At 37.7% G+C, this 131,697-nt stretch overlaps 4 protein-coding genes across 5 annotated transcripts in view; 2 read left to right on the top strand and 2 right to left on the bottom strand.

Annotated features, from left to right (window-relative positions):
* Positions 1-28,277: 28,277 nt before the first annotated feature.
* CFAP126 (cilia and flagella associated protein 126) lies at positions 28,278-32,043 on the top strand. Of its 2 annotated transcripts, none has more exons than XM_051998254.1 (5): positions 28,278-28,366; positions 28,890-28,952; positions 29,166-29,246; positions 30,072-30,185; positions 31,528-32,043. In XM_051998254.1, exons 1-5 carry the CDS (start codon positions 28,340-28,342, stop codon positions 31,951-31,953), a joined length of 711 nt encoding a protein of 236 aa, XP_051854214.1. In that variant the 5' UTR covers positions 28,278-28,339; the 3' UTR covers positions 31,954-32,043. The 2 variants fall into 2 exon arrangements, with proteins under 2 accessions (XP_051854214.1, XP_051854213.1); XM_051998253.1 differs by having other exon boundaries at positions 28,285-28,366; positions 30,072-30,248.
* Positions 32,044-36,261: 4,218 nt separating this feature from the next.
* Positions 36,262-86,327, bottom strand: SDHC (succinate dehydrogenase complex subunit C). Its single transcript, XM_051998252.1, has 6 exons — positions 86,226-86,327; positions 65,265-65,321; positions 50,216-50,317; positions 48,138-48,199; positions 39,618-39,781; positions 36,262-37,401 (listed from the first exon to the last, which is right to left on the bottom strand). Exons 1-6 carry the CDS (start codon positions 86,243-86,245, stop codon positions 37,297-37,299), a joined length of 510 nt encoding a protein of 169 aa, XP_051854212.1. The 5' UTR covers positions 86,246-86,327; the 3' UTR covers positions 36,262-37,296.
* Positions 86,328-102,121: 15,794 nt separating this feature from the next.
* Positions 102,122-108,502, top strand: MPZ (myelin protein zero). Its single transcript, XM_051998250.1, is given in 6 exon segments — positions 102,122-102,294; positions 104,825-104,991; positions 105,399-105,612; positions 106,710-106,845; positions 107,048-107,108; positions 107,286-108,502. Coding segments are annotated over 6 exon segments (939 nt in total). The 5' UTR covers positions 102,122-102,227; the 3' UTR covers positions 107,580-108,502.
* An 18,207-nt stretch (positions 108,503-126,709) lies between these two features.
* Positions 126,710-131,697, bottom strand: part of PCP4L1 (Purkinje cell protein 4 like 1) — a 15,295-nt gene continuing 10,307 nt past the window's right edge. The window contains exons 2-3 of the mRNA XM_051998249.1: positions 128,889-128,943; positions 126,710-128,193 (exon numbers count right to left, since the gene is read on the bottom strand). Of these exons, the coding sequence (XP_051854209.1) occupies positions 128,057-128,193; positions 128,889-128,943 (192 nt within the window). The 3' untranslated portion in view covers positions 126,710-128,056. The remainder of the gene's footprint in view (positions 128,194-128,888; positions 128,944-131,697) is intronic.

The raw sequence follows: 131,697 nt of genomic DNA, 5'->3' as shown, positions 1-131,697 counted from the left end.
AGTTTATTTTAGTGAAAAGCCAATAATGAACATTTATTAAACAATGTATTTGTTAAGTAATGATTATGTGCCATTGTGTTAAACACTGGGAATACAACAAGCAAAGAGAAAGATAGTTCCTACCTTCATGGAGCTTACATTCCAATGAAGAAAAGAATCACAGTAACTCACAGCTACTAGAATTCTTTTTGTTGAAAATCCTTTTCTTCTCTTTTGCAAGGAGAGGTTCTCATAAACTTTTCCCTTAAGTATGTTGTAGCTTAGTGGAATTAAACTCAAATAAAAATAGGAGTCATTGAACTGTATATAAGGATTCCTGTGGCTTACATATTGATTTGGAAAATCACATATTATTTATGTTAAATTTTTCCTAATTACATTTTAATCTGTAAAGCATGTATAGGAGTGTTGAGGGCCAAAAGTTCAATCACATTTTAATAAGGCACAGGGGGTGCAAGGGCAAATGATAGAAAGAGAGAAGGCACAGAAGCAGACCTAGTGGGGATGTGGATGAGAGGGTGGAGTAAGGCAGGCATCCTGGGGAAGAGAACATACAGAGAAAGAATGTACAGAGAGTCGCTTGTATTATGGATTGGAGCTGGGAGCATTCAGCAGCATAGATTCAGATGGAGGCATAAGAGAGCTTATGGGACAGAAGTTTGAGGTCTTATTTTTATAGGATTTTGGTGGGAAACCAACTAACTCTTATTTATGGCACCTTGAGATTAGTTCATTAACATATCCACTTCATATCAAAGTTATCAGCAACATCTGATATTCTGCTAATCTTATTGCGCATGTCTGGAGTTTATCTGAGGTTTTATGACAAAGACACTAAAGCCCAAAGGAACTGAAAATTGAGTGAATACCCATTGATAAGGGAGTGGCTGAATAAGTTGTTAGATAAGAGTAATGGAATATTATCGTTTTATAAGAAATGATGAGCAGGTTGACTTCAGAAAAGCCTAATAAGACTTACATGAACTAATGCAAAGTGAAGAGAGCAGAAACAGGACACTATACACAGCAAGATTATGTGATGTTCAAAAAAAAAAGAAAAAGAATAAAAGAAAATAAAACAAAACAAAAAAAAAAGATTATGTGATATTCAACAATGAGATGATTCAAGAGAATTCCAGTATTGGATTAAGTCCCAAAATAGGGATGGAAAATGTCATCCATGTCCAGAGAAAGAAAACTATGGAGACTGAATGTGGATTGAAACATAATATTTTTGCCCTTTTTTTGTTTGTTTATTTGCTTTTTCTTTTTCAGGGTTTTTCTCTTTTGGTCTGATTTTTCTTGCACAACACAACAACAAATATGGAAATATGCTATATGTATATATACAAACATCTATATATATGTCTCTCTGTATATATATATACATATATATATACATATGTATGTTTGTTTGTATATAACTTGTATCAGATTGTCTGCTGTTTTGAGAAGAGAGGTAAGGGAGGGAGGGAAAACAAATTTGAAAGACAAAAATCTTATTAAAAAAATGAATATCAAAAACTATCTTTCCATATATTGGGAAAATAAAATACTATTGAGAAGAAAAAAAGAGACACCAAAGCCTAATGGTTTCCCTGGAATTATCCCATAGTCTCAGGATATGATTTTGAGTTAATATTATACAGTAGGTAAATTATCTTTCATCCATGGAACAGTCTGTAGTGATTTTTAGCTTCCCCTTTTATAATCTTACATTTTGTTATTGTTACTTTATATTGGCTACTTATAAATTTACTATATTGGCTATTTGTGAATACTAACTAGAAAAAGTGAGGTGGTGGTCAAGAAGAACTAGAACAAGATACAATTTTAACATAAGTGATGTTGATCAGAGTCAAAATATTGTAAATTGTGCATATATATGTACAAAAGATTATAAATAATATATCTTTATATTTATTGTAGAGTCTGTTAATAATTATATATTCAATCATTTAAATGAAGACAGATAACTAATTATTAATAGGAAAGTAGTTATGATTCTATTCATTAATACTTATTTGAATTTAATCATTTAAATATAGATAAATTAGAGCAATTATTAACAGAAAAAGATATTTCTTTGTTCATTGAATAATTAATATTGGGTCAATTAGAGTAAGCACTTAAGATAATAAGTTGATGAGAAGTGATTGCAAATTTATTATGGGAAATAAAGATTATTACTTCTTCAGATAGGAACCCATTGTATAAAACCCCGGCCTCTTCTATACTTGTTTGAGGCCACAAAAGTAAACCTTATGTTCAGAGTCTTTTTTTTTTTTTTTTCCCTGAGACAATTGGGGTTAAGTGACTTGCCCAGGGTCACACAGCTAGGAAGTGTTAAGTGTCTGATATCAACTTTGAACTCAGTTCTTCCTAACTTCTGGACTGGAGTCTTTTAGATAGGGATCTGCAATACCTTTATCTCCATATGCTTGGGCCCAGAGGCAGAACTAGAAGAAATGGATGAAAGTTGTGGAGATGTTTAGATTTGATGTAAGGGAAGAGGTGTGTGTGTATGGGGTTGGGGGAGGTGAGAGAGAGAGAGAGACAGAGAGAGACAGAGACAGAGACAAAGACAGAGAGACACAGAGAGAGAGACAGACAGACAGAAACAGAAAGAGACAGAGTGAGAGAGAGAGAGAGAGAGAGAGACAGAGAGACAGACAGAGATCTCAAAGTGGGCTTAGTCCTGAAGAGAATTTAGCAAAGATCTTTTATAGGGAAAATGTTACAGCCTTTGGAGTTTTTCTCAGGGAGACCAAAGAAGTAAAGGTGGGAATTCAGAGGGAGGAGTCAGGTTCCAGATGGAATACACTTGGCAGAACAGGTCCCAGACCTTTCTAAACACATGCTAATCAATATCTCAAAGGTTATTTAAAGATATTCAGAAATTGGGGGATGGACAATGGGGGTTGATGAAGTTTCTTCCTACATAGTCTGGAAATTATCTTATAATAGAATTATAGCTTCTTCCTGACAGGAGAAGAGAATAAGTTACATTATAGTCATGGCATCTTGAAATGGTATTTCGATTATAATCACAGTGTGATATAGCAGCAACAAGTGAGCTCCACCTTCCTTTCCTATTTGTATGATCCTGAGTTATTTCTGGTGGCCAGATATGTTCTGGCTCAGCATTCTGTACTAATGAAGCAAACCCTAGGAAGCTACTTGGTTTTCCACCTCCACTCTTTCTATGTGTCTGACTGTGGGAAAGATGTGCTACTTCATCATTTAAAAAGGAAAGACTTTTTTCCCCCTCTCTATCTCTTTTCTGTTTCTGTCTCCCACCTTTCGCTTACCCATCTCTCTGGTTGGCTGGCTTTTTGACTACCTGCCAATCTGGCTATCTGGCTGTTTCTCTCTCTCTCTCTGTCCTCCCCATACACTCTGTCTTTGTTTCTTTTGGACTTCCCAAGTACCTACTTGGTACTTGGCTTCCTCTTAGTATTGTGTTTCTTTGCCCAAACAGTAACTATGAGATAGATATTTCTAGTCTTGGGAACACCTTAGTGAGTTTGAGAGGTCTGAAGTTACTGGATTCCTCAGACATTTCTGAGTTTCTTTATTCATTCTTTCTTTCTTTCTTTTGGAGGGGGAGAACCAAGAACTTTATTTTTTTTTTTAATAACTTTTTATTGACAGAACCCATGCCAGGGTAATTTTTTACAGCATTATCCCTTGCACTCACTTCTGTTCCGATTTTTCCCCTCCCTCCCTCCATCCCCTCCCCCATATGGCAAGCAGTCCTTTACATGTTAAATAGGTTACAGTATATCCTAGATACAATATATGTGTGCAGAACCGAGCAGTTTTCTTATTACACAGGGAGAATTGAATTCAGAAGGTATAAATAACCTGGGAAGAAAAACAAAAATGCAAACAGTTTACATTCATTTCCCAGTGTTCTTTCTTTGGGTGTAGCTGCTTCTGTCCATCCTTGATCAATGGAAACTGAGTTAGCTCTCTTTATTGAAGAGATCCACTTCCATCAGAATACATCCTCAAATAGTATTGTTGTTGAGGTAAATAATGATCTCCTGGTTCTGCTCATTTCACTGTAAGTCTCACCAGTCCTCTCTGTATTCATCCTGCTGGTCATTTCTTACAGAACAATAATATTCCATAATGTTCACATACCACAATTTACTCAACCATTCTCTAATTGATGGGCATCCATTCATTTTCCAGTTTCTGGCCACTACAAACAGGGCTGCCACAAACATTTTGGCACATACAGGTCCCTTTCCCTTCTTTAGTATCTCTTTGGGGTATGAGCCCAGTACAAACACTGCTGGATCAAACGGTATGCACAGTTTGATAACTTTTTGAGCATAGTTCCAAATTGCTCTCAAGAATGGCTGGATGTGTTCACCGTTCCACCAACAATGTATCAGTGTCCCAGTTTTCCCACATCCCCTCCAACATTCCACATTATCTTTCCCTGTCACTCTAGTCAATCTGACAGGTGTGTAGTGATATCTCAGAGTTGTCTTAATTTGCATTTCTCTGATTAATAATGATTTAGAGCATATTTTCATATGGCTAGAAATAGTTTTAATTTCTTCATCTGAGAATTGTCTGTTCATATCCTTTGACCATTTATCAATTGGAGAATGGTTTGATTTCTTATAAATTAGAGTCAATTCTCTATATATTTTGGAAATGGGGCCTTTATCAAAACCTTTGACTGTAAAAATGTTTTCCCAGTTTATTGTTTCCCTTCTAATCTTGTTTGCATTTGTTTTGTTTGTACAAAAACTTTTCAATTTGATATAATCAAAATTTTCTATTTTGTGGTCAATAGTGATCTCTAGTTCTTCTTTGGTCATAAATTCCTCCCTCTTCCACAGGTCTGAGAAGTAAACTATTCTATGCCCTTCCAATTTATTTATAATCTCATTCTTTATGCCTTGGTCATGAACCTATTTTGACCTTATCTTGGTGTACGGTGTTAAGTGTGGGTTAATGCCTAGTTTCTGCCATACTAATTTCCAATTTTCCCAGCAGCTTTATTCATTATTTCAAAAGAATGACCACACAATGAACAGGAGGAACCCAACCTTTTATCTGGCTTACCAAACAACATAGCACTTGAAGGAGTTTTTGAGATAATGTAGAGACAAGATGAAGATGAAATACCTATTAAACATGTTTAAAATATTTAAAATCTCCTTTTAAATTTCTTTAGAAATAATGAAAGATAATATTTTTCTTTAGAGTCCTTTTGAGACTCCTTGAGAAACTCTCTTGGAAAGGTCAGGTCAAAAGGAAAAGGGGCTTTTTATTCAGTGAATGAATTAAGGATGACACAACAGAAATATAATAGAAACTTAACAAAGTGTATCTTATTTAGATAAAAACTGTGATCAGAATATTGATCCATCAAAGGACAATCATCCATCTCCTTCATCCCCTAAATGAATTAAATTAGTGTCTACCTCGTAAAGTGACACCTAAGTTTCAGCCTGGGTGGTAAGAAAAGTAGTGGTACTCTGTATAATGATGGGGAAAATTAAGAAGAGGGGAAGATTTGTAGGGAAAGAGAATTAATTCCAATTTGGACACATTGGTGGCTATAGGACATCCAGTTTGTATCCTTCAAAAGATAGTTAGAAATGTGAGACTGGAATTTGAGAAAAAAGTTAAAGCTAAAAAGGTAGTTTTGAAAGTCACCTGCATAAGAATAATTGAAAAAATGGATGCTGATGAGATCATCATATAAAATAGTTTAGAAAGAGAAGAGAATCCAAAACAAAGCTTTGGGGGACAGCAAAGATCCAACAAAGGAGAACAGAGAAAGATTGGTCAGACTGATAGATGAACCAGAAGAGAGTAGTCACAAAAAGCTTGAGAGAAGAAAACATTAAGGAAAAGAGGGTGATTAACAGTGTTAAAGACAACAGAGATATCACAAATGAGAAAGATTGAGAAAAAACTATTTAGATTTGGCAATTAAAGGATCATTAGTAACTTCAGAGGGAATAGTTTCATCAGATACTAGATTGTAGATATTTAAAAAGTGAATGAGGAAGAAGTAAATGGAGATCTCAAGGAATTCCATCATAAAAGGGAGGAGACATATGGGAAGCTAGTGGAGATAGAATAAGTAAGGGAGTTTTTTCAGGTAACAGACAGAAAATGGCCATATGCATCAAGAAAAAAAGAAGACTGAATATAAATGAACACATGCTATGTTCACTTTTTTTTCTGTTTTTTTTTTTAATGTCTCCCACAGCTTTTCCCCTTTGCTCTGATTTTTCTCTCCCAACATGATTCATAAAGCAATGTTTGTTAAAAATTAAAAAAAAAAAAAGAACAGGTAACACATGGACATATTTGTAGGCAGTAGGGAAGCAGTCAGTAAACAGAAAATGAAGATAACTGAGAACTAAGACACTGGAAATAATAAAGGGGTCAGTCTTCTGGAGAAGACAAGGTGGAATGGCATCATTTGTGCATGTAGAGAGATTTGCCTTGGCAAAGAGATAACCTCTCTTTATTTAAAACAGGATAAAGGAGGAGATAATAGTAAAGAGTCTCTGAATAATGTAAATGAAGAATAGGAAAAAGAGGGAGACGCTCTCTGTGATCAATAGTCTTAATTTTTTTTTCTTTTTTAGTTGCAACAAAAGGATTTGCAACTGTCAATGCTAAAATATACCTATGCATATATCTTGTAAATAAAAAGCTATAATAATAATAAAAAAACTTTTCTACAAGTTTTTTAATTTTAATTTTTAAGTCTCCCTTCCCTTTTGGGGTTATGTTTTAAGTTCTGAACTGTCTTTATTTTGGACTACCCTAGTAAGAGAGAAAAGATTGTAAGCCAGGCACTGAACTCATTTAGGAAAGGAGGAGAGTGACCTGGAAATCTGTAGACTACAGCTATCAGAATCTTGATTGGATAATAAATATAGATTAAGTAAGCTTCAACAGAGAAGAGAGATTCATTACTGAATGATAATGGTAGAGAAAGTCTAAAAGAGGCAATGAAGAACAGGAGATATCCTAGCTCCCCCATCATAATCACTTGAGAGAAATTATTATTAATAAACAAGGATTTGTGGAGATCTAGAGATTCCCCATTTTTTCTAAAGTCCTGATTTTGAAAATTTGTTTCTAGAAATATTTTGCTAATAATGAAATTAGACTAACTTTCTTGTTCACACTTCACTCAGATGGAGCAGCCATTGTGTCCTGCTCAGGCTTAAATAGGGCACACATTCTTTGAACAGATTGCCCAAGGCTCGGGAGAACTTAGAAATGAGATGATTCAGGTCCAGTTCTTCATTTAATATTCATTCTCTCATTAATTGTTAACCAATCAGGGTTGATTCCTATCTTGTGGAACACCAAGTCTTTGAACGTATATAAACTGTGAGCCTTCCCACCATGATTGTCTTTTAGTCTAAGAGATATAGCCAAATAACCACGCTTTTATTAATAAACATTTTGACCTTATTAATAAAGTGATTAGATTATCCAGAAATTATGTTTCTTGAACCTTTTTTAATCACCACACACTGAATTGGGATCGGGATGGGTAATGAGTGAAAGTACAATCAGTTTTGGAAAGAATAATCAAGAAAACTTTGTTTCCCGAGAGAAGTCAGGTTTCAGTGAGTGCAAGATGGAGGAAGCAAGTGTGGAAAGATTTAAGAAGAAATCTATTTATTACTTATGGGGCAGGCATTCTAGAAAATACAGTGGAAAGTTGGTGTTATTGTTAGAGTGGAAGTTTGTATTCTATGAAAGATGGAAAAAGAGGTTTGAACCATGGTAACGAAGGGTTCAGGATCACTCAGACAAAGCAAAACAGTTTCAGCTTTTCAGGACTTTACATTCTAGAAAAAGGAGACAATTGATAAAGCAATGGTGGTCAGGAAAGAGTATTTTGGTTTGGAAAATTACAGGAATGTTGACTGGAGCCATAGGGAAATCAGTTGGAATATTCTTTCCAGAAGTAATGATAGTATTGATTAATTGCTCCCTGAGCAAGAGTTAGCTAGCTGCATGTATATCTAGGACATACCATTGAAGAGAGAGAGAGGAAGTATTCCCTGTAGGAATGCTGTGTTGAATATATTCTGGCACATATTTGTATCTAAAGTACAGAACTGACCTTGCATAATTTGACTGAGCCCAATCAATCTTTTTATGAATTTTTTATTTGTATCTTTTGTTTTTACATCACCTTTATTTCCAAATACATTTCTTGGCATTCCCCTGCCCAGAAAGCTATCCCTTCTAAAAGGAATAAAAAATCAGACTTTTCAATAATTTACAATCTAGTTTGAATTGCTTCAGTATTTCTAGCCTTCATACATAGTCTAATGCCCTACAAATCAAACTTGGCAGGGGTAAAGAATCTGCAAAGGTGAGAACTGCTTTCTCCCTCAACTTGGAGGATGGTCTCTAATGGATTCTTCTTGGTGCTTTTAAAAAAAATCAATGTCTTATAGGAAGGCATTAATGGCATACTTACCAAATTTCTAAATAACCTGAAGCTAGAAGGGATATTCAACCAATCAGGAGACAAAAAGATCTTAATAAGCTATAATGAAGCTCAATCTAAGATAAAATTTAATAGGGATAAATATAAAGGCCTATATTTTGGTTCAAACAATCAACCAAAGAAGTGTATGATAGGGAAAATATGTCTCAAAAATAGTTTATATAAAAAGGATTTGAGAGATTTTTAGACTCAAGCTCAAAATAAGTCAGTAATATGACATGGAAACCAAAAAAGCTCACACAATATTAGGGTGGATTATAAAATCATAGAATCTCAGAGTGGGGAAGGAACACAGAAGTAATTTAATTCAACTCAAAATGAGGAGATTTATGCACAGACATTCAGCTCAAAAGTATTGGTTCTGGGATGAAAACTCAGGTGTACCAATGAGTCCAGTGATCTTACCCTATACCTTTCATATGCCAATGGTGAAGTATAGTATCTAAATCAAGGAAAATAATGATCCCACTATCCTGTAAAGCCATATCTATTGGAATATGTTCAATCCTGGGCTTAACATTTTAGGTAAAATGTTGATAAACTGGAATTCTTATCACTCCCAGAGAGGAGGAATCAGAATGTCATATTGCATCCAGAAAGAGGACTATGGGAATTGAATGTGGATCATAACATAGTATTTTCACCATTTTGGGAGGTGTTTGCTTACTTTTTGTTTTCTTTCTCATTTTTTTCCTATTTGATCTGATTTTTCTTGCACAGCATGATAAATGTGGAAATATGTACGTAGTATAACATATATTGGATTACTTGCTGTCTAGGGGAGGGAATAAGGAGAAGGAAGAGAGAAAAATTTGGAACACAAGGTTTTGCAAGAGTGAAAGTTGAATATATTGTATCTAGGATATACTGCAACATATCCAACATATAAAGGACTGCTTGCCATCTAGGGGAGGGGGTGGAGGGAGGGAGGGAAAAAAATTGGAACAGAAACGAGTGTCAATATAAAGTAATTATTAAATAAAAATTTAAAAAAAATTAAATTAAATTAAAAAAAAGAGTGAAAGTTGAAAACTATTTTTGCGTATATTTCGAAAATAAAAGCTATTATTTAAAAAAAATTTGTCATATGAATATTGATGGAAGTAATGGGGATATTTGCCCTGGAGAAGAAAAGATTTAGCAGGAATGCCAAGTTCTTTTTCAAGTATCTGAAGATCTGCCATTTGGAAGATCATAATTATTCCATTTGGCCTCTGAAGGCAGAGCTAGAAACAATAGATAGGGAGAGGAAGGGATCAGAGAAATAGATTTTCTCTAAATAAGGAAATATTTTCTAACAATCAAAACTTTCCAAAAGTTCAACGAGCTGGCTCAGGTAGTAGTGAGTTCCCTTTTATTTGAAATCATCTACCTCCAGTGGTATATTATGGAGAGATCTTCAGGTATACATTGGACTGGCTTCCATTCAATTCCTAAGGTCCTGTAATTCAGTGTCAGTCCAGTCTTTAGCTAATTTCCTTAATGACCTATTTTTTTATTAGATCTATATATTGATCTATATATTATATCTATGTCACCCATGTTGTACACACACACACACACACACACACACACACACACACACACTGAAAAAAAAACCCAAAGCATGAGGCTATTAATCAGAATTTATTGCCCCAAATCTACATATTCATCAATACAGCCTCAGGGAAAGAACAATTTTATCATGAATTTATTTCTGAGATAAATTCTATCTGTGAGGGACATCACTTGGCCCTTCTGCTGGACCACTCAGCAGATGAAAGCAATCAGCTGGAAAGTCCTATCTAGGAAGCAAAATGTAGAATGGAATCAGAGAGCAGGGATGGGGATGACAATATAGAAACGGGTCAGTAAAGTAAGTGCAGGATGCTGTGAATATTTTTTTCAGGGCCTGAAGAACAAGTAAGCTTTTGACAAAATCCGTGTAATTGTTCAGATTTATCTTAGACTCAAAGTTCTCTGATTTTGCTGAACGAGAGGTCCCAGAAATCTTTCTCATGACGTGGCACATAGTAGGTGCTTAATAAATATTTATTGATTTATCCGTTGATGAGACCCTCTAGCCTTTAGCCCATGTCTGAAGTCATCCATAACCCCCTCTATCTGAGATTATGCTTCTTGGGGGTGGAGGGGTAGGGAGGAGAGTGGTACAACTAAAATAGTTAAGTGTAGGCATGAGGATTTCTAAGGATATAGATATATAGATGACACCTGAAGTTATATAATTACAGCTACAATGAGTGGAGTCAGAGTCCAGCTTTTTTTTTTTTTTGAACTGGCACTGCCCCCAGCTGCTGGCAATTAATCCATTGTCTGAGTGAATGACTCAGCACCCTGCTTTGTTTAAAGGACCAGACCAATCTCAACCATAAGCCATGACACTATACAATTAAGCCACTTGATGCAGTCATTGTAAGTGATCCAAATCCATTTTAAGCAGCAATTATTACTTAGATCCCTCATTGAATACCACTGTACAGATAACTAATGTTAGAAAGTATGCTTTGGAGGAGCTTGGGAAAGGTTAACTGCTTGTTAACAAATTTAAGGTATGAAGTCTTTGCTCTCACCCTGAGGACCCCCTCTCTCTATAAAATCCAAGCATTGCTCGTGTTGCCCTATGGTCTTTGGATGGGATGTATACATTTCCTTCAGCATTCCTGGACCTGTTCATAAGGATCAGCTTCGTGTAGCCCAGGCTCACCTCTGGCATTATTTAGTGATATGAGTTATAGGTAAGCAAGTCACTTAACCACTCTTGAGTTTCCTTTTCTGGAAAATGAAAGCATTTGGCTATGATGGTCCTTAAGGTCCCTTCCAGCTCTAGATCTATGATCCCATGATTCATAGCTAGTTACAGAGAATCTGCGATCCACCCTTGGAAAGAGACCCACCAAAGGGCTGCCAATAGCTGGAGGACTTGGGTCTAGAAATGCACCTAAGTGCCCAAAGTCCCTTCACCCCGACAGGAGTTTCCCTAGAGATGGTAGAACTTGCAGAGCAGCACAGGAGTTCCTCCTCCTGAAGCAGAAACTGCCCTTGTCAGAAGTCCTAGCAAGTTTTTGAGGCACTGAGAAGGATTTTCTGGACCAACCAGGACCTGGAGCCAAGGACCTAGCCCTACACTGGAACTGTGAGTTACATGAACTATGAGGTTTAAAATAAAAATAGAATTGCTTTCCCACCAATTATAACTTCATACTCCTATTGGGAAAATCTTAACCAGCGTAGTCTCCTAAACACCATATTACTCCATGGAAGACATGTGCTTGAAGGCAAGGAGTCAGCTCTAGCCACCCAATGTTTTGCTTCTTGGCAGGGAAATCTGTCCTAAGATGGCATTATGTCTGATGGCTACCTAAGTAAGGTGAAGGCCCATCAGAAAAATAAGGGAAATTGTTTTGAAAGCATTTAGTGTAGTTATTTGGGGACCCTGTGTGGGTTTACGGGAAGTTCATGCCAGACAAGGTTTTATTTGCCAGAGGCATCACTTGGACACAACCGCAACTCCCTGTTCACAAGCCTGTTTCCTGGTGAAGTTTCTCCCGTTTATAAACAGTTTATAAATTGTCTTCCTAAATGGTTCTACCCCACCCCATCCTGATCTGGAGAAAATCACTTCTCCTGGGATAAACTTCATCTCTCTCAATCCCAAATAATGTACTTAAATTTGGACAGAAATCATATTTAATAGTGGTGTGCTTTAACAGCATTATCAAATGGCATAAAATCAAAACATTAAAACAAAGTACACAAGGGGCTACAATACAATTGCACAGATAGGGGGGAATGTTGGGGGGAGGGAAGGGTTACCTCCATTCTCTCCCCGTCCCCCCTTTCAGATCCACAGGATTAAAGCAAAAAGAAAAATGGTCAAGCGATAACTTCTACAGCCATATTTCAAGGAGAAATAGCTGCGATCTGGACTTTGCTTTCCCAATCAACTTCTGCTCTTGAGTTTTGCTTGCTTTCTTTTCTGCTTTCACAAGTGGCTAATGTATCCATTCCAAGATCCCTGCTGGACCTGCCAGCAGCAGCAGACTTGGAACAACTACATCCCTAGAAGGACTTGTGTATAGCTATTACACTTCCCCATTTTCTGAGCCTCCACATGGCTTTTCCATGGAAAGTTTCTTCAAGGTCAAAAAACATTTGAAACTTGGGGAACTCTGTATAATGCCCATGTGATGACATATCTACTTTTCCCACCCACCCACCCAATTTCCATAGCAACATCTCTGTGGGAGGTGCTATCTCCTGAGGTTGCAATGTGGTATTTTTGCAGAATAATCTATTCACTTTACCAATTCTACACTGAGGTGATTTTGGTCAGAAAGCAGGCTCTTTCTTTGTTCACTAAAATCCAAAAACAGCTACCTCAGCATAACAAAGCAGCAGAAGGTGGAGGGGGAAGAAAGACTCCTCAGTTAAGATACTGGATAATTCCCTAAGAATAAATAAAGACACTGTTAATTTCTACAGAAAGCTGTTAAAACATGCATTTGTGTGTAAACATACAGCTTGTACCTAATATAAATGTCTCTATTCTTTCCAAAAGCAAGTAAAGAGAATCATAAAATTCTGCTCCTTCCTAGACTAGGCATATGTCTTCAAGTGAAAGTTTCTCAAAATAAAAAGGAGGGTGGGAGGAGGCAAAGAAAGACAGGAACTTGGTCAAAGAAAGGAGGCTTTGATCATATTTATTATAAAGGAGGCTCTTTGGGAAAGCAAATTGTAAGGATGGGGGTCCCCACACTAATCAATACAGAAGTCAGTCAATCAGAGGTATAAACTAAGTGTGAACAAGATGCAGACCTTTCCATTGAATCAACAGGAATCAAGGTGGGAAGAGTGTTTTTAGCTACTGAACGTAATAAAATAAGCACACAGGAAGTATGTTAAGATTGAATGAAGAGTCCATCGTGTTCTGTGGGTTTAGGTTAAAAATAGCAAGCTGTTTCTGAATCTAGTCTTCCAGCAACAAGCCATCTTAGTAGTAGAGAAGCTTCAGCCAACCTCCTGAGAGGGCATTGGTAGGGGAGGAAGAGAAATCTCCTTCCCTCCTTCCCCCCACCTCCCACAATGATCAGGAAAAGACCTTGCAAACTTGGAAAAGCCAAAAGATTTGGGACATCCTATTGGCAAAGGAAACAGAATAGCAGTGGCTTAATGGCAGAATCTGTCAGGAGCTAAAAATGAATGAATGAATAAAAGAATTTTATTAAGTGCTTACTATGTGCAAATAACTGTGTTAAGTGCTGGAGATACATATACAGACTTCTCCTGATAACCTCACATTCTGATGAGGGAGAAAATATATAAGGAAGATTTCAATTGAGAATTAGATGGAAAAATCCCATGGTCCTTAGAATACAATGGCAAAGTAGATGTGAATGCTTCTTCTTAAATGTCATTTCCATTGATAAAAATCATATCAGTTTCTGATGTTGAACCATCTGACAGGGTTAAATTTTATACAAGCTTGGCATATTAAAGCATTATTTCTCCTGGTAGAATGATACATAGATGCAGCTTTTTACTCTCAGCAGTCATCTTTCTTTGGTCCTGGGGCTTCAAGAAGATATCAGGACTCCTGAAATACTCTATACTGTCACTAATTTCTCAAACATCCCTTTACTGAGATCTCAAGTACCAGCATCTCTGTTTTTCCCAGAGCCCTTCTCATATTCTCTCCCCATGTATCAGACAACATAGTCTCCTGGGAAATCTGGACTTCTCCCAATGAATCAGCATCCTCTAGTACCTCCAGTTCTAAGAAACATGTTCATTCCATTCCCCATTGCCATTTGTCTTCAAGGGCTTCAGCTGAGTGATGTTTACAGTTAACATTCTAAGCAACTCCTTTGACAACAATGGGACATTTCTTTGTGAAGGAGTTTTACTATGGTAGGAATCCTACGCATATTATTTTATGTGGTCTTGTAAATCTGTAAAGGACTGAAGTCTTTCTTGGTAGGGAAAGTAAATTGACTTATCAATCTCAGGAAGTGGGTTGAGCCAGCAATAGGATTAGAACAGAAATAATGATTTTAATAAAATATAGTCTGGTTGTCTACATCTTACATAAAGAAGGGCCAAAGGAGTGGGCTGCTTTTGAAATAAAAATTACTCAGAGGATGAGGGGAATGGGACTGGAGAAAGGCATTTTCATAAGAAGGCTAAGATGTTAGCCCAGAAAGTTGTGTCAGTCGTTTATGGATCAATTAGTGATAACATAGGAGATTCTCATGTTCTATAACAGGTTTTTTTTTTTTTTTTAACCTGATTTCCATGAATTTGTTAACAGATTTTTAAACAGTGTTTTATTTTTCCAAATGCATGCAGAAATAGTTTTCAACTTTTACCTTTTCAAAATCTTGTGTTCCAGATTTTTCTCCTTTCCTCTCCCTTTCTCCCCCAAGAGAGCAAGCAATCCCATATAGGTTAAACATGTGTAATTCTTCTAAATATATTTCCATATTCATCATAATCCATATTCCATATTCATCATACACATCGTCCAAGAAAAATAAGATCAAAAGGAAAAAAACCATAAGAAAGAAAAAAACAAGCAAAAAAAAATACCATCCTTTGATCTATAGTCAGTCTCCATAGTTCTCTTGATGTTACTTTCCATAGTCTTGGGAGTCTACTGAAATTCCCTTGAACATTTCATTGCTTAACACATTTTCATAACTGTTTCAATATAATGGGCTTCCTTGGTAATCCTATGTATTCTGTGCCTTTTAAAACACTAATCTGTAATGAGAGCAACAGACTTAACTAGACTGGAAAGGGGTGTGTGACATAGAAATGTAGGAATCCTTATTTTAATGTATCAAACTTTTTGTTCTGTAAGTTTGTCACAGAAGCAGCAGCATGGTATAGTGGATAGAGTCACTGAGTCAGAAACACTTGGATTCAAATCTCACACACTGACTATATGACATTGGGCAAATTCTCTAACCTCTCAGTGCCTCTAGATAATCCTCTTAAAGCTGTATAAGTTGAAGAGCAAAAGCTGACCTGCCCTAGTAGAGAGTTTCAGTTCCCTACATCAATCCAGAGCTCTTTGGGTCTGCTCTACCAACTGGAAGTTTAAGTCCCCAGAAGATAATGATTACTATTATCCCCTCAGAGTTGTAGAGATAACTCTGAGGGATTAGGGATTCTAGTACTATTACTACTGAGCCCCCAAGAATATCTTATTATCAATCAGTTGAAATCCATTAATTTTTAGAAAAGGAATTTATTAAGAAGATGGTTGTTTTCCTTCATGTTTGAAGAGGACCAAAATTATATCCCTATGTCAAGATCAAGGTTACTGTAGCTGATCAGCCAATACGAGCTTGAAGGCTCTATCACAGGTCAGGTACAAACAGTCTATTTGAACATTTGGAGTTTGTATATCTTATGTTTCTCTTGAGCTACTGCAATGCTGTTTTGCTCAGAGAGCACAGCACTTTCTTTGATGTGGGCACATCATGCTGGGCAGTCCTGGGTTAATGTCTCTCATGTCTCACAATTGATTTCAAAGTTCTTCAGAGACGTCTTGAGAGAGCCTTGTATTATTTCTTCTGATCATCATGTGAGAGCTTGTCTTGTGTAATTTCCCCATAAATTAGTCTTTTATGCTGTCATACATTTGGCATTCAAATAAAATGGCCAGCCCATCAGAGTTGTGCTCTCTGTAGCAGAGTTTGAATACTTGAAAATTCAACTCAAGAGAGGACCTCGGGAACTGGTACCTTATCTTGCTGGGTGATCTTCAGAATTTTCCTGAGACAATTCAAATGAAAGCAGTTCCATTTCCTGAAATGGCATTGGAATGCTATCTTGGTTACTTTCCTTCAGACCCTCCCAAAGTATATTAAAAACTCATCATCTATATGTGCATCCCTGGAAAGTATAGTGCCAAGGTAAGGGAACTTATCTAAGGGAGCCTTCAAAATCTCTCCATTTGCTGAAACCAGTGGTTCCATATATGGACGTTGTGATGCTGACTGATAGGGAACCTCTGTTTTCTTGGCACTGAGAGGTCAAAATTAGCACAAGCAGCAGATAATTAATCCATAAGAAGATATGACAAGAACAGTTGGCATAAAATTTCTCCAAATCTGGCACACATTCTTCCCTTGCATACATCAGGTTCCTGAGGATAGTTGGTTTAAACTTAATGTACCCTCTTAGTGAGGGACACATTTAGAGAATATATATGGCTAAAAAGAATCTCCTAGTCCCCATCCCTGGAAATGCTCTGTTCCCTTCATGGAGTCCTTAGGAATTAATCTTAGAAATAATTTTCTCTGGAGCTTTGAGAAAAGTTGGCATTTATCTCCATCATGATGGAGAATATTCCTTGAATCTACTACTATCCACAAAGATTTTATAACAAAGCAAGCAATTCAGGTCTACTTAAACAAATTTTAAAAAAATTTAAACAAACAATTATAGGCAATAAAACCTTATTCTGAGTAGGAGCATATGAACTTTACTGGATTGTCAAAGGATGCATAACATAACACAAAAAGGTGAAAGATTTCTAGTCTAAGAACTTAAACCAGGTAGAGAATATCTATTCATTCTTCAAGGCTTAGATTTTCATTGATCAGATCATCCTTATTACACAATGAAATGAAAAGATATGTTCTGTTTAAAATGTTCCTGAATTAATAATGTGAGAAAAGCCCAGGAAAGAAGGCTAGGGTTACAGCTATATTATAAAGTGCTTTAAGTAACTGAAGCTATAAGATAAAATACAAAATCACTCTAAGATAGGAGAGCTGCTAGGTGGTACAATGGATAGAATGTTAGGCCTAAAGCCAAGAAGACTCATTCCTGAGTTCAAATCTGACTTCAGATAGCTGGGCAAGTCATTTAATCCTATTTGCTGCAGTTTCCTCATCTACAAAATGAACTGGGGAAGGAAATGGCAAATTATTCTGGGCTCTTTGCTGAGAAAATCCCAAATGGGATCACAAAGACTTGGACATGGCCAAACAATAAAATAGGAATGCTGGTTTGCCACTGGCTCTTTAGTCAAAGACCTACGTTCAACATCTTGTCACTGATAACTCACTACACTTTACCCCTTTCTTGGCATAATTTCCTTATCATTATCAACCAACTTAAAGCTGAAATTCCTGCCCCAAAAACAATTTAGTAAAATTTCTTGTCCCTAAAAACTCTCTTTACCTCCTCCCCCAAACTTAACTGTGTTCTTGACTTTTTGCTATTTAAATGCTCATTATCTTTCACCACCTCCTCCCCAACATTTCTCTGAACCATGTTACTGCATTTAATGGAAGTAAAACATTTCAAGATCAAGCCTGAGATTTCTTTATTTGGAGAGCATAAAAGGATGTATTTTTCCCTTTATTCACAAGGGGGAGCCCTGATTCAGAAGGAAAAAAAAATGGAGAATAAACTATAATACAGTGGAATTCATTAATAATAAAAAACTAATAATAATTAGTTTTCTGACAATTGAGTTTGCCAGACAATGGTTAGAAAGTAAGTTAGTAAGACAATGGCTTGCTGAATGCCAAAATGAAACAGAATAGAGATAGAAGGTCATTTAATGAAGATAGAATGATCTGAAAAATGGACTTAAAATTGGTAGGGTATGCCCATGTCAGGCTCCTGGAAGGAAAGCAAAGACCAAGCATGGTATGTATAATGAAAAAACATTGGACATAGTGATATGTGAGTACAAATAATGGACTTGAGAACAAATTCTAGTTCTTGCCACTAAGATTTGTCTGACCTTGAACAAATCATTTTACTTCTATGTAGTTTGCTTTCCTTATCTATAACACAAATAGGTTGAATCAGATGCTTTAAGCTCAAAATCTTGTGATCCTGGAATGACAGTGAAAGTTGTTTCTTCTTTTAAGCTTATTGGATAACGGTCCTCCTGGCTCAGTCCTCTGAGACACAGCACTGCTATCTCCTCAGTCTGGGATCACTTAGGAGCCTACAATCCTATGCTTTTCAGAAAGAAGCCAGAGGACATGTGCCCCGAGGGCATGTTTAGTCCTATTACACTCACTAGTTTCCTCTTTCCAGGGACCGAAGAAGCAAATGTTTCTAGACTTTCCATTTCCCAAGAGAAATATCTCTCTTTCTGTCTACTTCAAATCAATTGCTGGTGATACTTTAGGGTCAAGAGAGAATGTTTATTGTAGAGAAGGTCAGGAAAAAAGTAACATGAGACAAAAATCAAAGGAAGAAAAATCAATGTGAACCATTACAGTAATATTTCACTCTATAAAACTGGAGCAGTGATTTGTAAAAATGAGAAGCAGGAGGATGGAAAGAGCTGAAGATGCAGAAAATGAGGAGGCTGCCACAAGAGATTGAGAATCAGTCAGTCAACAAGAATTTATTAAATGCTTACTATGTGTCGCTGTACTAAATATAGCATTTACAAAGAAAGGTTAAAAAAAAAAAAAAACCCTAAGTCCTAAGCAATGGTACTGCAGACAATACAAGCCAGCCTAGTTGAAACACCAAGACATCCTTTCCAAGAGACAGGATGAAACATGCATTAAGCAGGTCAAACCACTATCATCTTCTTGACCATTTTCTTCCTGTTTCCCCCTTTCCCTTAAGAACCCTAAACCTAAAAGCCTAGAGAATGCCAGATCAATGTCCACAGCTAACTTCTTGGAAAGCAACATCAGTGAATGGCCTAATGACTGTTTCTCAGGGTTTTACTACCATACCTATTGATGATTCAGAAAAGAAAGTTTTGTCACCTTTGGACCATCAAATGGTTCAGCATCAGAAACAGATATAATTTTATCAGTAGAAATAACATTTAAAGATTAATAAAACTGACCACAAAAACTTTACAACAATGAAAAAAAATATCAGAATCTACATGTCTAAGACCCTGCTTTTTTTTCCCCCCTTAAAAATACTTCAGAAAGGAAAATCTGTTTGGATTTTTTATTTACTTATATTACTGGGGGGAGGGGACGAAAAAGAATTCAAATCAGCCATGTTTCCATGATCTCAAATGACTTAACAGCCAAAAGGCTGTATGTCCCACTTTAGATATGATTGTTGTGTGACTGGTCATGTTTCTTATGCTTTCAAAAGAGAAAAAAAACCAAACCTTGTTTTAAAAAAAGACTAATAAAGTTACAATAAAATTGCAATCTTCTTCTGACCATTTCAATAAATTTTTTATGTATCTCTATTTAGCTCTAAACTATGTAGTTCATTTGTAAAAGATGGTTCAAAGACTGAATATAAAAGGACTTTCTTCTTCCTCCGCCCCTTTCTTTTCTATGTCCAGAAAGTTGATAGTTTGGGGGTTTTGTTTTTATTTTTTTAAAAACTGAAGGGGGAACTCTGGAGAAAGGGAGGGGAAAAGGAAGGGAAAGGGGTCTATTTGTGAATGTGTAAAACTTGCTGTCCCACAATAAGCTATAATTTCATCTTATAGAAATTTTCTTTTCAAAAAAATTGATAAATTGTATATACCAATGTTTGACTAAGTTATGTTCGAATACATTGGTAGATAATTAGTAAAAATTCTGGAGGAAGGAGAGCTTGTTTGTTGTGTTTCCAGTTCTGCTGGCTTTTAGGCTCATATTTGAAGAAGAAAGAAAAATTATGGCTTTTTTTTTTTTTTTAACAACTTCCCACAACAGAAAAAATACATTTGCTGTATCTTGGGGTCCAACACTCCCGAGCCCAAACACCCTCACTAGAGTTTCTCTAAAACATTAAAATGAAGCACTAACAGTTGTCAATATACTGGTTTGGATTGTCAGATAGTAGTTATTGCACCTTCGTCACAGGGCAGAGTCAGAAAGGAAACTGCTCACAGAAGAGAGGGCCAGGGAAGCAGCTGGAGGAAAAGTGATAGCCCCAAACAAAAGTGAATCCTGGAGTAGTCTTACCTACCTTCCTATTCCCATAAAATGACTGACTTTTCTGCTTGCCTATTCATCTCTTCACCTTGTTGTGGCGCTGCCATTTTCAATTGTGAGCCCGAGTGGAATTTTCTTGGTAAACAACTAGAATGGTTTGCCATTTTCCTCTCCAGCCCAGTTTGCAGATAAGGAAAGTAAGGTAAATATGGCTAAGTGACTCGTCCAGGATGGCACAATTGTTTTTCATTCTTGAAGAGAAAGGACCATGGCATTAAAAAAGCAATGCTAGGACTTGCAAGTGAATTGGATGTGAGGGAGGGCTGTGAACTAATCTCACCTTCTCTGGAGCCATCTGGGTCCAGGGGCAAGATATAGATCAAGACAACTGGAGCTGGCCCTGGATTCGGGGCCTTTTTAAGTTAAGGCCTTTTCTGGGTCTCAGTTAGCCTGAGGCAATGCCCCTTCAGTAATGAAGAGTAAGTAAGAAATGAGGCAAAGAATGTCTTCAAAACAAAAATAAAATCACTCTGGCGAAGAGCCTCAGGATTTCTGCCCAAAACAGTAACAGTTGCTATTTACACTCACTCTGGGCCATCATGGCCCAATCCTTGACTAAGTGGGTCTAGCATCCATCTTGGAGAGCCAGAGTGATGGGGGTTTTAAGGAATCGTTCTATTCCGGTTACAGGGACAGTTCTGTCCCCATACAGGGACACCAAAATGTTGAGGATGCTGGATAATCCGACTCTTCCCATACCTGGCCACTAAAATGACTGAGTACAGAGTGATCCCCAAAAAGTATATGGGGGTTATAGACCGGTGTCTTGTGTCAGCTCAAAAGAATTTGTAGGTTTAGACACCCTGCAGACCAAGGGGAAAATTTGTTATGTTGTTAAGAGCAGACTAAATACATATCAGTTTTTAGAAAGAAAAAGGGGGTTCAGCAATTGACAAGGGAGTAGTAGTAACAAGGAGAAAGAAGCCATTAAGGGAAAGACAACATGAGGTGGGAGTGTATTCATGAATTTAGGTATAATAAGGAGTGTGTCATTAATTGGTGGGCTAAATTCAGAGAAATTTAGCAGACTAATCACAAAAAGGGTTAGAGGGGATGGAGAAAAGGGATTACACCATTGACTGGCAGGCTAACCCCAAAAAGGAGTTTAGTACCCTAAAAAAGAGTTAGCTATAACAAAGAGTACACTATTGACTGGCAGGTTAACCCTAAAAGACTTAGCATCCTAAAAAGAAATAGCAAGAATCTACATTATGAGCAAATCTTTTATAGGGGGAATATAATCTTGGGGAATTGACATCATCACTTGGCTTTCTGACTGGATACAGTAAAAATGAGTCTCCAGAGATCTCTGTCTGGGATGGGACAGAAACCAAAAGTCCACTTGAACAAAAGGCTTACCAGAAAAAGAGAAGAAAGGAAAGAGGGAGGAAGGGAAGGAAAGAGGGAAGGAGGAACTGGCCAGTTGGGTGACTATGGATTTAAGTCAAGGAAAGCTAAAGTCACCGGTTTCACTCTGCTGTGATAAAGGGGTGGCCTTTTGATATCTTCTCGTTAGTCTATTTATCTAGATTCCCTTCTAGCTGCCTACAAATACACCCAGCTCTTTCTTTATTAAAAAAATCCCTCTGACTTGATCCTACCATCTCTTTAAGCATTTTCCATTTTAAATCTCTCTTCCCACTGCTTTCACTCCCTCTCCTCTCCTTTATCTTTTATCCAGGAGTAGGGAATGTCTGTCCAAAAGGCCAGATAAGGCCATATAAGGTCCTTGAAATAATTTGTTCTGGCCCTGCCAATGCAACCACAGGCAATGATGAGCTGAGAGCTAGGTTCAACAATCTCCCACTGCTTGAGTTTTTAGTTGATAATTTTGTATGGCCTGTGAATGATGTTATAATTATCCAGATGGCAGAAAAAAAGATTTCCCACCCCTGTAACTTAACTCCTTACAATCTGGCTTTCAACTTAATTATTCAATTGAACCTGTTTCTTTTAAAATGACCAGTGATTTCTCAAAATGATTGGATTCAATGGCCCTGCCTCAATTCCCATCCTTTATTTCTCTATAGCATTTCACATTGTCTCCTACTCTTTCCTCCTGAATACTTTCTTCTTTTGATGTTTTCATGACAACTGCTCTCTCTTGGGTCTCTTCCTACCTGTCTCTTTTTGGTTTATTTTGCTGAATCTTCACATATCTTTTGCCTCCTATGCGTATACCCTCAAGGCTTGTCCTGGGTGTTTCTTGTTCTGTCTATGATCTCATCAGTTCTTATTAATTCAAAGATCATCTCTATTCAACATATCTAATCAGACCCATCCCACTTTCTGAAATTTTCTTTCTGGCCAGGATTTCACCATTCTTTCAGTCATCTATACTAATATAGGTCTTTATCACCTCTTGTCTGGAATAAATCTTTAATTGGTCTCCCTGACTCAAGTCTATCCTCACTATTCTATATCCTCCACAGAGATATTAAAGTGATATTTTTAAAGCAAGTGTCCCCTACTCAATAATTTCATATTTCCTGAAGATTAAGACAGGACTCCTTTGACATTTAAAGCCAATTACTGCCTAGTTCCAGCCTTCTCATATGCTACTCTCCAAAGTAGCAAAATGAAACATCTTGCTGTTCTTTACACACAACACTTCATCACCCCACTATATACCTTTTTCACAGGCTAACCTCTGCCCCTCTTGTGCCTGGGATGCATACCCTCCAGACCTTTACTCCTTAGAATCTGTAGTTTATTTCATACATGAGGTTTTCTGTCATGCCCCCAGCTACTAGGGTCTCCCTCTCCAAAGTTTGCTGGTGTTTATTTTGTATATAACATATATATAGTTGTGTAATAACAATAATTAGCATTTATATCATGCTTTAAGATTGGCAAAGCAAAAACTATCACTTGATTCTCATAAGAACCCTGAGAGATAATGCTCTCCCCATTTTACAGATGAGGAAACTGAAGCAAACATTGGCTAATGTCTGAGATAGGATTTGAACTCAGTAAATAGGATTTACTCCAGTAAATAGTTCTCTACGAGTTCTACCACCTAAGGTGTATTATGTTGTTTTTGCTTGTTTTTGCGGAGGCAATTGGGGTTAAATGACTTGCTCAGGGTCACACAGCCAGAAAGTGTTAAGTGTCTGAGGTCAGATTTGAATCTGAGGTCAGGTTCTCCTGACTTTAGGGCTGGTGCTCTATCCACTGTACCAACAAGCTACCCCCATATTATGTTGTTTTTAAATCAAATTTTACTTTCAGTTCCAAAACATGAATTATTAAGCAAAATATATTCCTCTATTAGAAATGTATCTCCCCACTACTCTCTTCTCCCCCAGCCAATCTGGAGTTGGATAGGATGTTTGGTCATGAGTTTATATGTCAATATAGGTATAATGTAAGTATTTGAAGGCAAGAAGTGCTTTTTTTTGGGGGGGGAGGTTATTCTGGCTTCCGACACAGGGCCCAGTAGTGTTTTTTTGATTTTTAACTGGACCACTATTTGCACAGGGAGCTACCAGTAAGGAACACCTTCTAGGTATATATGCATAGTACCTGTGATTTAAAAGTAAAAGTCTAAAACAGTTGTTTGGCACTCTAAGAAATTTTAGTAGTTTTTCCAGGGTCATTCTGCCAGTATGTAGCAGGGCTTCCTGACTTTAAGAGCCATCTCTTTAAACATTGCCCAGTACATTTAATAATTAATCAATCCGTATGCAATTGGTAGGAATCCCAGGTGACACTTGAAGTGCCTCAGTAGTAGCCTAACAAGCTTGATTTGAATTTTTTAAGTCTGTAAAGGGGATGAAAAATAATAACTGTTAATCAGCAAGAAAGTACAGTTCCTAATTCTTTCCAGTAGGTAGTATTCTAGTCTAGCCTCCAGTACATAGCCATCCTGTCCGCTGACAACTTTTGATGTACATCTAACTTCAAAGAGTTAAACAAAGAAAAATCTTCTCATTAAGGAATTCTGAACGAATTTAGGGCATCATATGCTCTGAATTATTAAAACATAGAAATATCTATGGATCACTCCCTACCCTGTTTGTCTGGAAAATTTCTAGCTTAGTATGAACCTTCTATATTGATGTTACTACATAAGAAATAGACATTTTGATGACAAGATGGCTTCTTAATCATAATAATAAATGTGTAGGAGGTTTTTAAGTGCTTACCATTTACCTCCCAAAACTCTCTCCTATATACTGCAACATATCTAACATGTATAGGACTGCTTGCCATCTAGGGGAGAGGGTGGAGGGAGGGAGGGGAAAAATCGGAACAGAAGCGAGTGCAAGGGATAATGTTGTAAAAAATTACCCTGGCATGGGTTCTGTCAATATAAAGTTATTATAAAATAAAATAAAATATTAAAAAAAAACTCTCTCCTACACTCTCTAAAGATAGTGCAAGGTCTAATCTGTGACCATCCTTGGAAAGGTCAAAAACTTTACCAAACAGAAAGCAATGGAAAAGTGAGAGAAGGCTGTGTTTCTTTCATCCCATCATCAAATGAAATTTAAAAAGAAAAACAAAACCTTTAAACTCAGACTTTCCAGTTTCCTTAATATCGATCCAAGAGTCCATTTTGTCTGGATCTCTGGGACACTGGGGTTTTGGAGAGAGCTAACTATTGTTGGAGCTGCCCTCCTGGGCCCTCATTCATTGGAAAAGCAAGTCCTGGACTATGACTGTTTGCAAATTGCCACATTTCTTAGTGCAAAAGTCTTGGGTCTTGTCACAGTAGCTGGTAGTTTCCTGTAACCTGTATGGTCCACAGAGAAAAAAAAAGTCTCTCCATGACCAGCAGAAAAAGAAAGCAGTTTTCTAAAGGGCAAAAATAATCTTGTTAAGCAGTTTTCCTGTTCTGGAGTTGGTTTGCTCATATTCTCTCTCTCTCTCTCTCTCTCTCTCTCTCTCTCTCTCTCTCTCTCTCTCTCTCTCTTTCTTTCTCTCTTTCTCTCTCTCTCTTTCTGTGTGTGTGTGTGTATCTCTCTCTCTTGCTCCCTAGGAATGGCAATCACCAGAAACTAGGTTATCAGCGAGAACAGGAAGGACTACTGCTACTCCTTTCTTTTTTCATAGTAATGTGGAAGAAATAAATTGGGACAGAGAACCATTATTTTTAGATGGCCCATAAACACTGTGACTGTTGGAATTCTTCAATGACCAATGTACGAACATATTACTAAATCATATCAATATAGATATCTTTCCTTTAAATGAAACTAGAAGATAAAATTATAGCTAAATGGAAAAAATGGCTCACAGGTTATCCTTCAAATATCAAATAAAGGAGTTGGCAGGGTTGTTTTTATTATGTCTCAAAAAAAAAAAAGACAATTTCTTAGGATAACCTCTTATTACAGTGCTTTTATGAGAAGTATTTGCAAAAGACTATCATGAAGATAAATGTAGCATTTGTTTCTACATCTCAGGCAGAGGATGAGATAGAAAATTCTTGATGATTTCAGGACTTAGGTAGGCATATTGGAACATAAGACTCAGGATTAAGAAATGAAAAAGGCTAATAGGCTAAAAAAGAAAACACCCATATATCATGGATATTTTCTTCAAGAAGAGAATTTGGAAACTGAATAAGGTAAGTAGTGAATTATATCATACAAAAAAATGAAACTGAGTGTATCTTAACAGATATGAAATGAGTATTTACTAATATGGGTACCATTTCCAAATTAGCTGTCTATATGCAGATTATCAATTCTTTTTACGACAAGTTTTAAAATGAATACCAATTAGAAGAAAGCATAAAAAGAATATATGGCATTAAAATGAAGCATCTGCAAAGGGACCTGAACAAAATCTTTTTTTTCCCTGAAGCAACTGGGGTTAAGTGACCTGCCCAGAGTCACACAGCCAGGAAGTGTTAAGCATCTGAGATCAAATTTGAACTTAGGTTCTTCTGATTTCAGAGCTGGTGCTCTATCTACTGCTCCACCTAACTGCCCCCCCCCCCGAACAAAATCTTGATGCTTAAAGCTTAGAAATGGATGAAAGAAAAATATTTACATATTAATATTATCTGAGAAAGAGGGAATCGTCATCTGAGTGAAAGCAAAAGAATATACGAGTCAACTTTAGTGTAGATAAATCAATCATTATAAGAAGGAAGTCAAAAGAGCCTAAAAACCACCTTCACAGCAAGAAGTGGATCTTTTGCCAAGGAGAAGTGACCATCAAGGCCAACATCAGTTTAAAAGTATAATTTCATTGATATAAATCTTGTCTAAGAGGACAGAATAAGATTGTGAGCATTAAACGGTAAGAAGGGGTAAAAAGAAAAATAAGATTACAGCAAGCTGAAGAACTTAATTAAGCCCCCTTTTGCAAAGAATTTGGTACTAGGGATGACAAAAACAAGAGGAGCAACTGGCTTAGAATGAGGGATCTTGTGGTACACTGAGGGAAAGGAAAAGGAGAAGCCCCTTGTACAAAATCTACATGTCTAAATGAAATTTATTCAAGATTATTCTGGACAGGTAATCAAGGCCTTCTAGGGAGTAGAGATGGGAATTGGGGGCTGTATTTCTCCCACTGCCTCCAGATTGCAGTGAGGGCTGCTCCCACAAAGGCTCCCCAATTTTCTTCTATAATGGAAAAATCCCACTTCAGATATGTATTAGGCAATGCTCCTTCCTCCTTTTCAGGGATTTCAAGCTAGAGATGAGTGAGAAGCAATATATGATATGATACTGCCCTTGCTTCCAGAGAACACAGAATTAGAATGCTTCCCGACAGGCTAACTAACATTGGTTAATCTGGCTGTTAGGGGGCCATATCTGTGAAACTGGAGAGAAAGAGGGAATCATCAGGGAAATGAAAGAAAAAAGAACGGATTGATACAATCAATTAAAGCTACAGTGGTATAATATATATAGTATACAGAATAGCAGAAACAGGGACTGGACCCATAATTTAATCGGTATAGTTAACTCCCTTTATGCAGTTGGGCACTGCGACCCCCCAATCTCGGGGATTGCCTGAGAGGCTAAGTGACTAGCACCCAGTCGGCCACTGAGTCTTTGCCTTTAAAGTGAGCTCTCCATTCACCCAGCCTTGCTGCCTCTCATACAGATTATTGTTGCTCAGATGTGTCCAGCTCTTCACAGCCCTGTAGGCCGTATTGTCCGTGGGGTTTTCTTGGTGAAGAAGCTGGATCCTTCTCCAGACTCCAAACAGGCAGGGATAAAGTGACTTGTGCAGGATTACCCAGCCATTAAGTTTGTCAGAGATTACATTTGAACTCGGGTTTCCCAATTCCAGGCCCAGCATTTTATTGACCGTCTCACTCCCACCCCACAGAATAACAGTCGACTAATATGGGCAGGAGATTTTTCAAATGAGACTCCAAATCTTTCCATAGACGCATGTATATTTTTTCCTCGAGATTACCCATAAGTTACCAGACTGGCAGGAGGGTGACATTATTTAAGACGAGAGAAGATTATGAGCGTAAAAGAGCCAGAAGTAGCAGAAGGAAAAACTACAGAAGTTACCGAAAGTTGGTGACAGGCCCAATTAAGCCTCATTATGTGAGCACTCTGGCACTAGAGAAAACAGACAAGAGGAACAACTGGCTTAGAAAGAGCAAGGCAGATTCACAACATGAAAACTGTTAAACCCAAACACACATAAAAAAATTAGTCCAAGTTGGGGTTTGTGTTCATGTTATGTTCTCCTTGTCTAATAAGTTTGAGTCCCTCTAATTCTTGGGGGGATGTGGGGGGAGGGGCAGGGGAAATGGGGGGGGATGGGAGGTAAGGGATTGGACAGTTGAGGGGGGAGGTAAGGACAGTTCCCACTGGTTGGTGGGAATAGGTCAGCCAGCTGGGGTTGCTAGGTAACAGATGAAAACAAGAGCAACTGTGGGATCATGGCTTCTAACTACACAGCTAATCAGGTAACTCCCCTTCTTTTGCTTCCCCGTTTCTTCATAACCCAAGGGGAATCTGATTCTCCTCTTAGGCTTCTTCCCCAAGATACCCCAACAGATGGACTCCCATCTAGCTGCTGTCTCAGTGGGTGTCTGAAGGCAAGCTGGGAAAGCATCCTCAGGGCTGAGGGTGTAAACTACACCACAGACAGGGGGTTTCTCCCTGCAGTTTAAGGGGGATAGGGAGGAATTGGGGGAGTGTAAAGGCCTGGGCTCTAGTCCCAGCTCTATTACAAACTGTGATCCTGGGCACGCTTCTTGTTTTATCCCTCAGCTAACTACTTGGTTGCAAAATGGAGGAGTTACTTAATTTCTAAGAATGGATCCCGGTTATAAGCCGAGATGGCTGGGCCTTTTTGCTTCTGTACCTTGTGTTTTCTGGGCACAGGGTACTACTCTAACCAAATTAGCCAACACTAAGTACTAGGGATGTAATTACAAATTCAAAAGCCACACAGTTCATGTCCTCAAGAAACTTTTGTTTTTCCAGTTTGAAAATGCCTTTGATGCAAACTATCTTCGGAACTGGTGCATCGCCAAAGGCTCCAAAAAGGTACCTGTTCTTGCTCTTCTCCGCCTCCCCATTTCTACCCCAGTGCATGAATTTATACCTAGCCTCATCTCCCCTTCATCCCTTTTCCCAAGATGTCTTCACCCCTCTTCATGTATCTTCCACGTTTTTCCTCACCTTTAATGCTGATAAATTCTTCTGGACAGTTTTCATTTCTTCCACTTTCTACTTTGACTATCATGGTGTTTTCTCTAGCAACCTGAAGCCCATGAAGGCTACACTCAGATCATCGCTAATGATCGTGGTCATCTGCTACCTTCAGTTCCTCGTTCCAAGGTACGGTACTTTATTCCTGAGGAATGGCCTTCACCCTCCCCAAGTTACCACCCTGAGGACAAGTCATGTCCAAATTACACAGTGAAATAAGTGCTCCCCAACTCCTCAATTAATTCCTCCGAACAAAAGAGTCTATAATCATGGCTACCATCCAAAGTGACCTTTATAGACCGTTAGGGCTAAAGAAAATGGAAAATCACTAAGAAGTAAAGGTGTATCTAAAAAATGTATTTAGGTTATAGTGGATAGTTCTCTCAAATATGTTGAAACATTTTAAATTTAAACTTTAGCCACTACATACAAAAGGCAAGCAGGAACTAGTGATTGTGGATAGTGGATAATTCTCTCCAAAATGTTGAATCACTTCAAATTTAAACTTTAGCCACTAGATACAAAAGGCAAGCAGGAACTAGTGATTGCAAAATTCTGCTAATGTATTGTATATGATGTTTAACTTATGGTGAAACTAAGGTTTCTTTTTTCTTTAAAAATTAAAATTTTTAAAATAAGTATTTCTCTCCATCTTTCCTTACTCCCTCCTTCCCCTAACAGGGGAAAAGTAAAAAATAAAATCCTTGTAAAAAAAATTATGCACTGTCAAGCAAAACAGATTCTTATATAAGCCATGTCAAAAAATGTCTCACCCTGCATCAAGTCCATTACCTGTTAGGAGGCAGGTAGTATGTTTCATCATCAGTCTTGGAATAATTAACCCAGGGTTTCTAGTGCTAAAACATGAAGGAAGCAAGTGGGGAAGGGAGTGTCAGAGGAAAGCCCCTGAGTGTAGGGCACAGTAAATGGCTAACCTTGTGCATTTTCTTGCAGGCCAATCCCTGGGGCACATTCATGGGCACTTGGCAAATGCCTCTGCAGATACCACCAGCTCGAATAAACTTGACTGCCCGTTCCACTGCAGCTGCCAACCGACTATTAAACTGGGTGCAGAAAAACCCTGACTTGCTCAATGCCTCCAATGGACTATGTCCAGAAATCCGAGGCCATGTATTTATACCCTGATTCTTCTTGACCCATCCTTCTTTTAGATGTTTGGGCCCAGCAGGGGGAGCTTTTAGATAACTTTGTTTCATCCTATTCCTGGTCTTAGCCATCTATTGCCCAGTTCCAAATTCAACTCCACAAAGCTGTCACTGTGCTTTAGGCACTGAGATGTGAATATAAAGCTGGATTCCTGCCTTGCAGAAGCTTAGCTTAGAAGGGGAAATGAGACATTTGCACACTAACTGTTAATATACAACTGTAAGATAAATGTGAGATAAAAAGTGCTATGAGTTCACAGTAGAGAGCAATCCTCTAAGAGCTTCACTGCAGTGAGCGGGGACATTGAGGAATAGTTATTTTAGTAGATATGGAGGGAGGGCTCCAGGCCTAGGATAATGTTTCAGGGAACTTACGTAGTCCAATTTGTTTGGTGTTACATGTATAAAATGGGATAATGTGAGAGAGAAAAAAAGACTAGAAAGGTAGATTTGGTTGTGGAGGTTGCTGAATGCAAAAAGAAACCATTTGGCTTTATTCGTAGGTAAAGAGTCACTGAAGATTTTTGAGAAAGACAATATTCAAAGATATATATTAGAAATATGAATCTGGCAGCCATGTGAAGGATTGAGGAAAAACAAGAAATAGGAAAAGAGACTATTGTAAGAGTTTCTGAGGTCCCAAAATAGTGATTGTGAAAATGAGAGACATTGTAGAAGCAGAAAAACTAATCTTTTTAAGATTAGTCCAAGTCCTGATTCTGCCACTTACTAGCTGTGTGACCTTTAAATAAGGCCCAAAAATAGAGTTGATCATGGAAATGATGTGAAAAATAGAGAGAAGCAGAGAACCAAATCCTTGAAGACCTGAGCTAAGCCCTAATTCTGCCATTTATTAGCTTGCTAAACTTGGACAGATCATTTAGCTTCTTTGGACCTCAGTTTCTACACCTGTAAAATGAAGGGGTTACAGTACTAGATGATATCCAAGATCCAATTCAAATCCTAATATTCTTAGCCAAGGTGAGTAGATGGTCATACTGTTGATTTAAATATAGAAGACAGCAATAAACTTGTCTAAGATGATTTTGACATTAGGTAGACTGAATTTGAAAGGTTAATATTTTTAGGTAGAAATGTTTAGTAGATTTGATAAGCCAAGGGGAGGCTGCAACAAGGTGGCTGAATTCTTAAGTGGGGCTGGTCTAATTTCCAAGGAGGGTGGGTCATAAAGGGCCAAAATTGCTTAGAAAATAAGTCTGATCCAAACTGTCGTCATCCCACAGCCCCAAGATTCAGGACCACGTGGAAACCGTAACACCCCAAAGCTCCAGGAGAAGACTGCTACTCCAAAAGCTGTACAAGAGACTCCACCTCCCTCTCCAGCTGCAAATTCTCCAGCCGCACAATCTCCAGCCCCAAATTCTCCAGCTGCAAATTCTCCAGCCCCAACCTCCTCACCCTCAAGAAGCCTCCCCAATGCCTCCCCACCCCCACATCCACCCCCAAATCAAATCTGCTCATGCTATTGTACTTGTTGTTGCTGCCGCCCTGCAAAGATAGCACCCAAAAGATCCTCGACTTCAGAGGTCTACTCCAGTAGTAATGAGCCTGAGGACCAGGAAATTCAAGAGAGGAATATTGAAAATGAGGAAGCCCAGCAGGAGAAAGGAGCACCAGCTCCATTAAGTCCCAAGAAGATAACAGAATAAACCTAATTCTGCTTGAGGAATGTCAAACAGGTTATATGGGGTTTGGATAAAGGGAAATTTAAAAAAATAAAATGTGAAGTTTTCGTTTGATCTGAATTGTCCCATCCTTCTATATTTGCCATTTCTAATACAGGTGAGAGGAAGCAAAGAGCCTCAGGGGCACAGGACTTTAGCTTTAGCTGGACCAGGCTAGGAAAACACAAATTTCCAGAGGGACAGAGAATTCCAGCTGTTCAAGAATTAAAAAACAAAACCACCTCACAACAAATTAACCACACTGACATTGTACAGGGTCCTGAGGCCTGAGAAGGCAAACTTTACAGCCAAAAATGTGGCATCAGGTCAAGAAGTGATTTAATACCACTAAAATACTGGTGACATACATTTGTAACTAAATCACTGGCAAAATTATTAGTCATATGAAAAAAATGCTCCAAATCACTTGATTAAAGAAATGCAAATTGAGACAATTTTGAGGTACCACTATATGCTTCTCAGATTGGCTAAGATGACAGGAAAAAAATGTCAGAGAGGATGTGGGAAAAGTAAGATACTAATGCATTGTTGGTGGATTCTGGAGAACAATTTGGAACTATGCCCAAAGAGCTATCAAAGTCTGCATATCTTTGATCCAACAGTGAGTCTATTGGGTATATATTCCAAAGAGATCATGAAAAAGGGAAAAGAATCCATATGTACAAAAATGTTTGTAAGTAACAAGGAACTAGAAACTGAATGGATGCCTATCAATTGGAGAATGGCTAAATAAGCTATGAAATATGAATATTATGGAACATTACTGTTTTATAAGAAATGGTCAGGATGAATTTTTTTGTAGCTTTTTATTTACAAGACCTATGCAGGGGCAATTTTTCAACATTGACCCTTGCAAAACCTTCTGTTGCAATTTTTCCTCCTCTCCACCCCCTCCCCGGATGGCAAGTAGTCCATGTTGAATCCAATAGATGTATATATTTATATTACCTTGCTATACAAGAAAAGTTGGATCTACAATTCTGATGGATGTGGCCCTCTTAAACAATGAGATGAACCAAATCAGTTCCAACAGAGCAGTAATGAACTGAACCAGCTACACCGCAAAAGAATTCTGGGAGATAACTATGGACCATTACATAGAATTCCCAATCCCTCTCTTTTTGTCAGCCTGCATTTTTGATTTCCTTCACAGGTTAATTATACACTATTTCAAAGTCTGATTCTTTTTGTACAGCAAAATAACTGTTTGGACAGGTATACATATATTGTATTTAACTTATACTTCAACATATTTAACACGTATTGGTCAATTTGCCATCGAGGGAAGGGGTGAAGGGAAAAACTGGAACAAAAGGTCTTGCAATTGTCAATGCTGAAAAATTACCTATGCATCTATCTTGTAAATAAAAAGCTATAATAAAAAAACGTTGGATCTAGAAAGAAAAAAAAATCTGAGAAGGAAAACAAGAAAGGAAAACAACAGAGTGAGTGAGAATGCTATGTTGTGGTCCACACTCAGTTCCCACAGTCCTCTCTCTGGGTGCAGATGGCTCTCCAAGTGGAACTGGTTTGAATCGTGTCATTGATTGAAGAGGGCCATGTCCATCAGAATTGATCATCATATAATTGTCTTGTTGAAGTGTACAACGATCTATCTGCTGATTCTGCTCTTTTCACTTAGTATCAATAAACATAATTCTCTCCAGATCTTTCTGTATTCATCTTGCTGGTAGTTTCTTACAGAACATTTCATAACATTCATATGCCATAATTTATTCAACCATTCTCTGATTGATGGGCATCCACTCAGTTTCCAGTTTCTAGCCACTACAAACAGGGCTGCCACAAACATTTTGGCACATACAGGTCCCTTTCCCTCCTTTAAGATCTCTTTGGGGTAGAAGCCCAGGAGAAACACAGCTAGATCAAAGGATATGCAGTCTGATAACTTTTTGAGCATAGTTCCAAATTGCTCTCTTCAACGAGGTGATTCAGGCCAGTTCCAACAGACTTTTGATGGAGCTGTCTGCATCTAGAGAAAGGACTATAAGGACGAAATGTGGATCACAACATAGTATTTTCACCTTTTTTGTTGTTGACCTTTTTTTCCCCCTTTCTAATCTGATTTTTCTCATGCAGCATAAATGTGGAAATATATAAGAATTGCACACGGTTGGTTAACCTATATTGGATTACTTGTTTGGGGGAGGAGAAAAATTTGGAACATAAGGTTTTGCAAGGAAGAATGTTGAAAATTATCTTTGCATGTAGTTTGAAAAATAAAAAGCTATCATAAAAAAAAACAAATCACCAGTAAAGACTGTAAGAACACATAGTCTGTTCTTGCAGAATTTCAATCAAGGGTTTAGATGGGGCACACAGAGAAAAAGTGACAGCAATACTGAAGTATAAAATAATGCAAATGCTGCTTATGAAAATTGTAAGTAAAAGGGGAGATATAGAATAACAGACTAACCAATTCACAACTTTTGAATTAAATAATGCAATGAATCTATGATCTCAAATGTGGGCATTCTCCCTAATAAAAGATTGCATAAATTCAACCCTGGAAATTTATCCATTGTGAAAAAGGTTTTTCTCAACATCAACAAGATGCCATTAGTGGTGCACATGGGCTATCGCAGAAAGTAAGTTCTCACATTCACTACCAAACTTACCTTTTCTTCATAGTTCTATGGAGACATTTCAATCAAATGAAAAATTAAAATCCACAAGAGCCAAGGGCACTAGTTGATAGCTCAGACTAGAGGGAAAAGTTTAAGTGCCATGATAGTCTGGCTGATAGAGAAGCTATAGTATCACATACATCTCCTGGCTAGAATGATCCATTAAAGACCTTTCAGGAGTAAATACAAGAAGTTGAAACTAAAAATGCTGAGGGCATAGAATTTTACTGATATCATCTCAAACATATCATGTAATAGCCATGTTTGAAGCCCTATCAAATATTAAGCATTATGTATACACTAGGCTAAATGATAAAATCTACTTAACTTCAATGTTCTATCTGGCTAGTAGCGTCAATCTCCCTTGGAAAGATAGCAAAAAAGGAAATTGTGAAGCTTACCCACAAGTAAGTACTGGTCATCAGAAAGTCTTCTTACACTACAGGGAATTAAAGAGAACAAAAGGGGGAGAACAAATAGAACCTATTTGTACAAAAATACAAGCAGGTTTTTCTTTAGCGGCAAAGAATTGCAAATTGAGAAGCTGACCATTAATTGAGGAATGGCTGAACAAGTTGTGGTATATGATTGTGATGAAATACTACTGTACTGTAAGAAATGAGTAGGATGGTTTCAGAAAAACCTGGGAACACTTATATGAACTATAAAGTGAAGTGAGCAGAACCAGGAGAACAATCCATACAATAACAATAATATTAGAAGGTTAACTGTGAATGGCTTGGCATTCTGATCAAGACAATTCCAAAGGATACATATTGAAAATGCTACCCATCACCAGAAAGAGAACTGATGAACTTTGAATACAAGTTGAAGTATACCTTTTTAAAAAAACTTTTATTTTTTGTCTATTTTTTCTTTGGCAACATGGATAATATAGAAATATATTTTGCTTGATTTCATACGTATATTTGCTATCAAATTGCCTTCTCAAGGAGAGGGAAGATATGAGAGGGAGGGAAAGAATTTGATACTTATAATTTTTTAAAATGAAATTATATTAAACATTTCCTAATTACATGTAAAACAATCATTCAAAAATATTCAAAATTCAGAGAAATAGGACTACAGGAGCCTAATTTCCAGAGATAAGGTGAAAATTTCACCATTATACATCCCCATCAAGATCTTCAGTTTCTCCTCTCTTCTCCCAAAAGTGTTCTGTGATTTCAGTTCTCCATTCCCCTGGTCCTTTTCTTAATATGAGGGATACGGGAGATCATTATACACGGCAACAAGAAGACTATACAATGATCAATTCTGGTGAACATGGCTCTCTTCAACATTGAGATGATTCAAACCAGTTCCACTTGTGCAGTGATGAAGAGAGCCATCTACACTAGAGAGACCCATGGGAACAGTGTGTGGAACACAACATAGTTATTGTTCTTTGCCTGCATTTTGTTTTCTTTTTCTTCCTTCTTGATCTCTTTTTTCTTGTGCAACAAGATAATTGTATAAATATGTATAGATATATTGGATCTAACATGTATTTCAACGTATTTAATATCTACCTGCCACCTGGGGAAGGAATGAGGGAAAGGAGAGGAAAATTTGAAATAGAAGGTTTTGCAAGGATCAGTGTTGGAAAAATTAGACATGCATATGCTTCATAAAGAAAAAGCTTTAATGAAAAAAATATGAGGAATAACATACAATTAGTCTTCAATAGCGTATGAAGGTCTGATAAAGCAGAATTCTTTTCCTTCCCCTTTCCATATCTGTAGCTGCATGCTGCATGAGATTTAATAGTACATTGTACCTTTTTCATTTAATGTGAAACTTCACAGAACAAATGCTTTTCTGACTGGAGGGTAGAAACATTGTTAACTTTTAGCCCTTATTCTTTATCTCTAGATCTCAAAGAAAGAAACAGACAGGGTGAGTGATTTTAATTTAATTACAGAATAAGATGTCACATGAAATTTTATTGGAAAATATGAAATTAAGAGGTTTGTTTTTCAAGTGCCATGAAAAGAGAGAATTCCCAATGTGTTGACTGAAAATCTTCTGAATCCTTTCCTGAGCCAGGAGAGATGTCTGCCCTCTCCCCACAGAGCATCAGCAGCTTCCAGGGAGCCAACTTACCCTCCCTTCCTTCTCCCACCCAGATAGGCTGGTTCCCTTTTCTCTCAAAGTGTGGGTGGTTTAGGACTCTGGGCCATTTCCAATGGGCAGCCTTGTCCTTTAAGCCAGCAACCCACGGCCATTGGCACTCAAAGCCTTTCTCCCCAACCCAAAGGCAGAGGCCACAGAGCTACCATTGTTTTTACTGCTTCAGGATGGGGTAGCCAATAATTGACCCTTAGCACAAGTCAAGCCAAATGGGGAAAGAGGCTGAGTAGGCCTGAGGAAAGAGGATAAACCCACAGCAAGAAAGGTAGTCAGAGGGGTGGGAGGGCAGGCAGAGGAGAAGAGGAAGAGTTTGGGAGTCTTATCATGCAGCTTTCTCTAGGGAGGAGAGTTTTAGAACTTCTCCCACAGTTCCAATATTTATGACCCAGACTTTAAGGTCTTCAAACATACTGAAATCTAAGAAAAATAGAACGGTTCTGCTCTGGTCTGAGGGAATGGGTGGCTGAAGGAAAGGAAGAAGGCAAACTGGATCCTTCATTGGAGGATATGGAGACATATTATCCCTTCACATGGCTGCTAGTCCCACAGAGGACAACACAGTGAGAACCAAGACAGCTACTCCAGACTGGTACAGCTGAGGAATCTTCAGGCCCTTCCCTAGGTCCCACATCTATAAAGAAAAAGAAAAAAAAAAAAAAAAAAAACTAAGCAATCAAGAGGATCAGTAAGATAATAATTTAAAAAAAAAATCAAAAGTTAGTAAATCAAAAATTTTACAACTGGCCACATTAAAATATCACTTAGCAACAATGACTTCTGTAACAAAATGTGGTCAAGCTAGGCAAATAGAAGCCAAAATGGAAATCTTAGGCAAGTAGGATCCTGACCATTGTTCTTTGTCCTTCTTTTTCGAAGGTCGATGACATCATTGGGTAATGTCTTGACTCTCCCGAGAGCTGGATTTAAGGAGGCAGAGTTGCACAAAGTCATCAGCCTCCCTCTTTTCCAGAGTCAGCTAAGTCCAGTGGCAAGGCAAAAGCCAAGACAACTGGCAATGACCCAGGATGCAATGAATGACCTTGGCATCTCTGATTTCTGACCAAGCTGCAGGCACTCCACTGTTAAGCTGCCTTCAAGGCCAACAGAAAACCTGTTCTCATCTGCCCATTCCACTAGGGAAAGTCTCCATCCCCCTAAATCACAACTAGTATGAGGTTTATTACTTCTGCTCAATTTGGTTTTGCCCACCTGCTAAGATGGCCGCTGCAGACACGCTACAGCTTCTTGGAGCCATAAATGAGTCAGGTGAACCAGGCGGGCACACCAAAGGCAGATAAGTACCCTGAAAAGGGCCTGCTGAGACCTCACACCAGAGGAGCTAGTCCTCCCCTAACATCCCATACATTGCCATAAAACCATGCCATAAACCCAGAAAGGCAGTAGAGCTCATTTCTCATCCCCTACAATGACTGGAAACCTACCCACCCTTTAACAAGCCCCCTCAAAACCCACAGGGATCAACTTTAAGGATCCAAGCTGAACAACTCAGTGCCAGACCACAAGAGAACGCCTCATTTGCATGAAAACATATAGACTGGTGATAAGACCCAGAGTATATGGACCGGTGTTCTTCAAGGATGGCAGGCATGGTCCTCTCACTAAATGACTAAGAGATCCTTCAATAAAGAACAGCTGGAAAGAACTCATAAAGGAAACAAGAAGAGAGTGAGAGGACAGCATTCACATAAATGTACTAGCAGGGCCCATGGCCTGTGGGGCAGTGAGACAACAAAGGAAAATCCAGTCTCAACTTCAGTTTAGGACCTGACAAAAATAAGAATAAGAACAGATTTTTAAAAGCTTAAGCAAAGTCCTTAGGCTCCTGGCCCCTCTCCTCTACAGAGATTTTCACAAGCAGGAACAAGGACAAAAAAAGTGAGCTTTGGTTTTCTTCATCCCCCACACATTATGACCAAAGGAGGAAATCTGCAAGCCCTGGTCACCCCTAGGCTGTGTACAGAAGGCTGATCAGATGAGTTTTGTTAGAAAGCTGACCGAGGGAGAAAACATGTCATTAGCAGAAATGGTATCCCTAAGGCAAGTGCAAACCATTTCAAATCAAGAGGAGTTGAGAGCTCCAGGAGAGGCTGATGGACACAATGCAACAAGAGACCTTTTAGTCTCTCACTTTTCTAATTCTACCAAATTTCCCTCTGGGCTTACTGAAATTTTACCACAAAACAGCTGTCCTTAGGGTTCTGCTGTGAGAGCTTCCTGAGGTCAAACCAAGACAAAATCAGTCTTAGAGAGAGAGGAAGTATCACACTAATACAGAGTAAGAAACAATGGGGACTACATTTGTCTTATGACAAAGAGAAGAAAGAACTAAAGATTTCAACAAAGAATAAATATTAATAGGTGAACTACTTGAGAAAATAGCAAGAATGATCTATTCAGTAGCAACAGTACTATATAGACTTTGGGCCTGAATCTTTACATAAGCAAGACTAAAGACACTAATTCTCAACTGTGCTGAAACTATTCCCCAAAACATTAGAAGTTTAGGTTTTAATGAGACCCATTGTTAAAATCTAAAGTGTCTAGCAAAGCCCAGAACAATTATGTTACCATCACAACTAGGCTTTCCCTTTTAAAGAAAGGCAGTGTGACACAGAAGCAACACTGGATTTGGAGTCAGAAGACTTGGCCCAAATCCCAGGCTCTTCTATGTATTAGCTATGTGACCTCCAACAGGTCATTTAAATTCTCTGTATGTACCTTCACTTACTCATCTGAGGAAAATGGACAAGTTCAAGTCAAAGGTCTCCTCTAACACAGGCAGCATTTCCCTCCCTCCCTTCAGACTTTTTGACCAAACAAACTTACCAAGTGCCGGATTCCATTCCAGGTGTGGTACATAAGCGGGAAGACAAGAGCAAACTTAGCTGTGTAGATCAGACTTGGTCCTAGGCCCAGGGCCTTCACAAATTGCAAGTGACACTCAAAATTGCCAGGGAGCAACAGAGCTGCCAATCCAAAAAGGGATACTCCTGCGGAGAAAGTCAAGCACTCCATCATTTCTTGCCAGTTCTACACAGTACAACTTCAATTTGATTTCTCAAACATTTATGATGCAATGTAACTGCTTCATCTCTTAACTCTCAGAATCTGGATTCAAGGCTCAGTTCAGAAGCCATTTTCTCTGAAGACTTTTCATCTCTCCCTCTCTACCCAAACTGTTAATACTCTCTCCCATATCAAATTATTGTTACTTATATGTAGACATGTATCTGCACAGAAGAATTTAAACTGTTCAAAGGGGTGGACATTTTTTAAAAACTTACTATTTCTAGGGCATAGTACAGAGTAAGAAATATTTCCTGAATTTGTATCTTGAGAGGCTCTACATTTGCTTTATATCCCACACAGGAAAAGAAGTTAGATTTATTACCCGGAACAAAGGTATGAATTACAGCACCTAACCGTTCTTTATACCCATTTTATACCCATTTCTTTTTTTTTTTTTTAAATAACTTTTTATTGATAGAACTCATGCCAGGGTAATTTTTTACAACATTATCCCTTGCACTCACTTCTGTTCCGATTTTTGCCCTCTCTCCCTCCACCCCCTCCCCCAGATGGCAAACAGTCCTTTACATGTTGAATAGATTACAGTATATCCTAGATACAATATATGTGTGCAGAACTGAACAGTTTTCTTGTTGCACAGGGAGAATTGGATTCAGAAGGTATAAATAACCTGGGAAGAAAAACAAAAATGCAAGCAGTTTATATTCATCTCCCAATGTTCTTTCTTTGGGTGTAGCTACTTCTGTCCATCCTTGACCAATTGAAACTGAATTAGCTCTCTTTATCGAAGAGATCCACTTCCATCAGAATACATTTTCATACAGTATCGTTGTTGAGGTATATAATGATCTCCTGGTTCTGCTCATTTCACTTAGCATCAGTTCATGTAAGTCTCACCAGTCCTCTCTGTATTCATCCTGCTGGTCATTTCTTACAGAACAATAATATTCCATAACATTCATATATCATTCTCCAATTGATGGACATCCTTTCATTTTCCAGCTTCTAGCCACTACAAACAGGGCTGCCACAAACATTTTGGCACATACAGGTCCCTTTCCCTTCTTTAGTATCTCTTTGGGGTATAAGCCCAGTAGAGACACTGCTGGATCAAAGGATATGCACAGTTTGACAACTTTTTGAGCATAGTTCCAAATTGCTCTCCAGAATGGCTGGATGTGTTCACAATTCCACCAACAATGTATCAGTGTCTCTGTTTTCCCACATCCCCTCCAACATTCCGCACTGTCTTCCCCTGTCATTCTAGCCAATCTGATAGGTGTGTAGTGGACTTTATACCCATTTCAAGAGAAAATGACCAGAACCAAGTCAGGCAAAAGATAAGCTAGACATAAGATTTCTTAGAAGAAAGTTGTGACATACTCAAATGGGCACTCAATTTTTAAAGATTAATCAGCTGTTTGAGTTCAACCTTTCTGGAAAGAAAATAGAAACTGATGATCCTTAAATGTCTAGCCTTTATCTCTATCATAACTGATACATTTCAAGGGAGTCTAGGAAAGTGTGAATAGAATTGATCTAGAAAAGAGGAGTCAATAAATAGACCAAAAAAAGAAAAGATGGATTCTGTAATTTCAATGGCATAGGGAATTCCTGGATGAGGAAACTCCCTCTCCTAATGCAGGTTGGCAGCTCCTGTACAATTCTTAACTCTAGAAGACTATCCACAACACTGAGAAGTTAAGTGACTCTTCAGGGTCATGGAAGAGCTATATTACAGAGATGGCATTTGAATTCAGGTCTTCCTGGTTCCAAGGCTAGCACTCTAGCCACTATACTACTACACCTCTTAGAAATTTTAAAGGAAAATAAATCAGTTATGCTTTGGGGAAAAAGAAATGTCTTTAAACTTTATAATTATAAAGGGGAGATGAACTTCCTCTTCAAAGAAATTTTCTAACACTAGTCCAGTCCAAGGACATTTTCTTTTTCTATGTCTGCCTAACAATCAATGTCATATAGCTATTATGTATAATTTTATCATATCAAAAATTTCACATATTAAACAATTTAGGGATAATTCAAGCCACCCTCTCGTTTTGGTACAATCTGGGGACAAGTGAGAAAAAAAAATTTCATTTTCTACCTAATTTCACCATTCTCATCTAGTACACATAACTCATTCTCTACCCTTTCAGAAATCTCAACCCAATACCATGGATTAAGGGAATTATTTTCATGTTAATGGAAGCTCTAGGACAGCTAAATTCCTAAGTACCAAGTAAATGGATTCACAGCACTGATAGTCCCCATTAATTCAACAGTTATTTTGTGCAAATCATATAAGGCACTATGCTAGAAATTGGGGGAAATACAAAGATAAATCAAAGATATCCTGTTACTTCCCACTACTAGACAATCCAAGAGAAAACTGTAGTATCATGTAAACTAAATAATTATACAACTGCTTACCCAATATATAATATAGATATAATATGTACAGAAGAATGTATGTATATGTGCATATGCACACAAACCCATTTATGTATTTACATAAAAGTCATATTTATGTATAATTTTATATATAAATATATATTATTCCTAATTTGCTGCTATATTTCTAGCATTCAAATATTCAATTTAGTTAAAGCAGGGAATTTGATCCAGGAATTCTACCCAGGCATCCCCTCCTACCACCAAGCTCCATTAGCCTAGATTTCTCACCAAGATTTCAACTCAGTTGCTTGGCCAACTTTGCCCAATGGGATTTATTTACAAGCATGGTGAAAAATTGTGTTAACAAAGATACCTCTTTTTACAAGTACACCTGAAACATCAACTGCATCCCACAAGGGTCTTTGGAAAATCTATAAGAACCTAGCCATGCAATAACCTAATGAATCCATTCAGAAATGTGAAGCACTATAAAATACTTGGCCTTAAATCAATCAAACTGCACCTCTGGTACAGAGACAGGCTCTGGAATCTGAGGTAACTAGCTGCACAAATCTGTGCCAGAGACCACCAATCTGGATACAAGAGCAATTCTCTTACAAAAATTACATATAAGCAATACTTCAACATCAAATAAGTTTTTCAATGACACAAAAAAGGTCTATGGATTTTCAATTAGAATGAACATCAGAGGGGCAGCTAGAGGGTGCAGTGAAGAGAGCACCAGCCTTGAAGTCAGGAGGACCTGAGTTCAAATTTGGCCTCAGACACGTAACACTTTCCAGCTATGTGACCCTGGGCAAGTCACTTAACCCCAATTGCCTTGGGGGGGGGGGGGGAGGAGAAGAATGAACATCAGGTATCCTATAACTTGTCCTTGTTACATTATTGGCTTTTAAAAGTCATATAAACAGTATTAATATTTGAGATACATACACAAATAAAACATATACATAAAAGTATAATTATATCTCTTTTAGTTCCTTCTACATGATTGAGATTTAAAGTCAACTCAACTCTTTGCTCCTGACATAAGAAACTTTAAGAGTAAAGAAAATCAGATCATTTCCTAGGCTCTGATGCAGAAAGACCTCTGCCAATTCGATACATATAAGTTCTAAGAATGAGAGGAAAAAAAAAAAACAGCTATGGAAAATCTTCCAAACCCTAATTCTCATCCCTCATCCCATCTTATATCTATCTCACATTCTTCACTCCTCACCCCCATATAGTTTTCCAGTGTACAAGCCAATATTACAAGCCAATATTTTTTCTCATGGAGGCTGCCAAAGATGGAACAGAGTATTGAGCAATAAAATTTCTTACTCAGGAAATCAGATAAAAGGCAAGTATTAAATCTCTAACACAGCCAAGGTCATCTTAGTCTTAGTACTAGTTCTACTAGCATCTTTGTATCTTAGCTTCCTTATCTGTGAGACTGAGGGAATGGTCGCTCCCAGGAGTTCTTTCACTTTTTGGAACTAGCAACCATAATTATTTTAAAGGAGTGCCTTAACAATAATTTTTTAAAAAGCCACTCAGGTATTTTGTGCTCAGATACAAAGCCATTTTGATCTAGGTTCTCAAAGAAGTGAAATGGATTGATATAAACATTCCCAACTTATCAATGGGGGAAGAGGCATAATAGATAATAAAGATAAGGAAAAAATAGCATCTGTTCAACCACAATTCTTTCTAACTGACTTTTTCAGTGCTTTTGCCAAGATAAAGAGTGTGAGATTAAATAGTCCCACCTACTCAGAACAGTATTTCTTAGATATGACTGTAGCTCTAGGTGTTAGGAGCTCAGAGCCCAAAAAGTTTACCTTAGTTTCATCTGGAATAACAACACTACTAGTCCATGTGACTGAAGTCAAGATACCTAAAACCTAGACAACTGCTTCTTCATACTCTACTTCCTTAGATTCTAGGGGATTTTGCCAATGAACTACTTAATTTAGAAAAAACAATTTCCATCTCAAAATTTTCCAGAACATTTTATCACAGCGTCTTTCTAATCAAATTTTTTAAAAAAAGGACCAGAGTCTGGAGTGTCAAAATCAAGATATTACAAGCATGAAATCTTTAGTTTTTAACTAAAAGCCCCTTATTAGGTAGATGTGTTCCCAAGGTCTTGCCCATCCCCCATCCCCATTCCTTTACATATGCCTAACAACAACAAAATCATAATATCTGGCTATCTCTTATTTGACCCTATCCATGATGTTCTCTAAAAGAGGACAAGGGGAGAAAAGGAAACATAATCTTTAATTCAAACAAAGGTGATAAAGCAAAAGCTTAATCCCTCAAAAAGAAAAATTTTATAAAAGAAATGAGGGTCAAGTCTTCTTTACTACTCTTCTGATTATCCTAAGAAATATCTAAAAGAATACAAATATGTAGTTCTCAAAAGAAAAAATATAAATCATCAATATGAAGAAATGCACCAAATCACTAATAAGAAAATTACACATTAAAACAATTCTTAAACTATTATCTTATATCTGGATTGGCACAGATGACAAGAGAGAAAATGGTAAATGTGGGAAGGGGCTAAGAAGAGAGATACACTTGGTATCTCTTGGTAGAATTTTAAATTAATCCAACAATCCTGGAAAATTATTCAAAATTATACTAGAAAGTTTACTAAACTGTACAGACCCATTGACCCAAAGATGCTACAAATGGGCATATAACAACAACAATGGAATGGTCTATATATCCAAAAATAATGGTAGCAAAGCTCTTTGTAGTAGCAAAAAACTGCAAAAAAAAAAAAAAAATGGGTGCTTATCAACTGGGAAATGGATGAACAAAATTCAGCATAAGAACCTGATTATTACTGCATCATAATTAAGAATTCTATTAACAGGGGGCAATTAGGTGGTGCAATGGATAGTTAGTTCACCAGCCCTGAAGTTAGAAGGACCTGAGTTCAAATCTGATCTCAGACACTTCCTGGCTGTGTGACCCTGGGCGAGTCACTTAATCCCAATTGTCTCAGCCAAAAAAAAAAAAAAAAATTGTAATAACACTGAGAAGGCTTGTGTGAATTGATGAAGAATTAAAGGAACAGAATTCAAAGAACAATTTTCATAATAACTAGAATAATATAAAGATAAATAACACCAAAAGACATAGAACTTTGTTTGATCAGTTCAGTGTCCAAACTTGACTTCAAGGACTGACAATAACACATAATTCCCTTTTCCTTAAGAAGGACAGAGTATTTATAAAAACACTCTTTCTAATCTCACTCTACTGGGAATAAGAGATAGATCCCATTTGAGTACTGAATCTTAAGTTGCCATGTTAAAAAGAGATTCATTTGGTGTTTAAATAATTAAAATAAGAAAACTAAAGCTATTGTAGCTGTCCCAGGCAATCACTATAGGAAACAGGGCATCAATGAATTGCTAGGATGGAATAGCTACCTCTGATCCAATGCAGTTAACTGACATTTCAAGAACTTACAAAGCCTCACCCCTGCCCCATCCCCCCAAATGTTATTAAGTCTCCAAGCCATTTCCAAAAGTTTTCAATTTTGTCAAGACCATCTCCTCCAAGCTTTTTCATACTACTGACAATGAAATGGTATGCACCAAAATAGGCAATGCTTTCCAAAGGATAATCAAAACTTTTGAGTTGAGAATACCAGATTATTCTCTCCACGAAAGTACTGTCAACATCAATCTCATTAATCCCACTAGTCATTCTAGTGCCAATCAATTACTCTCAAAGTACAGGTCACCTATGTTTCCTATGCCAAATTAAGTTTCCAGCCTATCTCATTTTACTGATACAAGAAAACCAAAACTTGGCAGTCATGAAATGGGAAAAGATTTTTACAGTCATTTCCAATCACTTTCTTGAAGGGTACAAGTAGAATACTTTTTAGAATAACTAAGATTTCCAAGCAATCTAACAAACCATAGAACTGTAAACTGAAGTGTCACACCCAGAATAAAGTTCTATACTCTTATCTCCTATTCTCAGCTTACAACATATACATAAACAAGGAAGATACAAAAAAAGAATGTGATAAGAACAAGAAGTTTTCAAAGGAAATTTGAGGAGGAATAGATTTTTGGCACAGTAGACAGTCAGGAGAGAAACAAGAGATACTATTCTACTGAATGTACCCATATGCTAATGGAAAGCATCAAATTATAAAATCTGTGATTCTAGTTTAGTCAGAATAAGGCATTAAGATAAGGTACTTGAATCTTCAAACTTATACTGTTGGTTCAACACTAGTGTTCTAGGAGGAGAATCCAAGTCCATAGAAAAGAGATGTTAATATCAAGTCTTTGACTATACCAAAAGTCCAAATACTCTTTAATACAAAGAATTACAGGGCTTCTTGGAAAACCAAACATGTTATCAGAACTGAATGAATATCTCTATTTAGGCTATAGCTACTAATTAAGGGGAGGAGGGGGGGGGAGAGGGGGAAGAAATATATGTCCTCAACCCAAACTTTACTAACATAAAACACTGTGCTCACTTGGTACATGTGGCAGCTGGTAGAGTGTCAGTCTCAGCAGGTAGTTTTAATATTTACTTCTTTGAATTGTTTGGCAGCTACTCCTTTGGCACAGGCTGTAGCCATCAGAGAAGTTAGTCAGCACTTCAATGAAGAATTTTAAACAGGGAGGCTGAAGTAATCCAGAAAAGACCCTGAAGGCTGCAATGGAAAGCAGGAGTGGCTACACAAAAACAGTTTCACCTACAACCATTATGAGAAACAGTCCTGTCCAGCCCCTTGATAGCTTTGTCTGGCACCAAAAAGCAGATTTCCAGATCAAGAGAAGAATGGAGAAAGTACTGCATGCTGAACCCAAGGACTCCTATAGTGCCCATCTGTTCTGTTCAAAGCAGACTGGGCTAAAGCCTTTCAGGCTGATAATGATGCCTGATGTGATAGGTAAGGAACAGAGCCCTGCTGCTAGGCTAAAAATCCTTAAGAGAAGAAGCTATTATTATTAAAAGGGAGGCAACAGCTGCACCGATGCTACTGTTTTTCCTTCCCTCTGATGAGGCAGAAAAGCAACCCTCTTTATAATATGTAAGTGATAGCCAAAAGTGCTAAAGTAACAACAAGGATATAGCAATAGGAAAAGGAAGGATATATGCATGCTGTTCAAAGTCACAAAGTCATTTATACTGTCAGTAAAGATCTTGGAAGATCAGCCTGAATAGCTGCCAGGACCTCACTGCAGCAGTCTTCTGACTGAAAAGCTTTCTATAGACAACCCATACCTCCTCAGAGGCACCCCACCAATTCTCAGTTTACATCTGTCGCCAAAGCCCATTCCTCTTCCAGACACATAAGAAATATCATCTTTGCTCTAAGATGGCATTGGCTGAGTGCACAAAATCAATGAGTGCCTCAGAGGGACATTTAAGTTCCCCAAATCACTCTATGATTGGATACTTGTCGCTTGATACCACATCTCTTCTATCTGCTTCTATCCCTACTTTTCTTGAGTAGGGAAACATGATGCAAAGAGAAAGTGCTGACTTTGGAGTCAGGGCTAAGGTTCAAACCCTAGCTCTGCCACTGAGACTGAGTGGTTTTGGGGGCAAGTCCCTTTACCTTTCTGGGTCTCAATTTCTTCACCTGTAAAACGTAGAGGTTAAATTAGACAACTTCTTCAGGTTTTCTATTATTCAAAATTCTATGATCTTAAGAATATTCCATAATACAAAGATATTAATATTTAAATGTCAAAGCAGTTTGTTAAATGCTATATAATAAGCCCAGAGAATAAAAAATTACATTTAATAACACAGTCAAAGAAGCTCACCACTCTTTCTAAATAAGGATAATGATACACAAAAGGGAGAGAGGCAGAAGCTATAAGGACGGTCATGGATCTTCAGGATTCAAATACAAACCTGCACTCAAGGCAACACCAGTACCTCGGTGGGTAATGGACATCATCATGGGCAGGGACCAACTGCAAATTAAAAAAAAAAAAAAAAAAAAAAAAAAAAAGGCAATGAGTAAAATCTTCAAAGGATAATCCATTACACTGAGAGCACCTAGCAAAAGGAAGCAAAAAATCCTTTATAGTTCTCTCTAAATGCAAAGTTTACAGAATAAGCAATGACTGGACTGATCAAAAATGAATTCACTTGTTTCTAGTGTCCTAGTATCCTTCTACTTTCCGAGTTCTTGCACTAAAGTAATAGGGAATATAAGAAATCTTTCCTAGTTTGTGAGTTGATCTTTTATGGATATCCTAAGTCATTCCCCTACAAAACGTACCATTACACTATAAGGAATAATTCATTGTTATTTAATCAATATGTTTCTTTTCTAGAAAGGTATCTATCTTTTGCTATTCAATAGATAACTCATCCTCAAAACTCCATAGTTTTTGGTATTTGGCAGTTCTGGATTAATTTAATTAAGTCTTCATCTTAGCTCATTTTGAACAGATTACTGTCCTTTTTCTCAACTTGTTACCTTAATCCTAATGAAAAATACATATGATGTTGCTTCCAGCTCCAACCTTTAAATCACCCCAAATAGTATCTTAAATTACTGACTGCCCAAAGTTGTTCTTCTAAACTATAATAATTAACAAATATGGTTTTTAATACACCAGCAGTCTTTGCCTGGCAGGTAAAAATGGAAGCACCCCACAGTCTGTTATTTCCTTCACTTATAGAGATGCCTAAGGTCCTGTAACCATGGAAGCTAACAGTAAATAGCATATGCACCTCACAAGCTTAAAGCCATTCTATATATGCCAAATTGTTTGGGGATGGGGGAATTCAAGGACTTTACATGTAGGTTCAAGATCATTGGGTGATTTTTCAAAGCTCATTCTACTCAAGGCCAACTTCTATTACTTTTGAGGTAGAAAGAAGTTTCTGATGTCTTCGACACAGGAATTGCAGTCACCTATTACCCTGATATTGTTTGAGCAGAATGGCTTATTTCTCCAACCAAAATTATTCCCGGAATCTGGCTTGAGGAAAATCTGAAGGGCTGAGGTATTTGTGGAGGTGGTTCAAGAATGGCCAGCTCCACAGGCAAGAATGCTAATAAGGAGGCTGCAACAGCCCTAGAGGTCTTGCTGGAACAGCAAAGAAAAAAGCAGCTCTCCTAAAGATTGAGTTCTTTTTGCCTCCACAGCCTTCAACCAACTACAGTACATCAGTCGTTGTCAGAGATTGTCACCTCATTGAAAAAGAATAAATTTATTCCACTTATTGAGGTGATCTCAAAATGAAGAAATGAAGTTTTGAACATGACTGGTTCTCTGTGACAACACAAGAATCAAAACTGAAAGCTGTGAAATTATAATGACCAAAAAGAACCATTTGTGAAAAGGCATGTCCTTTATTTGCAGACCTGGCAGACTATGGATATGGATACAGATGATGACAGACTTTTCAATGTGTTGATTAGTTTCGCTAAACTTAAAAAAAAAAATTCTTTGTTATATGGGTTGGTTTTCAAAGAGGAAAATAAGTTTAAAAAATACTGAGAAACAGAGATGACAAAAACAAAATGTGTCAACAGATTTTTTTTTTAAAGAGAGATTTGGGGGCCTAGTGAGTCAATAACTTAATGAAAGAAAAAAAAGAAATACCAGGCTGCTGTCTACTTCCAAGGGAGGACAACTATTTCATTACCAAGCAATTCAAATGCTTCCTTCTTTTACCATGCCCTCAGTCTTATCCCAAGGGCCATCATCACAACTGTTCTCAGTCAAAACATCTTTACTTAGCAAAACCCTGAAAATCAAGGGAAGAAAAGTCCAGTTGAAGAACAAGAGTTGAGAGCTTATAAGGAGTTGTTTTTTATTATTATTATTATTATAGAGAGTTATCTTTATAACTGGGGAAAGTGTATATTTCATTTCTTTTAGAAAAGGCCCGAAGATATAACACATAATTTGTGTTCAAGAAAAAAACATAATAAATAAACTTTAAGAGTTTATTCTAGAATTCCCTCCTACTTGTAAATGGTGATGTGAGGTGACAAAGGACGATTTGAATTTATGTTCTTATTCCAGAAATGTTCCATCTCTTCCTTAGCTGTTGTTCCCAGAGGGATGGCACTAGGAAAAAAAAAAAAAAAAACAGAAGCAGTTAACTGGACAAAAGTATTAAGATAAATCAAGAGCCCAACTTTGCAAATGCACTAAAATAATAATAAAAACAGCTGACAGAGTATTTTAAGTTTTACAAACTGCTTTACTTTCCAAAAAAAATACATTTTTAGTGGCATTGTTTTTATATAGCTTAAAATGTCCCTGTATTCCTATTCTAAATGACCAAAGAAACATCTCATATAACAATTTTTTAAAGGGGAAAAAAAAGAAAAAACAGGAAAACCATTCAATACATTGAAAATATAAAAATATATTCAATATTACACACCAGGAGACCTCCTATATCCACAAAGGAGTAGGAGGAGGTGTTTTCTCATCTTTCTTCCTTGTTTTTTGTTTGATGACATTCACTTTTAATTATTTTATTGTTTTGGCTGTTAACTTTACATAGTTTAGTCACCATTTATCTTTTCCCAAGCTCTGTGAACTTCTTATCAGTCCATAAAAAGCCTTCCATTATCCTCTGTATTCATTATATTCATCATTTCTTTTTTTTAATTCTTTTTTTTTCGTAATTGTAACTTTTTATTGACAGAATCCATGCCTGAGTAATTTTTTTACAACAGTATCCCTTGCACTCACTTCTGTTCCGATTTTTCCCCTCCTTCCCTCCATCCCCTCCCCCAGTTGGCAAGCAGTTCTATACATATTAAATATGGCACAGTATATCCTAGATACCAATATATGTGTGCAGAACTGAACAGTTCTCTTGTTGCACAGAAAGAATTGGATTCAGAAGGGAAGAAAAACAAAAATGCAAACAGTACATTCATTTCCCAGTGTTCTTTCTTTGGGTGTAGCTGCCCTGTCATCATTGATCAACTGAAACTGAGTTAGATCTCTTTGTCGAAGAAATTCACTCCCATCAGAATACATCCCTACAATATCGCTGTTGAAGTATACAATGATCTCCTGGTTCTGCTCATTTCACTTAGCATCAATTCATGTAAGTCTCTCCAAGCCTCTCTGTATTCATCCTGCTGGTCATTTCTTAAAGAAAAATAATATTCCATAACATTCATATACCACAATTTACCCAACCATTTTCTAATTGAGGCATCCATTCATTTTCCAGTTTCTAGCCACTACAAACAGGGCTGCCACAAACATTTTGGCACATACAGGTCCCTTTCCTTTCTTTAGTATCTCTTTGGGATATTCGTCATTTCTTATAGCACAGTACCAAAGAATGTTTGGCCTTTCTCTAATCATCAGATTAGGCTTTTACTTCATTCCCAGTTCTTTGTTATTACAAAAAATACTGTTAGAAACATTTTGGTATATGAGAACTTCTTATCAGGAATTTCCTTGGGGTATTGTCAAGTAGGGGAAATCTCTGGTCAAAGAGTATGGACATATCTGTCACTTTATTAGCATAATTCCAAATTGCTATCTAAAATGGTTGCACGGATTATAGACATAGATACAGATGATAACAGACTTTTCAATGTGTTGATTAGTTTTATTAAACTTTAAAAAAATTCTGTTTTGTGGGTTGGTTTTCAGAGAGGAAAATAAGTAACAAATACTAAATTCACATTTCCATCAACAATAACAATCTATTTTCCCACAACCCCTCTAAAATGGACAATTTCCATATTTTATCACCATTAACCATTCACTGAATGTGAGTAGAACTTTACTTCTGGGTGAAGAGATGAACTTGAGGGGGCAAATTTACAAAGAGCTTTGAATGACAGAGAATCCTGGAGGTGATAGAAAACTACTTGAGTTTAAATGAGGTGGGGTAGGGAAAAGACATGGCTAGACCTGTACTTTAGGAAAATTACTTTGACAGCTGAGTAGAAAATAATTATAAAGGGGAGATGAACTTCCTCTTCAAAGAAATTTTCTAATACTAGTCCAGTCCAAGGACATTTTCTTTTTCTATGTCTGCCTAACAATCAATGCCATATAGCTATTATGGGCAAAGTATGGGGAAAGTGTGGGGAAAGAGTGGGGAAAGACTTTGTCAAGCAAGCCAACAAGCAGTTTACTACAATAGCCAAGGCATGAAGTGTCTGAAGACCTAATGTGGCAATGTCAGAAAAGGAAAGGGATAGGAACACACACATATACTCTTCTTCTAAGGGTTTATAAGCACTGAGTAGATTTCATGAGGGGTCTTTGGCAATTGAGAGTGATAGAGACTTTTTATGAATTAATACTAGTGTGACCAATAAAATGATTACATTAAAAAATAAAGAGAGAATATTCATTAGAGATGTTAACTAAGGTAAAATCATTACCCTCCTTGGCAACAGATTAGATATGGAAGTTAGAGGGAGTGAGGAATAGAAAAATGACACCTAGATTGATAGCCTGAGTATCTGGGAGGATAGTAATAGCCTACAGTAACAGAGAAATCAGAAAGAAGGGAGGCTTTAGGGGGAAAAGATGAGTTCAGTTTTAGACCTGTTGCGTTTAAGGCACTTAAAAGATTTAAGTATGGAGATTAGGAGAGAGGATAAGACTAAATACATCTGAGAATCATTAGCATAGAGAAGACAACTGAATCCATGGGAGTTGATAAGATTGCCAAATGAATGAGTATAAAGGGAGAACCAAGATAAAATGTCATGGAAACCTAGAAAGTACAAGGTAAGAATAAGAAAACGACTGATAGTATCAAAGGCTGCAGAGGGCAAGGATGAGAAATAAAAAAAAAAAAAAAATCAAGATGAGGAAGGGAGAAGAATAGAGCTGGATTATTAAAGCACAGAGGGATTTGAAATTCTAGAGATCATGGTGTAGTCAAACAATAGGGCACTGGCTGGCAAGGCAGAGGGAAAGGTGGAATGAATAGATTGTGATCAGATAAGAGAATGAGAGTTTATGTACATGGAAGTGGTACTTTTATGGGTGATTGAAAAATCAAGGTTATGATCATCTCTGTGCAAATGAAGTGGGGCTGAGGAGGTCATGGCAAGTAAGTTAAGAAATTGAGAAGTTAGGTTATTTGAGGAAATATCAATATGTAAACTGAAGTTCCCCAAGTATGAGTAAAGAAACTGAGATGGAGAGAAAGACAGTGAGCCAGACTTAGAAGTCACTGAGGTAGGAAGGGAAATGCCCTACCGGGTGGCAGACAACAATGACCAGATTTTTGATTGAGTGGATGTGGATTGAATTGATTCATTCAATTCAATGATGAGGACTAAATAAATCTCAGAGAAAGAGAAGTCAGTAACAGTGGTAGAAAAAGAAACAGGACAAGGAAATGGGAAGCAAGGGACCGCCAGTGAGTCAGAGGAATAAGTAAAAATATAATCAATGTTGGAAAAGGAGCCTAGGGAACTTCTGTTTTCAGGAAAGAGCTAGATTACAGTAAGTGAGGCTAAGTTTGCAATTTGTGAAGTCGGCATCCTAACAGTGGAAGGAATATAGTGTTCAAGTTACTGGGGGATTGGGAATAAGAGGCTGAGCAGTGAGAGATGGAATAGAATTAGAATGATGATAGAAGACAGTTCAGAATCACAGGCACAGGGAGGATATGACCAAATAGGGGTCTGTTAATCACTAAGGAAATGGTTTTCTATACCAGGAGTTGGCCAACTACAACAGCTGAAGGGGCCAAATAGGATCCATATCTGTTTTTGTATGGCTTGCAAGCTAAGAATAATTTGTATTTTAAAATGAAAAAAAAAAAATAAAAAAAGAAAAAAAGAAAACATTCTTAGCTCATAGGGCATAGAAAAATAGTTAACAGATCAAATTTGGTCCTTAATTGTAGCTTGCCAGTTCCTATTCTATACACACATATATCATATAATACACACACACACACACATACACACACTATGTTTTACATAATATATGTTAATTGTTTTTATATATTGGTTATCAAATCATTATCTGGGAAATATGAAGATTTTTCTCCGATTCTAATGCTTCCCTATTTATTCTAGATACATTAATTTTATTTGTGCAGCACTTTCAATTTCAGGTAATCAAATTTTTTTTTAAATTATCTCTATTTGATTTAATTTGTTTGAGTAATGTTATATCTTCTACCCATTGTTATAAAAAGTAGATGGTCTGCTTTTCTAATTTTTTTAATGGTAAAATCTTTAACATTAGGTCATATATCTATATTAAATTTATTATAGAAAGTGGTGTAAGACATTGATCTAAGCATAATTTCTGGCAGACTGTTTTTCAGTACAAAAGGCATCATTATATACATCATCTCATTTGTCTAATATCTAATTACCAAGTAGGGCAAGCAAGCTAACACTTTCAACGAGATCTGACCACTGGAAAAATTGCTAATGATTCCTCTACATCATGACCTAGGCTTCTCAAGCTAGAAGAACAAGAAGACAGAAGACTTTTAAAAATAGTTTCTTATTTTTTCTATGAATAAAAAAATTCTTGTCACTAACAAGGTAATACAAAAACTTTAATACCAAAGATTGGGGGGGGGGGGGGAGAAAGAGCTAGAGAACAATGGTACACACCTATGAGCTCAGCCACCATGATGGCTGAGACTATCGACTCTCTTGATCTCAGGAGCTCTGAGCTTCAGTAGGCTAAACTGATCAGCTGTCCATACTAAGTCTACCATCAATATGGTGAGATACAGGGACTCAACTGGGTAATAGGAAGGAAGGGGGAAAAGAGGAAAGAAAGGAGGACTGTCCACCAGGTGGCCAATGGAGGATCAAACCAACCCAGATCAGAAACTGACTAGTTTAAGTTCCTATGTAATCAGTAGTGCCATGGACTCACAAATCACTTCCAGCCTGAGAGAGACAAGGAGAGAGTCTTTTATAATTCTCCAATGAAAAAAGATGATTTCTGCTACTAAAGCCAGTTTTTCTTTTAAGGCTATGCCAAAACTGCTATCAGAAGACCAAGTGGGGCAGCTAGTTGGTGCAATGAATAAAGCAGCAGCCCTTAAGTCAGGAAGACCTGAGTTCAATCTGGTCTCAGGCATTTAACACTTCCTAGCTGTGTGACTCTGGGCATGTCATTTAACCTCAATAGCCTTAGCCAAAAAAAAAAAAAAAAAAAAAAGAAGAAGAAGAAAGAAGAAGAAGGAAGAAGGAAGAAGGAAGAAGAAGACAACCAAGTAATCCTCTGAGATCTGGTAAGTTTATCACACAATAAAAGTCATCCAAATAATCGGGGGGGGGGGGGGGGGAAAGGTGGAGGAGGGGGGGAACAGGGAGAAGGAGAGAGATTTTTTGTGTAACTGAAGGAATGATAAACTCTAATAAATATACAGAGTTGCAAAATTGTTCCAGGATTACAGAAATTCCCAAAAGAAATGTAATATCACAATAAGGGCTTATACCATGCAACATGAAAGGTTAATAAAATTATTCAAGAGATGGAAGAAACCTGAAAGATGGAGTCAAGGCTAGACTTAGAAAAGGTCACAGCTAATGTGACAAAAAAAATGTGGTTTCATGATGAGATTAAGAGTTTGAGTTTAAGTTTCAAAATGTTGAAAATTCAATGCTAAATTATGTAAAATAGATGACTGTAGTAGCAGGACATATTAAAGGTTTTTTAATAGGATGAAAAAAAGTTGAAAATTTTATTGTATAATTCAATGCCTGTAATTATTCTTTGAACCAGTTAATCTACACATTCTAAGAGTCCTTAAACTTTGTTTCACAGAACTCTTTGTAATGAAATGTTTTTAAATGGATAAAATAAAATACACAGGATTAAAAAGAAAAATAATTTTCAAAATATTAAAAAACAAACAAAAACCCAAGTTCATCAATCTGGTCAAAGACCCTCACTTTAAATATAAATTTTTTAAAAATATAAAAATATAAAAAAAAAAGAAGATAGGAGTATAATTCCTTCCTCATTATTTGAACATAAGTCAACCAACCCCAAATCATACCATGTCCTTCTCCCATCTCTGATGGATAGTAGGGTAGGTGTATTCTTTTAAAAACATATCGGAAAAATTAACTTTTCATTACTGTGTGCCAATACAACTACAAGAATCCTCCATAATTCACAACGTCCATGGCAATGACATACTTTAAGAAAGCAAAGAAGCCATTAAGTGCCATTTTCTATCCATTTCATTACATCCTGGAGCTTTTAATTTTTTTTTTAACCTGAAAGATGGATAAACAAGTATTAATAAACCAAAGGAAATCCCTAAGAATGAGTAGATTCTGCAAACTACAAGTCAATGTTTGGTCTCAACCTCTGGAAAAATTCTAGAAAGTATTAAATACAAAGTTAGTGGATATTTAAAAAAAGAAGTGATCACAAAAAATTAGCATAATATAAACATTAGGTCATACCAAATTGTATTTCCTTTTTGATAGTTATAGAACTGGAAGTCCTGGTGAAGTTTAAGCTCGGGTTTGTTTTGTTTGTTTGTTTGTTTTAGGGGAAGCAACTGGGGTTGCTCAAGATCAGACAATAAGTGTCTAGTGTCTGAGGTCTGATTTGAACTCGAGTCCACCTGACTTCAGGGCCAATGCTCTATCCACTGTGCCACCTAGCAGCCCAGTTTAACTAAGTTTTAACAAAATTTTAGATAATTCATGCTACTTTTTATTGGGGAAAAAAAGATGAGGGCTGGATGAGATGATGAGAATGGATTCAGAATTGGCTGAATAACACTTGGAAGGAAATATCCAGTAATATGTCTCAGAGATCTGTGCTGCTTAACATTTTTATCAATACCTTGGTTAAATGTACAAATAAGACAAACTTAGAAGGGATAGCTATATAGAATGGGATATAGACTCTAAAAAAGATCTTCATTAGAACTCAAGGAAAATCTAAAACTCAACAAGGATAAATGTGAAGTTTTGTGCCTTTGGACTCGAGAGACCAATTTTACAAGTAGTAGAAGTAATAGTGATAATAATTATTATAGCTATTATTTACATAGTGTTTACTATGTGTCTGATACCCTACACTTTTTTATTATTACTTTATTATGTGTCTGATACCCTACACTTTATAATCATTATCTCATTTGATCTTCAAAACAACCCTGGAAGATAGGTGCTATTATTATCCCATCTTACACATGAGGAAAATGAAGCAAACAGAGATTAAATGACTTGCTCAGTCACACAGCTAGGAAGTATCTCAGGACACATTTGAATTCGGATCTTCCTGACTCCAGGTCCAGGGCTCTTTGCACTGCATAACCTAAATACCCTACACATCAAGAAAAATCAAGTATGGTTAGGCAGTTATTTTAATGACCTACAAACTTAAAGGACATCAAAGATGTGTTACAAATGGTGCAGACAAAACAGCAGATATAATATTGTGTGGTTATTATGAGGAATATGGTTTTGCTAGATTGCCTGGGTCATACTACAATTGGAGTATTATGGTCAGTTCTAGGCACATTTTAAGGAAAATAGGAGGACAGCAAGAATCATGAGAGATCTCAAATCACTGCCACATGAATATAATCTGAAGGAACTGAAGAAGAGAACAGTCAGGGGGTATAATTGCTGTATTCAAGTACCTCAAAGGGTATCATATGGAAGGATTAGTTCTATGTAAGCCTCAGGAAGGCAGAATTCAGAAAAAGTGTTTAAAGTTACAAAAAAGTAAATTTAGACATAATAGAAAAATTTCCTGTCGGAACTACTCCAAATTAGAAAGGAAAAAAGAGAGATTCTTCCTCAATGAGGATCTTCAAGCAAAGGCTAAATAACTATTTGTCACATATGTTTATGTGGGGTTTCTTTTTAGGGTATGGGCTAGACCATGGGTTGGCTGCTAAAGTCTCTTCCAAATAGGAAATCCTTTTATTCTATAATTCTGCAATAAGAGCCATTGCTCAATGAAAGATGTAATAATTATGTAAACCTAAAGACATTTTGAGCAGAAAATGTGAAAATCTCTTGTCATTAATCCTAAAGAGTTAAACCTCAAATGAGAAATATGGCAGTGAAAGCTATTAATGAAGCTAGTCTAAACAATAATTTTCTCCATGTATGCAATAATAAGATATCCTGTGAGAAATTGTTCATCAGAGCAATGAGGGAACTGGTTGCCACATCTCAGAAAAAGAGGCAGCTAAGAAAAAACCTGCAATTCTCTGACAGATAGAGAACTAAAACACTTTAGATGTAGTCTGTATGTGTACATGTGATAATAGATAAATATAATAGTGTGTGGACAAACACAAAATTCAAAAAAGAGATGGAGGAAATGAGACTTTATTAAAGGATAATTATTAACTAGAATTAAAAATAATCATTAACTAAAAATTAGATGAAGATGAGGGCCCTTGAATAATCTCCTAACTCATTATTCAGGGAGGTTCTATAAAGGGTTAATCTGAAGAATCTTGCCATTTTACAGAGAATTGACCAAACTACTACTTCTAAGGAGGGAAGGAAAAAAAAAATCAATATTCTCTAAAAATAAGAGTAATTAGAAACTGGTTATGAATTATTCCAGATGTCCACAGAGGCAAGCACCCACTTACAGTCTATATTCAGAGATGGAAAAAAAATTTTCTAAAACAATTATACCACACATTTCTTCATCAGGGAGATCCCACCTAACATCTCCCAATCCAACTCAGTTAAATGTGGGGTGCTGAGTCTAACAGATCCAAATGCCCTCTTCCAGATGCTACAGAACTTAGTCATCAGGCTACAATCCAATTTTACCCTTGCCTTTCTGTTTGTTCTCTTCACATTTAACCACCACCTTCCCAGTGTCTCCATACTCATATATCTTCTATTTCCTATCTACTCCCTTATATTGCCTACTACATTATGATAATACTAGGACTCTGGCCTAAAAAGGGCAAGTATCAACAGCTGGACTTACTACTCATACATTACCAGATATTTTTACTTTTATCTCAAAAATAAGGAATCAGATCCAACTTAATGATTCCTGATAGCTTCCAATTTCTTTTTTTCACTGGGTTTAAGTTGACATCTATTCAATATATGGATCAATGTATTAATTGCTTGCATTCCTAATACTATATTGGACATAGGAAACACGGGCCCTCTTCCCCCTAGACTTTAAGAATTTCTATTATAGAATTCTAGAAGGAGAGAAAAGACATTTATATGATGAAGTACAGTTCCAAGATATAAGCAAGAATGTAACAGTACCACAGAAGTCATATAGATATGCACTGCAGCCTTCTTACTCTGGAAAGTGCCTCTACCTCTATGGTTCCCTTCTTTGATTGTTTGAGTTCCAATCCAAAACCTTCATCTGAGGAAGTACTTGAGCCAGTCATGCTCATTCCAAACTCTCTAGACTTCTCTATTTTTCTATTCTCCACTTCTCAATTCTTTCTTATGTATTGTCTACTTTCTCCCAATTAAAATGCAAGCTCCTTGGTTGCAGGATCTACTGATTTATCTATCTATCACCTAAAAATTTAAAGTAAATGAATAATCATTATGGGATAGTAAGTGATTTTTATATAATCCTTTAAAATTTCAAAGCACATTTCATATACATACATACACACACACACACTATCCAATTTAATCCACAGCATATTATAAAGTAGGTAGTGTTATTATCATTCCCATTTTACAGATGAGGAAACAGGCTGAGAGGTATTAAACTGACTTGTCCATGATGATACTTGGCAATGTCAGAAGTGACAGATAAATAAATCCTGGTCATCCTGACTCCCAAGTATCAAAAATACTACACTACTTCTCCAATGAATGAAGGTAATCAAAGAATTGCTGAACCTCATTCTTAAGTCTTAAAAATAAAATATAGAAATAATTAGTTTCAAAAGAGAAAGTACACTCTAAGTTAAGGAAACCACATAATTAAATATAAGGAGGAAAGAAGCAACAAGACAAATAAAGTCTTCCTGGCTTGATGGACGCAGTAAGAAAATAAGTTTAAATAAAGTCCAACTGAATGTCATACAAAGGAATTTGAATTTGACCCTAATAGAGCATCCCCATAAACTTTAGAGCAGGGAAACAATGTGATTAAAGCAATGTTTTAAGAAGATTAATTTGACAACAATGTATACTATATATAATAAGGAGAGGATGAAGGTCTAAAAATGGTTGAAGAAATGAAGGATGAAACTTGAGAGAATACAAAACCAGCTATTTATGCAATATAAATACTAAATATATATATAGTGCATTACACTTTTCAAAGCATATTCAACTATCCCATTTAATCCTCAAAACAATTCTATGAACAAAGAGCAAGAAAGTTATTATTATTCAGCCTCTGTAAATGAGGAAACTTGAGGATGACAAGTCAAAGATAATACTAATATTACAAATTACTAAGAATATAATAGTAAATTGATAGTAGGTGATTATAGTTGGGAAGAGGTATTACTTTGGGGAGAAGATGAGATAATGATTTTAGTTCTTGACATGCTGAATTTAAGTAAATGACAACATCCTACAGATAGCAGAAGAGTCATAATTAGGATAGAATGACTGATGTATTTGCCCCAAGATGCCAAACTTTTTTTTTTATTAAAGCTTTTTATTTACAAAGAATATGATGAGTAATTTTTCCAACATTGACCCTTGCATAACCTTTTATTGCAAATTTCTCCCTCCTTCCCCCCACCCCCTCCCCTAGTTGGTAGGTAGTCCAATACATGTTAAATATGTCGAAATACATGTTAGATGCAATATATGTATACATATTTATAAATTATCTTATTGTACAAGAAAACTCAGATCAAGAAGGAAGAAAAAGAAAAACTGAGAAAGAAAACAAAATGCAATCAAATAACAGAGATAGTGAGAATGCTAATGCTCCACACTTAGTTCCCACAGTCCTTTCTCTGGGTATAGTTGGCTCTCTTCATCATTGCACAAGTGGATCTGGCCTGAATCCTCTCATTGTTGAAAAGAGCCATGTCCATCAAAATTGATCACTGTATAGTCTTGTTGTTGCCATGTATAATGATCTCCTGGTTCTGCTCATTTCACTCAGCATCAGTTCATGTAAGTCTCTCCAGGACTCTCTGAAATCAGTCTGCTGGTTGTTTCTTGCAGAACAATAATATTCCATAACATTCACATAGCACAATTTACTCAGCCATTCTCTAATTGAGGAGCATCCATTCTGTTTCCAGTTTTTTGCTACTACACAAAGGCCTGACACAGACATTTTTGCACATACAGGTCCCTTTCCCTCCTTTAAGATCTCTTTGGGATATAAGCCCAGTAGAAACATTGCTGGATCAAAGGGTATGCACAGTTTGACAACTTTTTGAGCATAGTTCTAAATTGCTCTCCAGAATGGCTGGATGTGTTCACAATTCCACCAACAATGTATCAGTGTCCCTGTTTTCCCACATCCCTTCCAACATTCATTGGCTATTTTCTTCTGTGAACCTAACCTATTGCACTGATCAACTAGTCTGTTTCTTAGCCAAAATCAAATGGTTTTGATGACCACTGCTTTATAATATAGTTTTAGATCTGATACAGCTAGGCCACCTTCATTTCATTTCATTTTTCTTTGAAATTCTTGACCTTTTGTTCTTCCAGATGAATTTTATTGTTATTTTTTCTAGTTCAGTAAAATAGTTTCTTGGGAGTTTGATTGATATAGCACTAAATAAATAGATTAGTTTAGAGAGCATTGTCATCTTTATTATATTTGCTCTTTTTTATTCACAAGCACTTGCTATTTTTCCAATTGCTTAGCTCTGACTTTGTGTGGAAAGGGTTTTGTAGTTTTGCATGTAATAGTTCCTGACTTTCCCTTGACAGATAAATTCCCAAATATTTTATATTATCAACAGTCATTTTAAATGGAATTTCTCTTTATATCTCTTGCTGTTGGATTTTGTTAGTGATGTATAAGAATGCTGATGATTTATGTGGATTTATTTTGTACCCTGCAACTTTGCTAAAATTGTGGATTATTTCTAAGTGTTACCAAAAAGTGTTACAGTATGCCAGAATCAAGCAGGCAAAGTTTCAGAAAGATTAATCAATAACACCATATATAGTAGAAACTTTTAACTTTGCTCATTAGAAAAAAATTAAGATGATTAATAAAAAGTCGAAATCCAAAATAATTGAGATACTAAGAAAGTACCTGGCTACCTCTGATGAATTCAAATCACTAGGTCCACATGAAATAAATCAACCAATAAGTATTTATTATAGGGTAAAAAATTAAGTTAAAGACAGTTCCTGTCCTTAAGGAGCTTATAAAGTGATCAGAGAGACAACATGCACACAAATACATACAAAGGAAATTACATTTAAAATAATTAGGAAACAATTTAAAAAGGGAAGATGCTAGAATTAATAGAGGTTAGGGAAGATTTCCTATAGATGGAGGATTTTAATCTGTATCCTAAAAGAAGCCAGGGAGGTAAGTAGTTAGAATGAAGGAGGGAAAGTATTACAGGCATGAGTGACAGAGAAAATACCCCACAGTATTGAAATTCTCCAACTGATAAATAGTCAAAGAATATGAACAGACAATTTTCAGATAAAGAAATTAAAATCATTTCTGGTCATATGAAAAAATGTTCTAAATCACTACTGATAAGAGAAATACAAATTAAGATAATTATGAGGTACCACTGCACACTTCCCACATTGGCTAAAATGACAGGAAAAAGATGAATGTTGGAAGGGATGTGGGGAAACTGGGACACTAATATATTGATGGTGGAGTTGTGAATTGATCCAAACATTCTGAAGAGCAATTTAAAACTATGCCCAAAGAGCTATCAAACTGTGCCAACCCTTTGATTCAGCAATGACTCTAATAGGCTTTTATCCTAAAGAGATCAGAAAAAAGGGAAAGGACCTACCTACATGTGCAAAAATGTTTGGAGTGGCAAGGAACTGGAAACTGAATGGATGCCAATCAGTTGGGGAATAGCTAAATAAGTTATGGTACATGAATGGACAATCAGCAGGATGATTACAGAAAGACCTGGAAACACTTTTATGATCTGATGCTAAGTGGAATAGAATCAAGAGAACATTGTACACTGCAACAACAAGATTATATGATGATCAACTGTGATGGATGTGGCTCTTTTTAACAATGAGATGATTCAGGCCAATTCCAAAGACTTATGATGGAGAAAGCTGTCTGTTGGAGAAAGAGTACTATGGGGACTGAATGTAGATCACAAGATAGTTTTTTCATCTTTTTTGTTGTTATTTGCTTGCTCTTTTAATTTCTCTCTTTTTTTAATCTAATTTTTCTGTGAAGCGTGATAAATGTGGAAATATGTATAGAAGAATTGCATATCTTTAAATATATTAGACTGCTTCCTGTCTGGAGGGGGAAAGGAGAAAAATCTAAAACATAAGGTTTTCCAAGGGTAAATGTTGAAAATATCTTTGAATATTTTGAAAATAAAAAACTATTACTAAAAAACACTACTGGCAAATATGGCTGTCATGCCACTATCAATAATCTTTCAGATCAATGAAAACAGGAAAAGGATTTTAAAAGGACAAACATCATCAAGATTTTCAAAAATAGGGAAGAGAGTATAGTCAACAACCTAGATGTAAGCTCAACTTCAATTCTTGGAAAAGGATTCAGTCATTACAAACAGTCAATGTGGTTTACTCATAAGCAAGTCTTGGGAGAGTTACCTTTTCGTTTCTGACAAGATTATTAGCCTGACATATCAAGAAAATAACAGAGATTTAGTTTAATTAGCATTTGACAAAGTCTCTTATGTTACTCTTGTTGCCTAAATGGAGAAATGTGGGTTAGACAATAATGGGTGAATTCAGAACTGATTGAATGATTGAATGTCTAGGTCCAAAAAAAAAAAAAAAAAAATTCAAATTGAAGTAGTTATCACTGCATTGATATCAATTTACAAAATGATTCCCAATAGAGTGCTGGAATGACTGGCCATGGTACTGTACATTTAATATTATTAATAACATCAATTAAAATACAAATAATGTGCTTATCAAAACTGTTGGTACCAATGGTAGGAAAAATAGCAAACACACTAGATTACAGAATTAAGCTCTAAAAGGATCTCAAAAGGACTAAAACATTAGGTCAAATTTAGTAATTTAATTTGAAATTTAATAGCATACACAGGCAGTATGAGTTAAATAACTTTGTTCAAATTCTGTCTGACATAATTTGTAACTCCCAGGTAACTCACTTAACATCTAGTAGTTCAGGAAATTCCCTAAGATTTATTTTTATTTGCTCCTATAGCTGAATATCCTAACCTGAGGAAATCACAGATCCTTCCTAAATATGAATAATTGTAAAGTCTTATTCTTGGGTTAAAAAAAAAAAATCCATTTCACAAATAAGGGGAAAACACAGCTGTAAAGCAATTTTCATGACAAAGATCTGAGGGCTTTAGTAGAGTGCAAAATAAATGATTCAACAGTGTTAATTAAATTGCATTGACTAAGCATTCAGGACTAGAGAGATAACAGACCTCAATGTACTCTATATCATATCACCTCTCAGTTTTAAGGTACCACATTTTTGGAAAGACATTGGTAGGGTAAAAAGCATCCAGATGGGCAATCATCTGGGTCCTAATGAAAGGCCCCAAGACAATGTGGTCTTAGAGAGAGAACAAGGATAAATAGGTAGAAATTGTGAAAAGATTATTTAGGCATCATGTAAGAAAAAAACTTCCTAACAATCAGAACTACCCCAAAATAGAATAGAAAGTCTCAGAAAATTGCTTGTTTCTCCTCAATGGAGAATGTCTTCAAGCAAAAATTGGATAACCACTTGTTAGATATGTTCTCAAATGAATTTTTGTCCAGTAAGGGTTTGACAAAATGGCTTCTTTAGTCCTGATAATAGATACTGATATATCATTTTAAAGTCTACTTTACATATCTTATGCCATTTGATCCAATTTCAAAATGCTGTGATTATATAAAAGTCTTCTGATAATTATTTAATTCTTCAAGATTCAAATACTTACTTCCTGACACAGAGTCTGGGGCTTAGATGAGCACGGAGACAATGACGGCCAGCATATCTGCAAGATAAAAAATAACCAATCAGTCAAAAGGATTTACTCCAGAACACACAGCATTAAGATGGCAATGGGAAGAAATGAAAAAAACAATAACAAAAACCAGAAGACTCAAGTTTTAATATAACATGAAATAATTTGAAAATAATTATAAAGACATCTATATGTACAAAACTACAACTGAATGCTTATGACAGAAAGTAAAAGAATAGGACTGACTGCATATATTAATCATGCTTCACAGAAGAGGTATGGTTTAAATAAGATAATATAGAAAAGAGAACATGTTGAGTGGGGAAAACAATACACACAGGACACATGCGAAATAGTTTGACTCCAACAAGGTAAGTGAGAAATTTCAATTTCAACAAATATGTATGAAATGTTTCTTCTATGCAGCACCTAACGCAGTAATGTAAGAAATAAAAATATTTAACACTAGATTGACCAAGAGCATGATCAACACAAAAAACTTTCAATCGACCTTATGGATTAAAAAAATATACTGTGTTAATTGATGCAGTTTATTCCTTCAAATACTCATAAACTACACTCTTCCTAATGTTCAAAACATAAAACTGATTCAAAATAAAATGTTTGTTAAGTGAAAGTTGGGAGAGTCGAACTAATGCAACATTCATACAAATTAACGATAAAAATGGAAGCAGAATGGGAGAAGGGCAGGAGAAAAGAAGAAGAGAGAATAAACAATGTGTGTAGAAATAATGGAGGACCTTGAATTGTATTAATAAATGTAGTTAAAGAAAGCACTTTTAAGTTCTTGAAGAAGGGAAAGATGTAATTTAAAAAAAAGTTTCTGAGGAAAACTGAAGCACTTAGAATATCAAATTCCTGTTGACATAATAAATGCTTATTGATTGATATAAGAAGACTGTCTGGGAAAATACTGGGATGGGGAAGGAAAGAACATGTGTAAATGATTTCTCCTACCAAAACAGAAAAATGTTTGAATAAGGGAGTATGAATTTTCTAGTTGAACATTCATCATTTTTGAGATTTACAGATTAGTACTGGGGTTATTCTGATCAGTAAATGCAATAATCAATCATGAATTCAGAAAACTAATGGGGAAATATACCCTATCCTCTAAACAGAATATTGGTAGACTAGAGGTATAGAATGAGTTATACATTAACTGACATAATCAAATATGTTCATTTGTTTGGCTTAACTATAATTATTAGAGACAAAGAAGAATTTTTGGTGATAAATGACTAATAAAAAAAGTGCATCAATAAAACAATTTTAAAGGGGGGGCAGGGGGGCAGATCATAAGATAATGGAGTAAAAGCTCAAACAGTCTATATAGGTCATCAAGTACATTCTCTTCATTTTATAAAAAAGGAAACTGACTTGCTCTTGATACCAGAGCAAGTAAAATACCAGAAGTGGGAACTTAAATCAAATCTCCCTGACACCAAGCCCAGCATCCTGTCTACTATCTCATGCTATCTCTGGATACAAGCATTGAGAGTCCTCAGTTCTAGTATTTATGATGAGTGATCATAGACAAGTCACCTTAATTCTCCGAGTCTGTTTCTTCACATGCAAAATGAGAAAAACAAATCTTAAATTGAAATGTTATTATTATTGAATCAAGGATAAAAACTATAAAATCATCACATGTCCAGGTAATAAATTTAAATTTATTTCATGTTTGTATATTGTTAAATAATATGTGAATATACTGACCAGTATAAACTATCTTTGAATGGTACTTCAAGGTGGAAATGACGCAAAGCTCAAACACAAAACATGAATAATGGGAAGAAAGTACAGGATTCCCAGACTATCCAATATAGTTGACACTGCCCTATTTCCTTTTTACCATGAAATCTAATATACCGACATTTTCCTTACTTTCTTGGAACATCAGAATTTGAAAAACAAGATACTATGCTCAAACATTAAGGGCAAGAGGTGAACAATGACATTATGCACCAAAGACTCTCAGGAAAAAAGAAGTGGGAACAAATCTTTTTATATCAATTGAAGTAATTGTAACTCTGAAGTTGCAGGGCACGCATTCCTCACACCAAGCTGGGCCTGGTCACTCAGTCACCCAGTGAGAGTTTGCAGATGTGGGTTGGAATCTATGGCTATCTCTGTCTAGTGCTATTGTTTCCACCAAACAAATGGCAATGTTAACTTTCCACAAGGCTCTTACAGAAACAACTGGTCACACAAACCCCACAAACTCTAATTTTCACATGAAATACAAATCCCTGCCCATATTTCTCTCATGGTATCTTTTGGTTGAAATGACTCACTGTGAGCTGCATAATGGTATGACTAGAAAGATTACTTACTGGTTGAACAACTTCACCCCTCAATTACAGATTATCAAGCAATCAATTAACAAGTATTTATCAAGTATCTACCAAGTGCCTGGTCCTATTCTAGGTACTGAAGATACAAGAACAAAGAATGAAATAATATTTCTTCCCAGGATCTTATATTCTCAAGGAAAGACAAGTACATATAAAAATATATATCACATATATATGAAATCAATAAATATATACATATACAAAATGTAAATACAAGATACTTTGGCAGTAAAGGCATTACAAGTTTGGAGGAGTGAAGGCTCATCAAAAAACTTCATATTGAAGGTGATGCCTGAGTTGCACCATAAAAGAAAAGAATTCTATGAGAAAGTACTAAAGAGAATGAAGCCAGGAGGATTTGGGGGTAAGGGGGAAGGGAAAACAAAAGAAATGTAAGGCTTTGAAGGATGAGAAGACTTGGAATAGCTTCTATGGATAGTGAAACATGGCATCAATTAGGAAGGAATAAAAGAACAACTGCATTGAGGATCCATTTAGAGTTGAATAATATGAATATGTAACATATCCTGTTAACCAAGTTGTAAAAACTCTCCAGCATCCTTGAGTAGCTCATAAATCAGAACAGAGGAAATAAATGGTGACAGTGATCCAGGCTGAAGTTTGGCAAGAAAAGAACTAATGGATCTGCCAATCTGGAGATAGATTATCTAATGACAGGCTGTATCCATCAATCTTTGGACCTTTCCTAGTCAATATATATTTTTTGTGATGTTTTTTGTCTTTTTTACTGCCAGAGACCTAAGTTTTATTTTTCAGAGAGCAGTGCCATACACGGGAGCAAGCAGTGACATACACGAGAGCAAGCCTCTATCCTAAACTGAAATGAGGCTAAAAGCTATGTTCCATGTAGATCTGGAGCCAGCCGATGTATAGGCCCAGGTTGCCGTGTGAGCAATACATACAGAGAAACTTACTCTTCTGAGGTCAGCAAGTAAACACTTCTCAGTCAATAAAAACAGGAGCCAACCTAGTCAGGTAGTGAGATTTGGGGTGGGATGGGAGGCAGTAGAAGCTTGCAATCTTTGGCGTCCAATGTCTGTTGGGCCTAGTCCCTTTATGTCCTTTCCTCCTTGTGGATATAGGTTGTGTTCACAGCATTCCAACTCTTCCTAAATGGGACTCCTTGGGATGTACTGTTCACGAAGGACTCAGAAGCTGCTGTAGAAGCCATGCAGGCAACCATGTGTACATAGCTAGCCAGTAACATTAAGCATATTTAGCTAAATGGATATGTAAATCACCAACAGTTACACACACCTGATCAATGCTGCTATGTGTCTATAACAGATGGGGCTAGTCAGAGCAGTATTTGCTTATATGGAAAAACTTTTCAGGGATAAACAGCCAAAGATTTCACCTATAGTCTTGCTTGTTTTTTGACTTCTGAGACAGTCTACTATCTATGACACTTTTAAGTGTCTTAAAATAGATTGATGTGTCAACATGTTTATTAATATTTAAGCTCAAGATATAAAAGTAATACTTGCCAAGGTTGTAAATAATACCAACTTGGGAGAAGGAAGAATTCTGGATAACAGAATCAGTATCGAAAATGATCTAGAGAGGCTAACATGGTAGAAGAAATCTAACAACATGAAGATTAAAAGTAATATATCTTTACTTATGTTTAAGGAAAAACTAATTGCATAAACACAGCTTGGACTGTTCTGGAAAGTAATCTAGAACTCTGGTCCAAAAAAGACATACTCTTTGATTCAGAAATGTTTAACTTGGCTTATGCCCCAAAAAGGACAAAAAAGAGAAAAAGGACTCACGTACAAATATATTTTCAGTAGCTCTTTTTATTACCAAAAAAAAACAAAAAACAAAAAAACTGGAAACTAAGGCACTGATTATCTATCAGAGAAAGGCTAAACAAACTATGGCATATGCATATAACTGAATATTATTATGTGATACGAAATGAATGGGAAGGTTTCACAGAAAACTGAGACCTATTTGAACTGATAAAGTGAAGTAAATAGAACCAGAAAAATGATTTATGCAATAACAACAACATTGTAAAGAAAAACAAATTTGGAAAACTTAAAAACTTTGATACAATGACAATCACAATTCTTGAGTAACAATGAGGAAGCATGCTACCATCTCTAACCAAGAAGTGATAGACTCAATGCTTCAGAATGAGACACATATTTTTGGACATGCCTAATGTACTAATGGTTTTGCTTGTTGATGCATATTCATTACAAGAGTTTTATTATTTTTTCCTATTCAATGGAAAAAAGAAAAATAAGAGAAAGACAAAATAAGTACATCTTAATTGAAAAAACAATTTTTTTTAGTCCTTTAAAATTAAATTTGGTATCTTATTAAAATTCCAAAGATAAACAGATAAGTATGGAAAGACTTTTTTGAACTAATGAAAAGTGAAGTAAGCAGAATAAAGAAAAAACATGCACACTGACTATAACAATATACTCAGAAAGAACAATAACTATAAAGCAATGGAAATTGATATTGTGAAATTATAAAGAATGAGTCTGGCCCCAAAGCACAGATATGAAAAGACTCTTTCCCACCAACTTCTTTTCAGAGATCAAATCCATAGGGTGGAAACTTCATATGGCATCAGATTTAAAAAAAAAATATGTTGATTGATTTTGTTGAATTTTTTTGGTCTTATTCCTTAAAAAAAAAATACCTTGTTATAAAGGATAGAACTTTAGGAAGGGGAGGAATATAGGAAAAAATGTAAATCAATTAAAAAGAAAAGATGCCAATAAAATTATTTTTTAAAAAATGAAAAAATACTGAGATCAAGAAATGAAAAGGGTCAAAAATTTATAAAGTACTGATAAGTTGTATAACTTCATTATAGATCTTTTTACAGGAAAAAAAAAATAGTTCTGAAAATACTAAGTACCAAAATAAGAACTCTGTGGTTAAAAGTACAGGGTTATACCTAAGGTTGATTAATATGAAGAGGAGAGAAAATATAGGCAATTATATTTAAGTAGATAAAGCCCTTTTCCTAATTATATACCTACTTGGGACTTTAAAATAGAAGGCAGCTAAGGGCAGCTTCTGTTAGCATTATGCCCTAGAAACTATTACTTGTTAAGCAAAGATTACATAATTCATGAACATGCAGAAATAATGGGAGACATTCAATACAGGGAAAATAGATGGCCATCATGCAATATGCCCCATCAGCTCATCACAAAAACTAGAAAAATATAAGGATCTACCTTCAAGAAATGAACTTTGAAGTAACCTACAGAGTCCAATGAACAACTATACATCTCAAAGGGCAGATTAAAGAGATGAAGGAAAGCTTCTCTCTATTCATCACGCTATTAAGGAGAATCAAACTGTTCCTTGTAAGTTGAAGGAAGCAGTTAAAAAAAAAAAAAAGGAAGAGAGGAAGAAAAAAAAAGGGAAAGATCTGAAAAACCAAAAGGAAATCCTAATCTGTGATACAATTTAAGTACCCACTTTGAGTCAGGCACAATATTAAGCAGTGGGGCTACAAAAAAAGGTAAAAATCATTCCTATCCCCAAAGAACTCGAAGTTTAATGCAGAAGACCATAGGCAAACAGCTGTGCACAAATAAGATATATACAGATGGTCCAGAGAAAAGCCCTAGCAGTAGGGCAAACCAGGAAATACTGCTTGTAGAAAGTGGAATTTTAGCTGAGACATAAAAGAAGCCAAGATGTGGAGGTGAAGATTGAAAGATTTACGGCTCAAGGGACTTCCAATTAAAATGCCCAGAGTTAGAATATGGAATGTCTGTAAAAGAGACAGCAAAATGGTCAGTAACATTGGATCAAAGAATATATGGAGGGAAATAGGGTATAAGACTAGAAATGAAGGAAGGTACCAGGTTATGAAGGGCTTTAAAAGACAAACATAAGTTTATATTTGTATCAGAGAAGTAATAAGGAACCACTGGAGTTAATTGAATAGGGAAATTATATGACTTGTACTTTACAGATTCAATCTTCTTTTTTGGGGGGAGGGGAGCAGGCAATTGGGGTTAAGTGACCTGTCCAGGGTCACACAGCTAACATTGCGCTGGTATTCTATCCACTGTACGATCTAGCTGCCCCCAAATACAGAATCAAAAAAAAATTTTTGTTTTTGTTTTTACAGAATGACTTGCACTTTAGGAAGATCAATTTGGCAACTAAGTGGAACTGACTGGAGTGTGGTGAGACTTGAAGCAGGGACGCCAACCCAACAGGTTACTGGTGCTACTGGTACAAGTATAAAATGCTCAAAGCCAGCACAAGGGTAGCGCCAGTGTCAGGAGAAATGTTACAAAAGTAAAATTAACAGGGCTTGGCAACAAATTTAAAGGGGGTCAGGGAATAAAAGTGTCATAAACATGGGATCTGCTACAAATGAAGAAGGGGTATTCATGAATAAATCCAGGGACAAAAAAATAATAAACACTGTGAAGAACATTTAGATGACAGTCAATAGAGGAAAACCCAAAACAAACTAATGTGGAAGGAGATTATAGAAGAAAGAAATGGACAAGGAATTGGGGAAACATCTATAACAGATATAACAGTGTGGGGCAAATTTTATTTATAAGGGCAGCAGCTATCACTCACTTTATTAAAAGCATAAGAGCTGAAAAATTCCTAACTTGCTTTCATGCTAATTTTATCCTTCAAAAATTAGATATAGAGCAATGAGGTGCTGTTCTGAACCTGATATTGCCCAAGAAGAAAATAGTTTCTTAAAATCAAAGAGATGGAAATCTTGGGCAGATGTGACCACTCCATCTTGATATAGGAGAGGAAAGTTAGGGAGGGGTGAGGGGGGGTGTGTGTGTGGGTGTGTATTCTGACACATATCATAGCTTCTGATAAAAACGAATTCCAAAGTTTTTAAGGAAAGCACAGGTAGGATCTAATGATCTAAAATTCTACAGAGGAAGTTGTAGAAGAAAGGACTGGAAAGTCTTAAAGGATAAATTCTTTATTATTATTATTATTATTATTATTATTATTATTATTACACAAGTAATTCTTAAAAATGATATCTAAAAAGGTCAATATTTATGTAGAGAGAACTTATCAACTAAGAAGATTTTTTAAAGACATTTATTGATGATGGAAGCATCAATTATAAGGGAGGATTAGTACAGTTTAATGAATAATCCTATAAGGATAGTGTCAAGAATACTAAATCCCAATATGAGCTGAGAACAAAAAAGATTTTTTTTTTTGGTTTGGGATTTTAAAAAAAATCTGTATTGAAGGTAGAGAGTCTAGAAGAAAGGACAGTGGGACAATACAATACAAAGTATAACTTGAATTATTTATTCTGCCTTTGCTACCTGTTTCTAATCTACTGGGAGAATAATCATCTGATTATGAAGATGACAAAAATGGTTAATAAACAGTTGAACCCTCCCAAAAAAAATAAGGACATAAGAGAGCACCCAGCTGTCCACAAATCAACAGGCCCCCCAAAATATCCCAAGGTGCTAAAAGAAATAGCAGATAGGACTGCTGAGTCACTCTTTGTGACCTTTGATAGTTCATGCTGAATGGGAGAGGTACCATCAATCTAGGAGAAAGTTCAAGGTTGCAACTATTTAAAAAGGGAAAAAAGTAGAATCAGCAAACTATAGATCAAGAAACTGACAAACTTCTAGATCCCATTATTAAAGAGATGGCTTGGAGCATTAATTCAGGGAACTGGTGAGCATCAAAAGCTATCACAGCTTCTTCAAGAATAGTAATGCCAAACTAATCTTTTTTTTTTTTAATTGATAAGATAAATAGACTGGTAGATCAGAGGAACTCTAGGAGCGCTGGAGATATAGGGTACTCACGTGTCAGCAAAATACTTGATAAAATCTTTCATGCTATCCAGAAGGGTAAGATGCATAGATGTGAACTATATTTGCAGAAAAAGACAGATTTAGAACAGACTGAATAGTACCCAAAAAGTGGCTGTGAACACATCAGTATCAACCTAGGAGGTCTGTAGCAGAGTCCAAGCAATCCTTCCTTGATCCTATGATGCTTAATATTTTATAAATTACATGCTTATCATGGTTCCAGATGATAGGACATAAGGAGAAAACCAGAGGGGATGGAGATTTGGCTCGAATCCAGAAAGACCTGGATTCAAAAATTACTTCTCTGAGGACTCTAGGCTAGTGGTGTCAAATTCAAATAGACACTGAACGCAAAACTGGAAATCAGTATGGCAGAAATTAGGCATGGATCCACACTTAACACCAAACACCAAGATAAGATAAAAATGGGTCCATGATTTAGGCATAAAGAACGAGATTATAAATAAATTAGAGGAATATAGGATAGTTTACCTCTCCGACTTGTGGAGGAGGAAGGAATTTGTGACCAAAGATGAACTAGAGATCATTACTGATCACAAAATAGAAAATTTTGATTACATCAATTAAAAAGCCTTTGTACAAACAAAACTAATGCAAACAAGATTAGAAGGGAAGCAACAAACTGGGAAAACATTTTCACAGTTAAAGGTTCTGATAAAGGCCTCATTTGCAAAATATATAGAGAATTGACTCTAATTTATAAGAAATCAAGCCATTCTCCAATTGATAAATGATCAAAGACATGAACAGACAATTTTCAGATGATGAAATTGAAACTATTACCACTCATATGAAAGAGTGTTCCAAGTCACTATTGATCAGAGAAATGCAAATATAGACAACTCTGAGATACCACTACACACCTGTCAAGACTGGCTAAGATGACAGGAAAAAATAATAATGAATGTTGGAGGGGATGCGGGAAAACTGTGACACTGATGCATTGTTGGAGGAGTTGTGAAGGAATCCAACCACTCTGGAGAACAATCTGGAATTATGCCCCAAAAGTTATCAAACTGTGCATACCTTTTGATCCAGCAGTGTTACTACTGGGCTTACACCCCAAAGAGATACTAAAGAAGGGAAAGGGACCTGCATGTGCCAAAATGTTTGTGGCAGCCCTGTTTGTAGTGGCTAGAAACTGGAAAATGAATGGATGCCCATCAATTGGAGAATGGTTCCATTCCATTGGGCAGATTATGGAATATTATTGTTCTGTAAGAAATGATCAGCAGGATGAATAGAGAGGGTTGGAGAGACCTACATGAACTGATGCTAAGTGAAATGAGCAGAACCAGGAGGTCATTATATACTTCAATAATGATACTGTATGAGGATGTATTCTGATGGAAGTGGATTTCTTTGACAAAGAGACCTAACTCAGTTTCAACTGATAAATGATGGACAGAAGCAGCTACACCCAAAGAAAGAACACTGGGAAATGAATGTAAACTGCTTGCATTTTTGTTTTTCTTCCCAGGTTATTTTTACCTTCTGAATCCAATTCTCCCTGTGCAACAAGAGAACTATTCGGTTCTGCACACATATATTGTACCTAGGATATACTGTGACATATTTAACATGTATAGGACTGCTTGCCATCTCGAGGAGGGGGTAAAGGGAGGGAGGGGAAAAATCGTAACAGAAGTGAGTGCAAGGGATAATGTTGTAAAAAATTACCCAGGCATAGGTTCTGTCAATAAAAAGTTATAATTATTAAAAAAAAAAAAAGTTAAGAAAAAGAAATTGATCCCAACTGTTCTATATTGATTCCGAAACACTCAAAATAACATTATCTATACTGTACTGTATTTTTAATTTATTTTAATAAACATTTCCCAATTACATTTTAATCTATTACCTACTAATTTTACATTTTTATTTCAAGGCAATGCTCTAAGATTATTAATTGCAGATAAAGTGCAGGCCTGCATTAGTGCTGGGAGATTCTTCATCTATGAGTTCTCTTTACCCACGAAATAACAGGCCCAGTCCCTGTCTCTGTCCCTATCCCTATAAAGCTAGAAGGGATAGTTAACAAATTAAGATAACAGGATACAAAAAAAACCACGAACTACTACTTTTTTTTTTAATAGCTTTTTATTTACAAAAGATATGCATGGGTAATTTTTCAATACTGACCCTTGAAAAACCTTCTATTCCAACTTTTCCCCTCCTTCCCCTCTCTCGTAGATGGCAGGTAGTCTAATACATGTTAAATATATGTTAAACACAATATATGTATATATATTTATATAGTTAGTTATCTTGCTGCACAAGAAAAAATGGATCTATAAAGAAGGTAAAAAAAACCTGAGAAGGAAAACAAAAATACAAGAAAACAATAACAGAAAGAGTGGAAATGCTATGTTGTGGTCCACACTCATTTCCCATAGTTCTCTCTTTGGGTGTTAGTTGATTCTCTTCATCACTGAACAATTCGAACTGAAAGTCATGAACTTCTAGCCAACTGAGTGTACAACCATTTAGCTCCCATATAGTTACTCTAATAAAAACCAGAAAAATTATTAAGAAATCCAAAAAGAAACTATAGTAAACAACTTACAGTATGTTTTATCACAGAACTACACAAAAAGCCAGCCAGAAACCCAGAGACATCAGCAAAAACACCATCAGTGGCCTGCCTCCACATTCAACCAGAGATGGGCTGAAGATACATGTAGATTTGCAAGATTCTGCCTTCACAGGCAGCAAAAGTGGAGGTTCCCCCAATAAACTCCTAGAATGGTCAACCAGAAAGTCCCAGGCAGGAACCTTGAAAGTCCTAGGGAACAGCAGTGATCAGTATAGTTTGACCCAAGTCCAAGAGCTTTGGGTTCTGAAGATTACCCTGAATAATCTGTTCAAAGACAATAGAGATGGAAAGTATAACATCTTTCCCATATAACAAGCCAGACCAGAACAACAAATCAATGACAAAGAGGTAGCAAAAAGTAATGTCTTTCTTGTTTGTCCTTCATTCTCAAAGAGAACTTTGACAGCAAGGAAGTAATGAAATGATATGTAAATTAATTGGATTTAAGGGAGGGAGGGAGGGTTGTTGCAGAGTCAACAGCCTCATTTTCTCTTCTGGAGTCACTAGGTCCAGTGGCAAGTCATAGAGCAGACAACTGGAGAAGGCCCTGGATACAGAGGGAGACCTTGGCCTTTTTAAGCTAAGGTCTTTAATTGGTTTCAGTTTGACTGAGGCAAGAACCAATCAGTAACATCAAAATCAAAGGACTGAAAAAATGAAATTCATATGGAAGTATTTGCCAGGCCTGTGATTGCTCCCCCTGCTTGGATGCCTTTCAGAACTCCCATTTAAGAAGACCAGACACGTCTCATTCTTCTCTAAGCTGCCCCTGAATTTTGTCTACCAAAAATCCCAGCAACTGGTACTGTCATGTATCCCACACAGGTGCAGATCGTACAGTCATTAGAGGTGCCAACTAGCCCAGTCACTAAACAAAGATTAAAGCAGACACCTACATGTCTGGCGTAGGAGGATCAACAGCAGCTGAAGTTAGTGCTACCCTTTTGAGATGAACTTTTGAAGGGGAAACAGGAGTTTTTACTCTTTTATATTGAAAAAGTGCCCATCAATCTGTGGGGAAGAGACATTTTATAGCAATTAGGATTAAAAATGAGTACTTCGGTTTTTAGGCAGGGCTGCTGTTGAAGGCCTGCAAACACTTTCACCTGTTCCTATCTAATGGAAAACTGATACACCAGTGTGGAACAATAGCCCTTAGCTAGCAATAAAATTCAGGCCTTATTACAGGAGCAACTTGACCAAGGACACTTACAACCTTCTCTAACTCCCTGGAATTCCCCTGAATTTGTTGTAAGAAATCTGGAAAATGGAAGATGTTGATTGATTTAAAAGTAAATGAACAGCTAGAAACTATGGGAACTCTTCAGCCTGGACTTCCATCTCCTACTCAATTGCCTAGAGAATGGTCTCTTTGGGTCATAGATATTAAGGATTGTTTCTATTCTATCCCTCTGGATAAGGAGGATATGAAAAAATTTGCCTTTTCAGTGCCCAGCGTTAACTTAGCTGAGCCTTATAAAAGATATGAATGGACAGTTTTGCCACAGGGAATGAAAAACAGTCCTAATATGTGTTAAATGTATGTTGCTACTGCTCTTACTCCAGTAAAAAAAAGCATTTCCAAAAGTAATGTTATTACATTACATGGATGATATATTGGGATTTGCACCTGAGGAATAAATAAATGTTAGAAGCATGTCTACAAAAGACCATAGAAACACTAAGGAACTACAAATTGCACATAGCTCCAGAAAAAATTCAAAGACATGCTTCTTTTCAATATTTAGGATATGAAGTATATCCTAAGGTGCTCACAGTACAAAAACCGTCCTTAAGAACAGAGAAGCTGAACACCTTAAATGATTTTCAAAAATTGATAGGAGATATCCAATGGATGTGTCCAGGGTTAGGCTTGATTACCTATCAATTGCAACCATTATATGACATTTTAAGGGGAGACAGTGCTTTAAGTTCACCACGCCAGCTTACAAAAGAAGCTCAAGAGGCTTTGAGAGTTGAACTGGCTTTATCCAATGTGGTTGAAAGAGTCACTCAAAAACCCTTGGAAATATCAGTTTTTTGCTATACAAGAGGCACCCACAGCAGTGAACCTCCCAGCACAAGCACAATAAAGCCTTACTCTTTTACCCAGTGCTTGCGGCTAGAATTTTATTTTATTTATTTTATCATAGCTTTTTATTTACAAAATATATGCATGGGTAATTTTATAGCATTGACAATTGCCAAATCTTTTGTTCCGATTTTTCCCCTCCTTCCCCCCACCCCCTCCCCAAGATGGCAGGCTGACCAATACATGTTAAATATGTTAAAGTATAAGTTAAATACAATATATGTATACATGTCCAAACAGTTATTTTGCTGTACAAAAAGAATTGGACTTTGAAATAGCGTACAATTAGCCTGTGAAGGAAATCAAAAATGCAGGTGGACAAAAATATAAGGTAGTGGTTCATAGTCATCTGCCAGAGTTCTTTCGCTGGGTGTAGCTGGTTCAATTCATTACTGCTCTATTGGAACTGATTTGGTTCATCTCATTGTTGAAGAGGGCCACGTCCATCAGAATTAATCATCATTTAGTATTATTGTTGAAGCATATAATGATTTCCTGATCCTGCTCGTTTCATTCAGCATCAGTTCGTGTAAGTCTCTCCAGGCCTTTCTGAAATCATCCTCTTGGTCATTTCTTACAGAACAATAATATTCTATAATATTCATATACCACAATTTATTCAGCCATTCTCCAATTGATGGGCATCCATTCAGTTTTCAGTTTCTGGCCACTACAAAGAGGACTGCCACAAACATTCTTGCACATACAGATCTTTTTCCCTTCTTTAAAATCTCTTTGGGATATAAGCGCAGTAGCAGAACTGCTGGGTCAAAAGGCATGCACAATTTGATAACTTTTTGAGCATAGTTCCAAATTGCTCGCCAGAGTGGTTAGATGTATTCACAATCCCACCAACAATCTATCAGTGTCCCCGTTTTCCCACATCCCCTCCAACATTCCGCGTTATCTTTCCCTGTTATTCTGCAGCTAGAATTTTATTAAAGGCCATTAAGCAAGCAGTACAATTATCTGGGATAAGACCTGACAAGATATACACCTTTTTATAGCAATGTACAAATTAATGTGTGCTGTGAAACCATTCTGGAATGTTTTTTTGCAAATTTTATTGGCCACAGCTCCAAATTTTACATGGGTCTCCATTAAAGATAACCAGACTATTACATAATTGGCAATGGATTCTTGAAAAAAAGGTTTCTAAAGTTCCTCTTAAAGGATCAACTATCTTTACAGATGTATCCAAACATAATATTTGTGCTGTACACTCTTGTGACTTACCTACAAAGAGAACAGTCAAATTTCTTCAGTCCACTCAGCAGAAGGAATTGCATGCAATCATTCTAGCTCTTACTTATTATCCAAGAAATATAAATATAATATCTGATTCGGCCTATTTAGTAGGTGTGGTACCAAGAATTGCCACAGCCCAAATAAAATTTGTAGATTCCAATATATATCAACACTTTAAGGAACTTCAAGAGCAAGTGAGAAAGCATCCAGGGAAGATTTCTATTTTGCATGTCTACTCACACAGTGGACTTCCGGGTCCTATTTTTGATGGAAATTCAAAGGCAAATAGCCTTCTAACTATGTTGGCCAATACTCCTTTATTCCAAGAAGCCCAAGAATCTCATTCTAAATATCATCAGGCTGCTCGAGCTTTACATTTACAATTTGGAATAACAAGAGAGGAAGCTAGGAGCATAGTAAAAGCCTGTACAGCTTGCATTTCTTTCCACACTCCTACATTGCCTCCAGGGAAGAACCCTCGTGGTATGAGACCCAATGAAATTTGGCAAATGGATGTGACCCATTATAAATCTTTTGGTCACTTGTCTTTTATCCAGGTTGTAGTAGACACCTTTTCAGGATTCACTTTTGCAATACCAGAAGCAAAAGAGACAGCCCGAGTGGTCACTGAATTCCTCATACAAGCATTTGCAATTATGGGTGTGCCACAAGCAATAAAAACAGATAATGATCCTGCATACACCTCCAAACATTTTGCACACTTTTCTGCACAGTATAAGATTTTACACACCACTGGCATACCCTTTAATCCTCAAGGACAGGCAATAGTAGAGAGGAGAAACAGAGACATTAAGATGCTCCTCCAAAAACAAAAGAAAGGGGGAGCCACAGGTAACCCTAGAGAACTTCTAAATCTAGCTCTTTATACAAGCTAATGTGGTAATGTGGAGAGAACCAGAAAGTGGTGAATGGAAGGGACCAGATAGGTTAACTGCTTGGGGAAGAGGGTTTGCTTGTATCTTCACAGATGGAGAAGGAATCAGATGGGTGCCAACGAGCCATATTCATCTTGTCCATCAGAGAAGAGATGGAGCAGACCCTTGAAACGAAGGAGAAGACCCAAGAAACATCGAGTGGTTCTGTTGCTGACTGTGCCCACCACTGAAAGAGCATAGCAGTTATAGCGTTTGACTCATGGACATCAAAAATTGTTGGACTTCAAAACCTTCAGGAATTATTGGATTCTCTAAGACATGATGAGAGTATTGTAGGACTTCAAAACCCTCAGGAATCATTGGATTCTCTAAGACATGATAAGAGTATTGTAAGACTTCAAAACCCTCAGGAATCATTGGATTCCCTGAGATATAAGATTGTTGTAGGACTTGAAAATCTGCAGGAATCATTGGATTTTCTGAGAAATGATAAGACTGTTGCAGAACTTCAAAAACTTGCGGGGATCACTGAATTCCCTGACACCTGAAGCAATGGACAGTAGATTGGTTTTGGACTATCTCCTGGCTGCTGAAGAAGGCGTATGTGTGATTGTTATTTACATACCCTCCTTCTAGGACTTCTGGAAATCTTTTACAATACCATGTTGATTCATATTGTTTGTTATATCACTACTTGCATGTACAATTCATGTTTATTACACCACATTGAGCCTGTACCAGCTGTGGAGAAAGTCATCACTAATAGCCTGTGAGTTATTTCTATGTGCTTGTGATCACCTCCTTTTTAGTGTTTTCACCCTCTTTCCTGAGAAGTCAGGGGGAGGACATGACCACCTATGTTCTATAACAAAAGAAAGCCCAAGATGTACAGGGCTGAAACTCCAAAAAGGTGGGTTTGGATCAGACAACTGAGCACTTAAGGCTAATTACCTATTCTATGTGAGACAATAAATCTATTAGCATATATTTGGATAAATGGCTCTTCTCACTAATGGTACTTGCTGAATGTTTGGTGCCAAGATAATCAGAGGTAAGGATTAGAGGGGGAGGGAATGAGAGTCACTTGGTGGCGGGAAGAGGAGGAGAGAAGTTGGTGACTCCAGACTCCCGGATCCAGGATTCTGCTTGGCTGCCTCTTTCACTTCTCCCCCTAAAGACCAAGGACTTTAATTTATCCTTCCTCTGGCTGACCCCGAGGTCCTCCAGGGAGGGAGCCCATACTCCACAAGAAAAATGCAAATTAAGATAACTATGAGATACTACTACACCTCTCAGATTGGCTATGACAGGAAAAGATAATGATAAATATTGGAGGGGATGTGGGAAAACTGGGACACCAATACATTGTTGATAGAGTTGTAAACTGATTCAAACCATTCTGGAGAGCAATTTGGAACTAGGCCCAAAAGGCTCTCAAACTGTGCAAACCCTTTGATTCAGCAGTGTCTCTACTGGATCTATATCCCAAGGAGATCACAAAAAAGGGGGGAAAAGGACCCACATGTGCAAAAATGTTTGTAGCATCTCTTTTTGTAGTGGCAAAGAACTGGAAACTGAGTGGATGCCCATCAATTGGAGAATGGCTGAATAAGTTATGGTATATGGATTTTATGGAATATTATTGTTCTGTAAGAAACCATCAGCAGGATGATTTTAGAGAGGCCTGGAGAGATTTCTATATATGAACTGATGCTAAGTGAAATGAATAGAATCAGGAGATCACTGTACATGGCAGCAAGAAGATTATGTCATGATCAATCCTGATGGACATGGCTCTTTTCAACAATGAGATAATTCAGGCCAATTCCAATAGACTTGTGATGGTAAGAGCCATCTGCATCCAGAGAGAGGACTGTGGAGACCCTAGTATGGATCACAACATAGTTTTTCACCTTTTTTGTTGTTGCTTGCTTTTTTTCCCTCATTTTTTTCCCTTTTTGATCTAATTTTTCTTGTGCAGCATAAATGTGGAAATATGTATAGAAGAAATATGTACATGTTTAACATATATTGGATTACTTGCTGTCTAGGGGAGGAGATGGGGAAAGAAGGGAGGAAAATTTGGAACACAAGATTTTGCAAGAGTAAATGTTGATCATATTTAATATTATATAGGATTGCCTGACATCTAGGGGAGGGGGGGAAGGAGGGAGGGGAAAAATCAGAACAGAAGCGAGTGCAAGGGATAATGTTGTTAAAAAATTACCCTGGCATGGATTCTGTCAATAAAAAGTTATTATAAAATAAAATAAATTTTAAAAAAAGATTAGAATAGTGACCTAGAAAAAAAAAAAAAGAGTAAATGTTGAATATACTTTAACATGTTTAACATGTATGATCCCATACATGTCAATGTTGAAAAATTACCCATGAATATGTTTTGTCAATAAAAAGCTATAAAAAAAGAGTAAATGTTGAAAACTATCTTTGCATCTGCAAACATATACTGTATCTAGGATATACTGCAACATATCTAACATATAAAGGACTGCTTGCCATCTAGGGGAGGGGGTGGAGGGAGGGAGGGAAAAAAAAATTGGAAAAGAAACGAGTGCAAGGGATAATGTTGTCAATATAAAGTAATCATTAAATAAAAAAAAAAAAGAAAACTATCTTTGCATATATTTTAAAAATAAAAAAGCTATTAAAAAAAAAAACCCGCTCAATATTGTTTTATTTGTTGTTTAAGAATTTCATAATAGAAATAGTACAAAACCAATAACTACTTTTTAGGTATAACCTTTCAACCAGTTCTAAATCTTCCTAACCATTTTCATCTATCCTACAATTATTCCATCTTTTTCCTCAAGAATATAGCATGACTTTGTCAAAAGCTACTAAAATCTAGGCAAACTAGATCTATGTCAATCCCAGATCTGCTTACTAGTAACCCTGTTAAAAAAGGAAAATAGGTTAGTATTGCATGACCTGTTCTTTTATTTTTAAACAAGTTTTTACTGGCATGACCTGTTTTTTTTTTTTTTAATTCCCTACTGACTTCAAATATTCCTGCATTTTCTTCTTCCTTTAAAACAAAACAAAAAAACAAAACAAAAAAAAAAAAAAAGACTCTACCATCCCCTCAAACTATCATCCTATATCTCTTCATTTTTTCTCAGCCAATTTCCTAGAAAAAAGTCATCCACTTTCAAAGACTCTACTTCCTCCCTCCTCTATCTCTTCCAAACCTCAGCAGTTTGATTTCTCACCTTATCATTTAATTCAAATAACTCTCCAAAGGAGATTCCTCTCTTAATTAAGAAAGCCCGTTGAGTCTTTGTAATACCCTTTTCTTTCACTAATCAACCCAGTAAAAATATATATTCTAAAATTTTGCAATAACTTTCTCCAAAGGAGATTCCTCTCTTAATTAAGAAAGCCCGTTGAGTCTTTGTAATACCCTTTTCTTTCACTAATCAACCCAGTAAAAATATATATTCTAAAATTTTGCAATAACTTTCTCCAAAGGAAATTCCTCTCTTAATTAAGAAAGCCTGTTGAGTCTTTGTAATACCCTTTTCTTTCACTAATCAACCCAGTAAAAATATATATTCTAAAATTTTGCTAGGAAATGAAATTATGCTCACTATCCTAAAATACATTCTCTGGCCTGTTTCGAAAAGGACATTTATGCTCCAATTTTACAGAACCTCTCCCAGTACACCTCATAGTTTTTCAGAAATCAATATCGCCTACATAAGAGATCACATCCCATTTAAATATGGTCATTTGAACTCATCAAAGACAACTAGAAGTTCTCTATCTTCCTTATCCTGGATTTCAAAAAAACCTACTGATCATTTTTGCAATTCTCTGTAGTCAAATGATCATTTACCTTGGCAAAGAAAATAAAAGTAAAATTATGAACTGAACTACTCTGCCTTCTCTAAGTCATCTACAATCATTGTCCTATAGATAGAACCTAGATCTATCCTTTGATCTGGGCGTCTTTTCCCTAATAAAGCTAAAAGAAAAACATCCAACATTTTTGTTGTTCTTAGTTTTATCTTTTATCTTAGTCTTACTTTTTATCATTTAACTTTTAAACATCTAATTTGTTTAGTTGTTACTAAATTTACTAATTGGTTTAGTAAAGCCAAATGAACTTCAGTGCATCCCATCTGTATTTTTGGAAAACTCTTTTCTTCTTCACCTGAGCTGTTACTCTTTGTAACTTAAAATTTCAATCTTTTGAGTTATTTCTATCCTGTCTGCATTGACTCACAAGATTTACATAATATATTTTATTATTTTTAATACTAAATAGTAATACTTTTATATTTTACATACATTTTTTACATATTATTTGTCACCATGAAGCATATTGTCAAATGAAAGAAAACAACTCATTGGCATTGAGTAAATTCTACTTGGTACCTGGATTGCATACAGTAGATGACACAACCCGAAGATATCTACTGCCAGTGTGCCTCAACTTTAAATTATGGCTGAAATCCCCAAAACACACTGCCTGGAAGCAATGTAACCCAATAGCCTTTGAGGGCCAAAATATAAACCTACTGACCAGGGTACTAAGGCCACATGTCAATTTCACCAAAGTTCCCTGGTGTAATAGTGATAACGGAAATAAATACTAATTCCATATTAATAATGTGGCACAGCAGGTAACTCCTACACAGCTCACATAAAAAATTAAAAGGACGCATCACACAAGTCTGCTTTGGCAGACCTCACCTTGCCATTTTCTAGAGGGGAAAAGGGAGAAAGATAATTTTTTCTTCCTTTAGAAAAATCAAAGATTTTTTAATTGTTTTTTTAATTGTTTTTACACTTCATGAACTAATACGTGGGAAAGTAATGGTTGAAATATTTTCTGAGAGGCAGCAAGTGTATAGAGCACTTGGAGTTCAAATGGGGTCTCAAACACTTACTAGCTGTGAAATCTTGAACAAGTCACTTAACTTGGACTATCTCAAAAAAAAAAAAAAAAAAAAAAGCAGGGGGTGGGTGGAGGCAAAATCAAAGCTTGAACAATACTCCACCAATAAAGTAACACTTTTCCAAAACTTGGCAATGTCATCCATACTCCTTGCTTCATTAGCATCTTTGTGCAGAATGCAAAAATCTACTCCCCTCAACTTTTCAAAAATTCGAGTTGTTGAATTCAGATATTCTCAGCAATTCTCAAAATTAAACTCAACCTCATTTAATACATGTTTACTGAGTTAAATAAATGTTTTTAATTCGTATTGTCCCTGTCTCCCTTCCCCCTCCCCCACTTGCTTAAACCTCTCCCAACTAGAACCTGACCTTCACCCCCAACTGCCACCACCTTCCTTCCTCAAATTTACACATTATCTTGTCTAAACAAACAAGCCTCCGCGCTTTTACCAGTTACTGTGTATTTAGGCCCCTCTCATCACGAAATTCAACATTTATTAAATGCTTGCAGTGGGGAGACAAACATATAAACAAAACAGTTCCCTGCCCTAAAGTCGCTGACCTGGGGGACGGGGAGGATAATTTATGTACACTTCTGTCTACTACGAGGATAATTAGTAAGGAGGCAAGGGAGAGCTCAGTCCAAGAACTTTTGTTGAATTTCGGGTGGGTTGTGGGACAGTTTGGAAGAGAGAGGTAACCTTTGAACCTCGCGGGAGCGCGCTCACGGGGACCGGGGGAAGGTCGGCGCATAACCCGGGCCCTTTGCGCCCCGTTAGGACCCAGCCAAGAAAGAGAATGAAACCCTCAAAGCCCCAGATCCCTCCCCGGCCCACTGACATAGAGCCGCGGCTCCCGGCTGGTCATCATGATCCCCTTTCCCTTCTCCCACCCCAGGAATCGCCGCTCCCAGTTCCCAGGCTAAAGTCACCTCAACAACAGAGCAGCCATCTTGAGGACCTCGAGTGGGCGGAAGTGACGCCAACGCGGCTGCGCGTTCACGATGCTCGGGACTCGGGTGTTCCTTGGTCACGTGGGGGATCTGGCTGTCCTTAAAGGGTTCTTGTGACCTCTGCAGCCTTCTTCCTGGACTGTCAAACAAAATCACTTATTTATCCTCTCTCCGCCCTTAGACTAGGTCCAGAGGTCCAGCCAAAGCTGCCGTCTCATTAAAAAGCGTCTGTGCACCTTTCCTTCTTTTCCCTCGCCGAATTTTGCTTCTCGTCTCAATAACCAAAGACTCTTAAACCTTAAAAGTCATTTAATCCAACCCGCTCTTTTTACAAATGAGGAAACTGAGGCTCACAGAGAAGTTAGGTGGGTGGATAGCGCGCAGGACCGGAGTCAGGAAGATCTGCGTTCCAGTTCATCCTCAGACATTAGCAAGTCAGAACGAGGGTGCCTCAGTTTCCTTATCTGTAAAATGGGGATCGCAACGGCGCTGTGAGGACCTTTGTAAAGTGCTGTATACATGCTAGCTATGATTGTTAGATGGCTTGCCCAAGGTCACACAGGCAGCAAATGATCTTGCCCAAATGCAAACCTAATTAGGTCCTGGGATTCTGTGCTTTTTAACCAATACCAAGGTGCCACTTATATCAGTTTTACAGCAGAATTCCTCAGGTCTTCCTTTCCTCCTCTTTCCCTGTGCCAGACTACTCCATGCATCTGTTCATTCATTACTACTTCACAGCACTGGTCCAGATCAGGGGAGATCTTTCAAGACAGTTGTGAAAATCGAGTAAGGCTTCATCTACTTCAGAGTTTGAGCAGGCCTGAAGGACTTAGAAGATCGAGTCAAGGGCATACCTAAGTCCCCTTCCTGCTATTCTCCCATGACATCAGTATCTCCGAGTTTGGGTCAAATATCTCTGTGTATTCAGACATCCTGTCTCTGGGTTTCTTTTAGGATTTATGGCCTCCCCCATCCTGACAGCTTCTTACCCCTTCCTTTGTTCAGAGAAAAGGTATTTAAGAAGTTGGGGTTCCTCCATTCATTTGCTGGCGGCTGGCGGGTGGATGCTGGACTCCTCCAGCCCTGGGACCAACATTGATTCGTTGGTCCCAGTATATCTTTGTCTCTGTCTGACTGGATAATTTGAGATGAGAGTCCTGTCCAATCCATCTTACTCTCCCATTAATAAAATATTAAAAACTCTCTAGTCTCTCTCCTGCCTCAGTTTCTCGGGCATTACAACCCCTCACCATTTCTGAACCACACAGCACTGTACTAGTAGAGGAAAATACTTAAAATACTTAAAAGTAATTAAGACAAAGTTCTTTTTTTATTTTAATTTTTTAATTTTCAAAACATTCATAGTTTTCAACATTCACCCTTGCAAAACCATGTGTCTCAAGTTTTTCTTCTCCCTTCCCCACACCCCCTCCTCTAGGCAGCAAGTAACCATATATATTAAATATGTGCAATTCTTCTATTCATATTTCCATTTATCATACTACACAAGAAAAATCAGATCAAAAAGGAAAAAAAATTAGAAAGAAAACAAAAACAAACAAACAACAACAAAAAAGGTGAAAATACTATGTTGTGATCCCCATTCAGTCCCCACTGTTCTCTCTCTAGGTACAGATGGCTCTCTCCCTTTCTAGATTCCCACCCTCTCCTAGTTAATAATGTAAATTACCCTTTAGCTCACAAATTCTGGTCCCTTTGAATTCCAATAGAAGATCTGACCTGTTCCAGCCCCACCCAGATCTGAGCCAACTTTGGAGCTACACCCAAAAGCCCCTCGAGTTAAATCTCCCATTATAAAAGGGAGACACTGGGACCTCCTCTTTGCAGAGATTCCAAACATGGCTACCATGTGAGGATCCTCTATCCACTGGACCCTCTGTCCACTGGACCCTCTGTCCAGTGCCCTCCTTATCTCTATCTTTACCTATCTCCTTACTTCCAAACCTAATAATTAACCTCTTTTATCAATCTAGCTCTAGGGGCCAATAAATGCTTTTATTGGGAACTCATGCCGCTACTAGACCCCATTTACCACCATATCCTTGTGCTGAATCCAAGGAGGTTGCAGGGGAGCTTTGCTTGACATCCTGTACCCTAAACCTGCCACTAGACCTTAACTAAACCCTAATTTCATTTAGGTACCCCAAATCTAGACCTCAACAAGACCATTGGAGTTAACCTGAATCACCTATTGTTGAAAAAAGCCAAGATAAGACAAATTTCTTTTATACCACAACCCTTTCCACCTCTACCACTACACACAAAGTCACTTTACTCAATCTATTTTCTTCTCCCAAATTGGATCTTCCAGCCTCTTGACCTGAGCTCTCTTGGTGGGGCCTCCCACCCAATAGCTATTTCATCAAAGATGGAGGAATGAGACCAATTAAAGGTCCCTGATTATTAAATATCCGTCTCTAGTTCATCTTAGAGTAGAATTAAGGTGTAAAATAGGGGTATTAGGGAAGCAGGCAGAGTCATGTCTCAACTAGAGGCATAGGAAGGACTATCCAGCCTCTCAAACTACAACTCCCCAAGATAGTTCTCCCTTCCATCTTCTCTTTTCATCCAGCACTAAGCTGTCTCTTGTACAACATGCCCATTATTCTGCCGCAAACCTTTTCTGTGTGTCTTGTTTCTATACTGTGTGGGTAATGCCTGCAGGTACAAGAACCTTTTTAATGAGGTAAAGGGAGGTTTGTATCCGGGGATGAGGAAGATGTCTCTAGTGGTATAGGGTAAAGAAACCTAAGAGTGATACTGTTTAAGTAAATAATTATCAAGTGATAATCATTAACTAAATTGTTACCTCAACTGGGAGGAAAAAGAAGGGGAATTATGCAATAAATCTTAAAACATTCCTGAGCTTTAGGTTGAGAAGAAAAAGAAGGAAGGGAGGGAGGAAGGAATGAAAGAAGGAAAGAAAACAGGAGGCATAATGGAAAGAATATTCCCTGGACTGAGTCCCAGCTCTGCAAGCTAATTATGTACCCCTAAGCAAAAGACTCAAGCTTTCTGAGCCTTAGCTTCAGTGAAATTAAAGGATTGGACTGATCTCTAATCCTTTTCAGTGGAAATGATATATGAATTCCCTGACATACATATTTAGACAGCTCTAACTATTAGAAAGGACTTTTTTTTTAATGAACTAAAATCCACATTTCTGTAACTTCTACCCTTAAGTCCTAAATTTGACTTCTGAAAGTATACAAAATAAATCTAATCATCTTCCATACAAAATCATAAAATTTTAGAGCTGGATGAAAGCTTTTCAAATGTTTGAAGACAATTATGTTTCCTTGTTTTCTATTCTCCAAGGCAAAATATCCCCTGTTCTTGTGATCATTCTTTATATCACATGGTTTCAAGTCCCTCTCACTATCCAGGTCATCCACTTCTGAATTTGCTTCAGTTTTTTAATGTTCCCCTTAAAATGTGGCTCCCAAAACTGTTGTCCACATTTTTTTTCAACCAGGGAAGAGCATTTTTATGAATACATTGAAGACCATTTTATCTTCACAATAACTTTCAGAGATAGAATTAAACACTTTATTTCAGAGATTGAAAAAGGTTAAGTGATCTTGTTGGGATCACAAAGAAAGTAAATGGTACCATTGGGAGCCCAGGTTCTCCTACCAGCAGTCTCTTCACTTCACTAGTGGGATAGAGGGTGTGTTCAGGGAAGACTAGTATAATTGGAAAGAGGGCTGCCAAGTTCTTTCAGGGCTGCTTTCTATTTTTGATTCCAAAAAGCTGTAGCGGTCACAGCAATCTGCCACACCCTGGTAAACTGTTCTGGCAAACAGATTAAACCAGGCTGAGGATAACCAAGGGGTCTCAAACCTTACAGTGAATTAGGGGAGGTCTACCCGAAGCCTGTGAAGACTTCCCAGTGTAGAATGGGCAGATGAGTACAATTTGTTCCAATTGTGAAGCAGCTATTGTGGAGTGCTTATGATCACCAACACTGTATTCCCTTTACCTAAATTAAATAAAATTTCATGGATGCACCCTTGTGGCAAATGTTGGAATTTAATAGACTATGTGATTGTAAGAAAAAGAAACAGATAAGTTATGAGTGACAAAGGCAATGTGTGGTGTAGAGTGCTGGCTGATGATAGACTTAACTTCTCCAAGCTGAATGTTCACATTCAATAAAAGTGGTGGCCTCAAGGCAAAAAGATTACTAGAAAAATTAATGTCAACAGATTAGAGGGCTTCTCTGAGAAGCAACAGTTTGTTGCCAACTCAGGGTAAGCTGAACCAACACACAGTTGGCAACAGTGATGCAAAAAAGGAGTGAACTGCTTTCAGAGATTTGATGTATAGCACTAAATTTGCTCATTTGGGTCAGAATACTGGCAGATGTCAAGATTGGTTTGATGAAAATGATGGGGAGATTCAGAAGCTGCTAAATGAAAAATGAGAACTCCATAGAACATACCAATAGGATAGTTCATACATCTCTAAGAAGATAGCATTTAATTCCATCAAAAGTACAACTGAAACTTAGAAAGCTGCAGGATTCTTGGCTCCATAAGACAGTTAGAATTTAGTTTTATGCTGATAGTAACAATCCAAAGTGTCTTTATGAGGCATTGAAGACTATTTACAAGCCAAAGACCTATGATGCATCTAAATTACTTAGTGCTGATAGTGCTACATTGATTAGTGATAATGACATGACCCTAGTGATATGGGCCAAACACTTCTATGGTATTCTCATTTAAATCAATGCTGAAACTATTGACCTTTTACTTCAAGTTGAAATCAATCATTCCCTAATTGAAGTTCCAACTGAAAGAGGCTATTTTCATGTGGCAAAGCACTGATGCTAATTCTATTCTAGCTGAGATTTACAAAGTGGGGGATACATTGCTTATACAATAGCTGACTGAAAATTTCCAGATTATATAGCAAAAGGAGATTATACCCTGGGAGTTGAAGGATGCCTCCATTGTTCTCTATAAAGGTAAAGGGAATAGATTGTCTTGCAACAATCACAAAGTGGACTCTTTCTTAGTCATTGCTGGCAAGATTCTTGCCAAAGTCCTTAATGGACTGATCCTACACCTGGAAAAAGGTCATCTGCCTGAAAAGTACAGAGGCTTCAGAAGGAATCAAGGAACAATTGATATGTTTATTGCCCCAAAACTCCAGGAGAAATGACAAGAGCAGAAGAGAAGTTTGTATACAACATTTGTAGATCTGACCAAGGTCTTTGATGCTGTCAGTCATGAAGGCTCATAGAAAATTATGTTAAAATTTGGTTGCCCAGAGAAGTTCATCAGTACAGTACATCAATGTCATGCTTGCCTAGGTTCCAGACAATGGACAATACTCTTGAGCTTTCTCAGTCACCAAAGTGGAGTGAAACAAAGCTGTGTGGTAACCTCATGATTTTTAGAATGATGTTTTCAGCCATGTTGTCAAACATTTCAATGAAGACAATCAGCATCAAAGTTAGCTACTGCACTGATGGTAAATTCTTCAACTTGAAAAGACTGTTACAAGTCAAAACTAAAGTGGAACAAGTGTTGGTACAAGATTCTTTGTTTGCAGATGACTATGTACTCTGAAGCTGAGATGCAAGAAAGTATGGATCAATATTCTGCTGCTTGAGCTAATTTTGGCCTAACAATTAACAACAAGAAAACACAGGTACTCCAACAAGCTAACACCACATCATCCATACGTGGAAACTTCATTACAGCAAAGTTTTTAATGTTGTGGATAAATTCACTTATCTTGGCAGTATACTTTCCAGAGATATACACATAGATGAGAAGTTAGTATAATACACACTTTGCTAGAGCTAGCTCAGTATTTGGGAGGCTCCAAAGGAAAGTATGAGAGAAAAGAAATATTAGACTGACGACCAAACTGAAAATCTGCAATGCTGTTGAACTGATCTCATTGTTGTATGCCTAAGAAACCTGGATAGTATACTAGTGTCCTGCCAGGAAATTGAAATCCTTCCAATTGAATTCCTTCTTAGGAAGATTTTGAAAATCACCTGTCAGGATAAGATACCAGACACAAAAGTTATTTCTCAAACTAAACTGCCAAGCATTCAAACTCTACTGCAGAGAGCATAACTCTGTTGGTCTGGCCAGATTGTTTGAATGCCAAATATTTGTACACTTGCCAAAAAGACTTTTATGGAGAACTCACACAGAGCAAGTGTTCACAAGTTGATCAGAAAAAGAGATGCAAAGACACTCTCAATGTATCTTAAGAATTTTAGAATTAGAGCACCAGTTCAAATTTGATCTCTGACACTTAACACTTCCTAGATGTGTGACCCCGAGCAAGTTAGTTAACCTCAATTACCTCAGCAAAAAACAAAAAACAAACAAAAAACCCACAAAACTTTAGAATTGATTGTATGATATGGGAGACCCTGACACAGGACTGCCCAGCATGTCTTCCCTCATAAGAAAAGGTGCTGTACTCTATGAGTTGATTAGTGATGGTGATTTACTCTAGGAGTAAAGCAGAACTGAATTAGCTCAGAAAATTTGCAAGATGTACAAAGTTAGAGAAACCACTCCCAAATGTTCATAGGGACCATTTGTGTCCAACCTGTGGCAGAGCATTCCGAGCTCATATTGGTCTGTTTAGCCACAATCAGACACATTATAACTCCATTCTAAGATAGTGATGTCATTTTGGTCCTCTCAAAAAACAACAACAACAACAAAAAAAAAAAAACAGAGGATAACAACAATTAAGCTCCTACTATCTGCCAGATTGTGCTAAATATCTAAATATTGGGGTTACAAAGAAAGACAAAAGGTAGTCCCTGCCTCCAGAAAAGCTCACAGCCTAAGGGTGAAGACAATATACAAACAACTACATACAAAAATGTTATTACAAGATAAATAGGAAATAATCCATAGCGAAAAGGCATTAGAATTAAGAAGGATTGATGGAATCTTGGTCCTAGCCCTAACGATCCTCTCATTCCTCTCTCTTCCACCTCATTAGAACAAAAGTCCCTTTTACTTTTTTCCCCCCATACCTTAATCCAATCACAGGGATTTTTCCCCCACTTCACAAGATTCCTCCAAACATATCTGAGATTATCCAAACATATGCAAAATCTCCTCAATTTTCCTGCTCTACCCAATTCTCCTGTTTTTTTCTGAAATTTCCTCTTCTATATAAGCCCACATCTCACTCTACTGGGTTGGCTATCTCCCTTAAGGAGGAGGCCCATAGATGTGTCACCCCAAGTAAATTCCCAAATAAGTGTCCATGCTTGATTTGGAAATAGCTTGACTCTGAATGCTTTCAGAGGTGACACTAAAATCCACACCCTAGCACACCAACATCACTGACATATCCCAATTGAATTGGTAAAGATTTTCTTTAGAAGGTGGGATTTTAACTGGGACTTGAAGGAAATAAGGGAAGCAGGAGGCAAAGGTGAGAAGGATAGGTATTCCAGGCATGGGGAAGAGTCAGTAAAAATATCAAGTCAATAGATGAAGTTGATGAAGGTGAATAAAAGGTCTTTGCTAGCTGGGTGGGCCATAGGGAGAAGCATTAACAGAAAAAGGACTGAATTCTTATAAATTGAAACTAAGCTATTTTATAAGACAAGCTGGGAGAAACAGTCACAGAATTATCTTGTCCATAAATGGACCTTTTGTTTATCTTTAAGTGAGCCTTTGTGGCAGTGGGCCTTTGTTGAATTCTTTGCATTGACAAAATTATCTTGACTCCACAGTTATTGTATTTAATCAAGTCAAAATATAGATGTCAACCCTGGAGTTATTTTTTCCTATTAAAGAACCTATTGGTACCCGCTTCTTGTTTAACTCCATTTTGGAAACAGTCCACTCATCAATGGTATAATAATAAAACATTTACCTCTTGATTTGGAAATGGTCTAAGCCTACAATTTTTTTTAAAGTTTTTTTTATTTTCAAAACATATACACAGATAATTTTTCAATATCCACTCTCGCATAGCCCTGTGTTTTGGATTTTCCCCTCCTTCCTCATACCAATTCCCCTAGATGGCAAGCAATACAATATATGTTATAATATGTGTTAAAATATATGTGAAATCCAATATATGTAAACATACAATTCTCTTGCTGCACAAGAAAAATCAGATCAAAAAGGAAAGAAAATGAGTAAGAAAACAAAATGCAAGCAAACAACAAAAAGAGAATGTTATATTATGATCCACATTTAGTTCCCACAGTTCTCTCTCTGGGTGTGGATGGCTGACTTTCTCACAAGATCATTGGAACTGGTGTTAGTCATCTCATTGTTGGAAAAAGTCACATTTATCAAAATTGATTATCATATAATCATGTTGTTGTGTACAATGATTTCCTAGTTCTGCTCATTTCACTTTGCATTAGTTCATGTAAGTCTCTCCAGCCTCTCTAAAAATCATCCTCCTGATCGTTTCTTACAGAACAGTAATATTCCATAACATCCATATACCATAACTTATTCAGCCATTCTCCAACTGATGGCTTCAGTTTCCAGTTTCTTGCCACTATGAAAAAGGCTGCCACAAACATTTTTGCACATGTGGGTCCCTTTCCTTCCTTTAAAATCTCTTTGGACACAGGTTCAATAGAAAGAGTGCTGGATCAAAGGATATGCAGTTTGATAACTTTTTAAGCATAGTTCCAAATAAGCCTACAAATTCTTTTGAGACATCTCACAATACCAGTTCCAAAATATAATATATTTTTAAGATTCAGCCCTCCTTCCCAGCAGAGCATCTTCTCTGAGGAACAGTAAGAAGGCTAATTTCTGGATTGAAGAATATGAGTAAGTTGTAAAGATACTAGAGAAGCAAGAGGGGAAAGGGACTAGGTTATGAAGGACTTTGAATGTCATAGAAAGAATGTTGTATTTGATCCTGGAAGTAACAGGAGCCCCTGGAACTTACTGAGTAGGAAGATGACATGGTCAGATTTAAGCTTTGGGAAAACCATTCTGGTTGTTGAATGGAGGACAGAGTAAAGGCAGACCCACCAGCAGGCTATTGTGATAGCCCAGTCATGAGATGGTAATGACTTACATTGAAGTGATGACCATGTCAGAAGAGAGGGGAGTATTGGAGAGATGCTGCAAAGGTGGAATTGACTGGCCTTGACATCTTATTGAATAAGGAGGGTAAGAGATATTGAGGAGTGAAGGATGACACTTAAAATGCAAGCCTGAAAACTCGAAAGACAGAGTGGTCTCAACAGTAACAGGGATGTTTGGAAGGGAAAAGAGTTTAAGGAAAAAACAATGAGTTTGGTTTTGGATATGCTGATTTTAAGATGTCTATAGGACATCCAATTTGAGGTATCAAACTGGTGGTTAGAGTTGCAAGACTGAAGGTCAGCAGAGAGGTTAAGACTGGATAAAAACATTTGAGAATCATCAACATAGAGATGATAATTGAATCTATGGGAGTAGATGAGATTACTAAATGAAATAGTATAGAGGGAGAAGAAAAAAGGACCCAGCATGTCCCATAGCATGGGACTTCCATGCTTAGCAGGTGTGATGAGGATGAAGATCCAATGAAGTATAGGTCAGATAGGTAAAATGAAAATGAGGAGAGAGATCCTGAAAACCTATAAAAAAAGAGAATATCAAGGGGAAGAAGATGAGTTAACACTAAGATACATCTATGTTTCCCAAAATGTGAGAGATTTCTAAATTTCTGATGATCTCACAGTTTTGAATTTCACAAGATGCCTCAATAGCTGTAAGTTAAGAAAATGGGCAAGGTAATTTCCATAAAATATGATGAGCCATGTTATAGAAATATGATAAGTTCAAAAAATCAATGAATTTCGTTAATGTGGGTATTTCCCCAATTTCCCTCAGAGATTATAACCCATCCATGTTCTCTCACAAATCCTCAGCAAAAGAGCTACCCAATGTATTAGAGGTCTTTTTGTAAGTCATTCTTTAAAAAATTATTTCATGATTTCTAGTTTCAGTACCCTAACTGTACATTAATAATTCTTTACTTTTACATGACTGGCCCATATCTTTTTCCAATCATATATCTGTCTCATCAAAAACCATAAATCTATGCTTGCACATAAGTAGAGAGATGCTGGAGCCAGTTATATTAGACAACCAGAGCCAATTGTTAAATTTTCAGTGTGAGCATTTACACCTCAGAAAGGCAAAACACTACAAATCATATCTTGATTGATTATGTTGTTGAATGTTTAGATTTAAGAAACTGATGGAGAAAACATTAGTAATGCAACTTAAATTTAAAAGTATATTGTAAAGGGGGAGAGTAGGAGAGGGAGAAAATTTTGGAACTCAAAATCTTGTAAAAATAAATGCTAGAAATTTTCTTGTCATGTATCTAGAAGGAAAATCAAATACTATTATATCAAAAAAATTGCCATAGAAAATGATAGCAATAACAATATTAATGGGTTTAAACAAAAAATATAGTGTATATTTTTTCCTGAAGAGCTAGTTATTAAATATTTACCAGCAAAACTCTGCCCATAGATCATAAAATATGCTGCCATTAACCATGTGTTACTCCTTTAGCCTTTGACTTACCCACAAATTTGATCGTTTAGAAATATATCATTAGTGATCTAAATTACTATTAATCCAAGAAATACAAATTGAAACAATTTTGAGGCATCCCTTACTCATCAGTTTAGCTAATATGAGAAAAAAGTAAAGTAATAAATATTGGAAGGGATGTGGGAAAACTGAATACTAATGCACTGTTGGTGAAATTGCAAACTGATCCAAACATTCTGGAGAATACTTTGGAATAATAAGGTCTATAAAGCTGTGCATACCATTTGATCCAGCAATAGGACTGCTAGATATGTATCACAAAGAGATTTTTTAAAAGGGAAAAGAACCTATTTATACAAAAAAATATAGCAGCTCTTCTTTGTGGTGGCTAAGAATGGTACATTAAAGGGATGCCCATCAATGGGGCAATAACTAAACAAGTTGTGGCTTATAATTGCAATGGAATATCATTGTGCTATGAGAAATGATAAGCAGGATGATTTCAGAAAAAAATTGGAAAAGACTTACATGAACTGATACAAAGTGAAGTAAGCAAAATCAGGAGAACATTGTACACAACAGCAATCTTGTATGATGAAAAACTCTGAATGACAGCTGTTTTCAACAATAAAATGATTTAAGACAATTTCACAGAATTCACAATGAAAAATACTATCTGCCTCCCAAGAAAGAACTGAATGCACAACAGAGCATACTCTTTTTCATTTTCTTTATTTTTCTTTTTTTGTTGTTTATTTTCTCACAAAAATTTGCTAATATGGAAATGCTTTGCATGATTGTATATGTATAAACTATATCAGATTGTTTGCCATTTCAGGGAGGGAGGAAAGAAGGGAAGCATAGAATTTGGAGCTCAAAACTTTAAAAAAAAGTCAAAAATTGTTTTTATATGTAATTGGAGAAAAATAAAATATTTCAAAAATATATTCATTTGGATTGTATATACCATAACCCATTAACCTGAACAGTATATAAAAATAAGAAATTATATAAATTATATTGAGAAGTTATTTATTTTGTAAAAGGTATCACCATATAATTAAATAAAAAGCTTCTTAAATACCACAAAAATATTTCCTTGAACCTAACTATTGAATCCAAAGATGTATATTGATCTTCTTTAAGTACTGAAATATGCCTATATTGGGGGAAGTATGATACAGTAGAGGTACAAGTAAGGTACAAGAGTTGGAGTCAGGAGAGATCTGGGCTCAAACCCATTTCTGATACTATTTTTATGATTCTGATCATGCTACTTAACTATCTTCTCTGGGCTTCAGTTCCTTCATTTTTAGAATGGGCCCAAAAATAACAATAATACTAAATGAGATAATATAAGTGTTTTGCAAAACCTAAAATACTATGTAAATGTTAGCTGTTATGTTGTTATTGGGGACATTATCTGAAGTGGGAATGTTTGGATCAGCTGAAGAGTAACAAACACTCTGTAGAGTGGATTGTAGAGACTGACATGTTTACGACTTAACTTAAAATCTAAAACCCAGCAACAGTTCTGAGCTTGGAATAAAGGATACCTCAAACTGCCATAAACACTAAAAGCTATTTAACTCTTGTCAAGTCACTTAACTTTTTTTAGCTTCAGTTTCCTCATCTGAAAATGGGATATAAGAAGCATCTTGATGTGGTGGATATAGAGCCAGCCTTTTACCCATCTATATTCAAATCCTACCTCTGACCTATATTGGCTAGATGACCCTGGGCAAGTTAACTAATCCCTCGGTGTTTAGTAATCTCCAAGATTATAAATTGCAGAGAAGATGCCAATTTGCTCTGACAGAAGAGGTTTCCTTACTAAAGAGTTCTCTGTATCAGTGACATCCCTATCTTTGTTCTTACAATAGGGATAATAAAAGCACCTAATTCACAGTTATGAGGGTCAGATTGGATTATACAATACTATGATATATATATATACACACATAAATATATATAATCTTTATATATGTGTATTCATATATATATCATTTTGTAAATTTCAAAGAGCCATTTAAATTTAATTAATTAATTAATTAATTATTATACATAGTATCTTTTGTATATTTACATGTTTAGCACAGAGCTTTGTGTAGAGATTAACAATTTTTATCATCATCATTATCATTACATATCATTTAGATAATATGCCCTATTCAAGAACATCATGATAGAGCAAGTATCCTACCTATCTCTAATTAATTCACATCATTTGCAGATGACACAAAGCTAAGAGGAATAGCTGACATGCTGGAAAATAATTAGGATTCATCAAGATAGAGCATTGGGCCAAATATAATAAGATGAATTTAGTAGAGACAAATGTAAAGTTTTATACTTGGGTTCAAAAAATAAATTTCACAGTAGCTCTCCAGAGAACATGTCCAGCAAGAACCAAGATACTTATTTCTGCACTCCCAGGGACCCTGCGTCCTTTCCTCATCTTCACCTTCAGCTGTCTTGCCTTCTTAGAGAATTACCTGGGGCACTGAGAGATTATAGACCGTGTCTGGGGTCACTCAGTATGTTTCAGAGACAGGACGTAAACTCAAGTCTTTCTAGCTTTGAAGCTAGTTTTCTATGCCTGACATCTCATTGGTATATCTATCTACAAACACATACACATATATGCATATATATATACATATGTCTATACAAAAGTTATTGGTAACTCTTAATAGTCTACTTGTTTGGAGCATACGTCCATCTTAAGATTCCAAGAAAAGCAGTTATTGAATTAAATTTAATACAGAGTTCTAACACAACAGTTGTTCATTTGCAAATGACAAACTGTACAATATTGAAACAAACAGAGAACACAGACTGCTTTAGTAATCGGTATATGAAGACATATAGAAATTTTAGGTAAGAAGTAGGGAAATATGGACACTAAAATTTTTGAGAAAAGATGAGAATTTGGTTACTAATTGACAATTAGCTACTAAACAAACAAACAAACAAAAATGATTTGGGAAAAGAAATGAGAGATTTCAGAACAGATTTCAGAACAGGGTAAAAGATTTTCTTTAGTGTCACTTGTTGTCAGGCAGATTGGTTGGCCAATGCGAAGCTATAGTACTCTCTACTGCCACCAGCTGCTGAGAAAAATAAAGAATAGAGCAAACTGCTTTCTTTTAAGACTTACTGATGATAAGGAGTATGAGAATATGCTCTGTTCTCTATTGATTTTCGGAGGTGGAGGAAGAAGATGAAAAGGAGGAGGAGGAGGAAAAAGGAGAAAAACTTTCTGCCAACTTTAAGATAATGGTCTTTTCTTTTTCCTAAAAGAGCTTAACAGAACTTTGGCCTAAGGCATCAGCTAAATTAAAAGCTGAAAGTGACAGTTGCTCTTTAACAGTAAACTGTTCTCCGACAAGAATTTCTGCTGTGAAGAAGCTTCGCAGAGTGAAGATTAGAAGCAGAGTATCAGAGAGGGGCTCCATTGAATTGACTAATCCAAGATGTTGTGCCCAGGTGTTAGTTAAATATAGTGTGGGTCAGTTCTGCTTAATAGCAGAAGCATCCATTTAATAGAATCTATGCTCATCAAAAAAACTTTTGACAGTTCCTGAGATGAGGGAACAAGGAAAGGAATAAGTATTTCTTAAGTTCCTATTATGTGCCAAGCATTGTTCTAAGTGTTTTACAAATATTATTTCATTTGCTTTGATAGGAAAAAAGCTACTGAAGTCCATAGTTCCATAGCCTTGGCTATTTGTAAGTAATACTACCCAAAGACTTGTTTGTATATTAACTCTTCCCAGGAACACTATATATGGTTTACAAGATCTAAACTTTTATGCTAATCAGCCATGGGATCAAACTTATCAGTGATACTATTTTTTCAGCTTGAATAAAGTAGAGAGACCTATCCTAAAAATAATTTTTAAAAAATCAATTAAATCTTAGTGGCTAATTTGTTGAATGGAAACTATCCCAGAGGAGGCTCATGAGCTACAGAGTTAGTGGAATGGCCTATAAAAAGATTACCCACAGGAATCTCCAGTAGTAACCTTAATCCAGATTCTCTGAGATAGGTAGAAGTAGGGTGATCCAAACAACCCCACTCAAAGGAAAGAGAATGAGAACCTGGAGAGAGCTGGGAATCTGTGTCACATCTAGTGAACTGCTCCAGTACCTTTGCCAAGAAAACCCCAAAATGGGGTCATGGAAAATAGAAGACTGAACAATAAAATGGGTCATAACTGGGCTACAGAGATATTTGAATGTGGAGCAAGGTGTATGTGTATACACATACACACACACACACACACACACACACACATATATATATAGAGCTGCAGAAGAGAGATATCTTCTAAGACCTAGCTGTATTATCCTGTTTATACTTAAAAGCATAGCACTTGTTTGTTTGTTTTTTTTCTTTATTAAAGCTTTTTATTTTTAAAAACATATGTGTGGACAATTCTTCAACATTAGCCCTTGCAAAAAAAAATGTTCCAATTTCCCCCTCTTCCCCCTGCAGATGACAAGTAGTCCAATATATATTAAACATGGTAGAAATATATATTAAATCCAATATATGCATATATACTCTGACACTACAGAGGTCCTGCCTAGTTACAGAAGGGGTCAGAATAAAGGGAGATTTAAGGAGTTAGAACCCCTAAAGTCGTGGCCAACAAGAAGGAAGAAAAGAGACAGTAATGATAATATAAAACAGCACTGATGTTTGCTAAAAGTAATGACTGGCATGAGGAACAGAAGGAAGGCAAGAGCTTCTCCCCAGGAGAGCTCCCCAGACAAGAGATCCCTCTTCCCAGAAAGATTGTCTTGGAAGCAACTTGGATGAGTTGAATAACCTAGCTATCTCCAGAGATCTGTATGGCTGCAAAAGTCCCCAAGAAATTAAGACTTCTTCTTAAGACATCTTTAGATAAAAATGTCCTCACTCTTAGGCACTCCACACATATCCCTGGGTCACAGACCAAGCAGAGGTCCCTCCAAGAGCTCCCTGAGGACCCAGAGCTTTATTACCCCTCCTCATCTGGGAGCCGTGTGTCTCTATTCCTGTCCCTGCTGCTACTTCTACTTCCCCACCACCACTACCACCCCCTTAACATTCCAGTTAGGGGAGCAGGGAGGCCATTTCACACAAAGCAATCTGTGTAGGGAAGTATGTGCCCTCCCTCCCAACCCTGGGCACACAATGCTCCTTCTCCACCCTAAGCTCTGCCCCCCTCCTCTTTTCCCTCCCCACCACCCCCCAAATACACATGCCATACTGCAATTGGCCACTGACTCAGGCCAGCCCCCCCACCCAGGCTAGATCCCCAGGGGATTTTAAGCGGGTTCCAGGAGACCCTGCTCAGTTTCTTGTTCTTCCCAGGACTTTCCCAGGCCCTCTGGCGTCCCGGGCCCAAGCCCAACCCCAACCCCAGGCCCAACCATGGCTCCTGGGGATTCCCCAGCCATCCCCATTCCTGTCCTGACTGTGCTGCTCTTCTCCTTTTTGGGTAAGTGGAGATGCACCCCCTTCCCCCTCTTTAGATACACATTTTTAGGCACATTCAAACATATTATTATATGGTAACTGTCATTATCTCCTAGCTTCCTACCTCATGCCTTCATATTCCTTATTTCCCTTTTGCTCACACCATCCCTATTTTCAAGAGAACAAGAATGTGGTGTAAGTCAGGGAGGATGAAGGGACATATTCTGGAGGGAAAGCAGGTATCTATGAATGTTGATAGAGATTATTTCCTTTTTGCTCACACCATCCCTATTTTCAAGAGAACAAAAACATGGTGTAAGTCAGAGGGGGAGCGAAGGGACATATTCTGGAGGGAGAAAGCAGGTGTCTATGAATGTTGATGGAGAGCTGAAACCCAGATGGGGAAAAAGAGACTGCTTTCAGAGCTGTAGCTGAGAGCCTGCCAAGGCAGATGTCAGGGAGGGTGAGGGTGGGAGCAAGATCAAGATACCTGGTTTCCAGGCCCCACTCAACATCCAATCCCCCACCCCTCAGCACACTGACAAGTTTCCTGATAGCTGAATACATGAGAAAAGGTCAAGTGTGATCCGAGGGAGGGATCTTAAAACTAATTAGTTGTCAAGGTTCTTTCTTCGGAGGAACAACTCCTGTCTTTGCCTGTGTGTGTTGGGAGGGTTGGGTGGGAGGGAAAGGGGTGCTAGACTGTTCTTTTAGAACTGTCTTCCTTTATGTGCATTCTGACATCCTTCTCTTCCTCTCCCCAACTTAGCATGTCATGCAGTGGGTGGGTAAGGAAAGGAAGGACTATCTGCAGGATTCTGGGGGCCCAGAGCCTGGGAGAGGATGGGGGATGGGGAGAAGTGAATAAAATGGAGTGGGGCAAGTCAGAACATCAGCCCAGAGACTTGAACTCCAGCTGTTTTAAGTGGATTGCACTGAGCCTCACAACCTAGAACATGGAGGAACACCTTAAGAAAAAGCTGAGAGGGCAGTTGGGTGGTGCAGTGGATAGAGCATTGACTCTGAAGCCAGGAGGACCTAAGTTCAAATCTGGTCTCAGACACAATTCCTGGCTGTGAGACCTGGGCAGGTCACTTAACCCCAATTGCCTCCTTAAAAAAGAAAAGGAAAAACAGAGGGTGGGGAGCTGCATAAATGATAAGGACCATAATGACTTGTTGACTTGAAGCTGCAAGTTTTACCAAGTGCTTTGTTCACAACAATCCTCTTGTTGAGTGATAGAGAGCCCCAAAGCAGAGGGACTAGGATCTAGCCAGGTAAAAGGGAGGTAGAATTTGGACCTGAGGAAGAACTTCCCCACGGTGAGAGACTGTCTGGGATGTTCCTGGGTACTGAGATAGAGCACTTAGGTATGGGGGAAAGGAGGGGGAGGCCCAGACCAGACCAGGCCCCTCATTTCAGCCAGACAATAGAGCACTGTCTGCTTGGTTAATCCCTCACCCCACCTCCACCCCACGCCATTCAGCCTAGGGAACAAAGGGACCTTCAGCCACTATCACTCCCTGGGGTGCTGCCCACACAGTGTTCCTGTCAGCACTTCCCTTGTGCCAGCCCTGGGTGGGGGCACAGGGCCAGTGGGAGCTTTAAGGGAGGGGGAAAGCAAAGGTAGAATACCAAGAGGCTTTGAGTTAATTTTTTTTTACTTCAATATCCACAAAGGTGGATGGAAAAGAGGTGCTGGGTATCTCAGGAGAGTTCTCTGGGAAGCAAGGGCTATGTTCACATCTTTGTCTTAATTAAATATTCTTTAGCTAGAAGTTCCTACTCAGCTGAGTGGTGGGCTAAGTGAGAGAAAGTGAATGGTCCCCCATTTCATCTTTTTTTACCCAAGATTCCAAAGCTCCAAGGCTAACCTAACCAAAGGAAGACTAAGTTGACTCCAATCCTGGATCCTAGCTAGTCTACATGTCAGAACTTAATTCCCTGAACAGCTCCCACCCCCTAAAAGATTCAGGGCCAGAAACATTGTTCTCCTGGGAAAGGCAGAGAAGGTGCCACATTGTATTCCCTCTGGAGTTTCAAGCAGCAGAGTAGATGGATATTGGAAAGTTCCTGTCCTACAAAGTCCATACCCAGGGTATATAGCTCCAACCCACATCAAGGATAAGATTATATTCTGTCATCATTTTTTAGCTATTTTTTCCTGTTTAGATTTAATAAAAATGGAGTGAGGAAGGAAAGATTCTCTAGACAGTGAGAGAGAAAAGCTATCATAATTCATCCTTTATTTCTTGAAAGGCATGAAGAGGATTCACTTGGGATGTTGATTTCTTTTGACCCACAGTATATAAAGAAACGCACAGACAGATACATGGTTTATGCAGACCTATCTAGTTGAGATCTCAGTTATTTAGGACTTTAGGAACAGATAATTTGTATTTCCACCATTCCTATTTCCTCAAGCTAGACTCTTTCCATCCTCCGGTGGCCCCTGGGTTATTGATTTCCCATGTCTCCTATTGATTGTTCCTTGTCTTGATCGTGTTAGTTTCGTGCCAGCTCTGACCTGGAGGGGGCTCATGTGTTTTCAGTGTTGTCCCCGGCCCAGGCTATTGTGGTTTACACGGACAGGGAGGTCCATGGTGAAGTGGGCTCCAAGGTGACTCTGCACTGTTCCTTCTGGTCCAGCGAATGGGTCTCAGACGATATCTCCTTCACCTGGCGCTATCAACCTGAAGGAGGCCGGGACGCCATCTCGGTGAGGGTCTGGATACTACACAGCAAATAAAAATGGAAAAGTGGAAGGTTTATAGATTATTAAAAGGACTCAGAGGAGAGGGACCTACAGGGCAGGAAGGAACAGAATTTGGGTTGAAGTAAAAGATGTAGGGGCCCTAATGTTAATTTTAATAGGACAGAGATATTTTAGGAACAGTGGGTGGTAAATGGCAGTCCATCGCCTGGATGCCATTGTGACTAAATGCCCACACTCCTGGCATTATTCCCTATTCCCACTCTCTTTCCATCCCACTCTGCTCCAGCCCTTTTCCTATGCCAGACTAGGTCATTGATGAGAAGAGACAGTCTTGGCAATGACCCCCATGCCCCACTTGCCCTCAGGCACCAGAACCTTAGAACCACTTCTATCTGAATTCCATACCATAGATTTTCCACTATGCCAAAGGCCAGCCTTACATCGATGAAGTCGGTGCCTTCAAAGAGAGGATTCAATGGGTTGGGGATCCTCGGTGGAAAGATGGCTCCATTGTCATCCACAATCTAGACTACAGTGACAATGGTACCTTCACCTGTGATGTGAAAAACCCACCTGACATTGTTGGCAAGACTTCTCAGGTCACACTTTACGTCTTTGACAAAGGTATGGGGGGATGGAGAATGGGGAGGGAATAGAGGAAGAGAGGGAAGAATGAAGTTCAAATAAATGAATTTTTACTAAATTGTATGTTAATCATGTATAGGACTGCTTGCCATCTGGGGGAGGGGGTGAAGGGAGGGAGGGGAAAAATCGGAATAGAAGTGAGTGCAAAGGATATTGTAAAAAATTACCCTGGCATGGGTTCTGTCAATAAAAAGTTATCATTATTAAAATAAAATAAAATAAAAAATAAAAAAATTGTATGTTATAACACACATAAATTATGTACTAAACATATGTAGAAGGCACTGTTAGACAATGGGATTATGAAAACAAAAATATCATCCCTGTTCTCAAAGAGTTTGTGCTCTAATATAAGTATAATATAAGTAAACTGAGGGAAGGAAATACTAATGAAGGATGAAGGGGGCAAAGAAGGATTCAGAAAGGAATTGGCTTTTGAGATGATCCTTGAAAAAAGCCAAGGAGGTAAGAGGAAATATGAGGAAGCAGGTTCTGGAAAATCCATGAGGGGACACCTAGACATGGCAGATGCTTTGTCCCAATTTATGAAGAGAGAAAATAAGAGCATTACGTTCAGGAACATCTAATAGGAAAAGTGGGCTAGAACAGTTTCTGAGGGGACTGGTATGAAATAAAGCTGAAAAGGTGGTCAGATTCAGATTTACTGAAGGCAATAGGGAGCTCCTAAAAAAAATTAGCAAGATAGGTGCATTAGAAAAGTTTATTTGGGGGAGCTAAGTGGAGAACATATTGGAGAGAGGAAAGTTGGAAACTGCCCAGAGGACAAGAGGGAGAGGAGTTAGAAGATGAGCAGTACCTCATATAGGGCTATGAGAAGAAGAATCCCAGAGATTCATGAAAAGAAGAAGTCAACTTCTTGTTGGCTCTGCCAGCTTGTACTACAAGGCATCAGGGGATGGCTTCTAGCTTTTTTACACTACAAAAGCACCCTCAGTCATGGAGGAAGTAAGACATCTTTCTGATGACCCATAGGAAGGAGCCCTCAGAAGTCTAGGGCTGCAGGCAGTAGATCCTCCTGCTCCTCCCAACCTTTTCTCTCTTCCCTCCCTATTCAGTGCCCACCAGGTACGGGGTGGTGCTTGGTGCTGTGATTGGGGGTGTCCTGGGGCTGGTGCTGCTGCTGGTCCTCCTCTTCTATTTGATTCGATACTGCTGGCTTAGGAGGCAAGCGGCTCTGCAGAGAAGGCTCAGGTAAGGGGAAGTATGTAGAATAGACCCCTAGATGTCAGGGAAGGCCTCCGAGGAGGGGCAGGGAGGTCTCTGGGGTGGGAAGGGGTTTGTTAAAGCTCAGCAGCTCTGGGGCTCCTGTCTCAATCGGTCTCTGCCCCATATACCAATCACAGTCTAGCTCTTCCCTTGTGACTTGTTGAACATCATCACCTTTTCATTGCAGTGCTATGGAGAAGGGAAAGCTGCACAAATCCAGCAAGGATTCATCTAAACGCGGTCGGCAGGTCAGAGGAACCTCTGAGGATTCTGGGGAGAAGGGGGTGTCAGGGAGGAGATGGGCAAGGGATCATAGAGAGAGAAAGAAGATGGGGAGGGGAAGAAACCCCTGAGGTTGAATGAAAGGAAGGGGGTGGGGGCGGGGGTGGAAAGAACTGACTTCTGTTTAATATATACTATTGCAGACACCTGTTCTGTATGCCATGCTGGACCACAGCCGGAGCACCAAAGCAGCTAGTGAAAAGAAGTCCAAGGGGCTTGGGGAGTCTCGCAAAGACAAGAAATAGCGGTTAGCCGGCCGGGCAGGGGGCCGGGGGCCGGGGGCAGAGCCCTCGAAAGGCTCCCAAGTAGTGGTCATTGAGATGGAGCTCCGAGGGGATGAGCCGGGCGCTGAGCTCCGGCCTGCGGTCAAGTCCCCCAGTAGAACCAGCCTCAAGAATGCCCTCAAGACCATGATGGGCCTGGACTCAGACAAGTGACCACTCCCTCAGGCCCTGCCAGGATATGGGGGCCTAGAGCCCCCCACCCCTGCCCAGTGCCCCTCATCTCCATCTTCTCTCTCTCTCTCCTCTCCTCCCCCTACCCCACTCCAAGGTGTAAGTTTCATTCCAAGCCATAGTCCCCAGGTACCTCACTCTCCGCCTCCAACTCTGGCTCTCAGGGAGTCCAGCAGTGCCCGCCCCTCCCCACTACCTACAACCCTAATAATGGCTGTGTGTTTGGTGCTGAGAAGAGGGGGGCCCCCATTCCTGCTCAGCCTGCCCTCTCCCTTTACCCTCTTTTCCAAGACCCATCACCCAGCTCCTTTCTTTAGTCCCCCATCCCCGGTCCCTAGCTAACACCCTAGATTAAGCTTTCCTAGGAGCTGATCTAGGGTTTGTTGTTGTTGTTGTTTTTTTTTTTTTAATAATCTATTTGCTATTTTTTATCTGTATCCAGCCTACCCCTCTTGCTCTCCTCCGGTACCCCATCTTCCCCCTCCCCATGACTGAGAACAAATGACGTCATGAGGCTTCTGATGTTCAGTGTAATCCCCTGCTCACTCTATCCTCAGCCCAATCCGTGGGCTGGCCCAAGCCCGGTCCTCGGTTCCCAGGGTGGGTGCCCCTCCCTCTTCCCCTTGGAGCTAGGATCTGGGGCTGGACTTCTGTCGGAGAAGGCTCGAGGGGAAATGGGGAAGTAGGGAGGGGCAGGGAGGGTGTGTGAGCCAGGCCATGGCCTTGGGGAATGACTTTTTAAAAAACTAAACTCAGAAGCAAAAATGGAAAGAGAAAAGAAAGAGAGATAGGATGCACTCCCAGCCACAGGGAAATGAATGCCTAGAGTTTTTCTACATTCTGTATATTTCCCCTAAGATGCCCCAAATGTGTTAAATGTTTAATAAACACTGACATTTCCAGAAGCTGTAGGGTCTGCCTCTTATTCCCTCTCTCTCTGCAACAACCCCCAGTCTCTATCCTCCTCCCAGTCCCCTAATCCCGCACCCTCAATCCCAAAAGATAGATAAACTCAGATAGCTTCCCCCTTGCCCCGAAAGCCTGACCTCAGAGCTGCTCGTGACCCTGTTAAGGTTTCTGGGTTTCAGGCTCCAAAGGAGTGAAGGTATCAGACATATATCGCACCCCCTTTATAATTCGCATAGCCATCCCACCATTGTTATTAAAGACTCTATTGTAAGGTCCTCTGCCTCTCTAAAATCATTTTCATATGGATCAGTTTAATGATAAAAAGGGGGAAAAAAAGAAGGAACTATATATCTGACATATTCCAAGCACTGAGTAGGATGCAGTAACTAGAATCAGACAACAGGGGGCTTTCTTGCCCAAACGAGCATCTCAAACTTCTGTCCTCCCTTTCCAGATAATTTATGATCCCATTTTACACAAGCCGACTAATCTCCCCCAAAATCTTAACATCATTAGTGCCCACCCCTACTCATAATTAATCTTTTTTTTTTTTAAAAAAATCACTTCCTTTCCCTGGCTAGCACTGACAAGTAGAGAAATTTCTTCTTGTTATTAAAATCATTTAGAGCAGTGAGTCCCAACGCTGGCCTTGAAACATTTTAAAGCATCTTCCTTTATTATGATGGTTCTCACAAAACTCTGTTAAAACAAATTCCTTTGAATTACCTTAAAATTAAAATCACTCTATATTCTAAACTGCTCTTTTGAGGATGGGAGAGACAATATGATTGGATAACTCCAGAGAAATTGCAAGTATCTAGTCCATTAAGTCCCCTTGTTACCAAAAGCATGAACATGAGTTTCTTTCACTGCAGCCCAGCTGTATGGCCTTGAATTCTGTATATCAGAACAGTCTTCTCTCATTGGATAAAAAAGTCCAAGTGTTTCTCATTCCATTCATTCTTTTAATTCATCTGGATTTCGGCTTCAAACATGGTGGAAGACATATGTCATTATAGTTTACATTCAAATTTCATCCATATTTCATCCAATAAATCAACTATGATGACAAAGAATCATGTGAAGGCTCTGTGTGTATACCAATTTTTTTTTAATATTCTCTTGCTCTGTTTCAATAAATGTATCTCTTCCTAATTTTTAATTAACTAAGTGTTAAATGTTTAATAAGCATTTAACTGATCCAGACCTGTGCTGGGCTTGAAATCAGTAAGATCTAAGTTTGAATAAATGTCCCTGACATTTATTAGCTATGTGACCTTGAGCAAATCACTTTGATGCTCACTTTCCTCATATGTGAAATGAGGCTAATATTCATTAGTACCTCTCTCATTAGTGTTGTTGTGAGAATAAAGTGAGATAGTGCAATAAAGTGCTTTGTAAATCTTAAAACAGTGCTTGATTCAAAATAGGTGTTTAATAAATGCTTGTTAATTGAATGAAGGGCAGGCAGACCATGCAGTCGCCAGTCCTGGAGTCAGGAAGACTCATCTTCCTTCGTTCAACTGCAGCCTCAGATACTTACCAGCTATATGATCTTGGGCAAGTCATTTAACCCTGTTTATCTAAGATTCCTCTTCTATAAAATGCTGGAGAAGGAAATAGCAAGCCACTCCGGTATTTGCTAAGAAATCCTCAAATGGGGTCACCAAGAAACAAAACAACTCAACAACAACAAATGAATGGGGGAAAATATATAAAAGAAACAACCAAGAGATAATCACTCAATAAATAATGATCCCTGGTTTAGGTTTCCTGCAAAGATCACTTCAGTTGATAAGTGTCAGAATGGATGCCATTATAATTAAGGGACTTTCAGGGACCTCAAGTGTTGGCTCACAATGCCTAAGCAAGACATTTATAACATACAAACAAAAGATTCAGAGACCAGAAGAAGATTTTTCTATGGAGCCAGACTATTAGAATAGCATCTGCAAAATGGGGATTAATAATACTTGTGTTATCTGTTTCATAAGTAATTTCATAAGGGAATTGGGAGGAACCCATCATATGAACTAGTATCCCTTATTCTTCCCTAAAGTCCTATTTGGACATCTCCTGATGACAACCTTAATTTCACCCCATCAAAAACTCATATAGCTTCCTCTATTGCTTTTTTTCTTCAAACTCCTAAGAATGGCATACTACTGCCATGTGCTTTCATTTCCTCGCTTCCCACTCACTTTTCAATCCTTTAGGATCTGGCTTCTGACTCCACCACTGTTTTCTCCAAGATTATTAATAATCTCCTAACTGCTAAATCCATTGGACTTTTCTCACTTCTTATTCTAGCTGGCCTCTTTGCAGTTTTAGATACAGTCAATCATTTTCTCTATGTACGTTCCTCCTTACTTTTCTCTCGAGTTAACTCTTCTCCATCAGATCACTCTTTCTCTTATTCCTTTGCTGAGTTATTATTTAAGCATGGATACTTACTGTATCTTTGGTTTCTTTCTCTACAATCTCTTCCTCAGTGATCCTGTTAGCTCCTTTGAACTCAATTATTATTCCTATATAGATGACTCCCGAATCTATATAAATAAGCATTATTTTATTGAACTGTACAGACTTACAGCCCCATATGTATCTGTTGGACAGTTTTACCTGGAGGTCCTGTAGGCATCTCAAACTCAACATGCATAAAACATTATATTTTCCCCAAAATCTATTCTACCTCCTCCATACCTCCCGTATTATCAAAGATCCCACTAACCTTTCAACATCACTGATGTTTAACTATGGAGTCATTTTCAACTGTTTTCTTAATTCTCCTCCAATTTAATCAATTTCCAAGTGTTATGAATTGTACTTTTACATTTTTCCAATCCACTTTCTTTCTTTCTACTCACAAAGCCACTGTTCTAATGTAGTTCCTCAGCACCTCTCATTGGCATAATTGTAATTTTCTCTTACTTTGACTGCCTGCTTTCAGTCTATCCCCTTTCCACATAATTGATAGTCCTTAAATATAGATCTGATCATGCAAATCCCTTATTAGAAATAAGATGTAGTTCCTTATTGCCTCTAGGATAAGATAGAAAAATTCTTGGCTTAATATTTATGATGTCTAGTCTGGTTTCTATCTATCATGCAAGTCTTGTTTCATATTATTTCTTTCTACCTACTTCACATTCCAGGCAGACTGACCTACAGGCTGTTCCCTTTATACAACATTATTTCTTCCATTTTCCATCTTCATGCTTTTGCATAGGTGGTCTTCAATGCCTAGAATATACTCTCTTCTCACTTCTATTCCCTTTTAAGCTAATTTCTAGCTTCTTTTATGGTAACATTCAGGACACCAGCTCCTACAAGAAATCTTTCCTGATGCCTATAGTTGGTACAGCCTTCTATTAATTAGACAAAGGTCAAGTTTACCCATCTCTGGACAGCTAGATGGCACAGTGAATAGAGCAATGAGGCTAAAAAGAGAGAGACTCATCTTCCTGAGTTCAAATTTGGCCTCAGATACTTACTAAGCTATGTGATCCTAGGCAAATCACTTTACCCTGTTTGTCTCCATTTCTTCATCTGTAAAATGAGCTAGAGAAAAAAAAAAAGCCAAATAACTTGGCACTCTGGTATTTTTGCCAAGGAAACCCTAAAAGGGGACATAACTGAAACAACAATTATCCTTCCCCACCTCAGATCTCATTTTCCCTTGCTAAATCCTCAATTCTATTTCCTGTAGGAACACTTCATTATTGTCTCTAACAACCTGGAGTGTGGAAAGGCATTTCTACACTTAAAATAGGCCATAGTCACTTGCCTGTGACAGAAATATAACCATCAAACCATTGTTGCAAGTCATCATACAATTTCCCCTGTACTCTAAGCTAGTTAGGATTTCCGATTTTCTTTTTCTTTTTTTCCCCAATTAATCAAATTTTTTTTTTTTAAACACACATTGCTCTATGAATCATGTTGGGAGAGAAAAATCAGAATAAAAGGAAAAAACCATGAGAGAGATAAAAAAAAAAAATAATGAACATAGCATGTGTCGATTTACATTAGTCTCCTTAGTTCTTTTTCTGGATGCAGATAGCATTTTCTGTCCAAAGTCTATTGGGATTGCTTTGAATAACTGAATCACTGAGAAGAACCAAGTCTTTCATAGTTGATCATAGCACATTCTTGCTGTTACTGTGTACAGTGTGTTCCTGGTTCCACTTATTTCACTCAGCATTAGTTCCATCTTTCTTTTGTTAAACTACTGGTATCTCAATTCTAGGCACAGGTTTAAAATTCTTACCATCAATTGCCAGTTGGCAATCCCAATCCTGCTTTTCTCCTTTAAGTCGCAACAATTCCACAATCATACACTCTTTTCCCTTCTGCTTTATAGCAATTTGTCCATCCTACTAATCATACTTAACAATTTTTTTTTTTGCTTAACAATTTTGCTTAACATTCCAATTGTTCTACTTACCTTTTCCTATTACCTTGCCTCTTCTTGACAATTTAACCTTCTCTTTTTCTTTTGAGTCTTTGTTTTCAATTCTTTATTATGTTATTTTTTTTTTTTGATCCTTCTTAATCCTTAGTATTCCTTCCTGATACTGTTAAAGGAACTTTACCCTACTCCCCACAATAGATCTAGAAATAGTATCTGAAAATGGAAATTATTCCCTTTCAATCATTCATCTCCTACAAGAAATCTTTCCTGATCCCTACAGTTAGTACAGTCTTCCACTCATTAGATAAATCACTTAACTTTGTCTTAATTCCTCATCAGTAAAATAAGTTGGAGAAGGATATGGCAAATGATTCCAGCATCTTTGCCAATAAAACCCCCAAAAGGGGGTCATGAAGATGCAGAAAGACTGAACACCAACAACCAAAATAATTTTAACTAGCAGAGATAGTATTAAATAAGCTCTGGCCTATTTACAAAGTCTCTTCTATACCATTCAGATAATATTTCATCACTCTCTTGCCCTTCATTGCTATACTTGTTTAAGCTACTAAGCTTCTTTCAAAAGTTTATACCTGGCACTTCCTCTGCTACTAATGTCTCAAACTCAATATATCCCAAAACTGAGATTATTACCTTTTGACCCAAACCACCTCCTTTGATCTTTACTAGTCAAATGAAAGTGGTACTCCCATTCATTTTATGTCCTATTTTCAAAACTTAAGAGGTGATGTGGTGAAAAGAATGAAAGTTCTAGAGTCAGAGGACCTAAGTTTTATCTTAATTGTTACCAATATGACTTTGGGCAAATTTTTTTCAATTCCTCTGGCCCTTATTCTCTTCACATGTAAAATAAAAACATTGAACTAGTCCTCTAAGGTCTTTTTTAATCCTAAGATTATGATCATTTGACTTTTCCTTTTTTTTTCTTCTTTCTTTTCACATCCAATAAGTTACTAAGCCCTACAAAGTCTCCATCAAATCCATCTCCTGCTTTCTATTTATTTCCATCGCCACTTAAGTAGAGCAGTACCTCACTACAGATCCAATAATTATCTGGCCTATTATTGCAGTGGCCTCCTCTCACAACCAGAGGGGTTATCAAGGGAGTTTCCTTGATGAATTCAACCTCATAAGCTTATAAGGCAGGGAATAATTACAAGATAGTTTGGAACATTGGTATCTTATTAATGTAAGGAGAGGATAAAAGACAACTTTCTACATATTTCCAGTGACTGGGGCTGCCTCCAAGATGATTTGTTCTACTGGTACCCTAGGAGAATAGATTCTTGTTGGAGGAGCCTAATTCATGCTAACCTATACAAGAGAGCTGGTCTCTGAGCTCTTTTTAAATTTTTACGTAATTAGGGGGGGGAATTTATTTTTATTTTTTTTTAATATTACTTCAAGACAATAGTACAATGAATAAAGCCATCATCATGAACTAATTTTTTTTTATCAGTAATTATAAGTATAAACAATCACCACAATAAAAACCGAAATATTCTAGAAATTTTCTCAGCCAGAAAACAATTGATTTCTGGACCAAGCAGAGAGGTATGATATTAACAATACAACTGACTTGGAAAAGACATTCATTTGAAAACTCTTATAGAGAGGATTGGTTAAAATAAAAACACACATCAATAGGGGACAACTAGGTGATGCAGTGGATATAGCACCAGCCCTGAAGTCAGGAGGAGCTAAGTTCAAATATGGCCTCAAACACTTAACACTTCCTAGTTGTGTGACCCTGGGCAAGTCACTTAACCCAGATTGCCTCAGCAAAAAAAAGAAAGAAAGAAAGAAAGAATCAATAGTATTTTCTTTTCTTTTTTTAAATGGTATTTTCTTGTTAAATATATAATAAACAATGGAGAGAAGAAAACAAATAAATAAATGACATTGTGCCAGAAGTAGCTAGATAGTAAGTGCTAGGGCAAGTCTAATCTCAGACATTTTTTAGCTGTGTGATCCTAGACAAGCAATTTGACCTCTGTCTGCTTGGTTCCTCAATTGCAAAATGTAGATAATAATAGAGCTTACCTTCCAATGTTGTTGTGAGATCAAATGATATCATATTTATAAAGTACTTAGCATGGACAGGTAGGTGGCTCAGTGACTTAAGCACCGGGTCTAGAGTCAGGAAGACTCCTTTTTCTGAGTTCAGATTCAACCTCAGATACTAGACTAGTTTTGTGACCCTAGGCAAAGGACTTAACCCTGTTTGCCTCAGTTTCCTCATTTGTAAAATGATCTGGAAAAAGAAAAGGCAAACCATTCCAGTATCTCTGCCAAGAAAACCCCAAGATGACCCTATTAATCATGTTTGTAGAAACCTCGGTGATTTCCCAGAGTAAACTCTAGGTAATGACATACAAGCCAAAGGAGAAGATCACTGTTTTGGATCAATCGCTGAGACTATACCTGGTCTATGTTAGACCTGAACTTGGGGACCCAACTCCTATAATGTAGACTAGTGATGTCAAATCCAAAAAGAAATGAGGGCTCTGTACATAAAGATTCCTTTGGACTGCATATTGACTTAGTTTAAAAATGTCATATATTTGGGTTTCATTGTAATTTTATTTGTTTTCCCAATTCCACTTTAATCTAGTTTGGATGGCACTCAGGAATATTGAAGGCCACTTCTGGATGACTTAAAAGCACTGTCTGATTCTTTTATGCGTCATTTGCCACACCAGTGTCAATAGGTCAACACTTACAATTTGGCTCTAATGGAGTCTTTCTTCCTCTCAATGCACCAGTGTGATCACCAAGGCTTTCTGAAGACCATTTTCAAACAAAAGCTTGGTCTTTAGCTCAGCTGCTGCCCTCTCCTCAGTGCAAAAGACACTGGATCTGGATTCAGAGGACCTGAATTCTGGCTTGGCCACTTTCCTATGTGTATTGTAACATTAGCCAGAATCTCCTTTTGGAGATTTTTAATTTCTTCATCTAATGACCTTCAAGATACTTTCTTGCTCTAAATCTATGATCTCTATAATCTTGTGAGTGGGGTATTCCCTTCCTCTCCTTCTCCCCCTTCCTCATACTATTTTCATGGCTATGTTAATAGCTTATTAACTCTTTGGCAACTCCTGGTTAACTCCTTCTTAACACCCAGTCACCGTATTTCTAATTTACTTTCAATTGGTACAAATCAAGTGTGTGGCATTCCTCACAACTTCTAAATTATGATCAATTCAATTTATCAAATTTATTCATATTTACACCTATAATATTGTGCTAAAAGGATTTTGCTTGGGGTGATTTAAGGATTTGGAACTGGAAAAATAAAGTAACACTTGCTTAACCAGGTTTTGTTTTAAAATTTTTCAGCCGACTTCTTTAGCATAGTTTAGCAATTGTATATGCCTCCTGAGATGGCTAATTAAACTCACAAGAAAATAATGGAATGAATTTATAACAGGATGAGAAATAGCCTCCCATCATACCCTATCCCTGAATACACATAAACCCTTGTTATTAGTATTATTAATATAAGTAAGATCCCATTACAACTGCAAAAAATTTACTTCAATGAAATGCTCCCAAACTCTAATGGATGGCCTAAGTTAAAAAGCTGTGTATCTCATTATAAAGAAATTGCTTCTATAATTCAAAGGCATATGGTAGAGATCAGGCTCTTGAAGGCATTATGGTACATTGAAAAGGGTAATGAATTTGGACATAGTCTCTGGGGAGAGGTTACCCAGGGTTCCTTCATTCACTTCTTGAGGTTGGGAGGGGAAGAGGAGGAGAAGGGAGCAGACATGCTAATCCATACATAAGGATTCCTGTGGACTGCATATTGACTTAGTTTTAAAAAGTAATATCATCTATGTTTTATCATATTTTTATTTGTTTTGTCAAATATTTCCCAATTATATTTTAATCTAGTTTGGATCACTAAAGTACTGAAAGCTTTTTGTTAAAATGTGGCTAAAACTTAAGAAAATATGTTCCAAGTAAAAGCAAGACTTCATAGTTTTGCTCAAATTGCTTTTATTTACTCTAATTAATATATGTACTCTTAGTTACTTTATTCAATTTACTTAGTAAGGGGTAGGAAAGTTCCATTCTCATTTCCATATTACATAATGGAAATTATTTTAATTCCCAAAGATGAACAAATAGAGTGTTGTTCAATTCAAATGATTTACTGGATTAAAGCACTTTGCAAACTTTAAAATGCTATATAAATATCAGTTGTTATTATTTGCCCCCTGCCCTGTAATGACTTCATTCCCTGAGCTCTCTATTGCATTCTTATTGAATTCCAGGAAGGTTTACAGAGCCACACAGAGTCATGTTGGTAAAACCAGGAGTGGGCATGGGGTGTGTGAGGAGAATTGATGGGAAATATTTGGATACATTTTTACATTTTATATGCATAATTAACACTTTCTTAAGCCTAGATAAAGTCCTGATGTGTACCTGATTGCCAATTTATGAGGTATGAATGCTGACACGGAAAAGTCAACAATGAACTCCAGCAAGTCTATTAGAGAGTTAGCTCCAGCACACCTCGAACATCACATCCCAACTATCATCAATGATCTTGTCTTCCCCAGCACAGCCAACCCCAGATGGTGGAAGTAATCAATGATATTTAGTCAAACGTCCTAGGATAAAAAGTGCAGGAAGCTAGAGACTATGGGCTCTAATGACTGGGATAGACCCCAAAGAGTGAGCTCCTGAATTCTAAAAAGCTGAAGGCTCACTTTGTGATTTCATCTCAAAATTCTGGTCATTAGAAATATTGAATTTCCTGAATCTGTTTAGTTTGAACTTAGATTTGAGTTCAAATCTATCCTCAACTACTTTCTTATTGTGTCACCCTGAGCAAGACACTTAATAGTTGCAAAGTGAGGATAATAATAACATCAGCTGTCAAGCTTATTATGTGGATCAAGTGAAATAATATTTATAAAGCATGTTTCAAATCTTAAGATGTTATATAAATGCTAGCCATAATTATTATTTTTGTGTTCGGTCTACACTGTAGCACAATAAGTTCATTCTGATACTATTGAAAGTGGCAATTGAGCTCTGTGACCTGCCAGTCAGCTTTTTGCTGATATAATTTACTTGGTGGCCATAGTTTTTTATTCCAGTATACTAATATATTGACATCACATTTCAAGATGACAGTATATGGTTACAAGTATCTGGTTATCAAATCTGTTCAGTTTAGTGGTTTTCATACTTTGGATCTCATTCATCTCAAAAAGGCTTCTCTGGGGCAATTAGATGATGCAGTGGATAGAGCACTCATTCTGGAATCAGTATAATCTCTTTCAAATCCGGTCTCAGACATTTAACACTCACTAGCTGTATGATCTTGGACAAGTCATTTAATACCAACTGCCTTGCTCCCGCTCCCCCCCCCCCCAAAAAAAAAGTACTTCTTTGATGTTGACCAAGGATCTGGGTTCAAATCATTGATCTGCTACTTACTACCCACAGACTTTAAGCATCTCTTCATCTTCCTAGGTCTCAAGGTTGAATAATTAGATGACTTCCAAGATTCCCTCTATTTCTAAATGACATGTGATGTTATCAGAGGTGGGCGATCCACCAATGTAGATTGAAATCCCTTTAAGCCTTGAGTTTCTGCAGCCAAAAATATCCATTACCAAGCATCTGGTGATGAACCACTCTGAAATTAGCTAGGCTAGTCCTCAGATGACAGATATACAATTCTTATCCAGACTGTACTTTGGAGATGTCTCAGTTTCATAGAATCTGTCAGATCTTGTGCTCTGCTGGTATAGACTTTCAAAATAAAGGTTCACCTACTTTAACAAACATTTATTACCCCTCTGCTGTATGTAAGGAAGGTGTCTTGTTAGGTTCTAGTATGGTATGTTAGGTTGATTCTAGCTTGATCAGATATCAAAGACACCAAGGTCATCCACTGTATCTTGGGCCATTGCCAGTTGTCCTGACTTTTGTACTGCCAATGGACTCTGATGACTCTGGAAGACAGTGAGGTTGGAGGCTTTGTGCAACTCTGCCTCACTTAAATCCAATTCACTTGGGAATTAAGGCATCACACAGTAATGTCATTGGTCCCCTTTGAAATAAAGGACAAACATACACACACATACACATATGCATGCATATACTGATATATTTTATATATTATACCTAAATAAACCACACACAAACACAGATATACACACATAGAGAATGCCAAGTAATTTCAGAAGACACAGGAAAAAGAGAGGGAAGGATATATTTGTATTCTTGGAATTCTAAGAGATTTGAGGGGATTCTTGAGGACGGGAGAGTTCAAAGCAGCTGTTTGTCCTAAGAATAATACTGTAGCACCACAGACAGTTATCAGGTGTGACAATAGTCATACAGAATTAGAATAGGCGAAAATAAGTGGTAAAAATGAAAATAAGTGGTAAAAATGAAAATAAGCTCTGGTTTGCCTTCACGCTTCTGAAAGAAATTTCTGAAAGGGGGGAAAAAAAAGAAACAATAATTTATGTCTATGTGATACTCCTGTGCTAAAGTCAAGCAAAACAAAGTCCCATCTTATGAAAAAAAGAGATGATGGTCTCATTAACGAGTAATATAAAAATGATTTTTGGAAGTGGACAACATGGGGAAAAAGTCTAGTCAATCTCTATTAATCAGCAGTAGCAGCCAACAAAACCTCATGTGATTTGGGAAGTGCAAAGAAAGGTTATTGTTCTTTGTCCTTCAATTTTGAAGAGGACTAATGATATCATTAAGTGATGTCTTGACTCTTGAGTGAATTGGATTTAAGTGAGACAGGGTTGCTCAGTCATCAGCCTCACTCTCTCTTCCAAAGTCCTCAAAGTCCAGTGACAGGACAAAAGTCAGGTTGACCTGAGATGATCCAAGATATAGTAGATGACTTTCAATGTCTGACCAAACTCTTAACTGCTCTAGAACATCCAGAATTGAGGAAATGATGGTCTTGTACTTTGCCATAGTTAGATTTTATTTGGAATATTATGTTCAGTCTTGTATGACACACTTAATACTCTCTCCTTTCTAGATTTTTAGGATACCACTCTCTCTTACATAACTGATTGCTTCTTCTCAGATACCTCAGACTCCTTTGCTGAATCCTCATCCAGAATATTATCACTAAAGGTGAGTTTGCCAAAGGGCTCTGTCCTGGGCCTTCTTTTCTTCTTCTATACAATTTCACTTGGTGGTCTCATCAGCTTTCATAGATTAAATTATCATTTCTATGCTGATGATTCTTAAATCTAAATATCTAGCCCTAACTTCTTTGCTAACCTTCATAGAAGAATGTCCAACTGCCTACTACATATCTCTAACTGGATATCCACTACACATTTTTAAGTTACTATGTCTGAAAATGAACTAATTTTTTCCCCAAAAACTCTTCCTTCTTCCTAACTTCCCTTAAATCCATGTTATGTAAAGATTAGTGAAAAGAATTAGGGATATTTAATCTGGACAAGAGAAGGGCTGCTGTCAAGTGGGGAACATGACAACTGCCTTCAAGTATTTGAAGTGTTGTCAAGTGGAAAAAGGATTAATTCCAGCTCAAGGGCCTCCTTTTACATGAAACCTTCCCTGATCACTTCCCAGCTGCTAGTACCCTCTTTTCCAAAACATCTTGCAATAATTTTTTTATATATTCTCAATATATGTATGTAGTATTATGTTATAATGATTAGCTCAATTTAAGATTGGAAAGAAAAGTAATATATTCCTGATAAATGTATTGTTGCCACTTTCTCAAGAGTCAAGTATGAGCAGCAGTTTGAGCTTCTTCCAGGTCCCATCTTTGCTTGGCCAAGGAAGTTGCTACTTGATCTCACCATTAATCTCCTTGGAATCCTTCACACTGAAACAACAGTGTACTTAGTTTCCTTCTCTTCAGTTTTAGGATATTTATTTTAGATGAAAAATTCTGAGTTCAGCCATAATCATTCTGAATTCCCAGTTAGGGGAAAAAATTCTAACACTTACAGAAAGGTTAGGTTCAATGATTAACCTCACATTTGTATCTTCTAGTTAACCTCTGGCCTTGTGGCTTGGGAAAAATTCAGTTTACTGAAAATATTTGGGTAACAAAATAATAGATTGTATTCTAGCATCTGTGTTTAGAAATGCTCAGAAGAAGTTGGCAAAAGAACCAATCTTTTGTTGTTATTTTTAAGGCAATCAAGATTAAGTGACTTGCTCAAGTCATACAGTTAGTACGAGTCTGAGGCCAGATTTTAACTCCAGGGTCAGTACTCCATTTACTACATCCTCTCGATGCTTCTAAGAACCACTCTTTTCATGTGACTTCTCTTATTCTAGATTCTTCTTTCCATGATGCCCAAAGAGCCAAGGACTTGCTTCTTATCTCCCTTCTCTACCACAACAGAATTTTCCCTTTGCTTCTTGTTAGCTCCTATCTCTTGAACAAAGATTCTCAAAATCTCTTCTTCCATGATTCAGGAATAATTTCTCTTTAGAGTGTGACTCAGTCTCTGGATCAATGACTTTGATTGATTTGGAGATATACAGGTCCTGCTCACACTTAGCTACGCTTGTTTGATTTCATTTTCTTAAAAAGTATTTCCAGGGACAGCTAGATGGCACAATGGATAAAGCACATATGTGTACATTTGTGTATGTGTATCTATATATATATTTATATTATATTTATATATGCACAGAATAAAAATGCAAAATAGAAAGGGAGAGACTCCACTAGCATTTGTAGGAATCAAGAAAGGTATTATGTAGGAAGGATCTTATAGAAGAAAGTACTTTAGCTATATCTTAAAGACAGTGAGGGATTCAGGGAGACAGAGATGTAGAGGGAGTACATTCTAGTTATGGCTAGTTAAGACTCAGACCATATACATGAGAAGTAGCAAGAAGATTAATTTAGTTAGACTATTAGAGTGCAAGATGACAAGTAAGGCATAATGGGTCTGAAAAGATAGAGTGAGACCAAGAACTTTTTTTTTCTCTCTCTCTCTTTTTTTTTTTTTTGACCAAGAACTTTAAAAGCTAGAGTTTATTTTTTATTCTAGAGATAGTAGAAAACCACTGGAGTTTACTGAGTAGAGGAGAGACAAATCACTGAACTTTAGAAATTATGTGAAGGACAGACTGATGTAGGAAGTCCTTACAATAGACCAGATGAGAGATGACAAGGCACTGAACTAAAATGGTGGCAGAGGGAATAGAGAGAAGGGGTTGAATAGAAAAAAAAATGTGGGAGAGACAGAAATCATAAATTTGGGGGTATGTTTTCAAGGGGTCTCTTCCAACCTTAAAAAATTCTGCGATTCTCTGATGTGATTCAATTCAATTCAATAATCATCTTTTAAGAGCTTACTGAGTACATAGCACCTGTGCCATGTCAGAGGCTACAAAGATAGAAATGAAATATTCCTTGACCCTTAGGAGGGGTCAGGAATATAGCACAGAGACACAAAGTAGTATAATATAAGAAAGGGAGTGCATAGGGAGAAGGAGAAGACATAGGTGACACAGTGAACAGAATGCTGGTCTTGAAATCAGAGAAATCTGAGTTCAAATTTAGCCTCAGATTCTTATTAGCTGTGTGACTCCTTGAAGATCACTTAATCTCTATTTTCCTCAGTTTCTTTCTCTGTAAAGTGGGAATAATCCTAGCACCTAATATTTGTAAAGTGCTATACACATGCTAACTATTATTATTACTCTTATAGGTGAATGGGAAGAAAACAATATTAATAGACAATAATTAATAATAATAAACTAATAATAAATGGTGTTAGAAATTTGTAACATTTGTAAAATAACAATCCATTCTTATTTGAGCCTCACAACCACCAAAGTAAAGTATGTACTTTTGTTGTTTGGACATTTCTAGTTGTGTCCTGCTCCCATTCTTTTTTTGCTGTCACTAACAAATGAGGAAATTCAGGGAGGTCATGACTTACCAATAGTTGCTAGTAAGTGACTAATAAGTGGAAGAAATAGATCTTGGGCTTGGTCTCTCCTGCCCTGTGCCTTTCTTTGTTCTTATTATTTCCTTTTCTTGGAATTCCCACTCCTTCAAGGAATTCTCTTTAATTTCTACCAATCCTTGAGAGATCAATTCAAATTCCATTTCATCCACAAAAACCTTCCCTGATCTTCTGAATCAAGAAAGACTTTTTCCTTCCTTGGATCTCACAGTCAAACAGAGGTGAAAAGTAAAGAATGGGAGGCCACAGAAGTAGGTTGTTTGACTCTGGAAATTAGATCTTTTACACAAGTGTCTGTGACCCTCAAGACTCTTGAATCCAACTGAACCAGACTGAAATGTAATTGGGAAATATTTAACAAAATAGATAAAAATACAATAGAATATAGATAATGTTATGTGGCTTTCTAAAACCACAACCAGCAACAAGGGGAGAGAAAGTAGGAGAGGGAGTGTTGATTAAACCGCCACTGGTCTTTGCCATTGGGCACCAAACTTTCTAGCTCCACCCTGAGGATGACTCTCATCCTCAGCTTGGTTAAGTTTCTTTCTTTAACGTTATCTCATCTGTTTCTTCCTCCATTACATAAAGAGTAAGTTTAAAGTGATTCACCTCTGAGTTTATGGGGATGTACATCTATTTGGGGCATACATTTGAAGGTGAGAAACTTAGGACACAGCTAGAAGACTTAGAGTCTGGTGAATAAAATAGTGAAAGGGGATAAGGATGGTGTTGTAAAGACAGTCATGGAGAAAAGGATCCCTCTTGCCATTCCTCTGATCCTCCGAATTTTTTCCCCTCACTCTGAGCCTCAATTTTTCTTCTTTTACTGGGCTTGATTATAATTAGATGATTTCTTCTTTCTGGAACTAGTGGACAACTGGACACATTGTCAAGAAGCTCTTGGCAAACCTTCATTTTTGACAGACTTTTACCTTGATATAAGGACCAAGCCCTAAAAGGGCTTGGTTTTCTCCCGCCTTCCCTCCCCTCCCCCCACACCTTTCCTGGAGTTGACAGGCTTGGATGGTCCCAAAGATAAATAGACTTAATCCTTTTTCTCCAGAAGCTTTACCCTAAAATGATTAGATTCCAAGTTTAACTCTGTCTCCTGTCTCCTGAAAGACCAAGGCTTGGGAGGTGAAGTTAGGAGTGAGGGAAAGATTCTATAGTTAAGGAAAGCCATAGGAGTACAACAGAGGACAATGGGAATCTGGGAAAGAGGGAGAGAGTTTAATATCCCCCAGAGTAACACTGATCTGAACCTTCTCTCCTTCCCTCATTTCCATTACCCTTTGTTCAGATAGATCAAATAACTATCCTTTAGCTTATGATTCCATGTTTCACCTGTCTACAGTGATTCTCTTTTCCTTACAGCAACTATCTCATAACTATCCCAACATACACCCACAGAAGGAGCTGGATCCTACCCTCACCCATTGAACCATGGAGACCAGGGACCAGGATTCTCATTCCTAGAACCCAATTACCCATTTCAAATAAACTTTAAAATGGTTAGGGATATGAAAACCCAAGAAGGGCTGAGGTTCAGGAAAGACAGGAGCTGAAGTGAACCCTTTCCCCCTCTTCACCATCAGTGTTTCAACCTCTTATTTGTCCTTTATTTCAAAATTTTAATTTGCCTGCCAGTAGTCCTTTTCAGTTCTCAGCTGGATTTCAGACACATCCACAGCCTACCACTGTGGTGGCTGCAGGCAGACCTTTCTCCATCTCCCAGTAATTAGCAGTCTTTCCCTCTTGAAATTGCTTTGCATATACATTGTTATGCATTTACTATGAATAAATTAATGAAAAAGCATTTTATTAAATGTTATGTGCCAAGAACTGATATGTATCAGGGATACAAATCAAAAGCAAAGACAATCCCTGACCTCAAGTCTACCAGCAAACAGATTAAGGAAAAATTGGAGAGGTTTTGGATCATTGACAGTGATAAGGATGCCTCAGGGCTGGGAAAGAAGCTAATCAATCAGAGAGAAGTAGAACACAGAACAGAGAACCTGATTTTGCTGTTTTGCTATCTAGTACACTGAGATCTTCCTTTAATTTTGTAGTCACGACTCCAGCAACAACAACAACAAAAAAAAAGGCATTACCCTTTAACAAGTCTGACCCTCCTGTTTCAGAAAACTGGAGCCTAGTCCTTATCATCCTCCAGTCTTTAATTTCTGGAGTAGGAGATAGTCTATGTGATATAGTTTTGGTTATGAGAATGAGGAAAAGATGAAGCCAACTGGTCAGAAAATGGATCAGCTGAGGACTAGTCAGAGGAGAAAGGGGATAGTACTGGGGAAGGAAGTATAGAGGTCATAGAGAGCAGTTCCAGAAGAGGTCACAGAAAGAAAGAAAGCATATGAGGGAAAGGATTGAAGGGCGGAGAAAAAAGACAGAAAGGGAAACAAAAGTGACCACTCTCAGGGAGGATGCCCAAGAAATTGTTGGGTGCCAATGGCAAAAGCAGTAGACATAGAGTCTCCTTCCTCCCCAGGAGGAGAAGAAAGAAGAGGAGGAGGAGGAGGACAAAGAGAAGAAGGAAGAAGAAGAAGAAGTGCAGCAATGGGCTTTTCCATACTTTACACGTTTCAGAGAATAATTGAAGAGGGCACTGAGATAACCACAATGCAAACAGAAGGGGGACAGGTGTGGCGAGGATGAATTTTTGTTCCTTCTGCCTAGAATGCCAGGAGCAAGGGGAACTACCCTGACCATGGTGCCCTCCAAGTATCAAATCTGGCTTGAAGCGCTCTACTTGTACCCTTAGCAAGAATGGCAGGGGAAAGAGTAAATACAGCTCTTAAGAGTACCCGGAGACACACAGCACAGAGCTCCCCCAGCCAAGTCCCCTTTAGGACTATTACCTCCTTTTCTTCCCTGGCAGTACTTGAAGGCACCAGTCATTTGGTGTTCTGAATCCTGGTGTTATGCAGCAATTACAATACCGGGATACATAGGTAAACCTTAGGTATGGGTTGTAAGAACTCTTTTCTCTCTATTCCTATTTACCATGTACCCCTACATGCTAATTTCTGCATGCTAAGATGTGGGCCTTCCAGAGCACCTAATTAAGAACTCAATAAAAGAAAATAATTAAACTCCATCCCAAGAGAACCAGATTCAGTACATGGAAAGCCAATCTCTCAACACTCAGGCTAGTCACAGACACTCCTGTCAAGTGATCAGGAGAATAGAATGATCGGCTTTATTCTCTGAGACCCATTCTCTGAGTTCTCTAAATTGGGCTTTGAATTTTTTTTTATGCTGTGTATCATTAATCAGCAACTATAAACTGAACTGAGAGCTATTATAGTTTTGTTATAGTCCTAATAAAATCGTGTGACTTTCTCTTGCCTCTGACCCCCTGGAAATGTCATTCCCCCCTCAATTTAAAATAGAGTAGAGGGGCAATTCGTTTGAGGTTTGTTCTCAGAGAATGCACTAACTTCTGAGCTCAGAGAGGTTAGGAGGGTGATGGGAGAGCAATGCAGGTGCCTGGCGGGGGAGGTGACAATAGCAGACAAAGAAACTGGGGAGGTTAATCAAGGTGAGGGCAAGGTTGGTGGGTGGGATGGTAGAAGTGGGAGGAGGTTTACAGAATTGGGGTCTCGTGGAAAACTAGTGAAGCAATTTTGCCTTCCTGTCAGGGTCCACATTTAGGAGCTGAGAAATGGAAAACCACTCACCTGGATTCCACGTAGACTGCCACACTCCACCAGGGCCATCCTGTGGCCCCACTTCCATATTCTAACCCAGATAAAGCGGAGACAGAAACAAACTCACTTGAGGTTTTTATTAAACATGCTAAAACCTTGTGAGAAGGGCTGTTTATTTCTATTCTGCCTCCACAGTGGGGCAGGTGGGGATTGGGGGAAAGGTGAAGACACTGCTATCAGGAGGCCAAAGGGAGAGCATATCAGTAGGAAGGCTAGTCTCATGGAGGGCACTCACCTGGGCTTTAGCTCAAGGCTTCAGGAACCCCTCACTGCTCCTCTTTTCCTGCCCCTCATCTCCTTTCATCTTCAGTCTGTCCCAGGTCCACTTTTCCTGCCTGCCCCTCATTTTTGTGCTTCTCAAACTCGCCTCTCATTACCCTGTTCTCATTTCCCTGGCCTTAGAAGAATGGTAAGGTGGGAGAGGTAGTAGGAAATGGGAGAAAATTCGTTTGTCTCTACTACTCCCAGTCTTTCTCCCTGAAATTCTAATTTGCCCAGCATGCACTATTTATTGTGAGAAGCTCTTTTCGAAGTGGGGGTGTAGAAAGGGGAGGCTTCAATACCTGCTGTGATTCAGCTCAGGAAATTGGGAATAGGAACGTAGAGAGCTGTAAGATAGTACATGATGTCTAAATTCTAAGCTTAGCATGTGACAGAAAGGAAAAATGCCCCCTTCTCCCCAGTCATACCCTTCTCGGAAGCCCTCACTCCGCTTCAACTGTCCAAGGGTCTCTCATCTCCCTCCCCTCTCCCAAGTGAGCCACTGCAAGTCCCTGGCACGAGACCTTCCTCCCAAGCACTGCTCCCAAGGAGAAACTGGTTTCTTCAGGTTGTCAGAGCCTGGCAACCCTGATGATGGGGACAGGGAACATTGCAGGGGGTTACAATTATGTCTCATGGATAGGTTAGCAGGAAAGAGAAACCAGGATACATGGAATCAGGGTCAGTGGAGAGGGGGGTAATGGACAGAGGCAGGGCTGGCAGCTCAGGTGAATTTTTTTTTTTTTTTCTGGTAGCTCCGAAACCTGTCCTGGATGATAACTGCAGCTTTCTCTGTCTCGGGTGCCGCCATATCAATGTCTGCTTCTGAGTTGGTGTTCCTGTTCCCTGCGGACAAGGACAGCCACCCCCTAGTCTCTGACATAGGGCAGGACATCAAGCAGGGGGTCACTATCTCCGGGGAGAGATTGGCTTCCTCTCAGGTCTAAGTAGCTGCTAACTGGATCCTCTTCCCCCGCTCCCTTATAGTTTATGCTACCCTGATGGCTGAGGCAGGGGCAATCCTGGGGGTTGAGACTGTCTCAGGGACAGAGTGGAGAAAATAGGAACAGAATAATACAGAAGAATCGGGGTCTATGGAAAAGGGTGCTAGGGAAAAGGGGGACTAGGACAAAGGTTCAGGCTGGTGGCTCAGGAACTGGGATCTTTTTTCCTTTTCTGGAACCGGCGGAACTTGCCCTGAATGGCAAGTGCGGCTTTCTCTGTCTCGGGTGCAGTCAGATCAATATCAATTTCTTCTTCCTCACCCTTCTTGGCATCTGCTTTCTCTGCGGACAGTAAGGAGGACCCCTGGGTAAGTTTACCAGTGCCATTTCCTTTTCTCTTCCAGAAACTAATAAAGTGTTAAAGTCTTCTATTTTACTGAACTCCAGGGTTCCCTACCCCTCCCAGGCCCAGAGTTTCCTGAATAATACTATTTTATGAATTTAAATAAGATTCTTGGGTTGGGGACTGTCCATGTTGTGCTGGAGGAGCCTCCCTACCACAAGATCAAGACAAAAAGCTTCAGGCATAACAGATTTACATTCTGCAAGGCCAAAAGTACCATTTTTGACTTCTGACTGTTCCCTCTTAGAATGAATCTTCTTTAAATTCCTGCACCGATGGATGAGGAGGAGTTCAAAAATCTATTCCTCCCTACAGTTTTGACTCTATCCCTCATTTATTCCCAAAGGGAGTGCTCAAAGTTAAGAGGTAAAGTTTCCTCCCTTGGGCCTTGGAAATACAGCTGAAGAAAGAGTAAAAAAGTTAGGAGTGGTTGCTCTGATCTAGAAAGTCCTTTGCTCATCCAAATCCCTGCTCTTATTTGGTGCAGATCTGTGATTCTACCGGAGTAGCCAGATTCTGATCTTAACCCATCCTATGATGGTGTGCCCAGCTGTTTTCAGAAGTTTCTACGCTTACTACACAAATTTTTTTTGATACCACAATCCTGAAATCATCTCAGATCAATCCTACTCACCCTTTTCTTCTGGACTGGATGCCTTCTTGGCTTTTGGAGACTCGTTGGTACTGAGCTAAAAAAAACACACACAACACACACACACAAAAGAAGAATCAAAGAGCTCCTTAGAATAATGCACAAGTGGAAATGAAAAGCAGCCCTCTCTTAGCCCACCATAATTCTCCTTACTGCAGCTCTGATGGCCTCAAGACTCCTGAGTTTGGAATAAGAACTATAATCCTAATTCAGAACTCTCAAAAATTGTTTCCTTTTAAATATTATTGTGGTACTTCAAACAGGATATTAAAATTAACTTCATTCAATAAAGCTTTAATAATAGTCACAAAAACTCAAAATTTTAAGTAGATGTGGTCATAGTCATAGGCAATTCTGTTAAAAAACAGCTTCTACTAAGAGGAATACTTTCAAGAGGATCTGGTCACATCTTGTGCATAAGTGTTAAGAGGTCTTGTCTTTTTTTTTAAGTTTCTTTTACAAAAGAAGAATACAATTTAGCAAAGTTGCATTTCTAAACAGAAAACTTTTTAAAATGAACTAGTGGCTCTTAGAGGAAAAAAAATAAGTTATGCACTTAAATATGCATAGTCACTTGCTCTTCTTGAACTTCAGATTTCTTCTTTACAAAATGAGAATGTATGGGTATTCCTCTATCATGGGGCACCCATTTTATTTCCAGCAAATTATATGTTACCACAAAAAGAGCTGCTAGAAATACTGTAATATATATATATATATAGGAAACTTTTTGTCTTTAGTTTCTTTGAAGCATATGCACAATAGTAGGATCTCTGGATCAAAGGGTATGAACAATTTAGTCACTTTTTTGGTATAATTTTAAATTGTTTTCCAGAATGGACCATTTCAACAGTATATTTGCATGTCTTCTCTTCAGCATTAACTATTTCCATTTCATTTCAACTTTGCCAATTTGTTGTTAGCAAAATCAAACTTCAGAATTATTTTAATTTGACATTTGTCTAATTAAAGATTTGGAACACTCTTTTCCTAATTCATAATTCTTCTTTTGAGAATTATTTGTTTATTCATGTCTTTTGGTCACTTTTATTTACAACAATGTAAACAAAAACAATAAGACAAAGATAAATATTTTGTAGTTATAATAACTAATCTTGTCCCATCCCATCCCCGAGAAGGAATGAGGAAATACAGCTCCATTCTCTCTTAAAATAGGAAGTAGTCCAAGAATCGGAGTGTGGCAGAGGATGTTCTCAATTAAAGATGTAAAGTGCCTAGCCTAGGGGCATACACTCAGTAGGTATCATAGTTGGAATTTGAGCCCAAGGCTCCCTGGCATTGAGGCTTTTCAGTCTGAATCTTAGCACTAGATCTGAGTCAGAGAACAGAATTTGAATTTGGGCTCAGCTGGTCAGGTGAGCCACCTTCTGCAAGTCATTTAACATTTCTATACTGAAGTTGCTGCTATCTGTCAAATGAAGGGGCTTAAGACACATTGATTCCTGAGGTCCCTTCTGTGATCCTCTTCTCCATCTCTTATACCAGAAGGTTAATTTACCCACATATACACCACAGCCTAGACAGGAGCTAAAGCCTTTATTCCCTCCCTCCAACCCTAGCATTCTCCCCAAAAGTTTTTCAGCGCCCCCATCCACCTTCAAAATCCAAAATAGAGAAGCCCCACTTTCTACACTGTGATTCTTGGGGGCACAAGGGATTTTCTTCTTTTCTTTCTGGAAAGGGGAAATCAAACCGGGCAAACATATACTTGGGACATCCCCTAAGGAAACAGAGCCAAATTTTCACAGGATTATCATAGATTTAGAGATAGAAGGGCCCTTTGAAGTCTTTTTTTTTTTTTTAAACCTTCTTAATAAGTCCCAGAGAGGTGAACAGCTAAAGCAAAGTCTGAACACTGGTTTCTCCAACTCTGCATCTAGCATTGCTGTGTCTCCTTCTCACTCTGGGTCCTTATATTCAGAGCAAATTGCTTTCATCTATCACCAATCCAGAAGACTAACAATAGCTGAGTTCTGGCAAAGCCTTCCATTCTGGCATCCCGCCAGTGCTAGGGGCTGTGCAGTGACAGCACGACATGGGGAAGGTAAAGGGGCCACTGGAGCAGAGCCACCAAGCACCCCGAGAGGAGATGAGCAGGACCAGGGAACTAAGAGAATTCCTATGTGCTCATTCTTCATGGGCCGTTTTTCCTGTGGCCAGTAAATCCCCCAGCCCTGATCCTTGCTTTAGCCATTATCCAATTATCTGCAGCTGAGCCTGTTCCCATAATCCCTCCACCACCACCACCACTGCCTTCTCTCACCCCAGCTCCGACTCATGACCATGACCTGAACCCCGGCCCAGGGAGGGCTCGTGGCCCTGTGGCCCACTTTCATCTCTCTGTCTCTTTCCTTCATACTGGTTGTCCTTGAGGGTTCTCTAAACATGGATGTATGTCAGGACTGAGCTATATAGGACCTCTCCTTTCCCCCTCCTCCCCTGCCTGACTGAATCTCTCCTGAGATTACTGCCTCTGGAACGGAGCCACAGCTCAACAGCCGTCTGGTCTCACGAGGACTCCCAGCTCCAATTTGGCTTCAATTGTAAAGAACTACAGTTGAAAAAGCAGATATTCAGGGGGGTCTGCTGGGGGGATGAAAGGTCCCAGTTGTCCCCTTCCCCTTAGAAGATCCCTGGAACTCCTCACAGGCCCTGCTGCACCTCCTGCTGGACCCAAATAAACTCCAGTGATCGCCAGGTTCTTTCTTCCAATCACTCTCCCTTCCTTCCTCTCCCTCTCCCCACCCCCCAACACTTAGCTCTCAGAATA

The sequence above is a fragment of the Antechinus flavipes genome, chromosome 4, assembly GCF_016432865.1.
Source record: "Antechinus flavipes isolate AdamAnt ecotype Samford, QLD, Australia chromosome 4, AdamAnt_v2, whole genome shotgun sequence".
Taxonomy (NCBI): Eukaryota; Metazoa; Chordata; class Mammalia; order Dasyuromorphia; family Dasyuridae; genus Antechinus; species Antechinus flavipes.
Note: the sequence above shows the minus strand (reverse complement) of the source record. Positions and strands in the feature narration are given on the sequence as shown.

Excerpts from the sequence above, each read along its gene's own strand:
- SDHC (XM_051998252.1), bottom strand. The coding sequence starts at position 86,245 with ATGGCTGCTCTGTTGTTGAG. Across the intron at positions 50,318-65,264 it reads CCCAGACTCTGTGTCAGGAA|TGCCATCCCTCTGGGAACAA; the intron begins GTAAGTATTTGA and ends TTTTTTTCCTAG. Across the intron at positions 39,782-48,137 it reads TGGTGTTGCCTTGAGTGCAG|GAGTATCCCTTTTTGGATTG; the intron begins GTTTGTATTTGA and ends CTTTCTCCGCAG.
- CFAP126 (XM_051998253.1), top strand. The coding sequence starts at position 28,340 with ATGGCTTCTAACTACACAGCTAATCAG. Across the intron at positions 28,367-28,889 it reads CTAACTACACAGCTAATCAG|TTTGAAAATGCCTTTGATGC; the intron begins GTAACTCCCCTT and ends TTGTTTTTCCAG. Across the intron at positions 29,247-30,071 it reads CTTCAGTTCCTCGTTCCAAG|GCCAATCCCTGGGGCACATT; the intron begins GTACGGTACTTT and ends ATTTTCTTGCAG.